Source organism: Lepidochelys kempii, chromosome 4, assembly GCF_965140265.1.
Source record: "Lepidochelys kempii isolate rLepKem1 chromosome 4, rLepKem1.hap2, whole genome shotgun sequence".
Classification (NCBI taxonomy): domain Eukaryota; kingdom Metazoa; phylum Chordata; order Testudines; family Cheloniidae; genus Lepidochelys; species Lepidochelys kempii.
In genome coordinates, this window is record NC_133259.1 from 92,540,168 (window position 1) to 92,684,346 (window position 144,179).

The 144,179-nt window shown below is 43.1% G+C and overlaps 1 protein-coding gene across 1 annotated transcript; it reads left to right on the top strand.

Moving 5' to 3' along the window:
• The first annotated feature begins 33,920 nt into the window (after positions 1-33,920).
• Positions 33,921-115,131, top strand: GABRG1 (gamma-aminobutyric acid type A receptor subunit gamma1). Its single transcript, XM_073340106.1, has 9 exons — positions 33,921-34,715; positions 69,355-69,503; positions 78,901-78,968; positions 92,451-92,671; positions 95,678-95,760; positions 102,426-102,563; positions 102,879-103,031; positions 105,972-106,183; positions 114,828-115,131. Exons 1-9 carry the CDS (start codon positions 34,615-34,617, stop codon positions 115,104-115,106), a joined length of 1,404 nt encoding a protein of 467 aa, XP_073196207.1. The 5' UTR covers positions 33,921-34,614; the 3' UTR covers positions 115,107-115,131.
• Positions 115,132-144,179: the final 29,048 nt, after the last annotated feature.

Genomic DNA, 144,179 nt, shown 5'->3' on the forward strand with positions numbered 1-144,179 from the left:
AAAGACATAAAGCAAAAACGCACAAAGAATAACCTACTACAGTGCATCTTGCTACTAACACATAAACGTACTTCATGAAATATGCTTTTAACCCACAATTCTATAGGAGTTATGCTTGAGCGGTAAATTGTAAATTACTAACAGCAGCAGGTTTGTTCCTATTGGTGAAAGCTTAGTAAAACTTTAAAAATGTTTGTTTTGAGTCTCTAAATCCAAAGTATATTACATAAATCAGATGATTCCCTCATCTAGAAGAATAAAGAAGTCTAAAATATCCAAACAAATACCAAAGGTCTTTTCTAACGTGTTCAGTAGCCTTAATCTAAGTCTTTGGTATTTTCCTCTCTGTTGGAGTCCATGGGTGAAATCCTGGCCCCATTTTATTCAATGGCAACATTCCCATTGACTTCAGTGGGGCTCGGATTTAACCCTTATCTTGATTGCTGCCAAATACATTGATCTATAACCTTTCTATTGTGTTTGAATGATAAAGAATGACATTAGAACACTAGTGATTTCTCACAGTAAGTAAGTTGTGAGTTCCAACAATGGCTTTTTGGTCCATTGAGTTGTTTTTAAGTATAACAAAATCTTTTCTCCTAGCCTATGTGGTTAGAGAGTAATTCAAGCCCAGCTAACTCTATGGACCAGCTCCTGCAAACATGCAGATGAGTATTTGCATTGAACCACTGGGATGATTCATGTGAATATAGTTACTCACTTGTGTAAGTGTTTGCAGAATTTGGCTCTTCACTTTTAACAGTGTGAGCCATATGCAAGAGCCTATTTTGATCCCCCTTATTAAAAGCTATAATTAAAACAAATGGATTTAAAAAAAATTCTGAAGATGTTTCCCTCATAGACTGCATATAATTTTGGGGAAATGTGTTTGATTTTTCACATTTCCATTGGCTGTATTAGTTACCAGTGACTGAACTGGACCAGCTCGCTTTTTTTAAGTGAGCCAGTACTTTATTTGTATCTTGCCATTTTGTACTCCAAAATGTATTTTTATTTAAAAAGAAAAGTCTCTAGCAGCCCTTATTTTTGCAAAGAAAACTTTCACATTGTAAATGGAGTGTAAAAAGATGCAGTCGTGTCTGGCTGAGCCTGAAGAGTGTCTGACCTAATAGTTCAACTCTGAGAAGTATTAGCTACCCCACTTTGTGTAAACGGGAACGCTTAAGCCTAAGGATGACAATGCACACGTCAACATTAATTATTTCATGGCTGACAACCTCATAAAAGAAAGAAGAAGGGAAGGCCTATTAAAGGTCCGTGAAGTCTGCTGTGAGCAACATCTCATTTTGGGGTCTCAAGTACCTGAGGCTGGTGAGTGAGCAAAGCCTGGAAAAGTACCATTACTTTTTTACCCATATTTTTTTCTATTTCAGCCCTTGATTCTAAAATCAAGCTTTCCACATGCTTGTTTTCATTGATTTGTTTTCTAAGGGGCTCAGTTAAGCCTTTTCCACATACACAAAATTACCATTTTCATTTAATGTTAAGGTTGTTGGTGCTTGGTTTCCTATGAAGGCAATCAGATCTACCTCCTTTTTATATTCAGGGGCACCAATTATTCTAACATTCATGCACCTAATTAGGTTTTCCAAGTAATGCTTGTCATTGCTAATAAATTACTTTTGATAGGTAATTGCTGTTCTGTGATTCAGTTATCAACACATAGAACCATAGGGCTAGAAGGGACCACAAGGGTAATCTAGTCTAACCCCCTGTCAACAGGCAGAATTTGTTGTGTCCAAACCATCCAAGACAGATGGCTATTCAGACTCCTTTTGACAACCTCCAGTGAAGAAGCTTCCACAACCTCCCTAGGCAGTCTGTTCCACTGTCTTACTGCTCTTACAGGTAGGAATTTTTTTTCTGAGATTTAATCTAAATTTGCTATGCTGTAGTTTGAACCCATTGCCTCTTGTTCTGCCCTCTGTGGTGAAAGAGAACAACTTTTTTCCATCTTTTTTATGGCAGCCGTTGAAATATCTTTCATATCCCCCCTTAATCTCCTCTTTTCCAAACATATCCAGTTCCTTCCTCCTTTGCTCATATGGCTTGCATTCCACGCTTTTGATCATCTTTGTTGCTTGCTTCTGGATCCTTTCCAGTTTCTCCGTATCCTTTCTATACATTGGTGATCAAAACTGGGCACAGTACTCCAGTTGAGGTCTAACCAGTGCCAAATAGAGTAGTACTATCTCCTCCCGTGACTTGCATGCTATGCTTCTGTTAATGCAACCTAAAATTGCATTTGCTTTTTTTTGCAACAGCATCACATTGCTGACTCATGTTGCGGTTGTGATCCATCACAACTCCCGGATCCTTCTCAGCAGTGTGGCTGCGAAGCCAGTTTTTCCCCATTCTGTACTTGTGCATTTGTTTTTTCTTCCCTAAGTGTAGCACCTTACATTTGTCTTTGTTGAATTGTATTTTGTTGTCTGTAGTCCAATTCTCCAAATTGTCATGATCCCTCTGAATTTTAGCTCTATCCTCCAAAGTACTGACAACCCCGCAACTGCTGTCTAAGACTTACACCAGTCTCCTCCATCAGAGTTTCTTTTTTGACCAGTGTTGAAGAGTCAGTTTTAGTCTTTAATAGCTAGATTCTCCAACATTTACTCATGTTAAGAAGTATCTTATTCTGCAAGTTGTGCCATTGATTGAAAAGTTTTAAAACCCAATCAAAATAAAAAATCTAATGCTGAATTCTTCTAAACATATTCCAATGGACTACTTTATTATTATATGTCAGAATTATAGACAAAAACTGTCTAAAATTGTTTACAGTTGAACGTACAGTGCTGTGCAAAAAGATAGTGTAACGCCAACAGGACCCCAGTCATCGGCGGACAGGATTGAACCAGGGATCTCTGGAGCTTAGTGCATGAGCCTCTACTGCATGAGCTAAAAGCCAACTACTTGTTAGCTAAGGCTGTAGAGCAGACTCATTTTATCTCTCTCTCTATGTGGTCTTGGTGCCACTAGATGGGACAGAACACCACACCCCGAGGTGTGTAGGTTACAATAGCATATAACCATGGAGTTAGACTGCATTCTAATGCACGCACACACACAAAGGCCAAATTCAGGTTGCCATACATAAGCATTTCCTAACGCTTGAATGCTTAACTTTGCAACCTAAATAATATCCTTTTAACATAATTTTTTTATATAATTTCCTAAGGTTATTTTTAAAAGGAAAAAGGTAAAAACAAATTATATTATGTGCAACTGTAGCAAACCCCAACAACATGCATCATCAGGGGGGCTTTAACCCTAACCCTTCAGCACAGACATCTACCCCTTACTTACAGGACTAGCTGCATTAGCTAGCAGGAAAAATGGGTATGAGCTGCTGGTACTGTGTACTGGGACAGAGGATGATCAAGGGGAGCTGCCTTCTCCTTGCCGAACTTCAAAGGCCTGCAAGCAATGGAGTTCTTAGAGCTTCTCAGAAGAATGTAGCAAGCATCCTTTATAATGGAAACTGTTGGGTGAGCGAAAATAGGGGTTCACTGTTAGCTGCCCCTATACCTTTTTGAGGTGCTGTTCCAAGAACTTTTTCTTTACTCAGTTGGGGTCAGATTTTGTCACCCTTATTCTTGTTGAGCTGTACCTTATTGTGCAAGGAACTCCAATGAAATCAGTGGAACTTCTCATAGAGCAACATACTGTCCGGAATGAATAACGAGGGCAGAATTGGAACCTGTATTTTTTTCTAAACTTAGTTTTTGCAACTCTCCTTCTGTTCCTGTGGTTAACATTAACAGGACGACTCACAGAGTAAGGTACTATTCAATGTGAGTAAGAGACACAGAATTGATCCCTAAGGTTGCAGTAGCAGATCACGAATCTTAGCTTTTAAGGCCAGAAGGAACCACCAGGTCTTCTAGTCCAACCCTTATGTCCAACCTAAACTGCCCTTACTGCAATTTAAGCCCATTGCTGCTTCTTCTATCCTCAGAGGTTAACAAGAACATTTTTTAAAAACCTTTTAAGTACTTGAAAACTGGTATCATGTCCCCCCTAGGTCTTCTCTTCTCCAGACTAAACAAACCAATTTTTTTCAGTCTTCCCTCATAGGTCATGTTTTCTAGACCATCAATCATTTTTGTTGCTCTTCTCTTTTACTTACTCCAATTTGTCCACATCTTTCCAGAACTGAACACAATACTCCAGTTGAGGCCTAATCAGCGCAGAGTAGAGCGGAAGAATTACTTCTTGTGTCCTACTTACACCCTCCTGCTAATACATCCCAGAATGATGTTTGCTTTTTTTGCAACCAGTGTTACACTGTTGACTAATATTTAGCTTGTGATCCGCTCTGACCCCCAGATCTCTTTCTGCAGTTCTCCTTCCTAGGCAGTCATTTCCCATTTTGTATGTGTGCAACTGATTGTGCCTTTCTAAGTGGAGTACTTTGTATTTGTCCTTCTTGAATTCCCTCCTTTTTACTTCAGGCCCTTCCTCCAGTTTGTCCAGATCATTTTGAATTTTAAGCCTAGCCTCCAAAGCACTTGCAACCTCTCCCAGCTTGGTATCGTCTGCAAAGTTTCTAAATATACTCTCTATGCCATTATCTAAATCATTGATGAAGATATGGAATAGAACAGAACCAGACCCAGAACTGATTCCTGCGGGACCCCACTTGATATGCCAGCTTGACTGTGAATCACTAATAAAAACTCTCTGAGAACAGTTTTGCAACCGGTTATGCACCCACTTTATATTAGCTCTATCTAGGTTGTATTTCCCTAGTTTGTTTTTGACCCGTAGCACAAGAAAGTGTATCAGGGTAGCTAGTCCCTGAGGATAGATGAAACTCAGTGTCTCTGGACCAGGGCAGGTGAGTTCAATCTAGCCAACATAAAGGGTTGCTTTTGGTTTGGTGTGGGGGACTGATTGGGACAGGCTGTGTCTGGGGAGGGAAAGCCAGAGTGGAGTGGAGGGGAGGGGAGCTAACTAGTGTGGTGGGTCACCTGGAGCAAGGAGGTTAGGTGCTGCCCCAGAGAGGAAGCAGAGCTGGTCAGAACTAGGAACCAGCCACAAGTCTCTGAGAGGGGTAGAGCTGAAACCTGAAGGTAAGGATTGAGTAAAAAAAAACTTTTTCTGTTTGTTTGCTTGCTTCTATTAAGAGAATGAATCTCCTTGCCAGGGACTGGGCATGGCAGTGTATGTTTTGAAGCTAGGGAGTAGCCCTGCCTAGGGACAGAAGGTTAGAAAAAAATCATTCAAAACCTGAATTAATGGGGAAAAATTATCTTGAAGCAGAAACTCAAAAGAACTCCCTTCCCTTTTAATTTAATAGCAATTTCTAAATAAGTTGTTTGGAAACCCTTGAAATGAATTCGGCATTTAAAATCCACTTAAAAATATTGAACATAATTTAGAAAGTCTCTTTCATCTTAAACTCCCTCCCCCACCCATGATCTACATTTAAAGATACCAATGGTGTTCCTGTTCCTTTGAATTTCAGAAATGATGACTAACTGAAAGAAATGTTTTTTTTTAAACCTCAGTAATAGTCACAACAGATATTTCTCTAACTCTTTTAAACAACTGACCCAAGAGTATGACCAATTTAATGAAATGTTAAAATGGAGTTTTTTAAAACCATGTTCAGTACACACCCATGAAAGAAAAGATCTGCATTTACAAGAAGCACCTATAAGTGACATATAGAAAAGCCTCAATGAAATAGATTACTGATGCTTTGAGGGTCTTTCTGTCATGTATGCTTAATGTTACAGAATATATGAAAACAATCCTGCATTTCTTCTTGATAATCTGACCAACTCAAACAAACGTTCAAAGCATTTAAATATTAAATAAATGTTCAATAAATGTAATGTGGGATCAAGCACATTTGCATTTCATGATGCATGCTGCTTATTCAGAATGACACGTGTTCAACCTATTGCTAACTAGTGAGTTTTCATTAGACTGGTAATTAGTAGGTGATTTTAAAGTATCCTTGATGCTATAGCTAGAACAATGTTAATATCTATATTTGTCTTCTTTGGGAATAGTTTCAAGAACCAATGATTTAATAATTAAAAAACATGTGGCTAAATTCTGTGTTGATTTACACCCCATTGAGGTTTGCTGGAAGTCTGAAGTCAGCACAAAGTCTGTCTCACATACTCTAATATCTTTGGGCTAAATTGTGACTTAAGGCTCACCACTGAGCACTGTGATTCAGAGACACACTTCATAGTCATAGGTACTCCCCTGCTGGCCTATACCAGCAGCCAATTATAACAACGCTTCCCCAGCTCAGCTGTGCTTAGCCATCAAACTGAGGGGATGGGGAATGGGTGGTATGTTGGCTCTACTTTTCCCAAGGTGGGCAGTAGACAGACAGGCGCACACCAGCTGCTTACTTATACTGCATAATGACCCAAGGTCTGGGAAGTGCTCACTAAGGTGCATAGGTGCTGGAACTGCTGCACCCCCTGGCTTGAAGTGTTTTCCATCATATACAGGGTTTACAGTTTGGTTCAATGGCTCTTACCTCCCCCACTATATAAATTGTTCCAGGATGTAAAGCCAAGGATGTGCTGGCTTACTTTGTACTGGCTGGTTGTCCAAGTCACAGACTAGCTAGCTCTTTGTGGTTTGGTCTCCGTGGCAATGCCAATCTGCTAAAGTGTAATATTAAACCCCTTTGGATTCTTATAGCTGTCAAGTATCCAACACAGAGACGCCCATATAGATGTTCATTATGCATTCTCCTAGTCACTTCAAGTCAATCAGTGGAACACAAGTGGCCCCCAGATGTGCACTATGTGTAACACTCCAGTGGTTAAGGCAGCTGTCTGTCATTTCAGGAGTTATCAGTAAGATGAGAAGCTGGGCGAATACTGTTTTTTGATTATATGACCTTGTACTGAAAAAAGGGGACTTTGAGTTGAGGGACACGGACATCTTACCTTGAGCTAAAGCACAGAAATGTGGCTACCCTTCTACTGAGCAGAGAGAGAGGGAGATACCAGTATGTGGATAGGGCAGAGACCCCTTTCTGAAGTGATGTTTCACCAGTGAAGTACAGTCTGACCTGTCGTGTGTTATGAAATGAAATATCCTAGGAAAGGTATCATGTCATGGCTCTGTGAAATGACAGCCCTGCTCAAAAAGGCACTGGCTAAGTTTCCTGAAAACTTGCTATACCTCCACAGTGGGGTAGTCTGTTCTCTCAGTGCAGTCAGCCTAGCCAGCTGCAGGGGTGAGAGGGGGGAGGCTGGTATTGCTACTAGCAGTATTAGCCCTCCCCAGGTTTCTCTGTGTTGTGAGGCTGAATGTTCTATGCTGTGCTCGGATATAGTGAATGGGGAAGGGTGCAAACTCACTGATGTCAGCAGGGTTACAAAGGTGTAAATAATTCCCTAATAATGAGTTCATTTTTTTTTCAAAGATCAAAACCCAGCCCTTTATTTGTACCATTTTAACTGGAAGCTACAATGCTGAAATGCTGGAGAAGTTGGTCAGACGTTATAGCTAGTACTGACCTTGTGATGCACTTGCTGTTTAGAAGACCTCACTCTCACATATAACTTGTCTCACTTTCAGGGCTTGCAAGAGTGCAATAGCTCTCATAGTATCGTGAGTGCTAAAGTAAATGGAAGGTTAGCTAACAATTTTGTTGTTTCAACCAAAATGTATTTCATGTTAATTCAGCATTCACATCGCACTCCCCATTAGCTTCCCTGGCCCAAGTCTGGTACTGATGCTCCACCAGTGGATCAAATTCGGTGATGACTCCTCATCACGTACCACCTGAGGCATGTTGTACATACACTAAGACTTCAGTATAGTATATCTTTGTCATATTAGGCACCTAGTAACTGAGGACAGGGTGGCTAAGATCCACAAATTCATAGACTGTGACCTGCGTAGGAAATGTAACTGAGTTTCTCTCTCCATCCCCCTCTCCCCCGCTTCTCTGTGATGTATAAAGAAAGCATAGAGGGATTTGTGGAAAGAAAAATATTCAGCTTATTTTACACTAGAAATTCAGATATCAACTACTCTAGAAAACACCATAGTGATTGGAGAACTTATGGTATCTCAAAGAATAAAAGTTGAGTAACTGAGAGGGAAAAGGAGTTTGAATTAATGTATTTAAGCTTTATTTGTTTTGTTACGATTTATTTAATTCAAATGTCTAAAGTACGTTTAGGAGACAGGAAGTATCTGTTAAAGTTTCCACTGTCAACCCCTTTACTCCTTCAGGGAAAGTGTGAGAGCTCACAACAAACATTTGAGGCATTCAAACATCCTCCAAGCAAAGAGACTTGACCTTCCTAAGGTGAAGAACAGTCAGAAAGAAAAGAAGTTTTTTTGGAAAAACAACAACAGCAAAAAAACCCTTTCAGTCCTTTTTCATATAGCACTTTTACCCTGAACTAGCTATGGAATCAGAATCAGTCTGGAAGGAGTGGGTGGCATGGGAGCAGATCCAGACCAATATTCATCCCCAGTAAACCCCGTGTGAGCATCCTAGAATAAACATGATTTGGTACAGTTTAGATGCCAAAATGATAGGTGCCTTAGAAATGCCTATGAATGTAAAATACCCTCTAATCAGACATTTGCAGTCCTCTTACACTCTGTATTTAGAGATTTAGCATGTTGCTTTTTTTCCATTCAGAAGCAAATGGTTGTTGAAATATTGAGATAACATGGGAGACCACCAGTAATTGTAACAAGCATTAAACAGCCCTAACAGAGCTTCTTGGGTCATAAACTTATGATATTCAGGCCTCAAAACATCTACCATGGGATATTTAACTTACTTTCATTTAAGACATTCTCCACCTCCCCCAGATTGCCTGGTGCCTCAAATCATTTCTGAAATCTTGAGTAATGACTAGAATATTAATTCTTGCACTTGAATGCCTTGAACTGGTGTTCAGGGAATTCTCCTTAAGAAGAACATATTGTAATTTTTGATAAACTATAGCTCATACTTTTACCATTTCCTTTACTTTAGTATATCTATTCCCTAAACTGTTCTGAGTCGCTGGAACATAACTGTATTCTTCTTTCCCCTTAACTTGTCTCCAAGGAATTCTTCTCACTTTATTTGCTTGCACAAAATACCTATACTTGTCATAAAGCATCATGAGAAAAAGTTAAGTGTTCCCCTGTTTTCTCTTTGGGAAATTACAGTAGAGCGAGGATTCTTTTTAAAAATTTCTAATAAATGTTTACCTTTATATCAAAGTATTAATCTGTAGTTTAACCAATACAACTGTAAAATAAGTCAATAAAAAATCTCCTCTAATATCTTTATCTCCCACTCAGAATACATAAAGTTACTATACTGAGTTTTGCCAGTTTCCAAATAATTCAAGTTATTCTTCTAGTGAGACTAACACTTCAAATTATTTTATTTGAAGAGGAGACAATTTCCTCACCTTATATCCTAGTTTCCTCAAATTACATTCTGATTTCAGCAGTGCTGAAGAATGCTTGGAGATAGCACATTCTCAATTCCATTTTATTTTATTTTTTATTTTTTTTCTAAAATGTACTCAAGGCACATACAATCCGATCTGTAGGATTTGAGGGGCTCCCATAGCCTTTTATTCATGATTCCTCTGCTTCAATCATTACCTCTAATAGAAGGTTTTGGAGAAAACTCAGCCAAAAGGAACCCCACAAAGTTTGTTGTGTTTTTTTTTCCTTCCCTGGGCCCTCTCCTAGGAGTTTTAACTCTGGAAGTCAAGATCTATTCCATAGCCATGCACGCCTTGCAGAAGTGATCTAGAATGAATATTTACTTCCTGGGGTTGTATATAGAGTTGTGGGAAAATGATCATATTTTACAAATTTTGTGTGTCCAAATCCATGTTTTCATAATTGGTTTTCATCAAACTCATGGATTCATAATGAAAATGGGAAATCATCACCCTAAACAAATGTATGATAATTTGCTGAAATTGACCAACTTGCACTAAGCCAAAATGTTACAGCAGAAATATGGTGAAATTTCATTTTCCCCTATGTCCCATTCCCACCTAGTCAAACATAGGCAAGACCCATAACAAATATAAGACCCATAGATAACTCCGCAGGGCTCATGCTCCCCTAGCAGCATGCCACTGATCCTGACCATTACTCATAATCCTTGTTAAAATCCTCCATGCCCTGGTGGAATGGATAAGCAACACAGAGCATCCTTTCAGCTGCTTCCCTCCACACCAGCACCATTAAAAAACAGAAATAGCTTGTCTGCTGTCTTGACCTGTCCTTGCCTGAGCCTTTCATGGGGATAAAACTAATAGGTATACAGAAAATGAGTAGAACTCTATAGAAATTACTTAAAAAAAAACCCTATAGAATTTGAGAGAGTTCAAAACATGAATGACTATCTTGTACTGTTCTATAGAAGGGATAGACTTTTTATTAAATTCTACAGCACTTACCCCTGCCTCCTGTACAAGCCTTGTCTTGGCAGCCTATAAAAAGCCCCTGCTCCCTTGGAAGGAACTTCCAGCAGCAAGGCCACATCTCCACCGCTTATAGCAGCGTCTTGCCCATGTCTCCAGTTTTGTTCACCCCCCTTCCCCACATCTGCCTCCCACTCTTCTCACCAGGAGTGCAAGGATTCCAGACAGTTAATGGTCTATAACTGCTTTGACTTTACTCTCTCCTTGGGAATTAAGAGCTGTCTTCATTGCTGCTCACTGATGATCTGTAGCGTCATCACCATATTTTGTGCCACCTAGAGGCAGTGATAAAATCCCCAGAGATGAGAATGAAGGACTTATTCTCCATTGTGTAGGGGTAAAGGGAGTGTAAAAACATCTGTGGGACAAGGACTTAACCTGGGGAGGGCAGGAAGAACAGTGAAAGCCCTAGAGACACTACAGGACTGGTTAGCTCAGGGAGGGCCATGGTCCATTGAGCCCTGCTGCATGGACTGATACACAGGGGAAAGGGAAGCCTTTATATTGAAGGGTGAGGGATTTTTCAGCTTAAGGAGAGCAAAATACTATTGAGCCCCTGTAATAAGGGGATCCCGAGGTCTCTGCAACTACAGGGGAAGGACCTAACAGTCAGACAGACTAGGCAGAGAGCTGTGACCCAAAGAGGGTGACAGATATTGGTGTGCTATTTGAACTTTAACTCAGAAGGAGAGAACTTTGGTTTTGGCTGGAGGTCCAGCACACCAAATCCCCTACCAGTGTGGAAAACTGAGACATTGCCATCACCAGTTGCATGCCTATGAGTAACGCCTATCCCCTAACACTAATCAAGAGAAAGCACGGATGGTGCGGACAATGTCCCTTCACCCCATGGCAGGACTAGCAGCGTTTCATCTATGTGATGAAAGATTTTCAGAGAGCAGCCTGGAGCATGAAGCAATAAAGTGGTGGGCTCTCTTTTGGCTGCTTTTGGGAATCAGAGGAATTTTCAAAGTTTAGGACAGGCAGTACTAAGGACTCAACAGGAAGCCATGCTGAATCTATGTGATGAATGCTGGGTGATAGGCGGAACCCACAGAGATCCAGGAGCCCTGCAAGATGATGACAAAGGTGCTCAGATGAATGTTGGCAATTCCTCTCTTCATTTTTAATTGCCTTGCCTACAGTGTCTGCAGGATAAGGGGCTGCTATACTACATGTTCACTCAAGATAGATATATTTATAAATTTGAAAAACCATGACAGGAAATATCTTTTGCCATCAACATCTCAGAACACTAAACATCCCACTGACTGGGGAACTCAGTAACACACTGTACAGATCTCCAGATGTGATCTCTTAATGAGATATGGGACAGAGGATGAGGATATGGGTAGGAAGGTCTGACTGTGAAATTGCCAGGAACTGAGGTACTCTCCTGATTTTATTTCATTTTTAGATACACGGGGGGGAGGAGGGGAGAACAGTTAATAGGATTGCCATCTGCAGAAAAATAAACTCATCAGAGCTCCACCAAAAATCAATTACATATCACATTCAACCAGTCACCTGCCAAATTTGGCCTCAGATTATTCAATACCCGAGTGCAGAACCATTAAAATATCCAGAGCACTTGAATTACATCTGCTTTGGTGAAAAAAATAAAGGGAAAGTTTAAAAATAATTTTATAGGTAATGGGTCAAAATACGATTGCATGAGAGGAAGGCTCAGAGGACTTTTGATGAAATATTGAACCTTTTACTTCTGGGTCATCAGGCTGGCCATGACTAAAAGGCATCACTATTGTCATGAAATGAGAAGGTGGTTCTCAGACCACTTCCTAAAGTCTGCAACAGAGGAACCAACATCACATTCAGCATAGCTTTGTCAGCTTGAAAAAAGAAGGCAAGATTGATTAGGCCTAAGGAATGAACTACTCTTTCACCTGTACAGGTAGTCTCTTCACTTCTGGGTTAAGGCACCTACATGGGACAATGTGTAGAACTGTTGCTTGTGCTTCACCAGTTCTGTGGATAAATAGAAGAATTCAGTCCCCTGGGCTGTCAGCTAGGCATCTATCGTGAACACTACATTCACACCGAAAACAAAGGTTTTGCAGCTATACTAGAGCACCTGAGTTTCTTACCTGGCTTTCTTAAAGCATTTTAAAAACATCAAAAGGGATTAGATTAACTGCTACATCTTTAGGAAACTACATGAAGCCAACCCCCATGATTTTTACTGGTTCTAATGGGAGTTTCACTACTAAAAACCACTGGTACATTTTTTTTAAAAATGTACCGATAAGTGCTTATGTTGCTTCTTGTTTGACCTGTGGATTCCTGACCTATTTTAAAACTGCAGTAGGAATGCCATAGTTATAGTTGAGAAGACAGGACCAATGCAGCATAGTACTATTAAGGCAGATGTGTTAATGTAGGAGTGTAGAAGCTTAAATAATTTAGCCAAATAAATCAGGTTGGTTTTAACTCAGCATTTGGTTATTTGTGTAATTTTACCCATTCAGTAGTATCCTTTCACTTGCAGGCGTTGGTGTTTAATGAAATTGAGTTGTCTTACTGAAGATGAGTTATGCCTTGAACAAAGTCAACTTTGATTTTTAGCAATACATTCTAGCAGAGCACAGGGATTGCTCTTAAAAACTTGTCAATTGTTCCTTGGAGTATACGGAAATAAAACAATTTTATTTAGAGTATTTCTCTAAGGAACAATTGGCAAGTTTTAAGGGCAACCATTCTAACAAGGTAAAAGTATACTGAGCTTCCTTGAAATCCTATAAACAAATATAAAACTCAATGAAAACAACATAAATTAGGTAAGAATTTGATAGTAAAAGCCGTACTGTTTTATAGCCCTGGACTTTGTTGCATTTTAGTCTGTAAACTCTTTTTTAATATATAAATACTGTCATGGGCTCAACTAAGATGGTGCTGATGGCACCAATTTTATGACTCCTCAGCAGATACAGCAAATGTTATAAGGATATTACTGTCCCCCTGAAAGAGATAAGCATAAGGATGAAGAACTGGACTTAAACCCAAAATAATAGACCCATTATTAATCTCTCTCACACATACACACACAAAAGTTATAAGGAAGGCTTTTGATAATCTCTATTTGGCCAAGGGACCACACCCATTCTTTCTTGACAACTATATGGGAACTGTACTATATGCGTTTATCACCTTTAGCTTGACTTCTGTGATTCACTCTGCCTGGGGTTTATGACCTAGGCTATAAAGAGGCTATAGTTCATGCATAATGTGCCAGCATTCCTTGCTGAGAGACGGTCTGAATGCTTCCCTTAAACCTGTGCTCTGCTCTCCCCCACCGTTTCATCCTCATTCTATTCTGGGTCCAAGTCATGGTGTCGGTGTTGACTGACAAGGCTTGAAGCTGACTGGGGCCAGACTAACTCAAGAACTGTATTCACATCCACGACTCACTGAGAATACGTTGGGGCTGATGCAAATAACAAGATCCAGAGTGAAGGTATCAAGAACTGGAGGCACAGAATTCTCACCATACAGCCTCATAGACTATGGAACGAATTATCAGAAGAGAACAACCTGAGCCTAACCCAAGCAATGTTCAGGACAGACATGTCTGCACTGGCCTTCCCAGAAAGATGAGCCTTCAGAGTATTGGCACCTCTTTGTCTCTCACAGATTTTTATGCATCCAATACCCTTTCAGTAATAGCATCCTACAGAGTGCTGAGCTCCTTTGTGGAATTTCCTATGACCTTATGCCAAAATTAGTGGTTCTGTTATAGATAGGGACACAGAGAAAATGTAATTAGAGGGAGAGGGAAGTTGGAGAATGGAGCTGTGAAGGTGCGGTGTCAATGTTAAGTAAACTACTTTGAGGCGGAGAGTGTAATATAGAAAGAGTTTGTATTGCTTTGTAAATCAACACCAGGACCTTGATTTGCATCTGTAACAGGATGAGGAGCCAGGGATGTGGAATACGGGTGTGAGAGATATCTCCAGCTAGGGTATGTACTCCTGCATTATGCATGAGCCTCCCTGTGTCCACCCCATCATAAGCCAATAATGGAGTGACACCATCAGAATGGTTGATGTTAATACACTCCAGTCTTTGCACTGCTTTTTTGGGGGAAGTTCATTGTCCTTGTTTGTTGTTTGATGCCAACACCTAATGAACACTGACTAGTGCAAGAAACCAAAGAGAGAACCATTTAGAACAAATATATGGAAGCAATTAAAGGAGCTCTGAAGTGTTACATAAATCCATTACTTCTTGCAAAGTATTTATTATCTAGCTGTGACAGGTGTCCTTCAACCATGGCAGTAGGTGTTTCCATGATTTGTACTTCATTGACTTAATAGCATGTCTTTCATAAATCATAGCAAGTTATGATTAACTTCCGTCTTCTGTTGAAAAGTTGGAGTGTAAATGCCCTGGTGACCACTTACTGTGAAATATTAGAAAATCAGTATCCATTTTTAAATTCTATTTTATTTAACAGAAAATGATAGTTATATTTTTATCCCAGGGGGAGAATCTGTATTACACAGTTAGTACAGCACACCAACTATAGTATGCAAAGACTAGATTTTGCTAGTTGTTCTGTATCATGCAGCGGGGGATCAGGCACTGGGATGATGTGGCCCATGCCCATGGGCCCCAGCCAATTAGAGGGCTCCAGAAAAATGGGTGCCCCAACCCTATTTCCCAGCAGGAGTGCTGGGCAGATGGAGTAGGGCAAGCCCCCGTGCCTTGACCCTGATCCCCGGCACTCCTGCAGGCAGAAGGGGTCGGGAGGGGCCCCCACTTCCTCTGGCCCAGGCCCCACAAAAGCTTAATCCAGCTCTGGTACCGTGAATTGACATGTGTGAAAATAAAAACTGATACTTGAGACTTACATAGGGGTGATGGTAAAGTTCAGGGAATAATTTACAAAGAATAATTATTCACAAATGTTACCTTTTCCCTCTTTATAAATGGTTCATGAACAGTTCATAAAATTCTCAAGTGAGTTCATAATGTGGAATTGCACATTTCTTCAGCAAATAATTATTGATCTGCAGATCATTTGCATAGAGTTTATTGAAAATATTTGCAATTTGGCTGTTATTCTTGTAAGTTGTGTGATACTGAGTGATGACTTAGGCAACCAATGAAAATAGCACAAATTGTGAATTTTAAGATCAGCACACACATAACCTTATCTGGAAAGTTAATTTTTCGTATAACTACTGACAGAAGAATATTTTAGCATTGTCACACACCATGACAATAAATGTATTACTCTTTAACAGACACACAAATCAATGCACATCCATATAGTGACTGGTTATTATGGGCTAGATAAAAATTCAACTGAAACTGAGTGTACACATTGCTAGTTAACTTGTGCTTGGCAATTGATCTACAACCATCTACCCAAAGATCTAAAAAGAAAAACTAACAGGATTTGATAAAAGATATATGCTTAATTGGTCAGAGAAAGTCCAGTAGTTTTCCCCAAAAAACACTCTCACATCAGCTGTCTTCAAACATGAAGAAAACAAACTTTTACAAAGGAGTTTATCAGTGTAGTAATGACTGAAGTAAGGTTTGTTAAGAATTCTATCTACAACCCAGTAAATCAGGGTTCACGTAGGCCAATGTTGTGGGTGAAGCTTCATGAAAATACACAGCACTTTTAACAGTTATTACTCTTGATTTTTTTCATATTGTAGCATCCAGTATAGGATTAGCTAGACTGCTGAAAGGTAGGATAGTGTGAGTATCACCAATCTTGTCAACAAGATAATTTAAGGAGATGCTCTCAAGACAATGGACAAATAACTGCTGGGGAATGGTTGTATTCCATGACAAAATAGAATGGTTGGTTTGTTGGCCCCAAATTAAATGAGACAATGATAATGAAATCTGGCCCTCTTGAGAGCATACCATAAACTATCAGGCATGTGTCAGTCCAGATATGTGACTGAATAGTTGCATTTCTACAACTCTCTGGCCTATGCAGAGCAACAACTTTCAGCATTCTAGCACGATGAATTTTCATCATGCAGAGATGCTTGACTTCCAAAGCCAATGATTAAAAAGAACTGCAGTGCGCCTGGTGGTAAGATCAGATGAACTAAGACTTAAGTTGTCTACACTTGGAGCTATGGGTCTGATTCTCAGCTGTTGTTGATATACTAGCACTAGCTGTCATCAAGCTAAAGCACTAAACCTAGTACTTTGGCTGTGGTAGCAGGGGCAATATTGAGCAGTGGCATGGGTTAGCAGCCCCAAGTACAAACCCACCCCTGACCCCATGGGTACATACTCAGGACAGCTAGCCCATGCCACTGCTTATTGCTGCCTAGGCTATCAGGGCTACACTACTATTTGGGGTACTGGAACAATTTTTATAGTTGGGGTTCTGAGAGCCGTTGAACCAAACTGTAAATCCTATACATAACGGAAACCGCTTCAAGCCAGGGAGTGCAGCGGCACCCGCATCACCATTACTTTCAGCTACTATTTTTAGCATGCTAGCTCAATGTTAGTTAGCTTGAGTAAGTCTATGTGAGTTGGGAATCACAGCTCTAACGGCAAGTATAGACATAGCCGTAGGGTCTTCTGTTCCTAGCTTTAAGAAGCTACAAAACTAATAGTACTTGAAAGACCAAAATGTTTTTATTTGTATTGCCTTGAGAGCATATATAAAAATTCAAAGCACTGGCAATTGTGAGGAATTAGAAAGTAAGGGGGATATAAAGTACAATTAGCTTTTAAAAAGTGAACAGTATTACTGCTTCATATACAATGAAATAGGGGGAAAAGGGAACATTCCTAATTTAATTTTTGTATTCTTTAAGCTTCCATCTTCCTTAACGTTCCTTTAAAAACAGCCAAATATGAGAGAGACAACAAATGTGGCTTAACGGTTAACTGTTTAATAAATTGATCTGTACTTTCTTTCCAAAATCCAAACGTGAGCTATAATGATATACTACTTTTCTTTTCAGTAATTAATCTTGAAGTTATACTAGCTTTCCATTTTAAGCTTTGGTTTTGACCCATCTCCTCTAACTTAAGCAAAACCGTCTGAAACCATTTTCCATATGTGATCAAATATCACATTACAAGGAAAGTCAAAGATCTGAACAATTTTAATAAAAATCTTTTTTTCACTACTTGAAAACTTTTCCAACTTTTTGCGGCTTATTGATTTGGCCTAGAAACTCAAGGGACTGGACAGCCTCTCCCATAGAAAAACTCACAGAAGGTTGCTCTGGTGAAGGAAATCTCTGCAATAGTCTCCTCAGAATTCTGATAATTCATTTGGGCCATGGGAAGACTGCTGGTTGCAACTCCTGTGGATTAGACAAAGTGGCTAGCCTGGAATCCATGGAGATCTTGGAGTACCTGTGAGATTCCAGAGTCATATCTGCAAAATCCCTCTGTCTCTGAAGCTGTTTTAGCCTCTGGCACTGCCTCCTAAGCACTTCCCTATTGGCAATATATCTCCATGTTTAAATGAACATAAATGCAGTTAAGGTTATCCAAACAACAGTAACTGTCCCCCCATAACTATAGCCGAATACCACCCAAATACTATAATCACAATATGCAGTTACCCAGTTTGCATTTGCAAGAGCGACACAGAAATCTAGCGCCTGATACTTAATTTCATACCAACACCAAAGAAATAGGCAAAGACCTTTTCACACTGCAAACGGAAGACAGAGCTACCATAAACGGAGACTGTAAATACCTTTTCAACCCTCTAGAAACAGTGGCTGTTTGGGTACGTGCAGATGCAGTTAATTTACAAATGTATAGTTTTCTGGATTTGCTACATACATCGTGCTATGAGCTGAGCTTTAGATGATTCTAAACGTATGTTCCAGCCTTCATTATGTCCATTTGTGAATGATTTACAAATAATGTTTGGGGGATTTTTTTTAACGCCCTCAGGAGATATAACACAAAATAATTGGTGGAATGGCAGTGGATTCAGCAAATGACATAGTATACCACAGTGTTCTTCATTGCAAAGCCCGCGAGCCAGTGGTGGCTCCCATCGATCCTAAGTGCCGCTCCTTAAGTTCCCGCTAAGCTGCACAGCCACACAGCAGGCTATAAATAGCTGTGTGTCAGTTCTGAAGGGCCACGCAGCAGGGACCTGGAGAGAAGAGAGATAGGGGGTGGGTGGGAATTGGGGAGAGGAGCAAGCTGGGACTTGCAGGGCTGCTGTGGGCCTCTTCCCCGGCCCTGGAGCTCCCTGCTGCCAGCAGGGGGCAGAGAGGGCCCCTTCCCCTGGAACTCCTGTGCTGCCTGCCAGCAGGGAGCAAGCTGCAGGGAGTCCTCTGGACCCAGCCCTGGGGCAGCCTGCCTGCACTCCAAACTCCTCATCCCGAGCCCACACACCCAGCCAGAGCCCTCACCCACTCCCTGCATCCCAACCTTCTCCCCAGCTCTGAGCCCCCTCGTGCCCAGCTCCACCCTAGAGCCCTCACCCCCAGCCAGAGCTCTCACCCCTGCACCCCACCCTCTACCCTATCCTGGGCCACCTCTCACACTCCAAACTCCTTGGCCCCACCCCACGTGGTTCTCATATTGAAGGTTTTTTGCCAAAGTGGCCCTCACTTCAAAAATAGTGAAGCACCAGATGAGGTGGTGGACATGTGTTGGATAGCAACAATAACATCCTTCGTTTACACTTGCTTAGTGTGTCAGTTCACTAACTGACTCTCTGGTTTAATCAGAACAGCAATTCTCGAGAGAGTATATTGTCATTCATTAGGCAGACTTCATTCTTATCAAGATACTAGTAAGTTAATCTTTTTTAGAAGTCTGTGATAATGCAGTCTATTTACATGATAAGGAAGGCTAAAGAGGTTGGGATAAAATTAAAAAGCAATTAAACTTCCATTCAAAGCTTAAACCAAGTATGAACTGCATCTTTTTTGATGTTGAAAAAAATTCAGCTCACAATCTTTCCCTGCACCATTATTTTTCTTTTTCTCATGTCTCTATCCTTACTGATTCTGGCTGGAACAGTAAGTGCCCATAGTATTCAGACAGAACAACTGCCCTGTTAGCCCCTAATGAAATAAGGCCAGAAAGCTAATCAAATATTAGCCTCTTGAGAGCATCTTTAAACCATGAAACAATTTTTACTTCTATCCTCTCATGACATTTTCCATCAAGAATGGAAGCGGGAAACATCAACCAAGGTGGTAATCTCTTTAGGGCAAGCACTGTCTCTTTACGAGATATATGCAGTGTTTTTGTAGCCTTGTTAGTCTCAGGATATTAGACACAAAGTGGATGAGATAATATCTTTTACTAGACCAATTTCTGTTGGTGAGAGAGACAAGCTTACACAGAGAGATGGTTTTTACAGCACATAACAAATGGAGCCAGATGCCTTACAGAGGCCTCTATGTGCTACAATTATTAATTACAAATCTCCTTAGAAGTCTGTTCTTATGACACTTTTAGCCCTGTTTTGCAGACTCAAGATTCTGAGGTGCTTTTCCAAAACTGATCCAAACTATCTGAACTTTTATGTGCTTAGTCAAGCAAAATCTTTGAATCTCATGTGGTTTGCTCCATTCTAGTCTCTACCTTCTTCTTATTTGAAAATACAAATCTTTGAATAGATGTTGCCTCTGCTATAGGCAGTGTTGGTAAGAATGCTCATATTTCAGGTTGCCTGACATGTTCATTACAAGACTATCTTCTCAGTTGTTTATACCTTTGCCAGATTTTAAACATTTGGGCTGAAAATTTCCCTTCACTGTGTGTCTCAGGCTGAATTGTTCAGAAAATTTCAGCCATAATGGGTCAGCCACTTCTCAGAATGAGGTTGGGGGGGGGGGAATGTCTTGTTTTGACCCCTTAAATTCTCTTAATTGAGAAGCTCTAGCATCTCCACATTTTGGAGAATTTACTTGAAATTTGGCAGGGGTGTGTCTCCCTGGTGTCAGGGATGTGCCTTTTTCGGTTCCCGTGAAACAGTGTCCAAATGTGGCCAAGAGCCTCTGAAAAATGTCAATTCACACATGCTCAGTAGAGATTTGATACAGTTTGGTAACTGAATTCTCCAACAATTCCATCTGATTTGCTCCTTCTGGCTGCGAGGGCTGTTGTGGTGCTGGCACAGAAATTGAGAGCAGGGAGACTGTGTCATCTATGCTGTCAATTCTCCCTCTACTAGCACCCCGGCATTGTGGTTGAGAAGGAGAAAACAACCTGACTGGCATACAAAGGCATGATGTGCCAGGGAAGGAGACTGGGATGTGGGAGTGGGAAAAGGTGGGGATGCGAATCTGGACCATGGGGGTATAGATTAGATTAAGACATGAATAGGTTGAATGGGTGGGGGTAGAAAGCGTCAGACTTGAGGCAGACAGGGGCAGCATGGTCTGTAACTACTAGAGTACACTCTCCTCATAACCTGGATTAAAAGTTGGAATTCATGAGTCTCAACTTTTCTTTACTGTCAGCAAATAGGTGTAACAACCAGTGGGCAAAATGTGTGTCTTATTTCTCATTAGCGGCTGGTCCACAGAGAAGATGGCAATCTACTACTGGTACCAGTTACTCTGATAGTAGCTCAGAGACAGAGGTCTATGCTGTGGATCTAAACATTTTAACTTTGCTAATGAACCAGGGAGAACGAACACTGGTCCGCATGTTGGAATTTGATGGGGAGTGTTGAGTTTCTTTTTCTCAAAACCTAGGAAATTGAATTCTACAAAATCCTGCATCTAAAGAAATGTTAAAATTGTAAAGTCAAGCACTCAAAAGTTAGAAAACACCAAAATTAAGTTTGCTTGGGCCACCTTAATTCAGCCCTCTTGTGTGTATGCATTATGGTACAGACTTTAATTACCCATTGTATACTGGTTTTTTTTTTTTTTTCCACAATGCAATGCTGTCCTGGAAAGTTGAATTCTATCCCTGTCTCAGCCACAGAGTTCCTATGTGATGCTAGGCAAGTCACTTAAACCAAACTTTTCACAGGTGATCACTAATTTTTTTTGGACAAATAGGTTATTTGCTGAAAAATGCAGTTTTGGTTGACCAGAAACTATTTGTGAATTTGACCCAATTAGGTTTGATTGGGGAGAAAGCTTTTTAGGGCCAGCTTCTGGAAACCATGTGCATGTCTTAGTTTAGTGGTTATGACATTTGCCTTGGAGATGGGAGACCTAAGTTTGTATCCCCACTCTGGAGCAGGGACTTAAACTAATAAATCCCCACTCCAGGGTGAGCATCCTAATCAGTAGGCTATGCAGGAGTATGAGTGCTGTGCTCAGTCTTTCCTGTTGAAGCTGTTCCACTTTAGCCCAATGATTGATTATGCATTTATACAAAGAGAGAGACTTTATAGCCTGATGATTAAAGCATTCACCTAGGAGGTAGATGTGGATTCAAATCTTATCTAGGGCTGATTCAGAGGAGGGAAGTGAAATAGACTTTTGTGTGACTCAAAATGGTCTTCTCCAACTTGATGACAAATTCTAAAAATAAAAATCAGAAATGAACTGAATATTTTTTCTGATTTGTTTGCTGGCTGAACTAAAAAACTGCCGTTCACTACAGGCCTCCTAAATATATTAAACTAACTCTATACAGTCTGCTATTCAACTGCTTCATACCTTGTATAGCCTTTTGCACTTGTACAAGTGGAAGTAAAACGCAACCATTTTGATTTGGCAGGGTTTTACACCCACTTTGCATAAGTGTAAATGCCTTCATGTGATGCAAGGCAATGGTTAGTCAGGTCCATAATATGACTTTCCCACTGCAGGTCAGAATTACTTTCTCATTCCTAATTGAAATATAAAACCATTGTAGAAGAGTGTACTAGCCGCTTTAAGAGCAGGCACCACTAGCCCTCTTTTTTTCTGGTATTGGCTATTTAAAAAGAGAAAATCTGGACAGTATAATTCTCCAAGAAAGCCCAGAAATCAGCTAAACAAGAGGCAGCACATGTCTTCTAGGCTATATAAAGGGAAGCCTGTGGCTCAGTTGGAAGAAAAGACTTCCACAAGGTGAAGCTTAGAGACACACAGAGGAAAAGTGTGGGAAAGGGGCTGTGGGAAAAGTGTGGGAAAGGGGAGAAGACCAAGAGGAGGTAGGAAATTGAGTGGCCACAAGAAGGAAAAAATGCCAGGGGCCTAGATTTTCAAAGGTGCTCATTCTTGCCCTGTTTAATATACTCAGATGAATGTACCTAGGGCCTCATGGCATTGTCATAGCTGACTCTATCTGTTCCTTACACCCCTATGCCACATGTAGTGAATGGTGATACTTGTCAGTGCCTTTTGACTGTATATTAGGCACACATGAGTGGTGAGTAGCCTAAGTGCCCAGTGAGCCAGCTCCAAAGGGCAAGGGAAGAAGCCAGGGAAAGCAAGACTACCTTATACACCTGCGTCCATTTCAAACAAATTTCTTACACTTTGGCATCATCTACAAATATTGCAGCTGTGACATGCACAAGGCTAGTCTCATTAGACAGAATGATGGGCAAAATAAGCTTGTTAAACAGCTTCCCTTTGAAAATCACCTTTATCACGGATTTCCCCCAGGCTGCTGGATTGTATGCACTCTGCATCCCTGGTCCCAGATAGCTGAGGCAACATCCAACTCACATAATAGTGAGTCAGTCTTTCTCTTTCAGTTAAGGCTGACCAGTAGTTGGCAAGGGCAGGGGGAGTGGACAAGAACAGGTTGTGGGAGAAACTGACATAGTCGACCATATGCAGACTAAATCCAGCTCTTAATTCTCAGGCACAAAGGCTCCCTGGAGAGCAGCAGCTTGATCCTCAGAGGAGAGTTTCACTGTTTGGGGCAACTGCACCTGTATTATCCCTCTACAGTCCAACAAGGGCATCCACTCTCAGGCTTCTAGCTCCTCAGCTGTTGCCACTTTTGGGCAGAGATCCATATCTCTTCTCCTTCTGACTAGGATATTTCCAGGCTGCAGATTGTGAGCCTAATCAGCCCTGCTTTGCCTTCCTTTCTTAGAGGCTATGAACTGTTGTAATTGCCATAACTAAGTTACCATCCAGCTCTGTCTAAGCAAGCACATTTATTCTTAAGGTAAAAGCATTACAAAAATATTTTAAAACGATAGAAGAGCCTACCGATGCTAATAAGCTTACCAGAGATCACCTCGCCTCCAACAAGGGATCTGGCAGTTGATGATCAAGGGGTTTTTCTGTTCTTACAAGATCATAACAGTTTTGGCTCAGAACAGCGAATCATCAAATGTATGTGTTTCTAGTGGGGTCCCACAGGGAGCTGTTTTTGGCCCTATGCTATTTAAGATCTTTATTAATAACCTAGAAGAAAACATAAAATCATCACTGATAAAGTTTGCGGGTGACACACAAATTGGGGGAGTGGTAAATAAGGACTGGTCAATGATACAGAGCAATCTGGATTGGTTGGTAAACTAGGCACAAGCAAACAATGTTGTGTTTTTTTTTTAATATAGCTAAATGTAAATGTGCCATCTAAGAACAAAGAATGTAGGTTATAGTTACAGGATGGGGGACTCTATCCTAAGAAGCAGTGACTTTGAAAAAGATTTGGGGTTTGTGGTGGAGAATCAGCTGAATATGAGCTCTCAGTGTGATGCTGTGGCCAAAAAAACAAATACAATCCTTGGGTGCATACAGAGGGAAATCGCTAGTACAAGTAGAGAGGTTATTTTACCTCTGTATTTGGCAATAGTGTGATCGCTGCTGGAATACCATGTCTACTTGTGGTGTCCACGATTCAAGGAGGATGGTGATTGATTGGAGAGGATTTAGAGAAGAGCCATGAGAATGATGGAAGGATTCAAAAACATGCCTTTATAGTGACAAACTCGACAAACTCAACAAGCTCAATCTATGTAGTTTAACAAAGAGAAGGTTAAGGGTTGACATGTGTACTGAGGGGTGTGGCCTCCCTCTGAGATTGACAGGAAGGAGCCATTCTCCCCACCCCCCCAGTGGGCAGAGCCAGGCAAGCCAGACCCACCCGACCAGAAGCAAAGGGTTGGGAATGGAAGTTTAAAAGGTGGGCCCTGCTGCTCGATTGTGTGAGAGTCAGAGAAGGAAGCAGATATCTCTCTCCTGCTGCCAAGCCCTGCTCTTGAGATGGAGCTCTGCTGCACCGAGGACCAAGAGGAGGTGCTGGGACTCCTGTTGGACCAGTACCTGGAGGAGCTACTAGGACTATTGCTGAACATGTACCCCGGGGAAACAGAGGAATCCCAGGAGACAGAGGTACACTCCAAAGGGGTAGTAGGAAATAGCCAGGGACACCAGACAATAGTCCAGTTGAATTGCCAGAATTCAGGTCAATGTGTTTTGACAGGATCCCAGCTGACCAAGTCATGGAACCATCCACCACTGTTAGAGCCCTGGGCTGGGATCCAGTGGGTAGAGTGGGCCTGGGTCCTCCTACCTCTGTGGCAGGCTACCCACTTTACTACCCTTCGTTTGTCTGCTATCTGCCTGAGCCAGAGGGCCAGGCCCCCCGGGGTTGCCAGTTGCTTGGCCCTGGCCAGAGGGCCAGGCATCCCGGGATTGCTAATTCCCCATTGAGCCTTGCCTTTATAGATATGTGGTAGCAAGGGGGCCTGGCTTCCCACCGAGACTGACTGGGAGGAACTGTTACAGACCCTACAACATCCTTACAGTCTGTAAGGACCTACATGGTGAACAGATATCTAATAACAGGCTGTTCAGTCTAGCAGAGAAAGGTGTAACATGATCCAATGGCTGGAAGTTGAAGATAGACAAATTCAAACTGGAAATAAGGCATAATTTTTAATGGTGAGAGTAATTAAACATTGGAACAACTCACCAAGGACTGTGGTGGATTTTCCATCACTGACTATTTTTAAATCCGGGTTGGATGTTCTCCTAAAAGATATGCTCTAGGAATTATTTTGGAAAAGTTCTACTGCTTATGTTATACAAGAAGTCAGACTTGATTGATCACAATGGTCCCTTCTGGCCATGGATATATGCCTCTGTGAATATAACTCATGGGAAATAATATAGGAGGGCGCATGCAATGGCAATCGTTAACGTGTTGAGATGCATCGCTGATACCAGGGAAGTGGCCCACATGAGCTTGAATGAGCTAAATGCATATAAAGAGTACTTAATTTGGCAATTATGGGTCTTATGAGGCTTGTAGTTTTACTCATTTTTTGTTTTCTGGAGCTTGGAGTAGTTTGTCCCTTGCAACTTGTTTCAGTGCTACTTTGGCTGAGCTTCTGCACCACCTCCTCCTGGGTTCATCACCACTACTCTCCTTTGTACTTCTGCTATTTGACCCTGAAGGTGAAGATATTCCTTTTTGTGCGGCTGTGTTGTGGAATATAGAGTGTGCAAGGAATATCTTTCCCAAACCTAGTGGGTCAATGCTGTGATGTCCCACATGTGGAAAAAGGGAACTGAAACATATTTTTAGGATATCAGAGGCTCTCTTGGTGACCATTTTTGATTTGTGGTCATAGATAAACCATCTTTCGCAGACAGAGGAGAGATAATGGTGATCAGGAGTTGTGGTCAGACAGGGTATCCTCTGTCTCTTGTGAGGATAAGAAATCATATGAGATCAGCTGTCGGGATAATGAAGCCCATGGTTTAGTATGTGAAATAGACAGTGTAGGAATAGGGGCTGGGGGCAGAATGGGAGCTGCTGATAGTGGGATAGTAGTCCAGTGGCAGGTGGTGGGAAGGCAGGGAAAAACCCCATGCATCACTTCTTATGTAACAACTAGCCCTCCAAAAATTCTCCATTGAAGACAGACCTGAGCTGGACCGGTTATATATGTTGAGGAGACAGCCTGGATAGCTGGTTACCACTTCCACGAATACCAGGCAAGCATTGTACACAGCCATCATAATTACAGAACAGGTCCTTTTTCTGTTTCTGTAGAAGCCTGTCAGCTGGGGGTCCTAGGATTAATGTGAGTCTCATCCATTGCTCCAGATACTGATGAGGAAACTAGTGATCTCACAGAATCTCATGGGGAAATCAACAAAGTCCAAGGATTGACTGACACCTGTGGTTTGGGTAATGGCCCACCGAAAGGATCCTGGTCTCAGGATCTGGTGACTATGACAGACACTGATTCCTTTGTCATGGTGAGAAATAATGGAAACCCAATTGAGATATGCTTCTGGATACAGACCTGCTTGACAAGGCCAAGGAAATTCTGAAGGGGCTGATGCATGTGAGGGGGAGAGGGTTGCCTCCTTGCTTGTGCCTGACATACACACCTATATATCTCTCCTCTCTCTGCCAGCTGCTGTATGACTAAATTGTTGAACATGTCTCCTTGCTCTCTGGTTGATCCTTGTTCTCTCTGCCACCTGCAGACAACCCTCCCTCACCCTGTCCCAGCCCTCACCAAGTTATATGTTCCTTACCGTGATACTGCAGGATTGACGTGGGGGTGGGGAACACAGACTGCCAATGGCTCTCAAAGCCATTAAATAAAAACGGGTCCCAGTACTGAGACTCCAACCTACTAGTGCTATGTTGCCCCAGAGTTAGATTTTTTTCAAAGTTATCTGCACCAAAAGCAGCACATAGCTCGCAGTCCAGGTGCATGGCATTTTCAGAAGGCCAGTTATATCCCATACAAACACACACTAGATGCACAATGTTTTCCACAACCAGGAGGCAGTGCTTGGGCAACAATGGCATTTTCAATGCACAGGAGGTGCGACTGCCATTACTTGGCCTATGACTATTCCTATTCCGTTTCAGCTTTGCAAACAGTAGTATTTTCAGCATGAACTAGCAAAATGGCAGCAGGTGCATAGTGCAATACTCTGGCATTAGGTGCAGACCCAAAGGCCTCTATGATCCATTGCCATTTTCAGAATGGACATGGGGAAGAGAAGAATGAGGCATGGTGATGCATCTAAGAGGGTTTCATATGTTTGACAACTGTTACAGCCATATTTTCAAAAGTTAAGTCTGTGCCATTCTGTAAACATATCCTGGTGAAGTGACACACACAGATTTCCAGTGTGAATGTACATAGCAAGTATTTTCATATCCCTACCCCGCTAGCTGGCAAAATGTGTCTGCAGGAACCTAACATACATGTGTAACCTAACATACATGTGTATTGTGCTCATAGGTTGGGCAGGCACAAATGCATGTGCAGTAGTGTGTTTTTTGAAAACGTGGTGCACAAATAAGCTGTTGGATGGATCCAGCAAAGTGGCATTAAATATATAATTCATGTTCAAACATACATGAACATTTATTGTATATGAAATATTAAAGAAATAATGCATTGTGGTGGCCCTAATACTGCTTTAATAGCTGTAAAAAAACCCTCTGAAGAATATTGACCTTTCTTATTAAAATATGGCACTGACATTTTGAAGTGTAATTGTAAAAATGAGGTGGGCAGAATTTCGGTATGAAGGGCATAGAAGATAGATTGTAAAAACCACATCACTTTGACACAGCATTCATATTATGATCAAAACATGAAACAATTACGTTCAGCCAAATAGTCAACATTTTAATAGAAAATAATTTATATAAAACTTTCATTTCCCAGAGCTAAATACCCTTTTTAATTAAGATTCCATCCGATACATTAATTGCCTCACTCACGTTAATCATTAAAATGATTACCAACAGTATGATTATAGCAACACTTACTAATTTTAAAAGAGATAAACAATACCAAGGAGAGAGGCATGTGTGCATGTAGGGGAAATGAAACAAAACAGCCCTCATGATCCCTGACTTTTAAAAAGCACTTAAGAGACGATCCCTTTCAAGAGTAGCTAGGATAAAAAGTGAATCATATGCACTATGAGAAGGCAGACATAAAGGTGACATGAGAGACAAGACAAAATAATTACCTAAACTAGGAGGAGTGGACAGTGTCCATAGTACCATTTCCCTGGAAGCCTGTGGGGAGGCACTATGTAAAATAATGCAAAAAGAAAAGGAGTACTTGTGGCACCTTAGAGACTAACCAATTTATTAGAGCATAAGCTTTCGTGAGCTACAGCTCACTTCATCAGATGCATGAAGTGAGCTGTAGCTCACGAAAGCTTATGCTCTAATAAATTGGTTAGTCTCTAAGGTGCCACAAGTACTCCTTTTCTTTTTGCGAATACAGACTAACACGGCTGTTACTCTGAAACCTGTAAAATAATGCTGAGCCTAAATATGGATTTATTTATCTCCCTTTGATGTAAACAGGTTTCAGGAGCAATGGTTTATGGATCAATGCTGCTATGGATTGTGGAAAAATCAGGTTACACTGCAGAGGAATTAGGCCATCCGGGTGGGTGGCCCTGGACTCCACAGATCTTGGGGAATCTGATTTTGGGCACTCAAAACACTTGCCCATTCTATGGTATGAGGATGCAAACATCTCCCAGAAACAGAGCTATCTGGTGTGAACCAAGTTTCCTCTCAACCTCCTTGGGTTCTTGCTTGGAACTGCCAACTTGCCCGCTGTGACATTGCATTCCATGTTTTATGGAAATATGCTCATGAGTGTGAATATGATGTAACTGGAATATGCTTTATGCAAAAGGTCTCTTGTCAGGTATTACAACAAAGGTTATAACCTACTTAATATATTCGTCCTATTTGTATGCATGTATCATTCTTTTATCTGAAGCTAGAAACACGAAGTATAACTCTGAGGTCCTATTATAATTTTGCAAAGTGTGGGCCATTAATGGTGATTTAGAATCTTGATGGCTCCCATTGACTAGGACAATTCGTTGTAAATGGTTTATTTACCTGCACACCTTCCTGTATACGTGTGGGCTTACATTGACATGTGGCCGTGTCATATGATGCTGGAATCCATCTTAATCCTTGTACTTTTTCCATTGATGAGGCGAGGGTGGGGACAAGTAGAGACAAGATTCCCCCTTGTGCCAAAGCTATAAAAGGGGGTGGATCAGGACAAAAGGGGCTGCCAGTCATGAGAACTCCTGCTTATCACCTGAGATGTCTGCTGGATCTAACGAAGACTGTACAAGGGTAAAGGATTGGGCCCAGACTAGGACGGGGTCTAGTCTGTGAAAGAACCTTATTGGAACATCTTTGAGGGTGAGATTACCTGTAATCAGTTTCTTAATGTATTAGCCTTAGATTTGCATGTTTTGTTTTATTTTACTTTGTGACTTACCTTGTCTTGGCTGTTATTACTTGAAACTACTTAAATCCTACTTTTTATATTTAATAAAATCACTTTTGTTTATTAATAAACCCATTGTAAGTTATTAATACCTGGGAGAGTGAACAGAGACAGATGCACAGCTGTCAGTGATATAGAGGGCGAACAATTTACGAATTTACCCTGTATACGCTTTATACAGAGTTGTCATAAATATAAAGGGAAGGGTAAACCCCTTTAAAATCCCTCCTGGCCAGAGGAAAAATCCTCTCACCTGTAAAGGGTTAAGAAGCTAAAGGTAACCTCGCTGGCACCTGACCAAAATGACCAATGAGGAGACAAGATACTTTCAAAAGCTGGGAGGAGGGAGAGAAACAAAGGGTCTGGGTCTGTCTGTATGCTGCTTTTGCCGGGGATAGACCAGGAATGGAGTCTTAGAACTTTTAGTAAGTAATCTAGCTAGGTATGTGTTAGATTATGATTTCTTTAAATGGCTGAGAAAAGAATTGTGCTGAATAGAATGACTATCTCTGTCTGTGTGTCTTTTTTGTAACTTAAGGTTTTGCCTAGAGGGATTCTCTATGTTTTGAATCTAATTACCCTGTAAGGTATCTACCATCCTGATTTTACAGAGGTGATTCCTTTACTTCTATTAAATGTCTTCTTATAAGAAAACTGTTTTTTCGTTGTTCTAAGATCCAAGGGTTTGGGTCTGTGGTCACCTATGCAAATTGGTGAGGATTTTTACCTAACCTTCCCCAGGAAGTGGGGTGCAAGGGTTGGGAGGATTTTGGGGGGAAAGACATGTCCAAACTACGTTTCCTAGTAAACCCAGTTAAAGTTTGGTGGTGGCAGTGGATCCAGGGGCAAAGGATAAAATTAATTTGTACCTTGGGGAAATTTTAACCTAAGCTGGTGAAAGTAAGCTTAGGAGGTTTTCATGCAGGTCCCTAGATCTGTACCCTACAGTTCAGAGTGGGGAAGGAACCTTGACAAGAGTAAAACAGATTTATTTGGGGTTTGGCTCCCATTGGGAGCTGGGTGTCTGGGTGCTGGAGACAGGTAAACTGCTGAGCTATTTTTAGTTAGTCTGTAACTTTGCGGGTGTGGCCCAGATCCTGGGTCTGTGTTGCAGCAGGCTAGAGTGTCTGGCTCAACAAAGCAGGGTTCTGGAGTCCCAAGCTGGCAGGGAAAACAGGCTCAGAGGTAATTTCAGCACAGCAGGCGACAGTCCCAAGGGGATCTCTGTGACCGAACCCGTCACATCCATAATATTTTGGACTTGACTTTGTTTTTGTTTTAGTAAAAGACGTCTGACATCTTACACTGGCCAGCATGGAACTTCATCTGCCATTTTGCTGTCCCTTTACCTCATTTTTGTTAGCCTTCTCTGAAATTCCTCACTTTCTTCTCAGTTTTGACTGACCTATATAGCTTTGTGTCTCCCACTAATTTTGCCACATCACTGCTAATCCCCGTTTTCCTTGCCAATGAGAAATAGATTAACTGACACCCATCCTAGTACAGAACCTTGGGACACCACACCGTTAACTTTAGCTATGCTAACCTTTGACCATTTATTCCTATCCTTTGTGTCTTAGCCACTTTCTAATTCATAACAATATTTTACCTTTCATCCTATGACTGTGTAATTTCCTTAATAGACTTTTGTGATGGACTTTTTGAAAGACTTCTTCTTTATCCATTACTTTATTGACATGACTGAAGAATTCTAACAGATTAGAAGCCATGCTGGTTTGTCCCCAGTACACCATCTGGGGGTCTTAGAATTCTAGGTTTCAGTTGACATAATCAGTTTTCCTGTTTCTGAGGCAATGCTCTTTGGCCTAAAATTCTAAGGATCACCCCTAAAACCTCCATATTTTTTTAGTTCTGGAATAAGTATTTTCCCAACATCCTCTCTTATTTCCTTATTCTTCTCTATGGTTTCTTTTGCTCACTTGTATTCCAGTACATTTTGTCAATCTCTCAGGATTCCTGTTTCTGATGAGCAGCAAGACATTTTTAGGATTTTTTTTAAAATGTCTTTAGCTACTTACTCTTCAAAACCCCTCTTTGCCCTCTTAATCTTTCACTTTTCACTTAATTTATCATAGATTGTCCTCCTTTCTGGTGTTTCAGTGAAGGATTAGTTTCTACTTTTTCAAAGACAGTACAAGGAAGGAAGGCTAAGGCTTGGAGCTACCTTGATCTACATTTATCTTTGTGACAAATGGAGCACATATCAAGTTTGCTTGCTTGCCTTTTTGGCGTGATCTCATTGGTTTTGGTTTCAACTTTTTCTTCCCTTAGATACCATTTTAAAATTACAAATCAGATGAAAATGAAACCTGTGCTAAGTACATTTTTTTTTTTTTTTACTGTCAACTTTAGTTGTTTGTTCTTGGTACATACTACAGTAGTGTAGTCCTAATCTTTGCCTGAGCTTGGCATTTCTTGAGTATGCACAGACTGCTATGCCTTCAGGGAGCTGCACTGAAGTCCATGGGCCTCAGCACAGGTACAGCAGTCTCTTCATATTCATCTATTTACACTTCATACAAATTTTCTCCACTAACAATGTGTCTCCGTTTCCTGTTATGACAGCATGGGGGTAGGATAACATTTTTATGGATTAGCAAGAGCCTTAATGGTCCAAGTAAAATGATTGATTGTAGGCCCCTTGGAAAACAGTGTGTGCGTGCATCAGTGCCATCCATAGATAAGCCTAGCTGGGAAATGAGAGCAGGTGTACTGTACATGCTGCACAGGGCAAAATTGTCTTTGAAGTCAACACAACCAAGAGGGGAGCTTCTCTGTATCCATTTTCATTAACAAATACATGTTTTGTGGTGACTGAGCTCATGCTAGTCAGTGTCATCATTCCCTGGAGGCTCTACTTTCTGCCATCACCTGCCTGTCCAGCTACTTATCTTCAAGTCTTTGAATTTTTCACTTGATATACTGCATCTGTCTGAAGTGTATTGTAAAAATTCTTATCCTTCAAGAAGATATAGTTCTCAGAATACAGTAACACCACCCTACAGAAGGAGACAAGAATGAAGAACCCACTACTAGCCAATATTGAAATAAGCAGTAGCAAGGAGATTGAACTACACTTCAATATATTTTCCATCTTTTGAGTAATATTTAACTTAGATTATCAAGATTAAAATGGGTCACTCTAATGAAGTAGGGCAACTTTTTAAAAAATAAATAAATAAAATAACTCTGTGTTGACTTGGAAGCTGGTGCAACTACACTGATTTCAAAGCGGTTTCAAATTTAAGCTCTACCGTGTAAAGCTCTGTACTGTGCAAAACTAATCTAGATTGGAGCTTCTGAACATGAACACAATGCAAATAAATAATAAAGTACACCAACACTTGCTGTAACATAATTTATTTTTTATTTAGACTTTTCCTGCAAATATTTACCCATCTCATTAAAGTCAGGGGGACTAATCACTGTATAAAGTGAAGCCAATGTGTAAATCTTTGCAGGAGTGAGCCTTCATCTCCAATCTGTTTAATCACTCATAGCCCACCCTACTTGTTTAAAAAAAAAGAAAAGCAACCCCCCCCACCACCTTATATTTTCCTTGTGCTGTATTCAACACATTGAATATCCCTAGTCACTTTCATACACCTGCATCCTGGAATACTTTAATACTTTCCATCCCAAAGCTCTTCACTGATTCATATTTGTAAAGGCCCACAATATTCCAGCCAGGTAAATAATATGGTCCCCCTTCATTAAAGGAGGTGGAGAGGTGTTGGGGAAAGGGAAGCAAAGAGAGGGCGAAGTCGAGATGCCAGCACTCCCCTTTCTTCAGCAACTTGGCCAGGCTTCTTCCTCTAAATCATACAGCTCGAATCAATAGCAGCAGCAGGAGAGATGAAGAGAGACGTTTGCAGATGAGATCAAAGGCGATGGAGCCTCCTGGGCGGGGGATCACTCACTTGGTGGTGGGAGGGGGGGCAGCCTGAGCGGGGACAGTCCCGCATCTTCCAAACTCCTGCAGGAAGGGCCGTGCCAGCCTCATCCCCATCACGCAGCCGGACCTGCCCTGAGTCGCGCCCCCAGAGGCGGGGCGGATGAGGAACTGCAGGTGCCCGCATTGCGGGGCGGCAGCAGCCAGCCGCGCAACCCCCGCCCCGGCCGGCTGCAGGGCCTGAGCGCGCAGGGCAGAGCCGGAGCGGCGGCAACCCGCGCGCTCCGCCGCCGCGAGGGCCCGGCTTTCCCCGGCCCCATAGCAACCGCCCGGGCAACAGGCGCTCGAGCTCCGCGCTCCTCGGCTAGCACGGCGGGCCGGGGGAGGGGGGAGCAGCCTCGCCGCCGCAAGGGGCCTGCAAAGGGCGCGCGCGGGGGGCTGGATGCAGCGATCCGCTGCGCCAGCCGGGCGCTGAAAGCAACTGGCTTCCTTGCGCTCTGCCTTTGGGGGAGCGCATTCAGCCCCCGCGCCGCGGGTGGGCCCGAGCTGGCACTCTGCCCCCGGGAGCGCTGCCCTCGGCAACGGACAGCCCCAGGCCGCCCCCGTCCCGTTTTGCTTTAAATCCTTATCATTAAGCAGTTGCAACTTCCTCCCTCTACAGCGGTGCCGAGCTCTGCGAGGAGCTCCTAGCTCCCCCCGTCCCCGGCTCTCAATCAAGCAGCGCCGAAGGGACCCTTCTCCTCGTGCGAGGCCCTCTGTGGGTGGCTTCTTTTTATTTCGCCTCCCGTTTAAAAAGACGCCAACCTGTCTGCCGAGCATGTTTCCCTTCTAGTAAGGAAGCTCCACCTCTGCGAGGACTTGATTCGTCCAGCACTTTTTAAGATAATGTATGGAGCAACCTGAGGAGCTTATTGGCCAAGTTGCATGGTCCTTTTAGAGTCGGATCCTACCTGGCTGGGGGGTTCTCTCCCTCTCGCTCCTACGCGCTGGGGGGATGCCGAAATTGCAGAGTAACTACTAGAGAGTGACTTGTAAAAAAACCAGAGAAGAGAGACTTAAAGCCAATGGATTCATGGAGGCGTCCCTCCTTCCCGTGGCCTCTGTGCAGTCCCCGCAGCAGGATGAGGCTTCTGCTCCTGCTGTTGACCGTGCGATTGGGGAACTGGTAAGTACAAGTGACAAGGGGACCTGAAGTGGCTCTGCTTAGCAGCCTCTCTCCCTCCTTTATTGATCGCTTTGGGTTAGGGACGTTGCATAGTAGCAGCCCATTGTAAGTCTGTCCAACTCCCCTCCGCCCCCATCACCCAACTCCTCCTTTACGTTTGTTGTCGGATCACTTTCTGCTTGGACTTGCATCACTTTCACCTGCCCGAGAGCACTGTGTTCTCTAGGAAGGGGAGTGCCCTATTGTTGTTACAAACCTTAACCTAAACTGTAGCTCTTTTGCAAATGACTCTCTGCAACCACCTCTAGTGAATCCGACATTGCTAAAGTAAAACTTTATTTGATATGTTTGTCATTTGAGTAAGAAGCGTTTGTGGAGCCCCTGCTTCAGTTTAGCTGCAGTAAGTGATCTTCAACTTACCCTTCCTTTAAAATAATGCATTTTTCTTACCACCCGATATTCACTGTATGGGGGCTGTGGAAGTCAGTACAGTTGGGAATTTATCAGAGCTTGTACATATTTGCCAGCATCAGTTTCCCAAGAGGACCTTAATACTCAACAATAAAAATTGTTCCATGCAGGCTGCAAGTTATCAGAGTTTCATCTTAGGCAATTAGTTTTATGCATTTTTTTATTTGGTTTAGTTTATAAAAAATAAATCTTCGTCTTCTGACAAGTGGCAGGTTGCTGTTCCTGTACCTGAAAAGTACTCTGATGTAAATGAATAATACAAATAATTTGGCAAATAACTTAGTTTGATCATTTATTTGCAAAAGAAATAAACCAATATATTTGTACAAAAAATTGTCAACTGCATATCGTATTTTAGTTTTCCACCAAACTCTGGTACTATCTGCGTGGCTTTAGGACATAGGTCCTGATCCTGCACAATTGAAGTCAATGGGAGTTTTGCCTTTGTCTGTAATGGGATCAGGATCAGGTCCATTGTGCACATGTGGAACAGCTGGGTAGGTTCTGAGGTGCTGTTGAAGTTGTGAAGCTGAAAATGCAAGCTTTAACAGGAGTTTACAAGACTGATCATACAGGCTCTGAAGAAGACATTATTTTCTACCTTGTCAATATGCCATTTATAAATGTCCATGAAAGATGTAACAATGATTTTGTTTTCTTTTTATCTTTCAACTCCTTTAATAATTCAGAGGTAACATTTTTTATTCCTTACTTTATGCATTAATAAAAATATTAAGTAGCTATAATAGTACAATAGAATATTGCCCTGTGTGTCTATCTTTAACTATATGCATCAAATGATCATTCATAGATATATCAGATGTGCAGTATCTAGGATGGTAAGAAATCCATTAAAAGTTAGACCCCCCGACGCTGAACATTTTAGTCTGTATGAAGATCTTTAGCTTATCTCTCATCTTCAGAGGACTGCTGTGTGATCCCAGTTAGAAACACCACTGATTACCCTTTTCTTAGGCATGTATTAGGGTCCGTTTCTTTTAAAATTCTTGTCAGATTAAGGTAACATTTTTCAAAGGCATTGATGGAAATGATACCAGCACAGCTGTGCATCTGCAGAATGTTTTTTAATGAACACGTTACGCCTCAGGTGTGAAGGAAATTACCAAGTGGTTTGAGAGAAAAGAATACATATGCTCATTTTATCTGTTCAAAGACTAAGTTTCAAAGACAGGAAGAGCCATCTTAAAAATAGTTGCAGATGTTATTTCATTTTTCACTTATTAAAAATAAAGTATGATAGGTTTAGAGGAATAGGTATGGATTTTTAATCATATATGTAATTAGCAATAGATTTATAAATAAGTTCATGAAGAACCCTCCAATAAGAGGAAGAAATGCACTTGGATGAATTATTTTATTCTGGGCTGCACCATCTCTTCCCAGATAAAATGGAACCTTCAATATAAATATGTATGATATCAGCTGTTTTCAGGCTTGCTTTTCATTCAGAGACTAATTGGTAACATTTGTTGTTGAGAGCTTTTTCAAGTGACCACAAATGGATGTTTTCCAGAGACTGAATCTCTGATGTGTAGTTTGTTACAGCTCACTGATGTTCTACAGGGAGCTTTGTGGGAGTTTCCAGAGCCCCTTCTTAACATTCTGCCACTCAGTTGAAAGAAAGTTGGGAGGAAATTTTCTGCTTCTCTGCATTCTGTTCTAATCTCTGTCAGAAATGGCTTTTCCTTTAAGTAAAAAACATTCTAAAATGCAACATTTGCCTCCAGAATAGACCACAATGCCCCAAACTGCAGATACTTTCCAAAAATTGCTCAGGATGGGAGATCCCCAAACTCCGATACAAGGTCCCCACCTCTCACACCACTCAGACTTCAAAGGACCTAAATTGGACATTCTCTGTTATATGTGTATGCTCGTATGTGTAAACACCCACAACCCCCACTCTTAATAAAGGCTGCTCTAAGTAACATACTTAATGCAAACCTAAAAGCAAGGAAATGAAAAGTTGAGTACCAGTAGAACATACCTTTTAATCTAGACAACCACCTAGAGATGCACATGCATCACAACCTTAACTCTGCCTATAGATACCAACCTTCCAACATCCGATCCCCAAATCTTACGCAACTCCAGCCACTGTGTTTAACTGCAGCATATGTATACCCAAACAGACCATACCTCCCTCCCCTACTGTCCTTTCTGCACAGTTCTCTGAAATTACACATGCTCAGGTTGAAGAAAGGGGTGTTGAATGGTTGATACCTTTACTGGGGTGAAGATAAGGTTGTGGTGCTTTTTCTATGCTGTATGGTGGTTGTGCTGGAACAACATACAGTAGAACCTCAGAGTTACAAGCACCAGAGAGTTATGAACTAACCAGTCAATCACACACCTCATTTGGAACCAGAAATACACAATTAAGCAGCAGAGATGCCCCCGCCCCCCCCAAAAAAGAAGGAAATACAGTACTGTAAATGTAAGCTATTAAAAAAGTAAGGGAAATCAGCATTTTTCTTCTGCATAGTAAAGTTTCAAAGATGTATTAAGTCAGTGCTCAGTTGTAAACTTCTGAAACAGCCATAACATTTTTTTCAGCGTTACAAACATTTCAGAGTTATGAACAATCTCTGCCAAGGTGTTTGTAACTCTGAGGCTCTACTGTAGTTACCTATCAGTCACTTACTTTTAAATGCTTGTGTTTTGTAATAAGATCAAAATTATTATGCTGTCTAAATATAAAAACACAGTAATTATAAACTAATGCATATCACCATGACACAAAAACCTTGACTATAACCCAATAAAACTAATTTTCTTTTATTAGTAAGCTCTAAATACACACACAATATAAAACCCTTATGGAAAAGAAACATAAGTTTTTACTACACGTAAGCAATATATGTTGATCAGCCTCCAATGCACATAGTTAGTGTGGCAGAGCTCCGACCTTGTCCCCATGGGTCCCGCACTTCTAGGCGGTTTATGCTAGCCTCAGTGGCTCACCGTGACCTTCCACATAGCCCTTCTCTCTCTCGGGCCAGGGTTACAGTCTACTGAGCCCTTTTCGTGATAAGCCAGCAAGGAGGTTGGTGAGAGAAGTCCCACAGTCTCTGTTGTCCCTAGGGGCTTATTTCAGAACAGTTTAGACTCCTGTCCTGACAGGGGCCTGTCTTCCCCTCCCAGGAGGTGTTTCTGAAGTGGCAGGTTGGGGGGAACTCAGGCCCACCCTCTACCCCAGGTTCCGGATCAGGGACCCTAATGGTGACAGCTGTTGGTTGCTGACCATTCACTGCCAGAGTTGCTACATTTCCCTGAGCCAGTTCCCCACAGCTCTCCCGCTTCTCTCTTCTTCACCCATACCTTAGGGCTCCCTTACTGATGGCTTGAGGGTGCCTTCATTAACCAGCCCTTCAGCCACACTTCCTCTCCCCTGGCTCTCCTCAGCCTGACTGGAGTGAGCCCTTTTATAGTATCAGAGGGGCCTTAATTAGAGTCAGGTGTTCACATTACCTTAATAGCCTCACCTGACTCTTTGCAGGTTAATTGGAGTTGGGTGTTCTCATTAGCCTGGAGCAGTCCCTGCTCAAGTCACTCAGGGAACAGAAACCTGTTCATCCAGTGGCCAGTATATTTGCCTCTACCAGACTCCTGTACCCCACGTGCCTCCCCGCCCAACCTTTGTCCGGGTGGAGGCCCATCGGGCGCGCCACTCCCGGTTGGACCGTATCTATTTGTCACGCTTCCATCTCTCCCAGGCCCACTCCTCCAGCATCCGGCTGGCCCCGTTTTCTGATCATCACCTGGCCACCGTGACGGTCTCTCTCTGTGCGGAGAGGCCGGGGCCGGCCTATTGGCATTTTAATAACAGCTTGCTGGAGGACGTGGGCTTCGTGGCGTCCTTCCGGGAGTTCTGGTTGGCCTGGCGAGGGCAGCGGCATGCCTTTCCCTCGGCGCGGCGGTGGTGGGACCTAGGGAAGGTGCGCGCCCGGCTCTTCTGCCGCGACTACACCCGGGGCGCCAGCCGACGGAGGGATGCGGCGATGGGGCAGCTGGAACGGGAGGTCTTCGAGCTGGAGAGGCGTCTGGCCGCCAGCCCTGAGGATCCATCCCTCTGCGGAGCGTGCCGGGAGAAGCGGGAGGAGCTCCGGGCCCTCGAGGACCATCGGGCCCGGGGCGCTTTTGTTCGATCCCGCATCCGCCTCCTTCGGGAGATGGATCGCGGCTCCCGCTTCTTCTACGCCCTGGAGAAAAAGAGGGGGGGCCAAGAAGCACATCACTTGCCTCCTCGCAGAGGACGGCACCCCCCTCACGGATCCGGTGGAGATGTGCGAGGGCCAGGGCCTTCTACGCAGACCTTTTCTCCCTGGGTCCGATCGATCCTAACGCTTGCAGAGTGCTCTGGGATGAACTCCCGACGGTCAGCGCGGGCGACCGAGACCGGCTAGAGCTGCCTCTCGCTCTGGCCGAGTTCTCGGAAGCCCTCCGCTGCATGCCCACCAATAAATCTCCGGGCATGGACGGGCTGACCGTGGAGTTCTACCGCGCGTTCTGGGACGTCCTCGGCCCAGACTTAGTTACTGTCTGGGCCGAGTCTTTGCAGGGCGGGGTCCTCCCTCTTTTGTGCAGGCGAGCCGTGCTCGTCTTATTGCCAAAGAAGGGGGACCTCCGCGATTTACGGAATTGGCGTCCCGTCTCGCTCCTCAGCACGGACTATAAGGTCGTAGCGAAAGCCATCTCGCTGCGGCTGGGGTCCGTGCTGGCGGACGTGATCCACCCAGACCAGACCTACACCGTCCCAGGCCGCACCATCTTCGACAACCTCTATCTGGTCCGGGACCTTTTGGAACTCGGGTGTAGGCACGGTCTGTCGTTCGCCCTCCTGTCCCTGGATCAGGAGAAGGCGTTCGACAGGGTGGATCACGGGTATCTCCTGGGCACTCTGCGAGCGTTCGGCTTGGCTCCCCAGTTTGTGGGCTTTCTCCAGGTGCTGTACGCCTCCGCGGAGTGTCTGGTCAGGCTCAACTGGACCCTGACCGAACCGGTCAGCTTCGGGCGGGGAGTACGGCAGGGGTGCCCCCTTTCGGGCCAGCTGTACGCTCTGGCGATCGAGCCCTTCCTCTGTCTCCTCCGCAGGAGGTTGACGGGGTTGGCGCTACGGGAGCCGGAGCTGCGGTTGGTCCTGTCGGCATACGCCGACGATGTACTCCTCGTGGTCCAGGACCCGGGCGACTTGGCGCGGGTGGAGGCTTGCCAGGCTGTGTACTCGGCAGCCTCCTCTGCCCGGGTCAACTGGGTCAAGATCTCTGGCTTGGTGGTAGGGGACTGGCAGCAGGCGAGCTCCCTCCCACCCGCGCTTCAAGCCATCCGGTGGAGCGTGGGTCCGCTGCTCTATCTCGGCGTTTACCTTTCTGCCACGCATCCGTCTCCGCCGGAGAACTGGCACGGTTTAGAGGGCAGGGTGGTAGAGCGGCTCCGGAGATGGACGGGACTGCTCCGGTGTCTGTCCTTTCGAGGGCGGGCACTGGTGCTCAACCAACTGGTCCTGTCCATGCTCTGGTACCGGCTCAACACCCTGGTTCCGGCTCCGGATTTCCTGGCCAACCTCCAGAAATTGATTCTTGAGTTCTTCTGGTCAGGACTGCACTGGGTCTCTGCAGGGGTTCTCCATCTGCCCCTGGAGGAGGGAGGGCAGGGTCTGAAGTGTCTCCACACTCAGGTCCATGTCTTCCGCCTCCAGGCCCTGCAGAGGCTCCTTTATGGTGCAGGTAGTCCGGCGTGGAGCGCATTAGCGCACGCCTTCCTGCGCCGCCTCCGAGGGCTCCAATATGACCGGCAGCTCCTTTATCTCCACCCGAGGGGTCTTCCGCGAGACCTCTCCGGGCTGCCGGTCTTCTACCAGGACCTCCTCCGGACCTGGAAACTGTTCGCAGCGACCAGGTCCGTGGCGGCCTCCGTGGGGGCAGACCTCCTCGCGGAACCCCTGCTACACAACCCCCAGCTCCGTGTGCAGGCGGCGGAGTCCCCCTCGGTGCGCCAGAGGTTGGTCCTGGCGGAAGTCACCAGAGTCGGAGACCTCCTGGACTACGACCGGGGTGACTGGCTGGATCCCCTGACGCTCGCTCAGCACATGGGGCTCTCCAGACCTCGTACTGCCCTGCGCGTACTTCAGGAGGTGAGCGCCGCTTTGCCGCCCGCTGCTCGGGTTTACCTCGACCGGGTCCTGCGAGAGGGCGTGCCCTGCCCACCCTCCACCCCAGGCCCTCCGGACCTTTTCATCGGGCCCCTGCCCCGTGGACCCGACCGACCCCCCCGCCCCTTTACCGTGAGCCGGCTGCGCGAGCTGCAGCCGGTCCGGTTTCAGACCGCGCCAAAACGACATCTCTACACGCTCGTGCTCCACACCCTTCATGTCCTCACCCTCGCGTCCCGCCCTGACACTAAGTGGCGGGACCTCCTGCCACCTCTAGAGGGCGAGGAGCCCCGGTGGGCCAGCCTCTATTCCACCTTAGTGCCGAGGCCCGCCGGGGATATCAGTTGGCGGCTCCTTCACGGGGCCGTGAGCATGGGCGTGTATTTGGCGCGGTTCACCCCGATTCCGGACACCTGCCCCTTTTGCGGCGTGAGGGAAACCCTGGCACACGTCTATCTGGAGTGCGCCAGGTTGCAGCCCCTATTCCGGCTCCTCACCAATCTTTTGTTACGGTTTTGGTTGCACTTTTCTCCTCACCTTCTCATCTATGCACTCCCTGTCCGTGGCCTCACTAAGTTGCGGGACCTCCTGGTCAACCTCCTCCTGACCCTGGCTAAAGTGGCCATCTATAAAACCAGGGTGAGGAGGTTGGCCGATGGAGTCTCCTGCGACTGCGGGGCCTATTTCCGATCCTCTGTCCGTTCACGCCTCCGAGCGGATTTCCTCTGGGCGGTGTCCACCGACTCCCTTGACGCCTTTGAGGAGCAGTGGGTGCTGTCCGGGGTTCTCTGCTCGGTGTCCCCGTCCGGTTCCCTTCGTTTGACCCTTTGACTGCACTCCCGTCCCTGTTTTTCATTAGTTGTTCCTCGTAATTAGTTGGCTCTCCAGGCCCTGTGGATCTCCCCCTTAGGCTGGGGGGGGGGCTCCTTTCGTAGTGGACGAGCTCCGCCTGCCCACTTCCTGGATCCCAATAGACCAGACTCCTGTACCCCACGTGCCCCCCCGCCCCATCCTGGACTGACCCCCTGTAACAGCCCCCAGCTTTGTCCCTGGCTCCCTGCCCCATTTTTCCCCTTGCAGCCTTTTTGCCCTTCCCCTTACCCCAGCACCTTGCTGGCTTCAGTTTGTTTGCCTGCCCCGTCCTTCTCCCTCTGCAGCCCTTGCTTGTTTGCCCCGCCCTTGCCTCTGAAGTCAGCCCCTAGGTTCCCTGTCCTGCCTCCAGCCTGGTTCTCCCCCCTCCCCATGTGATACCTCTGCCCTGATTGGCCCCTTATTCAGTGCGCCCATGCCCCCTCCCATGCGCTTGTGCCCTTCCCCTGTTTGAGTTTGCCCCGATCTCACTGCACTCCCCAAATGTTGTTATGACCCCCCTCCCCTAGTGCAGCTAGAGGAGCCAGTTTTCTACTCCGAGTCAGTGACTGTCCCCCACAAGCCCTCGAAAGCCCCCCTGTCCAGCCCATCCCCTTTGGTGCCCTCCTCCCCTGCCTGCAGCCTAGCGGGGAGGAGTGGTTGACCTGCCTCCCCTTTCCCCTCCTCTTTCTGGTGTCCTTCCCTCCCTGATCATTATGATGGGGAATACGACGGGTGGGGCCCCTCCAGTAGCCCTAGATATCCCTCCCCCGCCTGCCCCTCCGTCACCGCCCCGAGCCTCTACCTCAGCCGCCGCTGCCAAACCACCTGTCACCGCCCCCGCTGGGGCGCCGGCAGCGGCGGGCACCGGGGCGACCTCCATTGCTGCCACGTCCCTCCCCCCTTAGATTCTGGGGGAGCCCCCCCCAGCCAGCGGGAAGGGCCAGGGTAGGAAGAAGGGGAAGAGCCCTGCTAAAAAGTCCAGGCCCTCCATGGCAGGGACTGCCCTCACTGCCGCCGCCCCGTCATCGGCCGCAGCCTCCCACCCCGCTGCCCCTTCCACCAGCTCTGTGGGTGTCCCTCCCCCGGCCCCCAGGGCGTACGCCCAGGTGGCGGCAGCCCCCCCGCCTGCTGCTACGTCATCTCTCCCATCCGCCGCCTCCGCTACCAGCTATAGCGACCAGGGCCCCTTTCCCACCATGACCAGAAAGCACGGCGTCCGTTGCCTCCTGGTGCCCGCCTCGCCCCACGTGGAGACGTACGTGCCGGCGTTGGCGAGGGCGGTGGGGCCCACGGCCATTGTGGCGGCCTCCAAAATGTACGGGAAGGTAGTCTTCTTCCTGGCATCGGAGGCCGCCGCCCAGGAGGCGGCGGAGAAGGGCCTGGCGGTGGGGGGGCGTGTTCGTCCCCCTCGAGCCGCTGGATGACCTGGGCGTCCGCCTGGTCCTGACTTCCATCCCTCCCTTCCTTCCCAATGCCGCCCTGTTACCTGCCCTCTCTACCCTGGGGAAGCCCATCTCTGTTTTGAGCCCTCTCTCCTTGGGCTGCAAGGACCCCGCCCTCCGTCACGTCCTTTCGTTCTGCCGGCAAGTGCAGCTGCAACTGCCACCGGCGGCGCGTGATGGAGAGGCGCTTGAGGGGTCCTTTTTGATCTCCTACCAGGGGGCCCACTACCGGGTGCATTATTCCACGGGGGAGGCCCGGTGCTACCTCTGCCGGGCAATGGGGCACATCCAGAGGGACGGCCCCTTGGCATCCGGGACCCCCGAGCCCCGGCAGGGCGCTGGCCCCGTCATCGCTGGCGCCCCTGGCTGCCCGGTGCCCGAAGACGCCCCTCCTCCCACTCAGTCCATCACTGCTCCTGCTCGGGCCCGAGGGGCGCTCCCCGCAGCACGCCCAGACGAGCGGGAGAGCCCCGCCTCTGCTGCCTGCAATTCGGCGGGACCCCCAGAGGAGGGTGCGGCAGGGATGCTGCCAAGCGTGGGAGAGGGCCCGCCCCAGGGGGACTCTTCCCTCCCTTATTCCGCCCCACCGCTGCCTCCCACGGTCCCTGAGCCATCATCCTTGCCCCCTGACCCGACCCCTGTTAGCCAGCCCCCCGATGATGCCATGGAGGGCTGGGCCCTAGTCCAGGGGAAGCGGGGCAAGCGGAAGGCTCGAGCTCCACTCCTTTCCACCGATGCGGAAGCCCCCCGGAAGACCAGAAGGGGGGGCGCCAATGCCGAGCCCTCTGCCTTGTCTGTGAGCGCATACCAGCCCCTGGTACTGGCTGGGGAAGACATGGCAGCACGGAAGGGCAGTATCGTCCCTCCCTTAGAGTCCCTTCCTTCTAAGGACCCCGATGGAGCCCCACCTGCCCCGTTACCATCCACAACCCCTGTGAGCCTCGGGGCGAGTGTCGCTCCGGGCACTAGCGGGGAGACCTCCGGGGTGGCGGAAGGAGAGCTCCCCTCCATATACGAGGATATCGAGGCCCTGGGTCTGACCCCAGTCACCCAGGGGGAGAACGACCCACTGCTAACAGGCCTTGATCTGAGCGACCTCACCCCGGCCCCGCCTTCCCCATGTCCCCTTCCCCTAATAGCTACCTTTGCTCCCGCCTCCGAGGGTTCCCAGGGCTCCTCCATCTGCCCGGCAGTGGGTGGCAGCTCGGTGTTAGCCGCCAAGTCCACCGAGGCGACTGCTGGTGCTCTGCGGCTGGGACCCGAGCACCATGGGTTGCCCCTCGAGGACGTGGAGCGACTGACCTCCTTCCCGGGCAGGGACCCCACTGACGGTGCTGTGGCTACTCTGCCGGCCGTGGTGCCAGAGCCCAGCATCATGGAGGGCCCCCTGCCCCACCCTCACCTCCCAGAGCCTGATCGAGAGGGGCCATTTCCAACAGCTTGGCTCCTGGGGCCCAGGATCCTACCTATGCTCCTCTCCCTGGCTCTGCACCCAACCCCTGCCTTGCCCTTATTCTGAATCCCTGCCCTGCCCCTGATGTCAACCCCGCCCCTGTTCCCCCCACCTCCCGTGTTGTCACTGCCGTCCCTGGGGCCGTCATCTCCTCACTCCTAGAGGATAGCCCCCAGGGAGCGGCTTCTGTTTTCCCTAGTCCCGACTCGCTAGGGGCTGCTACCTTCCCTCCGCCGCCCCCACTCGAGCCAGGGTTTGAGGGGGGCCGCGTGGCGCCAGCCCATCGGGCGCTACGTCGGGGGTCTGCCCCTTGCCTGCCCGTTTTGCTGGGCCATGGGGCTGTGTCAGCAGTCCCTCCGGAGGACAGCCGGGGGCTAGTGGCCCTGGCCCACCATACGCTGCGGGAGGAGCTGCAGGAGTTCCTTGAGGACGTCCGGGGCTCCCATAATAAGGTGCAGCTCGCCCTGCAGCGCTGGGGGGATTTCCATCTCATCCTCCGGGCCGCGAGGGCCCTCATGGGGGAGGGTAAAAGGACCGGGAAGCAGGCTGCCGCGACTTACCAGCGGATCCGCCTCTTCCGTGACTCCCTAATTACCTACGGGGTAGGTCACGGATTGTTGCGCGGCCCATTGGGTGAGGATCCCCCCCCAGCCCTCCTTATGGAACTTCTTACCATCATCACGTTAAACACCAGGGGCTGTAGGATGGGTCTCCACAGGTGCCAGGTGGTCTCCTTCCTTCGGGAGTGGGGGTACTCTGTGATTTTCCTGCAGGAGACCCATACGGATCCGGCCGACGAAGCTAGCTGGCGGCTGGAATGGGGGGACAGGGTCTACTTTAGCCATCTCACAGTTTGTACGGCTGGAGTGGTGACCCTGTTCTCCCCCGACCTACGGCCCGAGGTGCTGGGGGTCGCCGAGGCTGTGCCGGGCTGCCTGCTGCACCTCCGGGTCCGTTTGGAGGGGCTTGTGGTCAATCTCTTCAACATCTATGCCCCAACATCGGGCCCGGAGCGGCTACGCTTCTTTCAGCAGGCGTCCGCCTTCCTCGGCACTTTGGATCCTCACGAGTGCCTGGTCCTGGGCGGGGACTTCAATAGACCGCTCGGGGACTGAGCAGTGCCCGGCCGCCGCGGACGTCCTCCAGGAGATAGTCGACCATCACTCCCTGGTGGACGTCTGGCGCGACCACCACCCGGACGACACCTCGACGTTCACCTTTGTCCGGGTGGAGGCCTGTCGGGCGCGCCACTCCCGGTTGGACCGTATCTATTTGTCATGCTTCCATCTCTCCCAGGCCCACTCCTCCAGCATCCGGCCGGCCCCGTTTTCCGATCATCACCTGGCCACTGTGATGGTCTCTCTCTGTGTGGAGAGGCCGGGGCCGGCCTATTGGCATTTTAATAACAGCTTGCTGGAGGACGTGGGCTTCGTGGCGTCCTTCCGGGAGTTCTGGTTGGCCTGGCGAGGGCAGCGGCGTGCCTTTCCCTCGGCGCGGCGGTGGTGGAACCTAGGGAAGGTGCGCGCCCGGCTCTTCTGCCGCGACTACACCCGGGGCGCCAGCTGACGGAGGGATGCGGCGATGGGGCAGCTGGAACGGGAGGTCTTCGAGCTGGAGAGGCGTCTGGCCGCCAGCCCTGAGGATCCATCCCTCTGCGGAGCGTGCCGGGAGAAGCGGGAGGAGCTCCGGGCCCTCGAGGACCATCGGGCCCGGGGCGCTTTTGTTCGATCCCGCATCCGCCTCCTTCGGGAGATGGATCGCGGCTTCCGCTTCTTCTACGCCCTGGAGAAAAAGAGGGGGGCCAAGAAGCACATCACTTGCCTCCTCGCAGAGGACGGCACCCCCCTCATGGACGCGGTGGAGATGTGCGGGAGGGCCAGGGCCTTCTACGCAGGCCTTTTCTCCCCGGATCCGACCGATCCTAACGCTTGCAGAGTGCTCTGGGACGAACTCCCGACGGTCAGCGCGGGCGACCGAGACCGGCTAGAGCTGCCTCTCACTCTGGCCAAGTTCTCGGAAGCCCTCCGCCGCATGCCCACCGATAAATCTCCGGGCATGGACGGGCTGACCGTGGAGTTCTACTGCGTGTTCTGGGACGTCCTCGGCCCAGACTTAGTTACTGTCTGGGCCGAGTCTTTGCAGAGCAGGGTCCTCCCTCTTTCGTGCAGGCGAGCCGTGCTCGCCTTATTGCCAAAGAAGGGGGACCTCCGCGATTTACGAAATTGGCGTCCCGTCTCGCTCCTCAGCACGGACTACAAGGTTGTAGCGAAAGCCATCTCGCTGCGGCTAGGGTCCGTGCTGGCGGACGTGATCCACCCAGACCAGACCTACACCGTCCTGGGCCACACCATCTTCGACAACCTCTATCTGGTCCGGGACCTTTTGGAACTCGGGTGTAGGGACGGTCTGTCGTTCGCTCTTCTGTCCCTGGATCAGGAGAAGGCGTTCGACAGGGTGGATCACGGGTACCTCCTGGGCACTCTGCGAGCGTTTAGCTTGGCTCCCCAGTTTGTGGGTTTTCTCCAGGTGCTGTACGCCTCCGCAGAGTATCTGGTCAGGCTCAACTGGACCCTGACCGAACCGGTCAGCTTCGGGCGAGGAGTACGGCAGGGGTGCCCCCTTTCGGGCCAGCTGTACGCTCTGGCGATCGAGCCCTTCCTCTGTCTCCTCCGCAGGAGGTTGACGGGGTTGGCGCTACGGGAGCGAGAGCTGCGGCTGGTCCTGTCAGCATATGCTGACGATGTGCTCCTCGTGGTCCAGGACCCGGGCGATTTGGCGCGGGTGGAGGCTTGCCAGGCTGTGTACTCGGCAGCCTCCTCCGCCCGGGTCAACTGGGTCAAGAGCTCTGGCTTGGTGGTAGGGGACAGGCGGCAGGCGAGCCCCCTTCCCAGCCACGCTTCAAGCCATCTGGTGGAGCGTGGGTCCGCTGCTCTATCTTGGCGTTTACCTTTCTGCCACGCATCCGTCTCTTCTGGAGAACTGGCACGGTTTAGAGGACAGGGTGGTAGAACTCCGGAGATGGACAGGACTGCTCCGGTGTCTGACCTTTCGAGGGCAGGCACTGGTGCTCAATCAACTAGTCCTTTCCATGCTCTGGTACCGGCTCAACACCCTGGTTCCGGCCCCGGATTTCCTGGCCAACCTCCGGAAATTGATTCTGGAGTTCTTCTGGTCAGGACTGTACTGGGTCTCTGCAGGGGTTCTCCATCTGCCCCTGGAGGAGGGAGGGCAGGGCCTGAAGTGTCTCCGCACTTAGGTCCATGTCTTCCGCCTCCAGGCCCTGCAGAGGCTCCTTTATGATGCAGGTAGTCCGGCGTGGAGCATATTGGCGTACGCCTTCCTGCGCCACCTCCGAGGGCTCCTATATGACCGGCAGCTCCTTTATCTCCTGTAGGATTCATACAAGGTTCATGCGCTTGGTAACATTCAGGGCACACCCGGAGTGTGGTATAGGAGCTGTGCACACACAGCTCTTCTCAAGGGCATGAACCTTGGAATCTCGCCCAGATGACATGAACCATGGGAAGCCTCCCAGGACTGGACTCAAGGACTGAGAGCGAGGAATGTGGTAGACAGAAACTGGTAAATAAGAATGTTAAACAAAGCCAGTGTATTCCTTTTATCTGTTGGAGAATGTAATGCGCGGGGGGAGAGAAAGAATAAAGGGGAAGGTGGAATGCTGACAGGCAGAAGCCTGTTAGCAGACCAGCCGTTTGCTTGCTAAAAGCTGTGTTCTGTCTTGTCATTGAACCGCCACAACCTCCATCCGAGGGGTCTTCCGCGAGACCTCTCCGGGCTGCCGGTCTTCTACCAGGACCTCCTCCGGACCTGGAAACTGTTTGCAGCGACCAGATCCGTGGAGGCCTCCGTGGGGGAAGATCTCCTCGCGGAGCCCCTGCTACACAACCCCCACCTCCGTGTGCAGGCAGCGGAGTCCCCCTCGGTGCGCCAGAGGTTGGTCCTGGCAGAAGTCACCAGAGTCGGAGACCTCCTGGACTACGAGCGGGGAGACTGGCTGGATCCCCTGATGCTCGCTCAGCGCATGGGGCTCTCCAGACCTCGTACTGCCCTGTGCGTACTTCAGGAGGTAAGGGCCGCTTTGCCACCCGCTGCTTGGGTTTACCTCGACCGGGTCCTGCGAGAGGGCGCACCCCACCCACCCTCCCCCCCAGGCCCTCCAGACCTTTTCATCGGGCCCCTGCCCCGTGGACCCGACCGACCCCCCCACCTCTTCACCGTGAGCTGGCTGCGCGAGCTGCAGCCGGTCCGGTTCCAGACCGCACCAAAACAACATCTCTACACGCTCGTGCTCCACGCCTTTCATGTCCTCACTCTCGCGTCCCGCCCTGACACTAAGTGGTGGGACCTTTTGCCACCTCTAGAGGGTGAGGAGCCCCGATGGGCCAGCCTCTATTCCACCTTAGTCCCGAGGCCTGCTGGGGATATCAGTTGGCAACTCCTTCACGGGGCCGTGAGCACGGGCGTGTACTTGGTGCGGTTTACCCCAATCCTGGACACCTGCCCCTTTGCAGCGTGAGGGAAACCCTGGCGCACGTCTATCTGGAGTGCGCCAGGTTGCAGCCCCTATTCCAGCTCCTCACCAATATTTTGTTAAGGTTTTGGTTGCACTTTTCTCCTCACCTTCTCATCTATGCACTCCCTGTCCATGGCCTCACTAAGTTGCGGGACCTCCTGGTCAACCTCCTCCTGGCCCTGGCTAAAGTGGCCATCTATAAAACCAGGGTGAGGAGGTTGGCCGATGGAGTCTCCTGCGACTGCGGGGCCTATTTCCGATCCTCTGTCCGTTCACGCCTCTGGGCAGAGTTCCTCTGGGCGGCGTCTACTGACTCCCTTGACGCCTTTGAGGAGCAGTGGGCGCTGTCCGGGGTTCTCTGCTCGGTGTCCCCGTCCGGTTCCCTTCGTTTGACCCTTTGACTGCACTCCCGTCCCCGTTTTTCATTAGTTGTCCCCCGTAATTATTTGGCTTCCCTGGTCCTGTGGATTTCCCCCTTAGGCTGGGGGGGGATCCTTTAGCAGTGGGTGAGCTTCGGCCGCCCACTTCCTGGATCCCAATACGACTACCCCATCCCCATCTGGTTCCCTTCATTTGACCCTTTGACCGCACTCCCGTCCCTGTTCTTCATTAGTTGTCCCCTGTAATTATTTGGCTTCCCAGGTCCTGTAGACCCCCCCTTAGGCTGGGGGGGATCCTTTAGCAGTGGGCGAGCTTTGCCCGCCCACTTTCTGGATCCCAATAAGACTACCTCATCCCCATCTGGTTCCCTTCGTTTGACCCTTTGACCGCACTCCCGTCCCTGTTCTTCATTAGTTGTCCCCCGTAATTATTTGGCTTCCCAGGTCCTGTGGATCCCCCCCTTAGGCCTGGGGGGGGGATCCTTTAGCAGTGGGTGAGCTTCGCCCACCCACTTCCTGGATCCCAATAAGACTACCCCATCCCCATCTGGTTCCCTTCATTTGACCCTTTGACCGCACTCCCGTCCCTGTTGTTCATTAGTTGTCCCCCGCAATTATTTGGTTTTCCAGGTCCTGTGGACTACCCCCCTTAGGCTGGGGGGGGGGCTTTGCCCGCCCACTTTCTGGATTCCAATACGACTACTCTATTGAGCCCAACTGGCCTAGAGGGAGGAGAGAGACTGCTGCTAGGCCTTGGGCTTTTGCTGCTACTGCAGCTGCTCCCCTGGCTGGGCCAGACACCATACCCCGACCCCCACTTCTCTGCTACCTGGTTGCTGGCTAGCCGCTGGACCACCACCCCCACCCTTGGTTGCTGCTACTCCAGCCCCTTGGTGGGTGGGGGGTGGCTGCTGGCCCGCTCCCCAGAGGAGGGGAATGAGGGACTCCAGGCCTGGCCGTTGCTGCTGTGGACCGTACTACCACCACCACCACCTGTGAGGGGTCATTTCTGTCTGCCTGTCCACTGGACTGTGGCCTGGAGCTGCTGCATTTGCTGCGTGGAGCTGCTGGAGCCCCGAGGAGGAGAAGAAGAGGCCATCTGCTGCTGGGGGAGTGCACAGGGACTCTACAGACCGCTGTGGAGGGGGCTTTTAAGACCGAGTAACTTTTGAACTGTGCTCTTGTGGTGGGAGTTTTGACTGTTTGTGGGGACACAGGGGGTGTGGCTTGGAACCTGCCCCCTAGTCCATCCTCCGACCCTGGGGAAGCCCTCCCAGCCGGCAGGAAGGACCAGGGTAAAAAGAAGGGTAAGGGCCCTGCAAAAAAGTCTAAGCCCTCCATGGCAGGGGCTGCCCCCACTGCCGTGGCCCCACCACTGGCTGCGGCATCCCTCCCCGCTGTTCCCTCCACCAGCTCTGTGGGTGCCCCGGCCCCCAGGGTGTACGCCCAGGTGGCGGCAGCCCCCCCCGCCTGCCGCTACATGATCTTTCCCACTCACCGCCTCCGCTACCATCAATAGCGGCCAGGGCCCCTTCCCGACCTTGACCAGGAAGCACGGTGTCCGTTGCCTTCTGGTGCCCGCCTCGCCCCACGTGGAGACCTACGTGCAGGCGTTGGTGAGGGTGGTGGGGCCCACGGCCATTGTGGCAGCCTCCAAAATGTACGGAAAGGTCTTCTTCTTTTTAGCATCGGAGGCTGCCGCCCAGGAGGCAGTGGAGAAGGGCTTGGTGGTGGGGGGCGTGTTTGTCCCCCTAAAGCTGCTAGAGGTCTTGGGCGCCTGCCTGGTCCTGACCTCTGTCCTTCCCTTTCTTCCCAATGCCGCCTTGTTACCTGCCCTCTCTACCCTGGGGAAACCCATCTCCATTGTCAGCCCTCTCCCACTGGGCTGCAAAGACCCCTCCCTCCATCACGTCCTCTCGTTCCGCTGGCAGGGGCAGCTTCAACTGCCGCCGGCAATGTGTGACGGAGAGGTGCTCAAGGAGTCATTCTTGGTCCCCTACCAGGGGGCCCCTTACCGGGTGCACTATTCCACAGGGGAGGCCCGGTGCTACCTCTGCCGGGCGATGGGGCACGTCCGGAGGGACTGCCCCTTGGTCCGGCAAGGAGGGGCATCCGGGACCCCCGAGCTCCGGCGGGGCGCTGACCCTGTCATCGCCGGCACCCCTGGCTGCCCGGCACCTGAAGCTGCCCCTCCTCCTCAGTCCACCACTGCTCCAGCTCGGGCCCAAGGGAGAGCTCCGCCTTAGCTGCCTGCAATCCGGCGGAGCCCCTAGAGGAGGGTGCGGCAAGGATACCGCTGAGCATGGGAAAGGGCCCGTCCCAGGGGGAATCTTCCCTCCCTCATGCCGTCCCACCGCTGTCTCCCATGGTCCCTGAGCCATTGTCCCTGCCCCCGACCCGACCCCTGTTAGTCGGCCCCCCGATGATGCCATGGAGGGCTGGGCCCTAGTCCAGGGGACGTGGGGCAAATGGAGGGCTCGAGCTCTGCTCCTTTCCATCGATGCGGAAGCCCCCCGAAAGACCTGAAAGGGGGGCACTGATGCCGAGCCCTCTGCCTTGCCTGCAGGCGCGTACCATCCCCCGGTACCGGCTGGGGAAGACGTGGCAGCACGGGAGGGCAGTACCGTCCCTCCATTGGAGTCCCTTCCCTCCAAGGCCCCCGATGGAGCCCCTCCTGCCCCGTTACCATCCGGAGCCCCTGTGAGCCCCGGGGCGAGCATCACTTCGGGCACTGGCGGGGAGACCTCCGGGGTGGTGGAAGGAGAGCTCCCTTCCATCTACGAGGAGATCGGGGCCCTGGGTCTGACCCTGGTCACCCAGGGGGAGGACGACCCTCTGCCAGCGGGCCTCGATCTGAGTGACCTCACCCCGGCCCCGCCTTCTCCATGCTCCCTCCCCAGCCGCTGCTTCTGCTCCTGCCTCCGAGGGTTCCCTGGGCTCCTCCATCTGCCTGGCCGCAGGTGGCACCCTGCTGTTGGCCGCCGAGCCCACCGAGGCGACCACCGGTGCTATGCGGCTGGGACCTGAGCACCACGGGCTGTCCCTCATGGGCATGGGGCAATCGACCTCCTTCCCGGGCAGTTCTGCAGAAAAGGACCTAGGGGTTACAGTGGACGAGAAGCTGGATATGAGTCAACACTGTGCCCTTGTTGCCAAGAAGGCCAATGGCATTTTGGGATGTATACGTAGGGGTATTGCCAGCAGATCGAGGGACGTGATCGTTCCCCTCTATTCAACATTGGTGAGGCCTCATCTGGAGTACTGTGTCCAGTTTTGGGCCCCACACTACAAGAAGGATGTGGAAAAATTGGAAAACGTCCAGCGGAGGGCAACAAAAATGATTAGGGGACTGGAACACATGACTTATGAGGAGAGGCTGAGGGAACTGGGATTGTTTAGTCTGCGGAAGAGAAGAATGAGGGGGGATTTGATAGCTGCTTTCAACTCCTGAAAGGGGGTTCCAAAGAGGATGGATCTAGACTGTTCTCAGTGGTAGCTGATGACAGAACAAGGAGTAATGGTCTCAAGTTGCAGGGGGGCAGGTTTAGGTTGGATATTAGGAAAAACTTTTTCACTAGGAGGGTGGTGAAACAGTGGAATGCGTTACCTAGGGAGGTGGTGGAATCTCCTTCCTCAGATATTTTAAAGGTCAGGCTTGACAAAGCCTTGGCTGGGGTGATTTAGTTGGGGATTGGTCCTGCTTTGAGCAGGGGGTTGGACTAGATGACCTCCTGAGGTCCCTTCCAACCCAGATATTCTATGAAGTGTCTCTGCACTCAGGTCCATGTCTTCCGCCTCCAGGCCCTGCAGAGGCTCCTTTATGGTGCAGGTAGTCCGGCGTGGAGCGTACTGGCACGCGCTTTCCTGTGCCGCTTCCGAGGGCTCCGATATGACCGGCAGCTCCTTTACCTCCATCCGAGAGGTCTTCTGTGAGACCTCTCCGGGCTGCCGGTCTTCTACCAGGACCTCCTCCGGACCTGGAAACTGTTCACAACAACTAGGTCCGTGGCAGCCTCCATGGGGGAATATCTCCTTGCGGAGCCCCTGCTACACAACCCCCAGCTCCGTGTGCAGGTGGCGGAGTCCCCCTCGGTGCGCCAGAGGTTGGTCCTGGCAGAAGTCACCAGAGTCGGAGACCTCCTGGACTACGAGCGGGGAGACTCGCTGAATCCCCTGACGCTCGTTCAGCGCATGGGGTTCTCCAGACCTCATACTCCCCTGCGCGTACTTCAGGAGGTGAGGGCCGCTTTGCTGCCTGCTGCTCGGGTCTACCTCGACCGGGTCCTAAGGGAGGGCGTGCCCCGCCCATCTTCCACGCCAGGCCCTCCGGACCTTTTCATTGGGCCCCTGCCCCGTGGACCCGACCAACCCCCCCGCCCCTTCACTGTGAGCCGGCTACACGAGCTGCAGCCAGTCCGTTTCCAGACTGCACCAAGGAAACATCTATACACGCTCGTACTCCACACCCTTCACGTCCTCACCCTCACGTCCCGCTCCGACACAAAGTGGCGGGACCTCCTGCCACCTCTAGAGGGTGAGGAGCCCCGGTGGGCCAGCCTATATTCCACCTTGGTCCCAAGGCCCGCCGGCGATATCAGTTGGCGGCTCCTTCACGGGGCCGTGAGCACGGGCGTGTATTTGGCGCAGTTCACCCCAATCCCGGACACCTGCCCCTTTTGTGGCGTGAGGGAAACCCTGGCGCACGTCTATCTGGAGTGTGCCAGGTTGCAGCCCCTATTCCAGCTCCTCACCAATATTTTGTTAAGGTTTTGGTTGCACTTTTCTCCTCACCTTCTTATCTATGCACTCCCTGTCCGTGGCCCCACTAAGTCGCGGGACCTCCTGGTCAGCCTCCTCCTGACCCTGGCTAAAGCGGTCATCTATAAAACCAGGGTGAGGAGGTTGGCCGATGGAGTCTCCTGCGACTGCGGGGCCTATTTCCGATCCTCTATCTGTTCACGCCTCCGGGCAGAGTTCCTCTGGGTGGCGTCCACTGACTCCCTTGACGCCTTTGAGGAGCAGTGGGCGCTGTCCGGGGTTCTCTGCTCGGTGTCCCCGTCCGGCTCCCTTCGTTTGACTCTTTGACCGCACTACCGTCCCTGTTGTTCATTAGTTGTCCCCCGTAATTATTTGGCTTCCCAGGTCCTGTGGATCTCCCCCTTAGGCTGGAGGGGGGATCCTTTAGCACTTCCTGGATCCCAATAGGACTACTTTGTTGTACCCAACTGGTCTGGGTCTATCACAATAGACAACTGAAACATAAATCAGTAATGATACTCTCCTACCAATATACCTTCTTCTCAAGAAATAGCAATTATACTTTATCAAAAATGTAATTTAGTTGATAAATATATTTAACTAATAAAACTTTTCCATCTTGATGTATCCTTTATGGAAAATATTTATATACTGAATTACAGATAGCAACAATTTCCCTTTTTTCTCACAACAGTCCACCAACAAAAGTGTTCAGTCTGATAATGATAACATGATGATATGATAATCATAAAATATGCATTTCTTAATAATTTATAAGAATAATGTATTTGTATTGACAATAAAATATTTATGATGTTCGTAACAGTTAATTTCCATTTATGTGCTTGGTATATGATGTGATGAGAAACGACACTGTTGTCCATTAGCAACTGTAACTTTTTTTTTTTAAGTGAAGGTTGTTTTATTAACATTTAACCTCATTTTAACATTTTCTTGATTTAATATACAGTGTATCTGGTCATAGTTAAGAACTGAGAAGAAACTGTTCTTAAAATAATCGTAGTTTTCTTACAAGTGACTTAAAAGGAAACTTTCAAACTTTGGCAAACTAGATGAAAGAGGTTATTAAAACTTTGCTAGTCACTTTTAATATGAGGGTCTTGTGACATATACCTGTATTTGAATAAGAGGTTTTACCCATTCAGGCAGAAATCCTGCAAAAAGAACCATCCAGGCAGACCCCCATTGTCGTTAGTCAGTCTCCATAGGGATACAGGGGTCTATCTCTGCAGTGTATCTTGCAGAATTGGCACCCCAGTTTCTGCTTGAACCCACAATGAAGTTATAATTTCTTGTGTATAACAGAATATCTGGTTTCTGTGAATTCAAGAAACTAAACTATAGGAAATGCTATTCAAACCTGAAGAGTTGGGGTACCTTGACACTGCACTACCATCTGGGTGACCAGTCACGAGGACTCAACAGCATTATGTACAGATGTATTATCTCAGCACAAACTTGGCAAAGCAATGTCAATTGAACTTAAATCACATCTAACTCCTCCCCGTTTCTGTAGCATCACCTACAAAAATCATTGTTTGTTTTTTTTAATTACAAAGTATAAACAACCATCTTGACTTTAGCAAAGCTTTTGATACGGTCTCCCACAGTATTCTTGCCAGCAAGTTAAAGAAGTATAGATTGGATGAATGGACTATAAGGTGTATAGAAAGCTGGCTAGATTGTCAGGCTCAACAGGTAATGATCAGTGGCTCGATGTCTAGTTGGCAGCCAGTATCAAGGGGCTCGGTCCTGGGGCTGGTTTTGTTCAACATCTGTATTAATGATGATGGGATGAATTGCACCCTCAGTAAGTTCGCAGATGACACTAAGCTGGGGGAGAAGTAGATATGCTGGAGGGTAGGGATAGGGTCCAGAGTGACCTAGATAAATTGGAGGATTGGGCCAAAAGAAAAGTGCATAGTTTTGCACTTAGGAAGGAAGAATCCCATGCACCACTACAGGCTGGGGATCGACTGGCTAATCAGCAGTTCTGCAGAAAAGGACCTGGCGATTATAGAGGACGAGAAGCTGAATGTGAGTCAGCAGTGTACCCTTGTTGCCAAGAAGGCCAATGGCATATTGGGCAGAAGATCAAGGGAAGTGATTATTCCCCTCTATTTGGCACTGGTGAGGCCACACCTGGAGTATTATGTCAACTTTTGGTCCCTCCACTACAAAAGGGATGTGTAGAAATTGGAGAGTCCAGCGGAGGGCAATGAAAATGATTAGGGGGCTGGGACACATGACTGACAAGGAGAGGCTGAGGGAGCTGGGGTTATTTAGCCTGCAGAAGAGAAGAGTGAGGGGGGATTTGATAGCAGCCTTCAACTACCTGAAGGGGGGTTCCAAAGAGGATGGAGCTTGGCTGTTCTCACTGGTGGCATATGACAGAACAAGAAGCAATGATCTCAAGTTGCAGTGGGAGAGGTCTAGGTTGGATATTAGGAAATGTTATGTCACTAGGAGGGTGGTGAAGCACTGGAATGTGTTACCTAGGAAGGTGGTGGAATCTCCATCCTTTGAGGTGTTTAAGGTCTGGCTTGACAAAGCCTGAGGTCTCTTCCAACCCTAATATTCTATGATTCTATGATCTAACTGCACTTAAGCCATTGACTTGTGAGTATGCCTTAACAGAATAACCATGTTGTCATGTCAGTTCCCAGTGGCAGAGAGGAGTGGTGATAATAAATAGCGATGTTTATAATGCTGAAGGGAAGCTTCCAGTGTAGGATGGTGTAGAGGAGACACAGAAACTTAGTTTTATTTAACATTAATGACCATAGGAAGGAGTAAACAATGCATTGCGTCAGTCAGAAGATAAAACTAAAGTATTGGTCCTGCAAAGTTTTACGCACATGAGTACTTTTATGCATGTAAGTAGTTCCAATGAATTCAATTAATCTACTTGCCTGTGCAAAGTTAGATTTGTGTAAGTGCTTGAAGGACCAGGGACTAAATTGATAGTAGCTGTGAGGACACTGAAATAATACTAAAGGACCTTGGGAGACTAGAAGTGTTGTCAGGAAATAGCAAGATGAAATTTAAATGGCAAAAATGCCAGGTAATATATCTAAAAGGAGAGGGGAAGCATATCTAGCACTGTATTTTGGATTCCTCACATCAGTGCAATGGCAGAGATGAATTCAAGTATTTTTTAAAATTCAAGAGGTTCTTTAAAATATGTTTTATTCATAGATTTCTAAAGTAAGAAAGCTCCATTATGATCATGTACTTTGACATCTTAGATAACATGGGCCACATAATTTCACCCAATAGTTTCTGTATCAAGCCCATGACTTCTGTTTGAGCTGTAGCATATGAGAAATATATCCAGTCTTCAGTTAAAGACTGTAAAGTATAGCAAATCTACTGTGTCCCTAAGTAAGTTGTTCCAAGGTTAATTACTTTATTTTGCTGTATTTCTAGTTTGACCTTGTCTAGCTTCAGCTTCCAGCCATTGGATCTTTTTATGCTTTTTATTCTAGATTAAAGAACTATATGTTACAACCGGTCCCAGTCCTCATCTCTGGATGGTCTTCAGTTTGTTCTGAGTAGACCTGACCACTGGATCCCACATGCTTCTCACCTTCCCGTCCCCCGACTCTGGGTAGTGACTATTCACTGTTTCTAACTCTGGGTCTCAGACACAGTGTCAGGTGTAGACTCCACATCTGACACACTTCCTTGGGATATGGTCAGGGGCTCCAGAGCCCATCTGCCTTAAACCTTAAAGGCAAAGTTTCAACCCACCTGAGCCCTTAGTTGCTCATATACACTCTCTCAGATCCACCTCACTGCAGGCACTCCCAAGTTCTTAATTAACTACTTCAGGAACAACATGGCAGGCAAGCAAGGAATACAGGCTAAGCAAAGGAATTTCTTAACCACCTTTACTTTTATTCTCAAGAAAGTACTAGAGAGTTACAGATTTATGCAAACTAACATACTGAAACACAGCCTCGTTCGTGTCACATCACTTCCGAGAGTCTGAGGTCTGGTCAGCATTTCAGGCAAGGCACTGTCCTTCTTGCCTTCTCCCTCTCTACAGCCAGGTCTTCTGGCATAAGAACGTGTATGGCCCCTCTTGCTCAAAAAGCCCCCTCCTTAAGTACAGTCTGCTCCTTTTTGCCCATGTGCTTCATCTGGGAAATTCCAACCTCTTCTTCCAGTCTTGTTTCTGTGTAGAGAGTCCATTTGCCCATGATGATGGGCCAGTACTTGAAAGACCATCAAAGTTGGTGGTCCTAGATTGCTCTATGATGGTTTCTCAGCCATAGACATTCAACTAGGTGTCACACCCCAAATAATAAATGAATGTTATAATCTAAAATAGAAGGATACACTACAAAATAAAGGTCACAGTGAAGGTTACAAACCAAGATGGAGGTTGCAATACAAAACGGAGTTCACAATTTGATACAAACACTTTGTCACACTGTGTACTGTTTGAAATCTTTTCCAATAATAGGTAGTTGTAAACTATGATGACGTAACTCCTTACTTTTTTTGGATAAACTAAATAAACTGAGCTTCTTAAGTATCTCACTATAAGGCATACTTTCCAGACGCCAAATCATTCTTATAGCTCTTTTCTGGACCCTTTCCAACTAGTCAACATCCTTCTTGAAGTGGGCACACTAGAACTGGACATATAGAAGTAAAACCACCTCCCTATTCTCACTTGGTATTTCTCTGATCATGTATCCAATGCTTTCATTCACCCTTTTAGCTACAGCATTGCCTTGGGAGCTCATGTCCAGTGGTTATCTACCATGACCCCTTAAGTAATTTTCAGTGTTGTTTTCTTGTGTGCCCTACATTCTTTGTTCTTAGATGTATGATGTTGCATTTGGCTATATTAAAATGCATGTTGCTGAAATGGCCTCACTTTACCAAGTGATCCGGGCTAATCACTAATAACTCATCTGCCCCTATCCGTAGTTGCCAGTCCACCAATTTTTGTGTCATATGCAAATTTTACAAGCAATGATTTTATATTCTTTTTCAAATCACTGATAAGGCTATTGAACAGCATTGGGCCAAGAACAGATCCTTAGTGGTCCTCACTAGAACCACTCTCATTGGATGAAGATTCTCCATTAACAAGTACTTTTATCTTGCTTATATGAAACCCCCAGAAGATGTGATCCTGTTCTGGACAACATAAATTTCAGATACACAAGGATTTACTATACTTCTAACTTCATGTCTTCAGCATTCATGGAATATTATATCCTTTCTCTATACCTTTTCCCCCTTCACAATTGTAATTACTTAGACTATGTAATTACCTAGGGCTATCCTTTTATCTTGGGTCCTCTGATGATTCTCCACTTATTTATCCCTGTTTGGCTTGGGTGGGTAGTTCCATACAGAGTGTAGAGTTTGTTTACATTTAATTACTCAATTAATTGCAGGATCTGCCCAAAAAAGCAGAAAAATTAATTACTGCAAAAATCAGAAGGACCTTTCAACCTGACTCATGTGTAGTTGATATCAGAAACTTCAGAAGGCTATCAAAGCATTAGAAGACTTGCCAATCCATATTTCTCTGTTTTTCTTATATTCACTTGAAATAAGTTTTCCTAAGCAGGATTTGAGAGGGCACACTCCTCATTGTCAATTAAATACTTTTGATGACTACTTTATTCATCATGCTAGGATAGATATTTTTTTTCTGTTTGCATGATATATATGTAAAATGGGCAACATTGTTAAGGCTTCAGATCACTTTTAAATTGATTTGGGTACTTCAGCTCCTGAACAAAGCTTTTCAAGAGAAATCAGAACATACATGGTAAAAAAGAAGTGGTCATTACGGAATGGCTCTGCTACATTTAGTCCAATGATAATTTCAGTTTAAAGTTTTAAAGCTGCTTAAACCAATAGCAATAATAACCATCAGAGGTCAATTTAAAATTTATTACAGACAGTATCCACCTAAAAATATATGTAAAGCAGGAGAGAGCAATGTATAACTTCCTCGGAACATCATTTAAATGGAATATCTTTTAGAATCTATTCTTCCGTGCGTGACTTTGTTCACAGATTCAACCAAGATTTTATGAAAGAACTAGTGAAACTGGAACAGTGAATATTTACTCGAAGAGATGACAGACAATGTCCTTGTTAAGTACCCAGAGATAAGTTTGGTTGTACTGAAAGTTCAGTTACCTATGTTCAGATAGACTTTGTTATGCAAGCATCACAGATGTTGAAGGTCATTTAATCAGAAATATAAGAAAACTGTTTCAAGTGAAGATCTTGCTGTGACTAAAACTTAAATTGCTGAGCTTATTATTTGTGGGAGAATATTTTTAATGTCCTTTGGAGATATATTGCTAATCTGTGATGAATCAGAAGAGGCTTGATCACCTTGGCATACCCATTAAGATACTGCAAGCTTGATTGCCTGGGCACTTAAAAAAATTGGCAAAGGATTTCATTACACAGAATGATTGAAAGATAACTGAAAGGGTTTCTATTAGGGAGCTGAGTGTTTTTGATTTTGAAACAAAGTTTTTAATATTTAATGTTAAACAATTTTTTGTATCTAGTATATCCTCTAAAACCTCAACCATTCCTCCTGCTCAATAAAAGTGCTTCTGATTTCTGTGTACAATATGTTTTAACAGTATATTCAGATTTCCTCTTCCTTTAAATTTTTCTACTGCCTTAGGGCCAGATTCTTACATTGTAAAGCACTGTCTGCAAGTCTGCAAGCAGTCTTGTTTGAAATTATTGGATCCGCTTGGGGAGGCAATGTGAAAAAGGGTGGCAGAACTGATTATTAGAAGTTACATGTTTTGAGCAGAAAAAGGCTAGTTATATTCAGAACATTTCTAAGGCCTTTATTTATTCATATACAAGGACACACTGATTAGTATTTAAATCTAACCCTAGCTTTTCATTATATTCCTCCATAACATAAAATATGTAGCCATTATTGTCAGCTCTTGTGACTTTATTGTGACACTTGTGATATTTGGGGTTCCTTTTAAATGGGTTTCCATGAATGTCTAACTTTAAGCTCATGAAGTTTTGGCTTTAAACAGAATTGTTGTCATCACATTGACAATAATGGGAGATTGCATTTGCCCTCAGCAAAATGACCTCCATGTCCTTTTATTCTTTGCAGGTGAAAGTGAGGCTGCCAGCTTCCATTGTTTCCAAAGCCAGGCTGCCACTGGAAAATGAGACTGTGGGAGCAGGCGAAAGGGAATGTTTTAGGGGATAGGACAGGAGGTTATGAGGAGTCAAAGAAATGTGGTGCACAGGAAGCAGAATGAGGGGGATGCAGGATAATGTGGGGATCAGGGAATAGAGGTAGCTGGAGGCAAATTGAGTGGAATGTAGGGGCATGAGGTTGACTAAAGAGAGCTGTTGGGGAATGTAGAGAACAGGAAGAGCCACCCCACATCCCAAGGAATGGGAGAGAGTGCATAGGGATTCCTTCTGAGTAGTAAACATGGAGGTCTGCCTCGTGTCTTTTGAACACTAGAGAAGGTAATACAGGTAATGCATCAAAAACAACATAGAGATTACCTCATATATATGCTCCAACCTTTGAATCAAACTATCGTCTTTGATTGATCTACTCTAACATACTTTCTAAGAATGCCTCTCTCTCTTCCCCCCCACCCCCCAATACGGTTAGTTCTCCAATTGCAGCCACAGAGGTGGGAAGTTCTCTGGATTAAGTACTCATTGCAATGAAATAATACATATTTACTGATTAATAATATTTTTGTATATCCAGGACTCCCAGCTTTTCTCTAACCCCTGGAAGGTATAGTTGGTCCATTTTGGTTTCATATTTGCCCTTAATGGGCTTCGGATCAGGTCCTGTTGATGATGTGACCTTTGGCCAATTCATCCAATTTCTGAAGCCTCATTACCAGGCCATGAAAAAGAAATTCTTTATAGTATAGGACCATTTACAATGCTCTGGAGTAGGATAGTGGCTGTTCAGGTGTCTGACCAGCTGGAAGCCTTATCTGGAAGGCTTATCAATAGAGCCTTATTGTATATATGTAAACTATCCCAAACTGTATCATTAGTCAGGATGGTTATTTGCCATAATGAAAAGATGAAGAAATCATAACTTTGTCAAGGCAAAAAGGCAAAATCACATTTTTAATTAAAAAGAAACAAAGTAATGGAAGACAAAATTCTAATTAATACAGTCTAGATTACACAGGAGGCTGAGACAGAACACAGTGGGAAGCCCTAAAAGGAATAACTAGTGTTGTGTTATATGATTGGCTCACCTGTGTGCAGCATGGAAGAAGGGTTTTACCTAGTGGGACTATAAATGAGTAACAAAGTGTGTGTGTGTTGAACACTGGAGCTGTTAATTTTGTTAACTTAATTTGTTACTCCTGTGAATCTTGTTCTTGTAATGATTTTTATTTAGTGGATACATTCACACTCTTTTTCTGCTTTATAACCACAAGGCCTTTAAGGATAGAGCACACAGGAGGCAGGTCTTGCTGTTACTTACTTCAAGGTTCTGTTAAATATATTTGGGCTCTGGCCATATCTTTAGTTATCTCTAAATGATTATGCATTGTGAAGCACTGGCTTTCCCCTTTCCGGTCTGCCCAATCTGACTGCACTGACACTGCAGCCTCTGCCAGCCTATCGAGCAAAGGAACAGAACCAAGACTGGGTCTTCTTAATGTAGTTGTACTCTGGTGTCTGCTGATCACACAAACTGTTCCTTTTGTCTTCAACGTTCTCCTTGGTTCATTCATATCTAACCAGTATCAAATGTCCCAGGTATATGGAGGTGGAATGGGGGATGTGTTATGAATACCAACGTAGTGACTTCAGTAGACTATTAATAGATACTGAAGTACAGTAGAACCCCAGAGTTACAAACTGACCAGTCTACCACACACCTCATTTGAAACTAGAAGTATGCAATCAGGCAGCAGAGCAAAAAAAAAAAAAAGAAAAAAAAAACCCAAAAAGCTCCCCAAGTACTGTACAGTACTGTGTTAAATGTAAACTACTACCCAAAAAAAGGGAAATTTTTTAAAAAAACTTTTTGACAAGATAAGGAATCAGTTTCTATGCTTGTTTAATTTAAATTAAGATGGTTAAAAGCAGCATTTTTCTTCTGCATAGTAAGGTTTCAAAGCTGTATTAAGTTAGTGTTCAGTTGTAAACTTTTGAAAGAACAACCATACCATTTTGTTCAGAGTTACGAACAACCTCCATTCCCAAGGTGTTCGTGACTCTGAGGTTCTACTCAGTGCAATGAAGGGGTTAACAATGGGCTTTGACTAAAGGTAAGTGCAATGCTAGTAGTTCTGTTCAAAGCAATAGTGAAGTTAAGTGCAAATTTCAGCTCCTTTAGAAGAGCGTTGACCTGAAATGTTGACCCAGTTCTGACCACCTTACTGACATCTCATCATAACTTTTTATTATAAGTATTATTCTGTGTTAGGAAGGAAAGCAAAGTCTCCAAGTTCATAAAGTCATAGGGAACACTGTACACTCCCCTGTGGCTTGTGCACTATTAGTTCCCATTATCCAGAAATAAAATTTCTTATCAACCACAATTAATCATTTAATTCATTTATGAAAACTCTAAGGTCACTTTATCTAAAACGTTTAATCTTTATGGTCATTGATTGCGTTTAGGCACTTACATTTATAGGGTGCATATAATCCCTGGTATGGTACCTAACCGTACTTATGCTGTATCTGGCAGAAGGAGCAATATCACTGCTCTATTTTTTATAATTCATTGCATAACCTGACAAATGTTAATTACAACTTAAAGCTCATCTGATTATTTCCCCTCATATTAAAAGTAGAACAAAGACCTATGATATTAAAGTCTAAAGATGAACATGCTGCCTGATGCTGAAAAGACTTAGTCATTAGTCACTTATGCTCAGGGATTTATTAGTCATGGTAATGTCTCTAATTAGTTGGAGGGTATAAGCATAATTAGGGCACTTTTTATCTAATTACAGTTAACCATATATATGTAGTTACTGTTCAGTTTATCATCATAGCCACTGTAATAAAAACCTCTGTTTAGAAATGAAATTACTTTTTATTTATGGCAAGACTTATTTATGCTCCTTCAAGTTTATTTTTATTTTAAAAGAATTCATAGTTAAGTCAAACTCAGTATCTGAAGTATAATGGGTGATAATTAGTGTAGTGCCAGGGAACAGTAAATTTTTAATGTTTGACAGTCTATCAAATTCATTCTTAATCTTAGTGCCTACAAACATTCTCCAAAGGCTGCATAGAGAGTGGATCTTGTTGAGACAAATCATATTTCTTTTCCATTACTTTACACTTACAGTAATACATAGGAGGAAAGAGATGTCATGCAGTGGAAGTACTGAAATGTTCTGTGACTAAAACTGGAAGAAAATAAATATACATAAAAAAGTAAAATTGTCTTCCCTCCATTGTTTTAGGAATGGGTAGAGTTCTAGTAGTAAGGATTGTGGCAGAAGATGGGAGTGAAGGGTGGCTTTAATATACATGAGTATTCAATATTTTTATTATGGCACAGTAATAAAAAGGTTTCTATCCCAAGTCTGCCCTTGCCAGATATTCAAGCTACAGCCTTTAATTCAACAGTTTCACCTCTATGCCATAGAAAAAATATAGCCACCCAAGAAAATGAACAAAAATACCCCTTCCTTGCCATTGGGTAGGGCGAGTATTGAGCGTTTTTAAAATATAGACCCTGGACCAATAATCAAAATAAGAAATGTGACATCTAATAAGAATCATACTCATTGGACTTATTTAAGTGAATTTGAAAAAACTGAAGGATGCCAGGATGGAATTCTTCCATCTGTTTTCCTAGTACCATATTACTGATGAATGTTGATGTTAGTAGCTTATAAAAAGTTATATTTGTATTTGTAATATAGAGTTTTGAAAGTTGAGGGGAGGGAATGTTCCCATTGGTTGGGGGGATAGTGAAATAATAAAAAAAATATATATATTCTATCCTGTGTTTAATGTATAAAAGAGGTGAGTCTATGGCAGAGTACATCAAACTACTATAATTTAGAAAAGTGCTAGAATCAGACCTTTTGGTTATATCCTTACCACTTGACCTAAAGATATAACTCCTTTAGCTATGAGTCGGTGGCTCTTAACATTGGTGTGGGAAGGTCACTAAAAGGGGACATGATCCCATTCACATCATCTCTTCCTTCAGAATTTAATGAAAAAGCACTGATGCTTAAAGTGGCTCCACTCGAGCAGATCCCTGCACCTGCATGGAGCCCAGCTGGTTTTGAGTCATTGGTAGGTGTAGGTTCTGTCTGCACGGAGTCACATTTGCAGGGCTGGAACCTTTAAATAAAAAAAGAAGAAAAGGCCTGCTCCACAGCAGTGATATCTCCATCCAATGTACATTTGTTGTAAATTCAGTCTAACTACTCATTATCCTCAATGGGAAAAGCAAAGAGAGTACAGAGCCCCTATACTTTTACTAAATTTAAGCAGTGATTAGAGTAACCAAGCAGGTATAAACAGGGACAAAACATAAAATAATAGCAATTGGTAGTTCTGAAAAGATGCATGTACAGTTGTGAGACTTCTGTTATTATTCATTTTAGTGTTCGGTATGGAATTCCACTAATGGGAATCTTTAAATAATTAATAGCTGATATTGTATAATGTCTGTACAGTACTATAGAGATGTTTAGTTCCTTAGACTTGAAAGGCATTGCATAACACTTAAGTGATTTCCACACTATTGCAGGGGGGGCTGGCAGTGACCCCTGTATCTAGGTTGCCTAACACTTTCTATTATAAAAGATTCTTACAACTTTTTGCATAGTTATTAACACCTCTGTTGTTTGCTGTAGGCCTTTTGATTTTTCCCAGGAGGCAAGCGTTGAGATCAGAGAGGTGCCTTTTGCTCATTCCATGAAAATCCATTCAGCTGTGGCTCAATTCTAAACTACTGAAAATAGCAATTTCCCTTTTGTGCCTGCTTAATTTTGGCAGCAAGCCAAACACCATGAACATTCTATGGCCTTCTCCTCACAACCGCAGCAGCAACATGTAGTGCAGTGGGACCCCCCAGGAACAGACTGAGCAGCCACAGTAGTTGTAGCAGGGAGAGGGAGGAGAAGAGAGCAGTGCGGGGCTCCCCCTGACCACCTGGACATCCAGCACATAGCCCTAGCAGCCCAGTCTTCCCTCTAGGGGCACTAAATGAGCAAAAAGGTCTTTCCGCCTCCCAAAGTGAGACACGGAACCAAGCTAACATTAATCATCGTCCGAAAGCCAACACTTTCTGTGAAAAAAAAATAGTTTAGTTTTAATCCCAATTTTCAATTGGAAAAAAACAGTTTTGATAGAATTTTTTCAACCAGCCCTAATTATGTATTTTGAGAAATGGTAGGAGATCGTCTGATTAAAGACTAATTTGGGATATCTATACAAAGGAGCAGAGTTAAGTCTGAGCATTCATATTCTTGCAGTGTCATTTCTTGACTTGTTTGGATACTTGACTCTATAGGCTTAATGTTCTCTCCATGTAGAACTTTTTCTTTTTGATTCTATTTTGATGGAATATAATCAAGAGGACTTGATTTATATGTGCAGAATACTTTTAAGTTAGTTTAGACATTTAGGACTTATGAACTTCGAAAATTCCCTTTAATGATTAAAAATATGCATTGACTTTTGTAATCTGTTGGTCATCATTTATAATAACACATCTTAATGGCATTAATTCACTATAGAAAAGTAAAATGTTTTAAAACTAAATATGGGATTTTTTAAATCACCTAAGTGACTTTCAGTGACGCTTGTGATCATTAGTCACTAGGATATATCTACGCTACCTTTTAAAACCTGCAGCAATGATTCTCAGAGCTTGGGCGTAAAGGCCCCTGCCTCAATATTAAAAACAGCTGTGTAGATTTCAGGCTTGGGCTGGAGCTCTGGCTCGGAAGCTCAGGCAGCGTGGTGGGTTTCAGAGACTGAGCTCCAGCCCAAACTGTAAGGTCAACTCTGTTGACAAAAACCCCATGAACCCATGTCTGAAGGCCTGGTCTCTGAGACTTGCTTCCGTGGGTTTTAAAATGCATTGTAGATGTACTCTTAGGCACTTCTGAAAAATCTTACCCTCAGAGTACAATGGAAAGCAGTAATTTTTTTAAACAGTATTGATGTGCAACTTCTTCCAAGGATAATAATATAACTCCTTTTTGTTGCCTAAATACCTTTGCTTATCTTAGCATTGAAACTATGACTTTTATGGGTTCCATATGCTGTATTATAATTAATGCTAGCCATTGTCTCTTTGTCAAGGTACACTGTATGACTCCCATAGTTACTGCTGAGACAAGGTGGGTGTGGTAATATGTTTTATTGAACCAATTTCTGTTGATAAGCGAGACAAACTTTCAAGCTTACACAGAGCTCTTCCAATAAAAGGTATTACTTCACCCACCTTGTCTCTCTAATATCTTAGGATCAACATGGCTACAACAACACTGCATAGTTACTACTATCAGTTTGATGCACTTTGATTAGAAGCCCACAGCAATTTCCTTGGGGATGAGTAACGTAGATTGCAAACATTAGCAATGGAGAAATATTTAAGTCCACACTCATTTGATTCAAATGGAGATGAAAATTACTTCCAGGCATTCGCTGGTGTTTTGGAGATCATCTGAGTGGATCTATAGACACACATTTAAGCCACTACCATTTTTCTTCTGAATCAGTGATAAATTATAAATGGCTTCTTATCTAATTGAAAGGTAGATAATAAATGGGCATGTAATTGTTTTCCTTGTGTATTTCTTCCATCTTAATAAAATGTCCTGATAACAAATAATTTGAACTAAAAGGAATAATATAGCACTCTTGCTGCTGTCTGTTTAAATGTAAATAAACTAATGACACACAACTTTTAGCTCCTAACTATGAACATTTAGTCATAAAAGAATGCATACATTAGGAATCCTTGCTCATTGTTTGGACTAAGTAAAATAAATGTGTTCTGTTTTAGAATATTCTGAGGCTAGAACAAAGTATTACCGTATGGGAAATCTTGGTTTGGGAATCTCGTCACTGGGCACTAGGAGAGCTGGAGACATTAAGGTGATGGTTTTGATTTCTGAGGGACACCTACTCTCATGATTCACCATCCCTTAGAAAAATTAACATAGTGATTTAAATACAGCTGTTGAATTGGGAAAAGCTTAAGAAAAAGCTCAAAATAAAGGTAAAATTGCTGTCAAGATTTCATTCAACTTCACTCTATTTGTGATCTGAGTTATTGTATCTGAATGGCAAACTCTCTTCTTGACACATTTCTCAGGTGGATGAGATACTAGGTGCTCTCTGCTGCCGAAAAAAATAAGCAATAAAATATATCAATTAGGTGTAACTATGTGCTGGCATCAGAATATGTTCAAATCTTTATTCTACATAATAATTAGGTTACCATGTTTACTCTTTTTGTCATTTCATTCTTCCTGCAGAGTGTATTTTGTTTCACTGTTTTTCTTCCCTCATGTTTCATTGAACCACCCTTAGTGCTGATAAAGCAGATGATGAGGATGATGAAGATCTAACAGTGAACAAAACATGGGTACTTGCACCAAAGATACATGGTGGAGATGTCACTCACATACTGGATTCCTTACTTCAAGGCTATGACAGTAAACTTCGGCCAGATATTGGAGGTAAGTTCATCTCACATTATCGTAAATAGAAAATATGAACCAGAGAATGCAGACATTGCATGGGCTTTAATGAAATGGTGGCAAGTAGCTGTTTAAAAGTCAACTGTTCATGAATTAATGTATCAAGCTAGACAAACAGAATGTAAATAAAATGGAATATGTGAAAATAAATTTCCACTTTTTTATAGCAAGTACAATAGAAATTGTATATATATATATATATATATATATATATCTGTTTTTTGTACTATGTAAAGTATTTAACTTTTGAGGCTGTCATAAATATAAAGGGAAGGGTAAACCCCTTTGAAATCCCTCCTGGCCAGGGGAAAGCTCCTCTCACCTGTAAAGGGTTAAGAAGCTAAAGGTAACCTCGCTGGCACCTGACCAAAATGACCAATGAGGAGACAAGATACTTTCAAAAGCTGGGAGGAGGGAGAGAAACAAAGGGGCTGTGTCTGTCTATATGCTGTTTTCTGCCGGGGATAGACCAGGAATGGAGTCTTAGAACTTTTAGTAAGTAATCTAGCTAGGTATGTGTTAGATTATGATTTCTTTAAATGGCTGAGAAAAGGATTGTGCTGAATAGAATAACTATTTCTGTCTGTGTATTTTTTTTGTAACATAAGGTTTTGCCTAGATGGGTTCTCTGTTTTTTAATCTAATTACCCTGTAAGAGATCTACCATCCTGATTTTACAGGGGGGATTTCTTTATTTCTATTTACTTCTATTTTTATTAAAAGTCTTCTTGTAAGAAAACTGAATGCTTTTTCATTGTTCTCAGATCCAAGGGTTTGGGTCTGTGGTCACCTATGCAAATTGGTGAGGCTTTTTATCCAACATCTCCCAGAAAAGGGGGGGGGGGGTGCAAGTGTTGGGAGGATTGTTCATTGTTCTTAAGATCCAAGGGTCTGGGTCTGTAGTCACCTAGACAAATTGGTGAGGCTTTTTACCAAACCTTATCCAGGAAGTGGAGTGCAAGGTTTTGGGAAGTATTTTGGGGGGGAAAGACGTGTCCAAACCACTCTTCCCCAGTAACCAGTATTAGTTTGGTGGTGGTAGCGGCCAATCCAAGGACAAAGGGTGGAATATTTTGTACCTTGGGGAAGTTTTGACCTAAGCTGGTAAAGATAAGCTTAGGAGGTTTTTCATGCAGGTCCCCACATCTGTACCCTAGAGTTCAGAGTGGGGGAGGAACCTTGACAGAGGCAATATCAAATAGGTAACAAATTACTGCAATTCCATGTTTGTTTGTTTTTTCATTTTGCTATTTTAAATGTGATACCTTTGAGAAGAAGGTATTCCACATTGAGTGTCAAAAATCTACCCTGAAATCTGCAAATATTTATTCAAATGTTTCTACCCAGTATTTTTAGTCCTGTTGGAGATAACACAATGCAATCCGTTTCAGGAACAGGTTTAACTCAACTCACTGTTACTAAAAAGAAAAGGAGTACTTGTGGCACCTTAGAGACTAACCAATTTATTTGAGCATGAGCTTTCGTGAGCTGTAGCTCACGAAAGCTCATGCTCAAATAAATTGGTTAGTCTCTAAGGTGCCACAAGTACTCCTTTTCTTTTTGTGAATACAGACTAACACGGCTGTTACTCTGAAATCTGTCACTGTTACTACTGATTTGTATCTAATCATGGAACACAGTAATACCAGGGTACAAAATATATCAGGAGGACACAACAGGTCATGCTGGTTGGGGAGTGTCACTATATGTGGCAGAAAGTGTAGAAGCAAATGAAGTAAAAATTTTAAATGAACCAAACTGTACCATAGAATCTGTATGGATAGTAACTTCATGCTCAAATAATAAGAATATAGCAGTAGCGATATACTACCAACTACCTGACCAGGATGGTGATAGTGACTGTGAAATGCTCAGGGAGATTAGAGAGACTATAAAAATAAAAAACTCAGTAACAATGGGGAATTTCAACTATCCCCATAGTGACTGGGTACATGTCACCTCATGTACATGGATGAGATGCAGAGATAAAGTTTCTTGACACCTTAAATGACTGCTTCTTGGAGCAGCTAATCCCGGAACCCACAAAAGGAGAAGCAATTCTAGATTTAGTCCTAAATGGAGTACAGGATCTGGTCCAAAAGGTGAATATAGCTGGACATCTTGGTAAAAGTGACCATAGTATAAGTAAATTTAATATCCCTGTGGCGGGAACAATACCACAGAAGTCCAACACAGTAGTTTTAATTTCAGAAAGGGGAACTACACAAAAATAAGGAAGTTAGTTAAATAGAAATTAAAGGGTACAGTGCCAAAAGTGAAATCCTTGCAAGCTGCATGGAAACTTTGTAAAGACAACCTAATAGAGGCTTAACTTACATGTATACCCCAAATTAAAAAACATAGTAAGAGAACCAAAAAGTGCCACCATGGCTAAACAACAAAGTAAAAGAAGCAGTGAGAGGCAAAAAGCATCTTTTAAAATGTGAAAGTAAAATCCTAGTGAGGAAAATAGAAAGGAGCATAAACTCTGGCAAGTGAAGTGTAAAAACAGAATTAGAAAGGCCAAAAAAGAATTTGAAGAACAGCTAGCCAAAGACTCAAAAAGTAACAGCATTTTTTTAAAGTACATCAGAAGCAGGAAGCCTGCTAAACAACCAGTGGGGCCACTGGACGATCGATATGCTAAAGGAGCACTCAGGGACGATAAGGCCATTGCAGAGAAAATAAATGAATTCTTTGCATCAGTCTTAATGGATGAGGATGTGAGCCATTCTTCTTAAATACAAATCTGAGGAATGTCTCAGATTGAGGTGTCATTAGAGGAGGTTTGGGAACCAATTGATAAACAGTAATAAGTCATCAGGTCCAGATGGTATTCACCCAAGAGTTCTGAAGGAACTCAAATGTGAAATTGCAGAACTACTAACTGTAGTCTGCAAAAAGAAAAGGAGGACTTGTGGCATCTTAGAGACTAACAAATTTATTTGATCATAAACTTTCATGAGCTACAGCTCACTTCATCGGATGCATTCAGTGGAAAATACAGTGGGGAGATTTATATACACAGAGAGCATGAAACAATGGGTGTTACCATACATACTGTAAGGAGAATGATCAGGTAAGGTGAGCTATTACCAGCAGGAGAGCGGGGGTGGGGGGGAACCTTTTGTAGTGATAATCAAGGTGGGCCATTTCCAGCAGTTGACAAGAACATCTGAGGAACAGCTGGGGGGGGGAAGGGGGAGATAAACATCTTTTAAATCAGCTTCTGTACCAAATGTCTGGAGGATAGCTAATGTGATGCCAATTTTTAAAAAAGGGTTCCAGAGATGATCCCAGCAATTACAGGTCGGTAAGCTTGACTTCAGTATCGGGCAAACTGGTTGAAACTATAGTAAAGAACAAAATTGTCAGACACATAGGTGAACATAATTTGTTGGGGAAGAGTCAACATGGTTTTTGTAAAGGGAAATCATGCCTCACCAATCTACTAGAATTCTTTGAGGGGGTCAACAAGCATGTGGACAAGGGGAATCTAATGGATATAGTGTACTTAGATTTTCAGAAAGCCTTTGACAAGGTCCCTCATCAAAGGCTCTTAAGCAAAGTAAGCTGTCATGGGATAAGAGGGAAGGTGCTCTCATGGATTGGTAACTGGTTAAAAGACAGGGAACAAAGGGTAGGAATAAATGGTCAGTTTTCACAATGGAGAGAGGTAAATAGTGGAGTCCCCCAAACGTCTGTACTGGGACCAGTCCTATTCAACATATTCATAAATGATCTGGAAAAAGGGGGAAAAAGTGAGATGGCAAAATTTGCAGATGATACAAAACTACTCTAGATAATTAAGTCCCAGGCAGACTGCGAAGAGCTACAAAATGATCTCACAAAACTGGGTGACTGGGCAACAAAATGGCAGATGAAATTCAATGTTGATAAATGCAAAGTAATGCACATTGGAAAACATAATCCCAATTATACATATAAAATGATGGGGTCTAAATTAGCTGTTGCCACTCAAGGAGGAGATCTTGGAGTCTTTGTGGATAGTTCTCTGAAAACATCCACTCAATGCTGCAGCGGCAGTCAAAAAAGCAAACAGAATGTTGGGAATCATTAAGAAAGGGATAGATAATTATACAGAAAATATCATATTGCTTCTATATAAATTTTGACTACTGTATGCAGATGTGGTCACCCCATCTCAAAAAAAGAGATATTGGGATTGGAAAAGGTTCAGAAAAAGACAACAGAATGATTAGGGGTATGGAACAGCTTCTGTATGAGGAAAGATTAATAAGATTGGGACTTTTCAGCTTGGAAAAGAGATTACTAAAAGAGGATATGATAGAGGTCTATAAAATCAGAAATGTAGAAAGTAATAGGGAAGTGTTATTTACTGCTTCTCGTAACACAAGAACTAGGGGTCACCAAATGAAATTAATAGCAGCACATAGCATAGTCAACCTATGGAACTCTTTACCAGAGGATGTTGTGAAGGCCAAGACTATAAAAGGGTTCACAAAAGAACTAGGTAAATTCATGAAGGATAGGTCCATCAATGGCGATTAGCCAGGATGGACAGGGATTGTGTCCCTAGCCTCTGTTTGTCAAAAGCTGGGTGACAGGGGATGGATCACTTGATGACTACCTGTTCTGTTCATTCCCTCTGGGGCACATCTCACTGGCCACTGTTGGAAGACAGGATACTGGGCTAGATGGACCTTTGGTCTTGAGCAACAAGACCCAATATGGCCATTCTTTTGTTCTTATGGATCAAGGCTCCTTTGTTCCTGACTTTGTACAAACACACAGAAAGAGGTGACCTTGCTCTGAAGAGTTTACACTCCAAATCAGTGGTTTTCAATGTTTTTTCATTTGTGGACCCCTAAAATATTTCAAATGGAGGGTGCAGAACCCTTTGGAAATCTTAGCTATAGTCTGTGGGCCCCCCAGAGGTCTGTGGATCACAGGTTGAAAACTACTGGTCTAAATAGATGAGACAAAGTCCAAGAAGGAAAACAGAGGCACAAAAAGGTGAAATGACTTGTCCAAGGTCACTGGTAGGGCCAGAATTGGAATCTAGGTTTCCAGACTCCCATGCCAGTGTGCCTTATTCATTAGCCACATTGCCTTTCTGTTTCTGAGAATCTTTTTTCTCCACAGACTTTTGTCCCTGAATAAAGCATAGGTTATCACATTGTTTCCTCTGTTACTTCTCTCCAGAACCAGGAAAACTTGTAGCCCCGTGCTTCACTGGCCTCAAAATTTGACCCATACAAAGAAATACAGACTACACCTTCAACTCTTGTCCTGATGCTTATTGAAATGCAGTAGACATTTAACAGAGAAAGAAACAAAATCAGTCATTAATGCACTCATCCGATACTCCACTTCAATTATGTTGATTAAATCTGGTGTTGGTTTCAACGTCTCAAGACTTGCAGAAAAAAGTTACTTGACTGGGATTATCCTTAACTTTCAAGGTAATAATATCCCACAGAAGAATGTTTGCTGTTGAATTAATTTGACTCATTTATAGTAGCAACATTTTTGTCTCTGAGCCTGAAGCTCAGGGGTTCAAATACCAGAGCAGGATTTGGTCTCTTCCTGATGTTGACACAGCATTTCAGCATTTGAGAACAAGGGGGAGTGCTGTACTGTTAAAAGTAGAATCCTTTCAAGGAGACACTGGGTTCCCTTTTCTGCCTGTTTCTGGTGACTGTCCAGATGAAAGTTGAGAATCCTATGATAATTTTGAAATTTAATAAGAGAAAACACCATTGTGTAGCCAGTCTTTCTCTGTCCCTCTCATTCCAATATTCATGAGCTGTGCTGACTGCTTAATAACCACTTTATTTATACATTCATTATTACTAACTTTGTTGTTTGTACTTTGAAATGCCTAGAGCATAAAGATGCCATTCTAAAACCATATTTTGTTCTTAACATAAAACTGCTGGCTTCTAGATGGAAACAAGGTTGTATAAATCCAAATTACATACAGACATTACTTTGTGGAAGGTTTTTATTATTAATCTGTATAAATTAGGAAATCAATAAAATGCAAGTGTGGTAATGCCTTGCCTTGCTTTTTGTTTGCTTGTTTCAGGGGGTTTTTAGGTTCATTTGGCCCTCCTGAGTTTATAGTGATCCATGTTGTTCCATCCTTAGTCCCATGTGTGATGGGTTTGGTCACAGAGACCCCCTTGTGACTGTCACCTGATGTGCTGGAATTACCTCTGAGCCCATTTTTCCTGCCAACTTGGGACTTCCAGAATCCTGTCTTGTTGAGCCAGACACACTAGCCTGCTGCAACACAGACCCAGGGTCTGGTCTAAGCCCCCAAAGTTTCAGGCTTAACTGAAAACTGCACAGCAAATCATCTAGTTCCCAATGGGATCCAAACTCCAAATACATCCATTTTACTTTGTCTAAAGCTTACACAGGGTAAACTCATAAATTGTCCACCCTTTATAACATTGATAGAGAGAGATGCACAGCTGTTTGCTCGCCCTGGTATTAATGACTTACTCTGGGTTTATTAATAAACAAAAGTGATTTTATTAAGTATAAAAAGTAGGATTTAAGTGATTTCAAGTAATAACAGCCAGAACAAAGTAAGTCACAAAGCAAAATAAAACAAAAGACGCAAGTCTAAGCCTAATACATTAAGAAACTGATTACAAGTAATATCTCACCCTCAGAGATGTTCTAGTAAGCTTTTTTCACAGACTAGACTCCTTCCTAGTCTGGGCCCAATCCTTCACCCTGGTACAGTCCTTGGTAACCAGGGGTTTTCTCATGACTGGCAGCCCCCTTTGTCCTGCTCCACCTCCTTTTATAGCTTTGGCACAAGGCAGGAATCTTTTGTCTGTGCTTGTCCCCAACCCCGTCTCATCAATGGAAAAATACAAGGATTAAGATGGATTCCAGTATCTTGTGACATGGTGACATGTCACTGTAAGATCCCTAGTCTCCATTCTTCCTGGGTTGGCTCACATGAACTCAGGAAGGTTTGCAGGTAAATAAACCATTTACAATGAATTGTCCTAGTCAATGGGAGCCATCAAGATTCTGAGCCACCATTAATGGCCAACACGTTGCATAATTACAATAGGACCTCAGTGTTATACTTTTTATTTCTAGCTTCAGATACAAGAATGATACATGCATACAAATAGGAGGAATATATTCAGTAGGTTATAACCTTTGTTATGGTATGTTACAAGAGACTTTTTGCATAAAGCAAATTGCAGTTACCTCATATTCACAACCATAAGCATATTTCTATAAAACATATGGAGTGCAACATCACACCCTGTATGGTCCGTTCTCAAAGTGACAAAAACATGGATTGAGATGGTTGATATTTTCAGAATTTCCAATGTGAAATACAAGAGAAAAAGTAAAAATGTTCACTGTTTTCATCCCCCCCGCCCTTGTCCCTGTTCCCTCCACCCCTATTTTTTACCTGTTCTATACAGGCACTGCCTAAATCCAAAAGAAAAAGTGACACTCGTAGACACAGGGTCCAGCTACTAAATGGCCATGCATGAGATTCACAAGGACCCTCAAAATGCAAACCTGCAGTATGAAAGGGGGCCATACTCCCCCAGTCAGAAGCTATTACAGTGTTCACTAATTCTTAGATGTTTTAGATTCTTTGTGACGTTTTCCCTAGCCTGCCAACTTTACTTCTGTCTTGTCTGACTTGGGTACTCTGCATCCTGATGTCATCTAAACTCTGATCTCATTCTGAGATTAGGTGATCTATTTTGCTGGATCCGCTGAAATGGGATCTTTGCCAGTTATTTCAGTGGAGCCAGGATTTCACCTCATGTCTCCTGGCCCATTTAACAGCATTCTGAACACATTGAACTGGAGGAGGTAGGCAGATGGAACCGTGTGGCACCTCACACGAGGCCCTTGAGGCTGAGGAACAATTAGTGGTCTCATGGATCTCTCTCAAACTAGGAGAGGCCCATTCTAGAGACCACAAGTGTGCCCGCAGTATCTCAGCAACCCTTCATCACCTCCATACAGCCATGTCACATGACCTCAAATGTTCTTTGGAACTGAGAAAATAGAACTCCACTTGGATCAATGAGAAAGTGGAAAAATGAATTCTATATTAAATACTTTCCTTGTGGCTCTTCCTCCTTTTCCCCCATAAATCAGCAGAGGGACAAAGGGGCTTCATTTTAAAAATCTTCCAGCCCACTCCCACCACATTTTTATATTGCCCAGTCCTCTTGGCTAGGGACAATGAGGCCACAGGACCTTAATTCTTAACACTTACTGCCCTGTTGTGAGGTGCTGCATGACATGTCCTTTTCCCTTCATGTATATCTTCACCCACTCTGCAATATGAGGTGGAAAAAGCAAAAATTCATAGTAACAATGTTTTTAAAAACAAATATTTCTATTGCTGAGTCCTGGCCTCTCTCACTCTCAAATTCCCATCCTATAAATTAGCTGGGGGAAGTTCATGGTCTCTGTGTATATAATGTCTTCTGCAGTTTCCACAGTATGCATCCGATGAAGTGAGCTGTAGCTCACGAAAGCTTATGCTCAAATAAATTGGTTAGTCTCTAAGGTGCCACAAGTCCTCCTTTTCTTTTTGCGAATACAGACGAACACGGCTGTTACTCTGAAACCTGCATATCCTGTGACACCTATACGACAGCAGACTTTTATAAGATAGCCAGGTATTTTAAGAAACTATCCAAATAAACTGAATGCAATTCTATCCTTCCTCTGTTAGAAGATGATCTCTTGAAAGAAGCTAGTTTTTGCTAAACACTTTAGACTGTCTTCTTTGTATTAAGAAATGAAAGTCATTGAAATGTTAAATATTTTAAGAGTTCTAAATTTTGTCTGTGAAGTGACATATTGATCTAGTTGATAAGGATTATTAATGCATCTTCAGGTATGCTTTCGTTGGAATATAATTACATAGGTTGAAGAAACCTGGCTAAAAGCCAGTTTATTTTTCCTACACATCTTCAATAAGAATTGACAAATTACACATGATTTTTCCAAACATTTTCTTCTTTCTGTTTATGATTCAAATTTTATTTTGGAGGATGAATCTTTTTAATTTCTTCCTCTACCTGACCTTTTCCATCACTGCTTCATATAATCACGAAACGTATCAGACAAAGGTACGTTTTCCAGTGTGAAACAAAGATTCATGTTGATGACTGTAATTTAATGACAATGAAAAAAGGGAGTTATGTTCCATGTGATTCTGTGCACAGTGATCAAAAGCCAATATTATGCAATGACTACTCCTTCTGTATTTGATAAAGGGATCACTTTTATTCTTATTTTAATAAATAAGTTACATTAACAGCATACAGTATATAGAGTTGATTACATATGTAATTATTATGGTTGCTCTTTTGTTTAGTGAGAACTACGGTAATTGAAACAGATGTCTATGTTAACAGCATTGGCCCAGTTGATCCAATCAATATGGTAAGTCCTGATTGACTGAAAAATATGTTTGGATAAATAAGAAATACCACCACTTTTATTCAAATTATTGCCTTTAACTCCTCTAACTTTCATCCAATTATAGTGTGCCCCTGTAGTGTTAAAGAACATTTGTATTATGTTTTTAAATTGAATTATGATACCATTATGACAGAAGCTGAAGATTCTCTGTACTTGCCAGCAATTGCCATGTACATTGGCCAAAATGGACAGTCTCTATGCAAATAAATGGACACAAATCTGACATCAGGAACCATAACATTCAAAAACTAGTAGGAGAACACTTCAACTTCTCTAGCCACTCAGTAAAAGATTTAAGGGTGGCAATTTTGCAACAGAAAAGCTTCAAAAACAGACTCCAAGGAGAAATTGCTGAGCTTGAATTAATATGCAAACTAGATACCATGAACTTGGGTTTGAATAGAGACTGCGAGTGGCTGGGTATTACACATATTGAATCTATTTCCTTAAGTTAAGTATCCTCACACCTTCTTGTCAACTGTCTAAATGGGCCAACTTGATTATCACTACAAAGGTTTTTTTCTCCTGCTGATAATAGCTCATCTTAACTAATTAGCCTCTCACAGTTTGTATGGTAACTTCCAACTTATCTGTGTATATATATATATATGTTCCATTCTATGAATTTGAGGAAGTGAGCTGTAGCCCACGAAAGCTTATGCTCTAATAAATTTGTTAGTCTCTAAGGTGCCACAAGTACTCCTGTTCTTTTTATCTAAACACAAGCTCTCAAAAAGCAGGAAATGTATGCGTTGCTTACATACCAAGGTAATAGGTGCCTTAGAAAAACCTAAAGTAGACAGTATGACCTATGGCCAAGGATATATGTTCTACCCTAACAGCCTTACAAGCCCAAGGCCTCTGGCATGAACTGCAGATACTGTCGGGGAGTCACTGTCTCTGACTGGGCTATATGGGAAAGAATAAGTGAAAAGCCTCTGAGAGGGGAGAGCAGAGGAGCAATGGGGTAGTGGAAAGCTATCAGATCTCCACGCTCCCTGTAGCAAGCTTCTGCAACCCCATCTGTCTGCCTATTGTGGCCTCCTTTCACCTCCTCTCCCGACACCTAGTTTCCCTTGGCAGTCCCTGAAACAGTTCACTGTGGCAACGGCATATGTGGCTAAGCAGCCACCTGTCCAAGGGTGTAGCAAATAGTAGCCTCTTCCATCAGACACCAGCATCAGTGGACAGCAATCTAATTTCAGTTGTTGGGTTTAGTGTGCAGATGCTGGGTGTAGTGTTGGTGCCTGTAATATACAGGAGGTCAGAATAGATGGCCTGGTGTCCCTTCTAGCCTCAGACTGCATGTCTTTAATATCTCTTCCTCCCCATTCTGTATTTGTTCATCTTTCAGTGCTCTTATTGGGCCAGATTGTGATAGGTGCTTGCTACCAGTTCTATACTATTTCACACCACGAGCAGTCCCACTGCAGTCAGTAGGGCTACTTAGTGGAGCAAGGTGCTAGTTAGTGGAGTAAGAGTATTACAGTCTGGCCCTGAAGAAATCGCCTGTGTTAACGTTGTACCTTTTCTACTTTGGGCCCAGACTGTGATCTTCTTACTCATACTGTTGAGCAGTTACTAACTAGAGTACTCCCATTGAAGTCAGTGCAACTGTTCATGTGAGTAACTGCTGACCAGTGTAAAGACAGGTGGAGAGAGTGTTGCAATTTGGCCCATGTCAACTATAGCTTCACTTATTTATATGAAATACATTAAAATCACCATCCTCTTTGGTTTCTGAAATGTACTAATGGTGTATGGCTTTGAGTCAGTTATCATGCATTTCATAAAAAATAAAGCTTATTATGAAAGGAGAAACTACTGATGCTGGAGACAGACAAATCCACCCCTCACCCCACCAAAAAAAAATCAAAGCCCTTTTGTTCCCCATACATTTTTAAAATCAAGAGAGAACTAAATATCACAGATATGGAAGAACTGTAACCAGAAGTTTAGAAAGACATCCGTAAGGCATCAAATTCCACATCGTGTTCTTAACACCAGTGTTTCATATTCAATTAGTTCCTGTAAATATTCATAGAATTCTCTTTCCTATCAAGTGTTGCACATTTATTAGGGAAGGTGATTTTGCTAGAATTCAGATACTTATGCCAAATAAAGGTCATTTAATTTCAAAACCTTTCATTTTCCAAACTGGTGATATTTTACAGGTAAGAATCTTTTTCAATAAAATATTTCACTTTCTTTGCATATCACTTAGTCATAAGTGGAACATTGGGTGCTAAAGATATATTACTTTGAAAATTACATTAAGAGCTTCAAATATGAGCAAATAAGTACAGTGTGGAAGTTTATTACTGGCTTTATTTTCTCTCATGTGGCCTGGTTTATTGATCATCCATAAGCCTTTGTCTTTTGGGTTTCTTGCATAACTTTACATAAATATATAATTCAATCAAACTTTTACATCCTCAGTGAAATAGAGAAATATACATCTAAAAATGTGCAGTTGTAAAAAAAAAAAAAGGGGGGGGGAACATACGTTGTTATAATAAAAAGTATAAAACTGGGAAAATGCAGAGGACTGTGTTAGCAACCTGACAGCGGGCAACACTGTTTCACAAGTATGTAACCCACATCTATTCTGTGGTGCTTTGTCTCCCTCCATTGGTGGCTGAGGTTGATAAGCCTGCTATAACTTTACCTAAGAGAGGTGGCTCTTTCAGTGCAGACAACAGAGGCTCATTGTTTCAGGTCCAAAGGTCACAGGTTTGATCCCCGCTGCCAATGACCCACCCAGGGACATTACATTGCAAGAATATTTACACAACTTTATCTGAGTTGCTGTAATGTCTCCCATAATGTTTTATCTGGCGTAAATAAAACAAAATATAACAATCTTGATTTTTTTTAGCTGTTATTACCTTTTCTCTCTCTTTATCTGCCACTGTTCTTCTTTCATGCCCCTTTTTCTCTCTTTCCTTCTTCCTAAAACCAATAAAATGCTTAGTTTTCCTCTCTTAGTTTCTCCATTCTCCATCTCCTTACTCAAACATCTCATTCATTGTCACTCCATACACCAGGCCATGATTAGATGAAGAGGATATCTCTGCTCCTGGGCTAGGTTGATTTCAATGTGAAGGAAGACTCTAAGGTGCTGGGTTGAAGACAAGGCTCCACTCTGTACTCTCACGGCATCTGTTGGCTTTTTTGTCAGCCTCTGCTATGCAGTGAGTGGCAGACTTCACTTCTGTTAGGAAGGAGTTACCAGGGAGGCAGATTTCTCTTTCAATTACTTATTTCAAGTTAAACACCCAAAATTCTACAGCTTTTTCAGCCAGTAAATCTCCAGGTTTGGGGGCTAATATGCTGCAGTTAGAGCGATGTTTGGAGGATGCTTTCTAAAAAAAATACTTTGTAGCTTTGAAGTGTACAATCCATATTTGAATTGATAAGATGTTGTTATAGCCGCTGAAAAAGGATGGTAGTACCTTATCTTCTAAAGCCTATTAAAGTGCTTTTGGTATTTAGCGCCCAGGAAAATGGGCTGATCATTGACCACAAGATACACCAAGCTGAGCTGCATGTAGCATGCCGGTTGTGCTCAGTGGTGTAAAATATGTGAATTCAATAAAATTGGACAATTTTTCAAAACCTTCTGTAACTTAGTGGTACACAGATGTAAAGATCACACAATTGAAGAAATTGCACCTCTTCCATATATACACGTATTGTTACATGTAACACATTATATTACTACCCTAAAGAGATTAAACCAAAATAACTTTTGTCTCTTTTCTAGTCTGTACATTTTGACAACAGTTTGTATATCACCAGTTTCATTGTTTCCACTGTATAAGCAATTAGTCTACTCTGCAAAGCAAAAGGGGGAGGGCGGGGGTGCGGGGTTGTAATATTTTAAAAACATTATTGTAAAACCACCAAAATTGGAAGGCATAATTCATGACAATATTTATAATTAACTTATTTTAGAAACTTGTGGTGTCCTTCTATTATTTAGTCTGCTCGTACAACACAATATAGTCAGAAACAGCTTCTTTGTAACAGAATATAACACTGAAGTGTTATGTCACATGATCCTCTGTTTCTGAACTAGTTTGAAAGAAGAATGTATATTATGAAGAGGAAACCAATTACCTTTCTGATTTTAGCCTTCGTCCCCCAGTGCTACCTGATGAACACACTTATACTTGCATGAAAAAAGAGGCTTAAGTGTATGTGAGATATTTGGTAGAATTTGTCTTTGATTGCACCATTTTGTAGATGTTGGCTTCCAGGATTTAATTTACTAAAGTTCTACACAAATTTTAAATGATGTGGACATGATAATCATTCTCTTGTGCCTATGGCTGTGAGTATCTACAGACACCAGGTGCTTGAGTAAATATTTTCCATGTACAGTACTGGTACAATTCTGTCTAGTCTTTGGCATCATACAGTAGCCACACAAGATATGGCTAAGAGCATTTTGAATGACCAATGCCCTGGTTACAGCAGTAAATTCTGCTGAGGCACAGGTTCTAGCAGCATAGAACTTAGGCCCAGATACACGATGAGTTTCCAATTCTCATCCTTCTGCCTTTTCTTAACCATGTTCTAATAACTGCTGTTGCGCATAAGTACCAAATTCTGCTAATGCTATACAATACCATATGGCCCTCTTCATAGCCTTCACTCCTCTCTCCTTCTTCTATCCAACTTACTCCCCACACAGACAGGCTACTTGGCTGCACTGTGGTAATTTTTTGTGTGATTTCAGATCAGCTCCTCTCTCTGGTGATCTGTAGGACAGACTCACTATTTTTAATTTCTTGTACCATTTGTAATACTTTCTGAGCTATCCCCTACATTGTCAATTAGACAGTAATATATCAAAAATACCCCTGTCCATTATGACTACTCCCTAGCCTTCCTGTGCAAATATTGCCTTGTGATGTTGTGTTTCAACTGTGAGAATCATTGTACCAAACTTAATTTCTCTCTATTAAGTTTTCACATTATCATGCAATAGTTACTTTACAGTTCATCTTGCCTAACTAACATTTAACATACACTTTGAGATCCTTAGAAGAAAGCCTGTGTTTATGCCATCATGTACACAAACTACACTGGTCAAGAAGTAGTGATTTCTCATTGTAGTTGCATTTGTGCACCATAGATGCTTACAGTGAGTACACTATATTTTGATTTCTTTTTCTTTGCTTATTACTTTTGGTTGAGTCTTACACGTTCTTATTACCATGTTTTGTTTTAGATGCTGTGGAAAGTGCATCAGTGACATTTTAATTCAAACAGTTTTGGGTTTTTTGCTTTTTTGTTGGTTTGGCATAAAATAATTTATTGAGGTTTCAGTTTTTTGAAGTATCAATAAATATCTCTGTACATCATAGATCAAATCTCATTTTAATAGAAGTTAGTTCAGAATGAATTTTGAAGCATTTTTGAGATTTTACAGCATAATTGAATTTGTGCAATTTGTTCCCTTAAAATTTGCACCCACATCTTTGTGCCTTCTGCTCAATTATGGATGATTGGGCTGCTTGAGTCTCTCTAGTTACATTATAGTGGGTGTAACTCAAGAAGTCAGAGGTTCAGCAAGGGAACTCCTGTGTGTTTTAAAACAAATAAATAAAATCCAAACTCTCACGTGCCATAACTGCAGGAAGTACCCTAATAAATATTTCAGGTAGACAAATAATTAACTGGCATGATATTTATTAGTAGTCTCTAATTATACAGAAGAGTCAAAATAACTCTTATTATTTATTTATACAACCACTTATCTGGTTTTCACATTCATAATGACCCAGATTAGTATGTACACCAGATGTAACAACAAAGAATATGAATTTATCTGCTGTATTATTACAATTTAGGGAGTCACACATACTTTTTTCTATACACCTCTTGTAAACATGTCATTGCAGTATTATTTCCATTAGTCTGGCATACGTTCACATGACAGCCTATAGTAAGATCTGTTAATGGGAATGATCTGATTGGTTTAAAGTTTCCAGCCGTTGATGAAACTGTGTTCTGTTCAATAAAGTTCCTATAAGCCCCGGCTGCCTCTCCTCCCCATCAACACAATATCAAAAATGTCAGATTTATAGGTCAAAATCTATTGCAACTCATTGGGCTTCCCAGATGTGCCCTTAGGGTCCTAAGGAAATAACCAAAAGTGTTTGCTGAAACAAATAATTTAATTTCAGCTTCAGTCCCAGGCATGGGTATCTGTTGCTGATGAATCCATTGCTGAGCCTGAAACAGTTCCCATAGTTTTAAAAACAGGGGGCTTTAAAATAACTTACCAAAGAGAGCAGCTACATTTTAGAACTTTTGTTAGAGTAGCTATAAATGAAAGTCTGCTCAATATTTTAATACTGGAGATCTTGCTTAAAAGCCCTTGTTTGACATGCAGGTAGAGGGGTGTGTGTGTGTGTGTGTGTGTGTGTGTGTGTGTGTGTGTGTGTGTGTGTGTGTGTGTGTGTGTGTGTGTGTGTGTGTGTGTGTGTGTGAGAGAGAGAGAGAGAGAGAGAGAGAGAGAGAAAATAAGTGCTCAGGGACAGTATGCTGGTGATAAAACAGCTAATGCTGACAGCTTTATTACATGCATTCCTGCCTCTTAGATCATATTTTCACTATTATGTATTTGACTGCCTTGATCGCCTAACCCTTTTATCCCCACACCAAACTGTGTCTGGAATTTAGTAATATCTCTCCTTATTGATAAGGACAGAATGCCAGTATATTTTCTTTAACTTTCCTGAAGAAGAATAAAAAAAAATCCTCTATTTTTCTGGAAATCTCTTGCTGAAAACGCTTTCTTTCTGTTTAAGTCTTCAGCCAGAATCAACCCAAGAGGGCAATGACCTCTAGACAGAACTGAGCTGATATGAATCAAATGGGTTTTCTTCTTCATCTCTGCAACTTGTTTGAAGCAAGCTGCACTGCAGACCTTTGCTGAATCTTCATCTCAGACTTTGGCTGAAGCAAGTCTTATGCTATTTCTTGGACATTTGGTTTAGGGAAATATGGTTGCATTTGTATTTGTCCCATAAAGAATCAGGACATTTTTACTCTTAATTTCCTGTTTTCCATATAAAATACGCTCCAGTTAGCACATCGCCACTAGCATGTCAGACCCACTTTGCTGCACATTACTCTTTAATACACCCTTGTATTGTGGAATAGAAAATCAGTTATGAGACTACTAGAAAAACATTAAGAAACAGTTTCCTTTTTTGTTGGATTTTACTTACTCTTTGAAGTCACTGTACTCCTCAGCATGCTGGAATGACACATGGTTTCCATCACAATGATTGTAGTTAGGCCTTAGAATCGATGTTGTTGTTCCAGATGCAACAGCTGGTTTACAACCTGTGCAATAACTTTTGCAGAATTAGTTACATCCACGTAGAACATCAGAGAGCATGGTCTGTTTCCTTTTCTCAAGGCCTTCCAACAAAAAGTCAAGTGCCTAGCTGTACTTGAATGCTGACTATGCATGTTTTTTCATTTGCTGTTTGAAATTGTGACAGATCTCAGGAGTTGTCTTATTTAAATAGCATGTAGTGACTGTTCCTGATTTTCTTAGTGCAGTTACTTTTTATTATTGATTGCTTTTTTTCATTGGCACTACTCAGCTGAGTAATTGCTCAACCATTCACAATCTGGCTGTCTGATGGTCATCCATCACTATTCATTATTTTCTCCGTTTTGAATTATGTCACAGTGCTGGAGAATAATATTTGTGCCACAGTTGAAAAGAGATGGAGAAAAATTGAGGTACGCTTTAAATAATTAGGCAGGCTAGCTCTTTATTCAAGTTATGGGAGAGCAGAGTTCTAAAGAGTTCAGTGTCTAATCAAATGGCTAACATATGTCATGGTCATTGAACCCTAGGTATAATTTGAGGCTAAGTGTGAATGAACAAACATTTTGCTGTGGCCATAGATTAAATCGGTTTTAGTTTGCATGGCTATTTTATCACTCGTTTCATTTCAAAGAGAAAGCAGTAAACCATTTTTATTTTAACAATGTGGCACTGAAAGGCAAAAGGTTTGATAAAAAACTAATGGAAGAAGTGATAGAATTGTTAAATGTAACTTTCTGTACCAAAACAAGAGAGATTAAATAATCATCTGGAGAGAGATGCTGCAGTACAGGAGTATACCATTTTATAAATCTAAAATACTGTTCTGCTGGGTGGTATAGAAGTAAACTATTAGTTTCTACACACACTATGACCTTCAATCATCTGGTTGTGGCCAGCACTGCAGACAGGATACTGGGCTAGAAGGATGTTGGGTCTGATTTAGATCGTAGGAACTGCCACACTTATTCATCAAATTTTAGGAGCCACACTTCTCCCTCTTGTAGAGAAATTACAGGTCCTTCAGGAAACAGGGAATGAAATCGGTAGCGGTTTCATCTTCTAGAATTCATGAATCCACTAAGATCAGTGCAGATATAAAGCCAACACCAGAGGCAGGATCTTTCTCTGGTCTTTCTCTTCCTACCTCTCTTTAGCACAGCCTTCAGTACTGGCTGTTGAACCCAAAAACCTCTTGAAAGTGTCAGTCAGCTGTGCAGAGGGGCTCTGTAGGAAAGTAATGCAGCCAGAGAATATATTATGGATCCTCACGAATAGCAGTCTTTCCATGCAGATGAGGAAAGATAAGAATGCTTTGGAGGTGGCAGAGAAAGGGAGTGAGTTGCATGTGAAGGGCCCCCCTCTGACATCCTTTCTCACGGATCCATAGAATTGGGTCCAATGTTGCACAGCAGTGAACTATTCAGCAACAGATTATTAATTTTGTTGTATTATATTTTATGCATTAAGTTGTATTTGAACGGTGATAAATGCTGCATGCAAGGTGTTAGCAAGGTGTTAGCAAATATACGACTATGTCTAGAACTCGTATTCAGAGCTAAAATGTAAGATAATATAAGTAGCTGGCTTGGCTCCCTTGCTGGAATTCCTGTTTTCCTTCAAAATCTTCTAGTAGTTTTTCTTCCTTTTTAACCTAAATTTGTTGGGGTGGTAAGTGTTCTGCGGCTGTGTGAAATTTTCCTGCTCTGGTGGGTTTGACAGTAATGTTACTTTGACATATTTCTTGTTTGCAGTTCTACTGTGAAAAGTGAATATTTAAAATGCCACCTTCTCACTCTCCTGATCTGCTCCTGTTGTATATTGAAAACATCATCTGTTGACTTCACTCACCTAGTGACTACTTTTTACTCCTGTTAATGCTGCAGAGGTAGCTCTAGGAGAGGGAGCTGGTGCCTGTTCTTTTCTTATGTGTCTTCAAAAGAATTACTTACTCAGTTTCAATTAAACTTGTGCAGCCCATTGAAGTCACTTGAGGGCGGTGGGGAAGTTCTCCACTGCACTGTGTTTTGTGTGATCATTTACACAAGTGCAGAGTTAGTGCCAAAGGCTGCCTGTCATTCTGACTTGGTAGCATTTTGCATCCACTTTGAATTGCTGTAGCTGACTACACAAAGCACAGGCAAATGGAGAGTCAGGCTTTGTTTTGAAGGCAACATTTAAAGACAAAGGGGTTGCACAAATATAACCGATGGCCTAATTTGACCTGTGGAACCACAACTGCTGGTGATAGTAGCTGTCAGGAAATAAATTAGACTCTTAGATCCAGTTGATCCCAGGTCAGTCTGCATGATTAGCAGTTACAGGCCCCCCAGTCTCCTCCCTCCCACCTTTTTCCTTATACACTGATGATTTTTGAACTGGAAATCATTCAAGGACAATAAGCAAAGCTCCACAGTGCCTTATTGGCAGAGTGATTTTTCAGAAAACAGAGACACTTCAAATTGTAATTGTGTTTAAAGTCTTTGCAATTTCTGACAAGATTGTGGATATGACTGAGACTTGTTTCACCCCGTGTAAGGGGCCATATAGCTACTCCACCCAGGAGCAACCCAGGAAAAGAACAGTGATACAGATGATAATAATTCCTTCCCTGGTCTCCCCCACCTTGATTCAGAAGGTCAGTAAGTTTTACCGCTATGCCATCCTCATGCTAGCTCAGCTGTGCAGGTTGGCATATGGGGCAAGATGGAGGGAAGAAAGTAGAGGCAGGGCATTCTCCACACATGTAGACCCATAGAACCCTTCACAGGGTGAGGGAGTGGGTCTGTCCTTCTATTCCCTTTTTCCCATTCATGACATAAAAGGGCAAGTCACTATCTTGCCCTGTATCAGTTATGTAACATCTTTAAACTATTATAGAGCTAACTTGTTCCAAGTGTGTTATATTACAATTATTCAGCTGATATTTTGTTTTCCCCCTGGGCTCTTTTCCGTGTTTTCTTCCATTCATCCCACTCGCCCGGAATCCTCTCCTTGGTTTGCCTGCCTTGTCATCTCTCCCACAACAAGGCACTTCTGAAAACATATATCAAAGTTCAGGGCAACTGCACTTGTATTCCCCTCCATGGTCTCTCAGGAGCACTGACTCTAGGCTCCTGGTTCCTCAGCAGTCACCTCTCTTGGGCAGTGACCCACATTTCATTCCCTCCTCAACAAGGTTTTTTCCAGGCTGCACAGTTCCCTGACTGTGTTGTGATGTCCACAGCAAGCCAGCATCTGCACTTTGCTTTCTCCTCAAGGCTATGAACAGCATAATTGCCAGCAGTTATAAGTTGCCCCAAAGTCCTTTATAAGCAAGCAAATTTATTCTTAAGGTGAAAGCATTGTACAGAAATCCTATTAAAAACAATAAAAGAACCTACACACATGCAACTGAACTTACCAAAGATCACACCCAGACTCCAACAAGGGCTCTGGTCAGAGTCAGTCCTGCAAACTCCACAAAGGAGTTTTTCTGTGATTACAACAGCCTCAGCTCAGAAAGCCATTGCGCCATTATTAAACACAGTCTTTTGAAGTTCATATCACTTCCAACTGTTTGCACAGCATCTTCACCCCAGAGAGGTTACATACAATCCCAGTCCACAGGCATACATAACCTTTGCATATGGTACAATGGACTCCAAAGATACTTAAATTTAACTCAGTAAGGGTTTTTTTTAGAAAATTGCCATATCTGCCACAACATACTTAATCAAAATGACCTTCAAACCCTAGTTCTCCCCTCAATGAAGTGTGACCTTTTTCTTTTTTATATAGGCAGCTAAACAAATGAAAACAGCCAGCAGTTGAAGAGTAGGATTAGCAATATGTGCCAAACGTCATGATTCAATCATATGCCTTTTTCCTCCACCCTAGGGTGCAAAAGCAACGTTTGAAAATTAGGAAGTGCCAGAATTAAGACTGCCTATGCAACGTTAATTCTGTTCCCTGCATGCTTTCTGATACAATCTTTAATTATATGATCACATACTATTTTTCCACCTGTCCCCCTGCTTCATTCAATGCACAGGATGGACAGTGCTCAGGGAATGAGACAGCTGCTCCATATTTTTATCATCATCATTCAATTAGTGAGCCCTGCCATATTTACTGTACCCCATCCAAAACCTGCACTGAATACTGAATCATTCATTTCCTTGTAGTCTTTTCTATGGCACTCATTGCTTTTGTCTCTGAGTGTTTCACAAACATTAAATTTAATCTTAACAACCTTCCGGGAAACAAGTATTAGTATCCCCATTTTGCAGAGGGGGAAACTAAAACTAAGACAGTGACTTTCCTGAGGCAGTGAATCAGCAGCATCTCTTATTGATCTTTTGTTTTATGTTATTAGATACAGGAGGGGTCAGATCTCTAGCTGGTGTCAATTGGCAATGGCTCTATTGACTTCAGTGAAACGATGGCTAGTTTACACCCACTGAAGATCTGGCCCAAGGTTTTTATTTAACAAGTATTGTTTCCTTCTTCCTTCTTTCCTTTCTTTCTTTTTTGTAAAATCTGGCTGATTTTTATGTTGCTGGAAACACATTGAACTGAACATATTTTGGGTATATTAATTTCTTAGAAAACAAAGACATTAGTACCTCTGCAGTCAGTTTTACTTTTATATGACTGACATTGTATCTTGTTTTCTGAAGAGACCAACATTTAGAGGCGGTATTTGAGTGACCCAGGTCAAATAATTGAGCACTACACATATGTGGAGTCCACTGTAATAGATAATACCTTCCTTTCTCATGGCATTGAATTCTATGCAAGACAATTTATATTATATAATAGGGCAGATTGCCCCTCCAAGTTAAAACTGTGGTGATTCCCCCACCCCAGGAAATGGTGTGTTGTTCCCCTCCGTGTCAAAACTAGCACCTCTACAAGAGACCAAAGCCAGCTGCATGAAGACCCTGTGCCCCTACACAGGGTCAGCCCCTCCGGTCACACTCCCCATGGCTACAGCTGTCCCTGGGACAAGGATAGAGAGCTGTGTGGAAAGGTACACCTCTACCCTGGCCTTCCAAGTCATCTTGTTCCCCAGAGCAGATCCTGAATGCACTGAAAGCCTGTGCAAGGTCTCTGTGGAGAAAGAAACATTGTTGCAGACACTTCCATTCATGGATGGTCCCTTCCCCTGGGTCTCAAGGGCCTAATATGGCCCTATGTCAGTAACAGAACTCTCTTCAGAGGAGATGGTGTCAAGTTGCTCCTTTGTCTTAAGTGCAGAGCAGCCCTGAGGGATTTCTGAAGAACAAGTCTAACACAGCCATAAAATTTCTCCCCTCCCACGCTGTACAGTTATTACTGTCATATGTAGATGCAGACTGAATTGTCTAATGAGAATCCTAGTTTCTTATTACCATTCTTCTGTTCTGGACATAAAATATCTATTAGGGAAATTAGCTTTCCATCAAGATAAGATGTTACCTACAGCCTAAAATGGATATGTGGTTTTCTTTAACAAAGTTTCCTTCCTACTGTGAACTTCTGGAGTTGTCCTCCCGACTCCTTATGCAGTTCATGATCAAAATTTACATGGCAAATGGTGAGGTTTCCTTTGCTGCATGTTCATGAATTTTTCAAAATGTGTTTATCTTGACTGGTAGACAAATTCCATATTTTTTGTCATGAGACATTCATGGAAATGTTGAAAAATGACCACATTTTACCCATGGGAAAACTTTTCACAAAATGGTCAAGATAATTTAAAAAACAACAACAACCAGGCCTACAAACTCTGGTCTAACCAAGTTATGCTTGGTGAAAGAGTAGTTCTATTTGCATTGTGAACCTTGGGGCTGCTCTATCTCACATTTAGGTACCTATGGTCCCAAGTGGCTGTTCTGGCAACTGATTTAGGGATGCTCCAGTCATGTCCCCCATTCCTCAGTTACTCCTTTTATATCAGAGGCTAGAAGTGCTGTACACTCCTCAAGCAGTGCAAAGGAGTCCATAGCAGAATGAAGGAGCTCACCTTAAGTTTAACTTTTAAAAAAGTATATTTGGCATATTGGCTTTGGTTGTTTGTGTGTAAATATAAAAAAAAAATATGGTTTCTCTTTTTCTAGGAATACACCATAGATATAATTTTTGCCCAGACTTGGTATGATAGTCGCCTAAAGTTTAACAGCTCAATGAAAGTGCTTATGCTTAATAGCAATATGGTTGGAAAAATTTGGATTCCAGACACTTTCTTCCGGAACTCAAGAAAATCTGATGCTCATTGGATCACAACTCCAAATCGTTTGCTTCGAATCTGGAGTGATGGACGAGTATTGTATACTCTGAGGTAAGGGCTCATGAACTGGATGCAAAGGCGCTCTTCATTAATATTTTCACTCATTGTTATATTCTGCAATCCATTACAATTAAACCTATTGATTTTACAACTTTAATAACAATTGCAACTGGCAGAAATAAATGAATTATCATTACTAATATTGTGAATGGGACTTTGAAAAAATTATAGTAAGAAGTAACTTCCAGGTCCCTTTCGGTTTCAAAGTTCAGAGGCTCAGAAACAAACGTGGAGATGAATAAGTTGTGGCTTAGTCAAGTGGAACATAAAATATATGCTGTTGTAATGTACTGCTCAACAAGAAATTAAATAGGAGCAGGGGGCAGATTTGTTTTATTTAGGTACAAGAAGACAGTAAAGATAAATAAGAGTAATGTAATGTGACAAGCCAATACCGTAATTTGTGTTTAACTCTTCAAGTGTCACAATTCCAGCTGTACACTGGACAGCAGACTCACTGGACTGAATTGAACTCTTAACTGTCCCCTATAGCTATTTTGCACAAAATTATATTTGAATAAAAGAAAGCACTCAGTTAAAATATTAGTCAAAAATACTTTATTTATATATATGGAGTAGGAGTGCCCATTATGGGAAATAGTTGTTTGCCCGTATAGGAAAGTATCCTGTAATAATCCTTTAGAAGGAAAAATAATCTAACATAATTTAAAAGGACACTGTTAACTTGATTTTTTTAAATGTCTTATTTTGAAGAGTGCAGTTTTCTGATAGAGCCTTCTGGTGGAGCCCTCTTTAAAGAGTATATCCTCTTTTGCAGAATTTCCTGTATAGAGTTTTATGCTCATCTGCTAATGTTTAAAATGTTTGTTAGCTTTTTTGAGCACCACCACCAAACCTGCTCAGACCCATTTCTTCTACTGTCTTCCAGCCAGCTTGCTGCCTGTCCAATTGCAGTTCCAGGTTTGCTGCTGCTGTTTCTGGTTAATATTCTTTTAGAAGGCCTAGGGAAGAGCACTCATGTAAGCTGTCCACGAGCAGTGGATGAGAGTGATGTCAACAAGCTAGAGTATGAGACAGGAACTGTAATCAACCTTCAACAAAACCCAGTGCTGTCCAATGTACACGTTTGTATCAGGGAAAAAGATGGCCTGAATTTGGCCTAAAGTGGAAGTAAATGGAGAAAAGCAAAGTTCATATGATAGCGAATGATGGAGCAACAACAGGATCTGACAACACATCACGCCATTTGGCTACAATTACCCCTATTGGCCTTCACCACTTCCCTTTTGGCACTTTATGGAGCAGGATTGGCACTTCTTCACCCTCAACTTCATAGGCAGACTGATTTTCTGCCTCCCCTGAAATTGGTCAGCTGATCTCTTCAAGACACCCATCTGTGATCCCAAACCTAATTTGGGTTGTCTTAAATAAAAGCAGATTTTATTGGTTAACTATCCAAAAAGAACAAATAACAGAAAAGAAAACACAGGGAATAAATGCATGTACTGTAGTTGGCTACTTAAAAAAAAGCAAACAAACAAACAAAAAAAAACCACATCACGCAGTGGATACAAAACTTTCAAATTGAAATATAGTATGTTTTCTGCAGCATGGTAGAAGTCCTTTCCTTCTTGCATCCTGAAGTCTAGCCATCTGTCTCAACTGGTCAGATCAGATTTCCAGAAAGGCCCCAAAGAAGTGTGTATATAAAATAGCAACTTACTTCATAGTCCTATTTTGCTTGCCAGCTTCTCCCCCAGCACTCCTCCAAAAACACAGGGATTTTTAAGCATGGTATTACTCTCAGAAATCAGTTTACTTGACTCCTATAAAAAAGAAGGGGAGATTTAATTGCACAAATAGCAGTTAGGTGCCTAATTCCCAGTGGAAGTTAATGGGAGCTGGGTGCCTAACTTGTGCCTTTGAAAGTTTTCTGCATAGATGTGAGGTATAATTTTCAAAAGCCCCTAAATGACTCAGCAGCCTAACTCTTATTTTCTGGAGTTATTTAGGGCACTTATCTTCTTGACAATATTACTCCTGGGCATCTTCTCTTTAAGAGCCTGATCTTCCTAATTACATTGGGGGGAGGGATAGCTCAATGGTTTGAGCATTGGCCTGCTAAAGCCAGGGTTGTGAGTTCAATCCTTGAGGGGGCCATTTAGGGATTGGGGCAACTATGGGGGATTGGTCCTGCTTGGAGCAGGGGGTTGGACTAGATGACCTCCTGAGGTCCCTTCCCACCCTGATAGTCTATGTTTCTGTTAGTACCACTAGCTTCATTGAAACTATCTACATGAGTAAGATCTGCAGGATGGGGCCCTATGTACACAATTCCACTCTTGCACATCTAGACATCAGGCATAATGATTCTGAATCCCACGTTAAGAGAAGCCATTAGAGTAGGTTATTAGGTGTCTAATATATAACCATCTATCAATGGCTTTCACATAAAGAACATGTGGTTTAAGACTTCCAGAGCGTGCAGTGGAGGGAGCACAGCTCCGGCTCCTCTGCTAATGCTGGTGGAGAGCTCTCCCAGTCTTGGGTAAGTGGCACTTTTCTACAACTCCCCCTCCTCTTTGGTTAGTGAGGGGAGAACTGCTCCTCCTATTTTAATCAGCTCATACTAGTGAAGAGCTGAAAGGACACAAAAATAGAATGGCATACTTGATATACCTTGTGGGTAGCATAACTGGTCATGCAAACTAGCATGACCAGACACACGGGTCTTCAAGTAGTATTTGGCGCTCACGAAAGCTTATGCTCAAATAAATTGGTTAGTCTCTAAGGTGCCACAAGTACTCCTTTTCTTTTTGTGAATACAGACTAACACGGCTGCTACTCTGAAACCTGTTATTTGGTGATGGATACCATTCTTTAGAAATGATATTGAATACTTTTTGTACATGGTCAGTTATCTATCCCTAATACACATTCACTGGCCAAAACGACTTGCATATACTCTAATATGTAGTACAAAGGGTCTAGGTGCTTGAACATAACCTCACTCATAAAACTTTTTCTTCTAATTAGGTTGACAATTAATGCTGAATGTTATCTTCAGCTTCATAACTTTCCTATGGATGAGCATTCCTGTCCTCTGGAGTTTTCAAGCTGTAGGTGGTAAAATACTTCATAATTTTATTTTCTATTATTTAAATTCAGACACTGTTGATTGATAGGCTGCAAAGCAGCAGGTCCGTGATTGCACATTAAATTCTTGCAGAACAGAAAACAATTAGCTGTTTATAGTTTGCTTAGTCTTCTCTTGAATTGAATGAAGGATGTTACACTTCATTTCACTGCAACTTTAAAAGGTTAAAAATAATCCTACCACTTAGGGGCCTGATACAAAGCCCACTGGAGTCAACAGCTATCTGCTCATTGACTTCTTGGGGCTTTGGATCAGATCTTAGGAGAGGAAGAAATATATATAATCTGCAAAATTTACCAGCGTTTAAGTGACTACATGTAGTATATTTAACAGTATAAAATTACAGGATCAGGTCACAAAAAAGTAACACTTAATCACCACAACTAGGCCCACTGTATAAAAGGATTAAGGCCTGTTTTACAGTGCCCCCCTCCTACCAGACCTAGTTTGGCTCTTGCTGAGTCACTCACTTCCTGGGTTAATTCTAACTAAACTCTCAAGGAATTCATGGAAGCAGTTTCCAGCAGGGTTAGTTGTTTGATCTAAGCTTTCTTAGCAAACAAAAACAAAACCTTGCAGACTCTTCCCTCAAATGTCTGTGCAGGCTGAGTCATCCCTTCCCCAAGTCTGTTCTTTGCACCGGTAACTCCAGTGACCAAAGTTTCCTTGCTCTAAGCTCAGAGCTTCAGCCATAAATGACTCCACATAGTATCCCTTCTGCCCATTTGGAGCAAATCATATCTGCAGTAGCTACAGTAGCAGTCCACTGGAAGCACTGTCCCTGGTCTCAGCTTTCTTGAGGGTATTGCAATCCCTGCCTCCATTTCCTGCTGCCCTCTTTTATAAGGGTCAGCTAACTAAGTTCCAGACCTTTCTCAGATGCAGAGAGTGGGGCTAATCATCCAGCTGCAGGCCTCTGCCCCCAGAGGAATACTATCCCTGATACCTTCACATACCCACCTGCCTTGAGTGGGCCTGTCATGGCACTTACCGCAGGGCCTACTGTGTTCTTCAGTTCTTGAAAGCAAGCCTGTATTCCAATGGTCCTTCCTAGGCCAATATCTATTCTAAATTGAAAGGGTTGAAAGTCTAAGTACCAACTTGTCACATGGGCATTTGAGTCCTTTATGATTTGGAGCCATCTTAATGCCACATGGAAAGGGTGTTGCAAACAGATAACATCTCAGTGCCTTTACAGCCTAGTGTATGGCCAGGCATTCCTTCTCAAAGGACAGAGTACTGGGTTTCCTGGGCTAAGAGTTTTCTACTTATGTAAAGGGCAGGGTGCTCTTCTGCATGGAAACTTTGGGGTAGCACTGCACCTACAGTGTAATGCAAGGCGTCTGTTTGTAGGATGCATTCTCAAGTGAAATCGGGGCTATGGAACACTGGCTTGTTGTAGAGAATCTGCCTAATTTTCCAAAATGCTTGATCACGCTGGGGGGACCCCGTGACTTGTCCAGGGGCTGACTTTTTTAAAACCAAGTTGGTAAGAGATGCAGTTAATAGGGCAAAGTTGGGCACAAATCTTCTATAATACTCTGTTAGGTCTAGGAAGGCCCAGACCTGCTTTTTGATTCTTTGCTTGGGGGGTGTTTGCTAGGGCCTCAACTTTGTCAACTAGGCATCGTACCTTCTTGTTCCCTACTAGATGAAAAAAATATTTTTTTCCTTTCCCCACTTTGCAGTTCTTTGGGTTTGCTATTAAATGGGCTTCCTGTAGGGCCTGAAGGACAGCTGCTAGGTTCTGGAGGTGGGTGGGCCAGTCCCAACTGTATACCAGCCTCTCATCTAGGCAGGCCATGGCATAGTGATGGTGGGACCATAAAACCTGATCCATTAGCTTATGACAAGTAGATGGAGCCTCATGCAACCTAAAGGGCATGGTAACAAATTGGAATAGGCCCACTGGGGCAGAAAAGGTTGTTTGTTGTTTTCCTTGGGAATCGAGAGCAAGGGGAATGTGCCAATAGCCCTTTTGTTAGATCTAATGTTGTTATAAAACAAGCTTCACTGAGACAATCTAGCAGATCATTGACTCGGGGCATTGGCTAGGTATCAAATTCAGAAATGGCATTTTTCTGATAGAAATCTATATCAAACTGAATGGTCCCATTCAGCTTTAGTACTAGAACTACCAAAGTACACCAGGAGATACAGGAGTCCTTGATGACTCCCAATCTTAACATTTCCTGTACTTTCTGAATGAATGGGTTTTTCACCTTCTGGGATTTGATATGTTTTCTGAATGGGCTTGGCCCCTAGCCCTATGTGGATGTAGTGAGGCACCATGGAGGTTTGTCCCAGTAATAGGGAGAACACCTCCTTTTAAGATCTTAGGGTGTTGTTTATTTGCCTTCTCTGCCCATTAGACAGTCCCTTCCCAAGTGATACTTCCTCTATCCTAATTTTGGCTGAGGCACCAGATCCTCTTCTCCCTCCTCCAGGTGGATACAAGGCTTTCCTGTACCTTCTAGGGTTTTAACAGGTTTACATGATAAATATGCCTTGTTTTTTCTGGTCTGGGCTGTAAATTTCATAATCTGCGGGTCCCACCTGATGGAGTACTTCATATGGGTCCTGCCCTTTGGCCAAGAGCTCATATTCCCAGCTAGCAAGGAGCAGGGGCACGTGGTCTCCCGGTTGGAATTCCTTAGCTCTAGCCCCTTTATGATATTGCTGTGTCTAGGTCTGTTGGGCCTAAGAGAGGTTAGTTTGGGCAAAGAGGCACAAGAGTTCTTATCTTTCCCTCATTTAACTGACATATTGGAGGACACTGGTAGGTTGAGCTTCCTAAGACTCCCTAACTAAGTTCAACATTCCTTGAGGCTGTCTCCCTTAAAGAAGCTCAAAAGGAAAGAAGCTCATGGAGGTTTGTGGTACTTCTTGTATCGCAAACAACAAATATTAGGGGGAGCAGCTAGTTCCAATGTTTGGCCTTGGTTCCCACAGTCTTGTTTAACGTATTCTTGAGGACCTTATTGAACCTCTCCACCTGACCATCAGCCTGAGGAAGATAAACTGCTGGAGTAGTCACACTTTCAACAGTGCCCAAACTTGTCACTCGATCAGTGACTACTTCCAATGGAAGCCCAGCTTAGGAAACCAGTTGGTGTAGCTCTCGCTCCAGGATGGAGGCAAAGGTGTTTCATAAGGGAATTGCCTCTGGATGTTGAGTGATATAGTCCACAAGAACCAAAATGAACTTGTGATATCTATTACTCTTTTACAGAGGGCCTATTATATCAATCCCTACCTGCTCACAGTGGGTTGTGATGAGGGTAGGGGGATGAGAGTGGCCTGGCCCTGACCCTTTGGGGCTCCTTTTGGTAATCAGGGCATGGCAAGCAGAAATCAGCTGCCTCTCTACATATCTCCAGTTAAAATAATTGAGCTAACAATCTTTCTTGGGTTTTCACCTTACCCAGATGTCCAGCCATGGGAAGAGTATGGACTAGCCATAGGAACTCCTGCTTGGCAGATTTGGGGATTAGGAGTGGATTTCTGGGTTCTTTAGTTTATAGGTGTCTCTCTACCCAGTTCAGAATTTCATCCCATAATTCAAAGCAGGGAAACTGGTGAGATGTGTGTTCAAAAGTAACTGTCGTGTTGGCAGCAGTGACTTGGCTGAAACCTTCCTGAAGTGTTTGGTCATCATCCTGAGCTGCCACAATATCAAAGGTGTCACTCAAGACACTGTAGTCTAAGATGGTAAGGGTATCTGCAGTGTCCATGGGTAAGTGATAACATACAGACTGTTGGGATGTTCCCTTCACAGAGTTTACCCTTTGGGAAGGTCCTTCTCCAAGCTCCATGGAGTCAGCTCCAGGATAGGCTTAGGCTTCTGCTTGATCCTGAGACTTCCCTGAATGTCTTTGTGAGCTCTGGGACCTTCACGAGACTTGAAAAAGATTGGATTGAGCAATGGGCAATAGATCCTAGCATCCTCAGAAGGGGTCTTTTCTTGAGGTAGGGGGTCTGAGTTGGAGGGAACTGATTCTCCTTCCAGGAGAGTCAGAAGACATTTCCAGTCACATCCCAGGATCACTATCCAGGGTAGGTGATCACCACTCTACCTGGAAGTGCCCTGACTGATCTGCTAACTGCAAAACAAATGAGGCCATTGGGTATGTACAGATTTCTCCATGAATGCAGGAAATTCAGATGGATCTCTCTGGATCCAGGGCTTTGGGTGAGACTAAGTCCCTTTGAAGTAGAGTTTGTCCACACCACAAGTCTATAAATCCCTCCACTCTGTTTGTCCCTATTGTTATAGGGACCATGAAAAGCCTTGGGGTCAGTCCTAATGGCTGGTTTGGAGTCTTACCTGCTTAGCCAAAGAGGCATCCTAAAAAGTCATGTTCCATCACAGGGAATTCCCGTTGGCTCTGCCTAGGTTGCCCAGAATAACATATCGGGCCCTTCATGGGAGGGTGGTGGTGGTCCCTTGAAAGTCTGGGACTTTGGAGCCCCTATTCCTGGTGTGCCTGTGATGAGCATAAAGTTTCATTCGCTCAGGGCAGACTAGTACTATGACCCTCGGTGGTTTGGCAGGTTATTGTCCCTTGAAACTGTTCTAAAGAGTGGCCAGCCCTCAGGGGGACTGTTTTTCCTACTCCTAGGCAATTTGGCCTCCAAAAACCTTTCAGTTGTCTCTAGTGACTTCTGAATGGATGTCAGGTAAAATGGTCAAACCCAGCTTTGAACACTATAGGGAGAATGTTCAGGTATTGTTGTAGGACAGTATTGTCCATAAGCTCCGCCACAGTCTTTGTCTCTGGGGTTAGCCATCAGGTAGCGGAGTCCTAAAGCTGTGGAGCTACTTGCCTGGGGGCATGCTCCCTTAAGGAATGGCTCTGGCTGAAATTTCTTTTGATAAGCCTCTGGATTTTGATAAGTCTGTTCCACTCATGCTCCGCCAGCTGGGCTTCCTGCAGGCATCACTGGGTGGCCAGAAGTGCCGTCGGGAACTTCCTTTCATTCTCTGCATGCTGTTGATTCACCATTATTTGGAGTATCTTCTCCATAGCCCTTCTTGATGGAAGGGGTTCAGGGCAGGCCCCTGTCTGGGCTCTACTTGTAAACAGATTGGGGCCTGTCTTAAAGCACCCTCCTCCTACCAGCATTGTTCTTGCTGAGTCACTCACTCCCTGGGTTAATTCTGTCTGAGCTCTCTCAGGGAATTCTGGGAAGCAGTTTCTAGCACAGTTAGTCATTTCATCTAAGCCTTCTTAACAAACAAAAGCAAAACCTTGCAGACTCTTCCCTCAAAAGTCTGTGCAGGCTGAGGAGTCCCTTCATGCCAGTCCTTCCTGCCAGTAACTTCAGTAAGTAAAGTTTCCTTGCTCTTCCTTCTGTCCATTTGGAGCAATTTCTCTCCACAGTAGCTCCAGTAGCAGTCCATTGGGAGCACTGTTCCAGCCCCTCAGCTTTCTGGTGGGTGCTGCAGTCCCACCTCTCCATTTCCTGCTGCCTTCTTTTATAAGGGTCAGAGAATTAAGTTCCAGTACTTTATTAGGTGCAGCAAATCAGCCAGCCAGCTGCAGGCCTCTGATTCCAGAGGAATGGTATCTTTTATACGTTTGCATATTGCTTTCAGTGGGACTAGTTTTTATGAGTAAGAATTACTAATTTACAGGATTATCCCCTTTAGTATAAACTCTGTTAAGCATATAAAATTAATTTGTTCCCAAGGACATTGTGCTACCATTGGTAAAATAAAACACTGAACACATCTAAACAATTTATTCCTTAATGTACAGTGGAATAGGAGATGAATGTAACTACAATGAAACTTCTTAAATGAATATTATTGCTTAATATTTGCTTCTTAAATACTTCAACTAAAAATGCTTTCACAGCTCAGGCCTGTTCTACATCTAAAACTTAGGTTGACCTAGCTATGCTGCACGGGGGTGTGAAAAAGTCACACCGCTGAGAGATGTAGTTAAGGTGACCTAAACTTCCATGGATCTAGCTACTGCCACTTGAGGGAGGATGGGTAGATTTATTATAGCAGTGGGAAAATCCTTCTGTTGTTGTAGCAAATATCTATGCAGCTGCAGCTGTGCCACTGTAGCATTTGTAGTGTAGACATAACCTCTGTCTTCTGAAAGACTGAATTGGCCTAGTGCACCTAAAACTGGATTAACGCAGTTCTGAATCAGGTCCCAAATAGTCAGCATGGAAAGGCAAATAAGTTTCCAAAAGCATTTATACCTTTTCAAGCAAATTAAGTATGAAATAAATAAAAGTAGTTACCACATTTAAGCTTTAAATATGCTTCTCAAATTATGCCCCTCTGTTGTATTACATTAAACTATCATTCTAAAGAAACAGAATCAGTACAAGCTAAACTTTTTCATATTTGAATATTGCATTATTAATTTGAGACATACATTTTCCTTTAATGTCTGTATTCGCTATCATTTTGGTCGGTAGTACATTTAGCCACACTTAAAACTGAGACATTTGCAGGCTAAAGCTTAATAGTACATCACGTATGTTATGGAGCAGTTGTTTTCTGACCCAGTTATTTGGGTTGTATCTAATTTCAGAGATCACAAGTGAAAGCATTCTCTGCTGTATACTGTGAATGAATACTTGGTTTGGTCTACTTTGTTCTAGATGGATACCCCAGAAATGAAATTGAATACAAATGGAAGAAAACCTCTGTTGCAGTTGCAGATCCCAAATACTGGAGATTGTACCAGTTTGCATTTGTAGGGTTACGAAATACAACTGAAATTTCTCATACTCTGTCTGGTACGGAAAAATCTGATACTTTCTTGCATGCATTTAGAGGATTAGCAGCCTACGCACTTTCATTCTTTGCCTAAATTGTGCAAGGAACCATTTAGTTGTTGTGTGTGCTACTAATGTCTAGGGCAAAACAGAATTGCAGCTGACCTGTTTTAATGGATAAAAGTCCTTTGGCAGCTTTGTTTAAAAGGAAAGTACATTATGTTTCCCATTGTAAATTTTACAACATGGTATGTATTTGGAACAAGAATACCAAAAATTATGGGATAGAAAACCACTTGCAATGTCTAATTAGAATTGTGGGCTTTTTCCTCGTAGGGGACTATATTATCATGACAATCTTCTTTGATCTGAGCAGACGTATGGGATACTTTACTATTCAGACATACATTCCTTGTATACTAACAGTTGTTCTTTCATGGGTCTCATTTTGGATTAATAAAGACGCTGTGCCTGCAAGGACATCATTAGGTATGTATGTTCCCCATGCATAAAAATCTTCAGAGAGAAATAAACTAATCAAAAATATCCATGGCTTTAAAATTATGATTCTGGGCTTGCACCAGGGGACACCACAGCAGAGACTGAAAATCCTCAGGGAATCTTGATCCAACCCCCCTGGATCTGTAGCTGTGCACATAGAGGAGTTTTCTATATATTCTCTTCTTATCATCCAGCATGAGGGCAGCCTGGTTAATGATTAGGCTGAGAGGCATGATTTTGCTGCAGTGAGAATTGCAGAACACAGGGGCAGTTAATCCAGGAAGATTAACTAATACCAGTTTTTAACCTATCTGTGTCTTTATTGGCCTGCGACCACAAGTTTTCTGTTCTCTGGCTTCTTTCTCAGAGAGCAAGTCACCCTTTCCTTTTCTGTATGCAGAAGGGGAAGGACCCTTAAACATAACAGTTGTTCCTGTCTACATATGCCTGATTCTCCTCTCACACCTGGACAAATTGGGAGTAACTCAACTGAAATTAATGACGGAGTTAAACTTGTGTGAGAGCAGAATTAAGCCCCATTTCTGTTATTTCCATGGTTTTGCTGTGCTCCATGCCACGGAGCAGACTGGAGACTATAAGTCTAAATATATTATAGCCTTTCAATATTGGCTCTGTTTTAACATTTGGTTAAGGTACTCATCCGAGCTCATTTAATTAAATCAGTTTAAGAATAGTAGTAGCCAAAACAGTTTCTAATTTTAGTGGTGCTAAAGAAACCATATTTACTCTTGTTAACATGTTGCAGTTATTTATGCTCTCTTCAGAAGTACTGGTTTATCAGAATAAATACTTTCACTCTGTAGGAGAACACTTGCAAATTTGGTTACAAAGAAATATCATTATTCAATATACTACTATTTACCTACTGGAGTATGAGTAACAGGAGTTTACTGACAGCATTAATGTACAGAAAGAACACAGGAAGATCTAGATTTTTTTAAAAAGTGATGAATTTTTTCACTTAGTTCTATGCTATTTAATTAACAAAAAGTTCCATAAAATGTTAGTGAATAGAGTTTAAAACCTAATGATTTGACGTCTCATGATATTTAGAATCTATATAAATTACCTCTAAAGTATAGTATTTAAACCTCAGCATGGGCACAGTCTGAAAAGAGAATGTAAATATGGCATCCTATGTTCCCGATTCATTGTCTCTTGCCAACTGCATATTCAATTTGTTCACTTTACAAGGTGTTTCTTCTAAACTGCCAGCCCTGAAAATTTACCCTAGGATATGACAATCAAGCTAGTATTTTTCCAGCTCTCATATCAGCAACAGTAATGCTGTTCCAACTAAAATGTGTTTCAGGTATGTCATAGAGGTTTATAGTACTGCACTATAAGTCATGCCGGTTGGGTTAGTTACCGTTGACTGATGTGTAAGCAGTAAAGAACCCTGGTTGACTGTCAGATCCCAGGATGATTTTGCTGACTGGCAGATGGAGTGGTGTGGTGGTGGTGGTCAAAGATTTTACTTGTAAATGGAGCTAATTTGATATGAAATCATTGGGGCGGGGGAGAGACACAAACCAGAATACCCCACCAGGCTGTTTTTTTAGAGTTACTCTTCTGAGTATAACCACACTTTAACTCTATTTGACAAACAAAGCGCCTGTGCTAAAGTTTATTTTCATTAAAGGGCTGAGCTATGAGGAAACTGTGTTGCATCCATGGGGACAGAGGAGCAATCCAGACACCTCTTGTCCCTACCCCATCGCCACTTGCAAGCAGCCATTCCATAGCTTCACCATAGCAACGTCTCTACTGCTTTCATTGTGAGGAACACTGGGAACGTTTGCTACTGTTCCGTCTTCCGCTATGGAACAGGACTCTGAAACTAGAACAGTGGGAGGGTACAAGACCATGCCCATCCCTTACCCACTGGCTGTTGCAGTAGGAATGATGCACTGAAGAGGGGGACTTGCTAATGGATGGAGCTGACTGCTCACCCCACCCACATGTATGGCAGAACGTTGGCAGAAATTGTGCCTTTCCAAAGCACAGTGGTTCAGATTTTTGAAGGCACCTAAAGATGCACATAGGCAACTAATGGTATTTTTAAAAAACACCTATTGGGAGGTAGGCATTTTTGAAAATCCCACTAGATACTTATCTGCATTGTCAGGTGTGCCAATGTGAAATTGGAGTAGCCCTTGCATTCTAAAGTTAATCATGAAGCAGAAAATATAATACAAAATTGTTGTATTACATTAATGGAGTGTGAGTTGGTGCGGATTTTGAATATATAGTTACTAAAGCCAGCTCTTCTGTGTGATTGGTTCATATGTCAAAGGCTGAGCAGCGAGTCTTCAGTGGAATGCCTCTTCTGTGAATTAGAACTTTCATAGAGATGAAGGCCAGAAGGGATCATTAGATCATCCAGTCTGACCTCCTGTATATCAAGGGCCACTACATTTCACCCAGTTAACCCTTTCTTCTGAAGAATTGATGGTTAAGTAGTGCACCTTTTCCCTAGATATTAACATTTGTTCCTTATTCACATTTTAAAAATATTTAAAATCTGAATAACATTACGCTGTATAAAATGTTGAAAATTTCACAGTCCTTTAAAATTTATTTAACTGCAGTGTGTGGGAGAACAGAGAGGATTTGAACCGAGGCTAAAATCATCTCGCTCTCTATAGCCCCGGTCTTGCCATTGGATCCATGGGGATGGACTCTTGTGCTGGCACATATATTTGTGCTCATGTGGAGCCTCATGAAAGTCAGTAGGCTGTGTGTAGGTGGAAGAGTCAGTTTGCTCAGATCCGACTGTAGTACTGGGGAACACTGGGCCAGTTTGATTGCTTTGGTACTAAAGGGAATAAATTAAATGCTTCACAACTAAATTTGTCTGTAGTATCACTTATTGAAATACCTCCCTTTGTTTCTGTTTTTGAACAGGTATTACTACAGTATTGACTATGACAACACTAAGTACAATTGCTAGGAAATCTCTCCCTAAGGTTTCATATGTGACAGCAATGGACCTTTTTGTTTCAGTTTGCTTCATTTTTGTGTTTGCTGCCTTGATGGAATATGGCACCTTGCATTACTTCACCAGCAACAAAAAAGGGAACAAAGAGAAAGAGAAGTCATCAAAACACAAGCCAGCTGTAAGTTTAAGCAATTTGGGAAAAGCCTGCTTAGTTGTAATGTCTGTATTTTATTTTTTACAAAAAGTTATTTTTTTATTTGTATTATCATAACACCTGGGAGTCTAGTCATGGACCAGGAACCCATTGTGCTAGGTGCTGTATAAACACTGAACAAAAAGATAGTCCCTGCCCCAAGAAGCTTGCAATCTAAAGGGAACGTTTAAGAGGCTAGCTGGCAAACTGCGAGGCTAACAGTCAAAGGTAGTTAACATGACAGCCTTTCCCCCTTGGATTCATTTCCTGATAATGGCACAAATGAACATAAATGTAGGCTCATCCTACTCTCTAGTGGATATAAGTTAGCCCAAAAAGCGGTTGAACATAATTTTTCATGGCTGCAATGGAGAAACCCAATGCTTCATCAGGATCCACTACTGCGGACCCAGTAACTCACTGAGTGATGAATCCCACTGAAGATTCAGCATGTGTGCAAGGTCCATGCTAACACATCTAGGCCCAGGATCAGAGCACAATACTGCAGCAGCAGAGGTGTTGTAGGTGGATTGAGGACACTTGCATAGAAAACATTATAATCAACTTCAGCCAGAATTCTTTATTCCTTGCTTTCATGAAAAGCAAATTCCATAGCCTCATTCAAGGATTTTTTTTTAATTGAATCAACACCCTGGTATTAAAGTCTGAGATTTGTTGAGTGTGAAGCTCCACACAGCAGAAGTACAGGAACAAATATTAATGAAGCGTGTGTTCTAATATATAAAACCTGTTCCGTATACTTTTCAAAGAATCTAATGCTAGCAAGGAGGAAAAATACTTCAAACTAAACTTTACATTTACAAAACATTGAGATAAAGGCATTGAATATCTTGTGCATTGAAATACAAACTGAAATAGCCTTATTTCGTAATAATTGAAGCTTGGTCACCACTTTCTTTGGGAAACCTGGCAGGAGGACAAGGACGACAAGGAAGAGGCAGGAAAATGCCCCAAAGCTACCTTGCTGCAAAGCCCCCTTCCAAATCATTGAATTAGAAGATGGTACAGCTTGGTGGCAATACCACTGCACAGGTGACTGACACCTCCTGCTTTTTTCCTCCAGCTTGAGGAAATCAGAGAATGACAGATAGAGCATCCTTTCGTGACCAGATCAAAGAAAAAGTTTCTAGGTATTGAAGGTGAACATTGCTGTTGAGATCAGGTTCTCTAATGTGGCTGAACTGTGTTTGGGATAGGTCTAGGATGGAGTGAGGGGGAATGTAATTTTAAGTCACCTTTGCAGCCCCATGATTCTAGGGCAGTCCAGCCCAATCAGGGAGCCATGGGAGCAGCAGGGGAAAGGAAGGCTTGGAATCTCTTCGACCAAACTGGTAGGAGGACATGCAGTCACAGATGGAAGGGGAGCCTAAGCTTAATTGATGGGGGGTGACAAAGATAGAGGCTGCAGGTGATGGTGTGTCTGAGCTTCACTTTTAGGGCATGACTCCAGGGCGGTCACTGCAATATGTGTCTACTGGTCACAGTAGACTGAAACAGGAAGGGAAGCTCTCAACATACTGACGAGGAAAGGGAGCTCTGGGGGAATGCTGCCTACCCAAGGAAGAGAAACTGCCCTTCACTTTAACCTAGCTAATCTGCCTCCGTCACCAGTGGGGCTGAATGCATCCCATGTATTTTAATAATAGAAGTAATAAGAATCTCTTCTTTCCCAGCCTATGGGAAAAAGAGTTGGTTAATTTTATATATTTTTTCCATAACAACCTTTTATTAGTATTAAATGTCTTCTAATATCAGAGTCAAAATATCTAAACATCTCTTTTGAAATAGCGGCTGACCAATATCCATTAAAGTAACGGAGGTGCATTGATATAGAATTCCCTTTACTTTACCCAGACTTTACTGAATTTGCTTTCATAAACTAAGCATTTGTGTGATATTCTGCCAAATGATACAAGACTTACAGCACCTAAAGCAATATAAAATACACAGTATTGGTGAGGCATACATAGAATCAATTACTGAATGTGTAGCTAGAGATTTATCTAAGATGAGAACCAATGATACAATATCTAGAACACTGTTTAGTTATGTGTTTTCCTTTATAAATGTGCTTTGTTTCTTATGGTCTGAGAAATGCATACATCTGTTCATCCAGATTTCTTCAAACATGTTTATAGCAAACTAAAAATATCTGAGAGCTCATATTTGCTAAGTGATTAATCTGAAAATAGAGGAATATTTTTTTAATTTCATGTATTAGTTATAAAAATACCAATCTAATGAAAAATATAGTTTTTGCTCAGCGACATTGTTTAAATGCAGTGAGTTTTCTAATTCCAAATAGAACAATTAAATTAGCAATCTACTTAATTACAGAGAAGCCATACAGTTACAAACCCTGATGTTTCTTCAACTGCCTTTCTTCAAGTTCTCTATTAATTCCTTTTTTTCCTTCTGATTATGGGTGTACTATTTTAAAACCAATTTAATTAAAAAAAATCAGTTTAATTCTTTATGAAAAGTTTTCATTCATACTTGTTCTGGAAAGATGGCTTATAGGAGTCTATTTCCAGGTGGGTATTTAGTAAGAGATTACTACTCCTGGAGTTTAGTCCATGAAGATGCTGATAATATAGCATTTTAGCAAAGGGCAAGATTTTGCAGCTGATTAAAACTGTGTTTATTCTACAGAATACTTACTAACATGCAGGGGCAGGAGTTGAGTCCATCAACAGCATTTTACTTCATTTGTTAGTATTCACATAGCCCTTTCAGTGATGGTTGTAGGGCTAAGTTAATTTTCATGCCCAGAGAAAAGTTATCTGAGTCATTATAAAAAAGAGGTTACTTTTTCCCTTCAGTGAACATAATACACATTTAATAATCCCAAAAGGGTAAACATAATAAAATATTAATATGCAGCATATCCTTATGCAATATATAAATATATAACTATGGCATATAAATAAGCAAAAGGATACATCTTGTCTGTATATTCTCACAACAGCAAGATTACTACAATATATTGAGCTGAAAACATATTTCCATGAATAAAGGAGTTTGAATGAAAAGTTATTGTCTTAGCAACACTGAATTGGTAAATGGCTTTCTGAAAGTATAATATTCATGAAGTTAAAAATTTCCCAGGATGTGGGAAATAGGCTGAGTAACAAAGTTCCATATTTAAAAAGTTCCTTGTTATGTGTCAGATGGATGCATATTACACAAAAGACACAGTAGGGAAATTTCAAGCAGCAAGGTGTATGCAGTGTTGTTCTTACCGTGTTGGTCCCATGATTAGTGAGACAAGGTGGTGAGAATATCTTTTATTAGACTAATTTCTGCTGATGAGAGAGACAAGCTTTCCAGCTTACACTGAGTTCTTCTTCAGGTCTGGGAAACGTACGTGCTGATTTACACCAGCTGAGGATCTGGCCTTTCCTTAGCTCTAGATTTTAATGTTCACTTTTTTCTTTTTATGGTTTTCTTTTATTTTGAGCTTTTCTGCTCTTTTCTCTCCCCTCTCTCATTCTCAAGCTGTTTTCTTTTTTGTTGTTGTCTCCATTGATTCTCCCTCCTTTGAAACTCTGTGCTATGGAACATTCCAATTATTGTCATTCACTTCTTTGAGTCCATTGGTGGAACATTCTCACAACTAGACTGATCACAGTTGTGTGACTCAGGTCTCTCATTCCTTCTCCATCTCCTGAATAAGTTTGAGGACATCGCATCTCCAGCATTCTCAACGCTTTGCTGGCCTAAGGAGAGAAAAACCAGTAGTGATTGTACAGCCTGATTCTTCCACATGTTGTGTTCTTTGCTGTGGCTGTCTCAGTCATATACTGGAGCAAAAGGAGCGTTTTAGATTGTGCACACTATTTTTTGTAAATGGCACTTACCCTGGTGGGCATGTGCTGCCGTTATATCTTCTAGGCTAGACACAGATTAAACTGTATCTTGCTCCTAACAGTGGGACATACCTCTTCCACTCTCTTAAATCCATTTGCTTCTTCTTCTTCTTCTACTGTTCCATCTTTCACTTACTGACATGCTTAAACCATAACCTCTTCTCCTACAAAATTTGATCTTTATGAGCAAGAAAATCTCAGAGCAAGGGACCTAGACATGCTTCAGATACCCTTTTATTCTTGCCTAAAAATAAAAGTATCAAGCCATTACATATTGTAACTGTTTGGGTAAGTTATGTGTGTGTTCCTTTACTGGATAGAACTGCTCAACAGAGCATCTGAAACCCTTGCTTTGGGTAGTTTCAAGATTCTTGGGTATCTTTTTACACAAATAGTCAGGACACCTCTGGCACTGAATAGCTGTGCCATCTTGGATAAATGACTTGACAGCTCTGGGCCTAAATTTTCCCTTTTATAATGTGGGTATAATAATACTTAACTGTCTTACAGAGGTGCTGTGAGGCCATAATTAATTAACGAGATTATTGAATGTGGAAAGGTATACACTGTTCTGACCACAAAACAAGGAGGCCGGTGGCACTTTAAAGACTAACAGATTTGTTTGAGCATAAGCTTTCGTGGGTAAAAACCTTACTTCTTCAGATGTATGGAGTGAAAGTTACAGATGCAGACATAAATATACTGACACATGAAGAGAAGGAAGTTACCTCACAAGTGGAGAACCAGTGCTGACAGGGCCAATTCGATCAGGGTGGATGTAGCCCACTCCCAAGAATAAATGAGGTGTCAATTCCAGGAGAGGCAAAGCTGCTTCTGTAATGAGCCAGCAACTCCTGGTCCCTATTTAAGCCCAAATTAATGGTGTTAAATTTGCAAATGAATTTTAGTTCTACTGTTCTGACCAGTTTTGTGCTTCTGCTGCTTAACACTTTAATACATTTTTGAATTATTTCATAGAATATCAGGGTTGGAAGGGACCTCAGGAGGTCATCTAGTCCAACCCCCTGCTCAAAGCAGGACCTACTCCCCAACTAAATCATCCTAATCAGGGCTTTGTCAAGCCTGACCTTAAAAACCTCTAAGGAAGGAGATTCCACCACCTCCCTAGGTAACCATTCCAGTGCTTCACCACCCTCCTAATGAAAAAGTTTTTCCTAATATCCAACTTAAACCTTCCCCACTGCAACTTGAGACCATTACTCATCATTCTGTCATCTGGTAACACTGAGAACAGTCTAGATCCATCCTCTTTGGAACCCCCTTTCAGGTAGTTGAAATCAGCTATCAAATCCCCCCTCATTCTTCTCTTCTGCAGACTAAATAATCCCAGTTCCCTCTGCTTCTCCTGATAAATCATGTGCTCCAGACCCCTAATCATTTTGTTGCCCTCCGCTGGACTCTTTCCAATTTTTCCACATCCTTCTTGTAGTGTGGGGTCCAAAACGGGACACAGTACTCCAGATGAGGCCTCACCAATGCCAAATAGAGGGGAATGATCTCATCCCTCGATCTGCTGGCAATGCTCCTACTTATACATCCCAAAATGCCATTGGCCTTCTTGGCAACAAGGGCACACTGTTGACTCATATCCAGCTTCTTATCCGCTGTAACCCCTAGGTCCTTTTCTGCAGAACTGCTGCCTAGCCACTCAGTCCCTAGTCTGTAGCAGTGCATGGGATTCTTCCTTCTTAAGTGCAGGACTCTGCACTTGTCCTTGTTGAACCTCAGATTTCTTTTGGCCCAATCCTCTAATTTGTCTGGGTCCCTCTGTATCCTATCCCTACCCTCCAGTATATCTACCACTCCTCCCAGTTTAGTTTCATCTGTAAACTTGTTAAGGGTGCAATCCACACCATCCTCCAGATTATTAATAAAGATATTGAACAAAACCAGCCCCAGGACTGACCCTTTGGGCACTCTGCTTTATACCAGCTGCCAACTAGACATGGAGCCATTGATCATTACCCGTTGAGCCCGACGATCTAGCCAGCTTTCTAGCCACCTTATAGTCCATTCATCCAGCCCATACATCTTTAATTTGCTGGCAAGAATGAGTAGTCAGTTAAAAGAAAAAAGCTTCTGAAAAAAGCATTTTATTTCTGTACATTCCATAGAAGTAAAAGCTGAAAGAAGTGGTTTTGGTTATTTTCCTCATGACATAAAGTTTAGAGACCTCACCCCCCACTGCACCCTTTATGCAGCCCTCACCACTGTTCCTTGAATTTTACACCACTGAAACCAATGGAGTCAGGTTGGTGCAAAACCAGGGTAGCCCTATAATGAATCAGGCCCTGTATCTTTCTACTTATTGGTTTAAAATATTGTAATAAGATGGCCGATGTTAGTCTGGTGGGTCCTGCACTTTTCTTGGCAGGGAGCTAAGATGCCACTCCTTTCCCCTGTTCTTGGGGCATCAATAGCCCCACTAGTGGCCCAGGAAGGTGGTAAAGGGGGGGAAGAAGGGGAGGGGTCTGGGTTTGCTCCTTACTCTGAGTCCCCTCTCAACTCCTGTGCGTTCTTACCCTCTTCCCCCTTGGGTGGGGTACCTGCAGTCCTTAGATGCTGCGGAAGGGAGTCTCCCTCCCCTACTGGGGCAGGGTCCCCTTTACTTCAGTTCTCTGATTTTTCAAAGTCTCACAGCACACCTGCAAGCTCCAATCCTCTCACCTTCCTCCTCCCCTGTCTGCCTGAAGCAGGGGGTTTTATTAGGTTCCTAACAGGACCTTAATTGACTGCAGGTGCTCCAATTAACCTGCAGCCACCTTCCGTAGTCTACAGAGAACCACGCCTTAATTAGCCTTGAGCTTATATATTTCCCCTCTAGCACTCTCCCACTGCTCCCTGGCCCTCCTGTATCACAGTAGTAATAAACATTAAAGTTGAACTGCAGCTTTTATTTCTCATTTAAAAACAAACCTTATTTGTATAATTGAAATGCGGGGAGAAACCTCTAACTGTTGATTGCTAATATAGTTAGTATTGTATTTTCACAAAATTGGAGACAATTAATTCCTTCAGGATAATAAATTAGCTCCTGTCCAAAAATGAGAAATAGCAGTCTCTGCAAAATGGCCGTGCTTATGATAAAGTTGATATAAAATATTAGAATACATTATTTAAATAACGTTTCTGGAGGCTTTGGACAGTGCCAGTGACTGCTGGCCATTGTACCACTTCAGTACCAACTCTAGGAGATTACTGGCTGCAAGGATGCACTGGCACAAATCACTCTCTTAGCAAGGACTCGGAGACCTACACAGTGTTCAAGGTAGAGCCTTGTAAGTGGTGAAACAGCACCCCAAAAGTGCAAGGTCCCAAATGACTTTGCTTCCCATGTCTGTTATTGGCCATCTTGTATGTTTGTTTGCTTGCCCCCACCACGTGATCCCACAAATCTTTCAGAGAGTTTCCCTTCCATATTTTCAGGTACTAGGGATATAAATGCTTTCATTGCAAATTTGTGCTCTCTTGGTCTATCTTCTAAATGTATCTCTTTCCATTGCTTTCTGCCTCATTCCTGTTCAGTATACCAAGGTGCTCAATCAAAGTGCTGGAAGAAGAAAGGGAACACATATGAGCATTATATAGGGAAAATATGAAGGATCGCTATTTTTTTTCTGCCTAAAGATGCGGAAGAAGACACCAAATCTGAGGTTGGAAGAAACAAGGAGAGTGAACGAGAGGACAAATGAGGAGTGTGGGGTTGAGGTTGGAAAGAGGACAGACTAGGGAATGAAGAAGAGTGGGAAAACATGTGATAGAGGAATGATGGGGAAAGGAACCAGGGGACTGAAGGTGAGAAATAACATGAAAATAAGGAGACTAGTAGAAGGAGGAAAGAGTAAGTAAATAGTGTGAGTAAGAAGAAGAAAATTCAGGACAGTAGAACAGAACATCCTTTGTACAGTCCATTATTTATTATGTATTTTATTATTATATAATATCAGGTGATAGGGTTTCCATCACTTATCTGATGAGATTATCTACATAACATATTTTACCAGGTTGTAGCAAGGTTGCCTTTCTGTGCGATACATGTCCATTCAACACAGTTAACACATGGTGCCATATTAATCACTGGTTCAATTTCACTGACTTGAATAGAGTTCTGCTGGGGAAGAATTTGGCTCTTGGTTCCTAACTGTCTGGGTCTACCATTCACCAACTTTAATTCCAGAAGAGACCATTAGATCATTTAGTCTGACCTCCTGTGTATAAAGGCCATTTAAACTTTCATACAGTTACCACTGTATTGAGCCTAATAACTTATTTGGCTAAAGTATATCTTCCGGAGAGGCATCCAGGCTTGATCTGAAGACATTAATAGATGGAGAATCCACTATTTTCTATGGTAGTAGTGTTCTTATCCTGCTTGTGAACAAGTTTGTGACCCAAATTTCAGGCTGCAACTCTGTTCCAAAATGTTCTTTGTGCTTTATAGATGGGTCACCTAACTCTGTCTGTGTAACCTATTTATTCCTGCCTCACAGAACAATCCACTGTGCATTGCACCATGTGGAAAATATTCATGATCCTTTGGCCTCATCAGTTAATTATATAAAATGTTTCATAACTGCAAAAGTTTCCAAAATTGATTTTTCAAACATGAAATTCTGTGTATTGTACTGTAAAATATTTGTAGTTGGACATCGCCCAGGGAAACATAAGGGTTATTTTTTTCTCTCTGACTATAACCAACTATATATTGTTCTCTTTAGAAATCATCTGCAATTGCTGTCCGTCCTGGATCAACATTAATAGCAATTAACAACATTAATCACCTCCAACAGCGTGACCAGGATTATGGATATGAGTGCCTCGAAGGCAAAGACTGCACCAGCTTTTTTTGTTGTTTTGAAGACTGCCGCACAGGTTCTTGGAGAGAAGGAAGAATACACATCCGTGTTGCCAAAATCGACTCCTATTCTCGAATCTTCTTTCCAACAGCCTTTGCCTTGTTCAATCTCGTTTATTGGATTGGCTACCTTTACCTATAAATTCCAGAGGTTTGACAAACTCAGAAAAGGGATAAGTTAACACCGATACTGTTTAATGTACCTCAGTGAACGATATAGACTTAGAGCTGCTCAAAATTTCGGAAATTTGCATGAAAATTGAAATTTTTGAAAAAATGAAAGGAAATAGAATGACATTTTCATACTTTTCCATCTCTAATTGATCAATTATATAGATAATTTTTAACTTTTGAAATTAGGGGCCAAACTTTCAAAATACTTTTTCTGAAATTCTTTCTTTTTTCCAGCTCTAACAAAAATGCAGAGAAACCAGTGGTTAAATGGCTGAATCAGGCACCTCTTCATAACTTTTAAGTTTTGTTTTTAAACGGAATAACAGCTAAACATTGTAGCATCTCTTACACCAAAGTTAACAAAGCCTTAATAAAACAGGTTTAGCGCCACTGTTACTGAATCATTCTCATATCTACCTTTTCTACCACAGAGTGACTTTTAAAAATAAAAAACACCTGAACTTTTATAAATTCCATTTAAAGAGGTTGGAATGGAATATTCCTCTGGTCCATTTAACTATTTGTCCTCTGCATAATACTGGTTACAAGTATATGTAAACCTGAATGCACTTAATTAGCACTTAATGAAAGCAGCATGAAACTGACAGGTTATACAAAGGCAATAGTAATTTTGAACTGGTGTGATCCTGACCATCACATAAGTTTTGTGCTTAAGTTTATGCTTGTACTTTTTCCATCATTACTTAGCTATTGGTAGTTTCCTAGGGTTCCAAAAAAAGGGCAAAATCCTGCAGAGATCCTTAACTAATGTAAATTGGTGCAGCTCTACTGATTTCACCAGAACTATTCCACTTTAAACCAGATCAGGATCTGGCCCTAAACATGGTGCTTCTCCTTCCTCTCTCCTGCTCCCTTCCACCAACTAGTCTCATTCATTTAAATGGACTACCCATAGTTGTAAAAACCATTGTGCTCAGTAGAGTTTGTAGGACTTGGGGCCAGCTATTGTTCTCCCAAATTCTGCCACTGCCACATGACATTCAGAGGCATTACTTTCCAACTCCAGCCCTCAGAGCAAAGGGCATGGCCGCCTTCATTTAATCAGAAACCCATATTGTTTACTGGTTAATCCAAAATGGTAGTGCTTCTATTGATTCTGTTTGTCTCTGTGTGTCTCCTTCGGAGCCAACACTAAAAAGCAGCAGTTTTAGTACACTTATAATATGAATTGTTTCATAATGGCTATTGTAACAATTGTATGTTTAATTGGAAATGTGTGGTGTTGAGAAAGAAAAATGATTATGCATTTCAGGTAATTCTCCATGGTGCGACACATCCCTAAAAAGCATAGGACCCTGTCATGCACCCCCTCCTCACTCAGATGTCCCATTGACATTAGTGGATAGTATGCTCTAATAAATTGGTTAGTCTCTAAGGTGCCACAAGTCCTCCTTTTCTTATTGTGCAAGTGGTGGACTTTCCAGACTGAGCTCACTGCTTGTTGGCTGGCTAAATTAATTAGCACTTTTACATCATCAATAATTTTGTCTTCACTGCAGAAAAGTACAATCCTTTCTGCTTTCTGACCTTTCATAGACAATGAAACTGGTCTCAAGCTAACCCACAAAAGTCAGCTGTGTAATTGAAGAATTCCTTAACTAAAAGTCAAACAAGAGAGTCCTTGAGGATACTTTAAAGGGGATTTATGGGACAAGGAGTTGTCTATTATAGATGGGCCTTAGTGAAGACTTCACTGTGTCAGAGGATACCTCCACAAAGCATAAAGAAAATAACTGATAGCTTGAAGTAGACAAAGATTTATCATTTTAAAGGGGAAGACCAGAGAGTTCTATTGAATAGCATACCTTCTCTGGATGTGTCTCAGAAACATACTGTATCCTTATAGTCGCTGGTACAAGAAACAATATGGCTTGATATAAATTCGACACTGAATTCAGAGGTCCAGATCCTGAAAAATATGTAGGTGCCTAACTCCCATTGAAATCAATGGGATTTAGGAGCCTAAACATCTTTTGAGGATTTGGGCCAGAGGAACTACTCATGTGAAATTTGAAAACTGCATTTGACCTCTGAGTTCAATGAAGAATCAAAGGCCAAAAAAAACGAACCCAGTGATTCTGGGGGGAAAATGTATTGATGGACACAGTTTAATGCAAACTTTATTTCAATATTTAGCTGATAGAATGTAGAAATGATCAGGAGAATTTGAAAGACTGCCACTGACGTTGTCAGATTTCTTTTACGGGGTAACCTTTTCAGAGCTCAGAGCTTCTCCTACCTGCTAGAATGAGGGTAAAAGTGATGCAGCATCTAAAGACATTTCTTAATCTACTGTCATTTTATTATTGCTTAACAGGCCAGTTTCTGGGATATGTCCAAAAAAATTGAAATGAGCCAGTTCCAACTACCAGTGCAGTTGTGATGTTTTCACTGTGCATTAGGAATGTGGTGAGGGTGGTTTCAATAGCAGTAGATTAAAGGAAAATGAAGAGTACCATGCTTACTATACCACTAAAGGCCCCATCCTATGAAGAGCTGAGCTCCACCAACTCCCGTTTAAGCAAACGGAGCTTAGGGAGCTCAGCCCTTTGCAGAAGGAAATCAGTACTTCACTGTTGCAGAGGGAACTCTCTCTTGGCACATCTGGTTAGTTATTTCTATTTCATTTAGTTGTCAGTTGCCAATCAGCTCCAGTGAATGAATTAGCAAAGAGAGAACTTCCTGAATTGGCAGGGGATTGACAAGAAGTCTGTCATCTCTAATTTGTATGAAACAATGTAATGGAGTATTAAAGCTATTGAATGTTAGGGCTGTTTGGTTTATGAATACACTTGCTTCTGTCTGTTAACCAACTTTTGTGTGTACCTCATTTGTTTCTGGTGAAATCATTTCAGGTTTTCATAGTACTGTGTGTGCAAACAGAAATGAGAATGCAGTGAACTATAACTTGGCATGCAATAAATGTGTTGATTTAGCCCTACATGTTTCCTTTCTAGTCTGCATGGAATCACTTTCCCTAGATACCAAGACATCGAACTGAACTTAATGAAAAAAGACAGAGATTAGATGTGATCATCTTTCAAATACACATAGCTATAAAATGGAGAGTGGCTTATTTGCTGAAGTATGCCATTGTGAGATCTGGAGGTTTGGAGTAGTGCACTCTGGCCCCAATTCAGCATAGCACTTACGTGCATGCTTAAGTTCATCCCTGTTCAGAACAATACTTGGCCTGGATTCAGGAAAGCACTTATGCATGTGCTTAAGTGGTCTCAAGAATAGAGATGTTTTTCTAAAATGAGTCCTTAAACATGTGATTTCAATAGGCAGCACTTAAATGACTGAGCCTTAACAACATGATCCAAAGCATATTTAAGTTGATGGGAGGTTTTCTCATTGATTGCAAAGGGCTTTGGAGCAGCTGCCATATAAATGAAGACGGGTGGGAAAATGGAAATAGAGAAAACTGCATGAAACTGTGCTTCATAGGCTTGGGAAATTTCTGAAATGTTTCTTGTGAAAGACCTTAAGTGATACTTTTATAGTCAAGTGATCATCTCTCGATTGTGTAGTTAATGCAGCTAAATGTGTTATTTTGCAGCAAGGTTTTGTGTATTTGATTGTATTTCACTCAGTGTTTGAATGTTTTATTTTATGTAGTGACAGGACCAAGCAAAAAAAAGTGAACTCTGATTACTGTGCTTCACACAATGTCTTTCAATATGCTTCCAGGCCTGGTCCCTTGTCTGATGACATGGAATGTTGCAACATTTTAAAGAAAAAATCACTTCCGACAGTGTTGTTTTGCCACTGTAATTATCTGTTGCTTACTTGTTATGTTAATGTACGGTTTGTTTGATATTTGAAAGATGCTTTGTAATTTGATCATCATGTGAACCCTTAGCCTGTCTTTCGTATCAAAAGCTCACAGAAAAAGATTATATTTATTTTTTAAATATTTGTATAAAACCAGATATTTTGTTTGTATCCTTCACCATCACAATTCATATTTTCAGATTTACTGCAAATAAGCCTAATTTGTGTTTTTTTAAAATCCTTATCGGTGTTTAAAGTTAAATTGCACACTGTTGTAATTCTTCTTTGCATAGTCATATTTTCAAAATAATCTTTTATCTGTTTTTATGGTATCCATCTAAAAATGCAGCTTCTAATGATTTGCATACAGCCAATGGAAAGCAAAATCATTGTCCACGAGCTAATTAAACAAGTTACTAAAATACAAGAACAGAACTTGACAGTATTACTTTGCTTTCATTTCTATAGAAGCTTAAATCTCCAACACACCTTGATAAACACGGCAAGGAAGCAATTCACCGAGGTGTAGAAGTTCCACACTGGCAGGTCTGCACACGTAAAGCATCAACATGGCAGAGTACATGCACTGTAAGCTATGGAAGGTCTCTGTCCTGGCTTTTAATAAACTTGAGATTTTCAAAAGCATTCAGCGTTGGCCTAATTTTGTTCTTAGTGACGTCAGTTGGAACTGTACCACTGACTTCAATGGGACAGAATTAGGTCACGTTTGAAAAACTTCACCCTAACTCCTGGCCACTGTATCATCTTGGCTTCTTTTAGCTTTAGAGTATCTTTCAGAGGTGCTCAGTGTGACACTATTAGTCTCCCTGCAGGTTAATTGACTGTCTGTTTTTAAAATAGCATCAGAAAAAAAATTGTAACCAACCAGATTTAAAATAAGAAATAATTAAACAACATCCAGGTTTTTTTCTAGAGATTAATGACTGGCTGGAAGGAGTTAACGGCATTAACCCCACTGGTCGTGAATTTCTGTGAAATATCCTGTTATAGGGATACTATTGTTATTGTGATTTTAAACTAAGGTGGAAAACATTTTTGTTTTATGGCTGATTGTTTCAATTGGCATTTACAGGGCCTTTCTTGAGAATTAATGCCATCTACATTAAGCCAAGAAGATTGCATGAATCACATCTCATTGTCTCATAAAAAATGTTCACTGTATCTGCACAAAAAATCAGACTAAGTAAATAAATTGTTACATGTATTTTTGAAAATAGTGTATAATTTACCACACGGAAATTGCCCATGCAATTTTTCAATGACTCACTAGAGAAAATCAGTTCACTGTGTAATAGAGTTATAGAGAGACTATTAGGTGTCAAATCAAAGCAAAAGTGTAGATAAAAATAAAATGGATAAATGGCTCTAGGCCTTGTTTTCACAGAGAGGTTTTATTAATAAAATCGATAGTAACTTGTTTCATAACAAAATCCAGGTGAACTGTGTTTGAAGTCTCATGGCATTTTTAAGGAAAAATGACTAACAGAATCCCTAAGCTTTTGGAGTGCCCACTGCAGAGGCAGATTAGGGTTCCATCTCCAAATGTCTGGTAACGCTGGATTGACAAAACTTGGACTATATGAGAGTGAGCCATGCTGACTCTCTGCAAAGCACTCCAGACGTGAACCACTAGAGAGAGAGAAGGTGGGGTAGTAGCAGGCCAGCTAGCTGGCTAGATCTAATGGTATACTTGTCAGTAGATGAAGGGACATTGAGGAGAAGGGTTGCTCTCTATCCATTATCTAAACGTAGCATCGCTCCAGAACCCTCTGATCCCAGAATTGTTTAGGTGGGCAACTAACATAGCATTTGGAAACCAAGTTCTTCTGTGGCCGAATAGGAGAGGCAGAAATTTCAATCTGGTGGCCAGAGCAGATGGCTGGTGGGCATGGAAAATTTTGCTCTGTGACTAGGGTTACAGTTTCCACCAATCCATAGGTCTATTCACTCTCTCCTCAAGAGGGAGAGGAGTCGGCTTGCAGTAGTAAGGTTTCCCTCTCATACAATCTCTGTAGTAGTTGCTCTTCCATTCACCCCTTAATTGTTTTCTATTAGTGTTTAGCCAAAACTCAGAGATGATTGGGAGTGGAGATCATTGTATTGTGTTGTGCTGTATGTCTACACTACAAGGATAGTAAAATGGTTAATGTGGGCTGGAGAGGCCAAGTTACCCACCTGTTTGAACCTGGAGGGTGGGCCAGGCCTAATTAAAGATGAAGCCCAGCTGGGGAGAACTGGGTACTATAAAGAGAGGAAGCCTAGACTAGATGAGGGAGCTGCTGAAGGAGGAATTGATGAAGATATGCCTGAGAGGGAGAACTCAGGTGGGACCCAAAATGTGAGGGGTGTCAGTGGTAAGTCTACTTTTTTTTTACGTGTTTCCTGGCTTCACAGACTGATCTTGGTCAGTGGGCTGGATTTTTGTTGACAGCCATGTATGGGGTCAAGGAAGAATGTTTTTCCTTGAGGCTGATTGGCCAGGGCTTGTGTGTGGTGGTTTGCCATTCTACAGCACATCTGGGAGGTGACTTAGATTCTTCCAGTTGTGAGGCGTCAGGATAGCACTTTGGGTTGCAGAGTGCTTTATGGATTATGGCTGGAAAAACTGGTTGTTGCAATGTTGACCAGTGGAAGTACTAGTCCTTTTTATGCTAAAATATACAAAACTCATGTTTGTGGTTGGTTCAGGCATGGGAAATGGTAGAATGAGTCTTTATATCTGTTCAGAAATATGATGCTGGCTGCTGCCGCCACCACCACCTTCCCCTTGCCTTGAGAAGACTGATTAGGGGATCCTTGTTGTGAGACCAAATCTCCTGTAGACAGTGGGCCATGATCTCTTTGAACCTAAGAAGGTAAAGGTGTGTTTTTTCTGTCCATCATGTGATGGCAACAGAGATATAGGGGCTGTCCTGTTATGGCCCTGATCTTCAAAGTCAGGTATGTGCAGAAACTTGTACTGGCCCTGTGAAGAGGCAAATACCTGATCTGTGCTCACATATTGGGCATTCACATACTTAAGTCAATCACAATTGTCTGCATATGCCTAACTTTGAAAATTGGGCTTTATTGCCTCACATTAGTCTTTAAGGCTTTTTTGCAACATTGCCCATTGTGTGCTAAGACCTTTTGTGCATAAAGGGCTAGATTGGGATACTCTTGTTTGTGTTGAATCCACAAATAGTCCCTTTAGAATCAACAAAACTATTCAGTGCAAGGAAGGGCTTCAAAATCAGGCCTAATGGAAATCAGGATTCCTGCCCTGAAAAATTTACAGTGTTTACTGATCTTCCAATTCTTAGGTCTTAATTCTTTCATAAGGCTGACCTTTGAAGTCTTTGTTTTCCCTGTCCCTGAAGTTGTGCTAATCAATTTTAAATTGATTTTAGACTTTATTTTAAAAAATAACCAAACAAAAGAAACCACCTCCGTAGCTGCCTAGCAATGACAATACTCAGCATTGTCATTGTTTTATTTGGGGGTGGGAGACTCCGAAAAGCCCCAATCAGGAAATGAGACCGCACTATGCTAGCATGTGCACACATGCATATGAGGTCCCTGCCCAGAGTTATAATGTAAGTAGTATTTCATTGGTGCCCTGGCTGCACTTCAATTTAATTTTCAAATTGACAAGTCCTTTCTTTCATTCGGTTTTCTTTTTTTTTTTAAAAAACAACAACTATTCCCTCCCCAAAGCATTGCATAGGCCTCCTTCCTGGTGTTTGCAAATTGGAATGGCTTGTCTTTTCTCTTCCCATGGGTTGGGGGCCTTGGATTCTTTTTCAGTGCCTGTCTCCGCTCATGGTAACTCCTTTCTGTGCCTGAGACACAGCGAGCGCTGTCCCTGTGGAAAATAATTAATACTGTGACTCTCTTCACAAGGAATATAACCCAGTACATGACCAACACAGTACACTAATACCAGCCCCAACCAATGAAATGCCACACTCAGAACAATATAACAGAGAGAACTGCATTGGGGCTGAAAACTAAGGATCAGTACTAACTAAAACATCAACCATATAACACATTCCTCACCTCCCTACATCTGCAACTGTACACAGACCCCAGCTCCCTCCCTAGCATTATTCCAGGTAGATGGGACACTGAGGATAAGTCCTGCGATGAGTGCTGCAGCGCTGTGAATATTTGCCAGCTTACACAAAAAGAAAGGGCTCTCCTTTATGGTGTCTTTTGCCCTGGGTAGGGTGAGGTGTTCTCCTGGCTTCCTGGTCTGGAGCCCTGTGGAGGTTTCAGCTAGCACTGGGTTTATTCTCTACCTCCTTGCTTGCTAGTCTCAGTAGGGCTTGGTGCTCCCAGATAGCAGGTTAAATCCCACAATAGCTAAGTTCCCCTTTCGGGGGGGAAGTGGGAATTGAATAGACTTCCCAAGTTGCACTGCTCCTCTCCCAGCTCCAAACTCAAACAGCCCCAAAGTGAAACCAAAATGAATCCCTCATTCCTTTTGTCTCTGTGGCAGCCTGCCCCCTCCCATGAGGGACTTAGCGATCTTAGCCTGTCATTGGTTATATGCTTTTGTAGGAGTTTCTACTCTATTCTGTGCCATCCCAGACCCCAGGCAGGCTGGAAACTGCTATCCAGAGGCTCTGGAGCCATTGTTGCTGTCGTCCCAGAGGGTAGGCCCTCTAGAGGCTCAGTTCAGTGTTGCAGGAGCTAGCAAACTAAAGGGAATCTCAACAAATATTGATGCAGTCTGACTCAAGGTGTTGATTTACGCTGGGTTTTTTCTACCCCCATATATCTTGGTGGTACCTATTGAACATATATATAGATGTACAGCTGGACATTACTGTCCATCAGATTTTCCTGTAGAACAATAAGTGGGTAGTTCTTGTGGAGCACTTAATGTTGGAACAAATGACAATGTAACTTACTGCTAATTACAAGAATTTACATGGTTACCTCTCTAATATGGAGAGATGTCTATTTACACCTGCTGAGGATCTGGTCCAATGTACTGTATGTGTGTCTATGTATAGACACACAATTCTATTGCAAATGTAAACCTGTACTCATACCAAAATCTATTCCAACAGCCCTTCTGTTGCTTCAGTTTTGCTGGTCTCCCTATGACTGTACTAATACGTCCATTTCTGTTGGGTTGCTGAGTACAATTCCAACAATAACTTTGGTGTTCATTCAGCCACTATTATATTCAGCTACACAAAGCTTCAGAGTATCTCAGCAAGCTTTTAATATGATTAGGCCATGACTTGTTTCATCTCTCTTAAAAGATCATGGTCTCTCAGTGCCAAAACTAAACCACTGGCAAGTATTAAATGGAATGTTATGTGATTCTCCGTTGTGATAAAGTATTTTTGCCAAGTAAGAATCCTGTCCAAGCATCACTCTCTTTTAATATTTGACAACATTATTAAAGGTAGTGACTAAGCTATTGGAATTCAGAGCCAGTAAACAAAATAAAATTGTGGCCAAACCAGGCCTATTTGAACCATAGTGACTATAGTATAAAGGAAAATGAGAAATTGAGAGACATTTTTCTTTAGGATGGATGGGAGAGTTTACAACTTTTACATATAGATCAATCTCTGAACTAACATTCTGATATGTTTTGGGGGCATATTTTCTTATACTACTGTGCACTGGAATAACTTTTGGGAGGAAGGTCTACTCTACTTATGTGGCAGTTCAAGTAAGAAGACTCTAGGAAATACAACAAAAGGTGTTGTCAAGGTTCCTTCCCCACTCTGAACTCTAGGGTACAGATGTGGGGACCTGCATGAAAGACCCTCTAAGCTTATTCTTACCAGCTTATGTTAAAAACTTCCCCAAGGTACAAACTTTGCCTTGTCCTTGAACCGTATGCTGCCACCACCAAGTGTTTTAAACAAAGAACAGGGAAAGAGCTCACTTAGAGACGTCTTCCCCCAAAATATCCCTCCAAGCCCTACACCCCCTTTCCTGGGGAAGGCTTGATAAGAATCCTCACCAATTTGTACAGGTGAACATAGACCCAAACCCTTGGATCTTAAGAACAATGAAAAAGCAATCAGGTTCTTAAAAGAAGAATTTTAATTAAAGAAAAAGTACAAGAATCACCTCTGTAAAATCAGGATGGTAAATACCTTACAGGGTAATCAGATTCAAAACACAGAGAATCCCTCTAGGCAAAACCTTAAATTACAAAAAGACACAAAAACAGGAATATACATTCCAACCAGCACAGCTTATTTTACGAGCCTTTAAACAAAAGGAAATCTAACGCATTTCTAGCTAGATTACTTACTGACTTTACTGGAGTTGTAAGGCTGCATTCCTGATCTGTTCCTGGCAAAAGCATCACACAGACAGACAGAACCCTTTGTTTTCCCCCCCCCCCACTCCAGTTTTGAAAGAATCTTGTCCCCTCATTGGTCATTTTTGGGTCAGGTGCCAGCATGGTTACCTTAGCTTCTTAACCCTTTACAGGTGAAAGGGTTTTTCCTCTGGCCAGGAGGGATTTTATAGCACTGTATACAGAAAGATGGTTACCCTTCCATTTATATTTATGACAGGTGTTAATGCAACATGTAGGGCTGCACAGTAAACTAGATGGCGCATAATGGCTTACAGTTGCAGGGAGGGGAGGTTAAGGTTGTTTTTTTGGCGGGGGGGGGGGAAGAACATTGCATTTAATTTTCTTTTTTTATTATAAAAGGAAGTGCCTGTTTGAAGGTTAGCACTTCAATGGCTTCAGATCATCTTTGAAATTCAGATCTCAGTGAGGGGTATGACTGGTGAATTCCCACTCTTAGTGCAGCTGTTATTTGGATGAAGACAGATGTCTTTTTGCAAGCTTGTGCTTCCAGAGCAAAAGTGCACACTGCTTTACACAGGGATAGCTCTGTCCACAATGGGAAAAGTTTGATATTTAAGCCTAAATTTTCAAGCATGATTACTGATTTTTCTTTTTTTTTTTAGCTGCCTATATTGTTTGGTGTCCAATCTAATATACTTTAAAGGGGCCTGGTTTTCAGAGAGTGGGGTATTCAGCACTTGCTGAAAGCCAGGTCCATTAAGCTTTCTCAAGTTGGGCACCCAAAAATGGAGGCAAAATAATTGGTCAGTTCTGAAAAATTTAGTCCTCTTTTTTAAAATAAATGGAAAGACCAGATTACTTCAGAATACAGCAGAAGCTGCCAACAAAGCTTAAAACCCAGAAACCCTAGCTTTAAAATTTTTGTTGTTGTTTTCATGCCTATCATATTCTTTTGTCTGAGAAACGGGACAGAGGAGGAAGGAGGGTTTTGTTCTCTCTTACTGACACAGTATCCCTCATGCATATTGGACCACCAATTACCTGAAAGCAGCAGGCTGCTGCTGTTTGTGTGTCTCAGTGGGAAAACAGCAGCCCCTAGAAAGAGAACATGGTTCAGTATTGGATGGAGCAACATTAGCCTCTATTGACATCTCAGTAGGTGCCCACTAGGCATAATCAGATATTTTTCAATGTTTTATTTTATTTTTCCCCAAACAGAACAGATTCCACTCATTGGTGAGGATGAGATCTATGCCAGTATGGAATTTTAGAAGTTTTTGCTGTAACACTGCTAAAAAAGTGTGTAGTTTTATTTGAACAACGCAGGATTTTTTTTAGTCAAATGGATGACATATCTCAAAATGTTAAATCTCCTTCAAGCAGAGGTAAAGCCCAGAACACTAAAAATATTTAGCTTAAAAATGAATGGTTCCAGAAGTTGTGAAAACAAGGTGTGATGATGCAAACTGTTTTACTACTTTAGTTATAGCAAGCAGTGCTTCAGTACATGGTGAGATCTTAAAACCAACAATTCAGACAAGTTTTAGTTATTTTTTAAACACTTCTTAAAAAGGCTATCCTGCCTATCTGACTGCTCGGGGGACTTGTTCGGGCTCTGGCACAAATTATATTAACCCCCTGAGGGTTATCTATGGGCTGCTTCTCAATCCAGAGCATCCCAAAATCCCCTGTAGCCTCCTGGGCTGTAGCTCCCACTGGTATGCGTCCCACTACCCTAGGCTTGCAGGGAGCTAGAGTATGTAGAGGTGCTGGTTTAGGGGACAGAATCTGTGTATTCCTTTTGTTTTATTTGAAGTATCTAGTAATGCTAGGGCTCAATTTTACCTTCCCAAGATTGCCAATGTGCTCTGTTAGATGTACATTTCAGTAATGTACTGCTGCTACACAATACCATGTCCCTGAGAGCACAGTGTTGTTTAAATAGCCTTTTACTTCCCAAACTAGCTTCTACAGTTTGGTTCTTTTGAAGTAGTTGATGGATGGGGTAATATGGGCAATCTTTATTACGGGCCTCAAAAGCAAATTCTGTCACCTATATTTTTTAGAATGAGTTTTCAGCAACAGGTGCCTGGTAGAGATTGAAATGCATTCAAATCCTTGGAGCAGCCCAAAGAACAATGGGGCTGGTCCTGCTTGAGGAGGGAGTTGGACTAGATGATCTCCTGAGGTCTCTTCCAGCCCTAATCTTCTATGATTCTATGTTAATATTCCTTTCTGCAAACTCAGGGTGCTGAGACTTGGAAGGAGAGAGCAGATCGAGATCATTCCCTGGACTGACATGCTCTGACTAATAATAAAAGTTATTTATTAAACATTAGTGCACTGGATGCAGTGTGCAGTAACACACAGGAACATACAGTCCTTCCCATATACATCTAATTTAGACAAGCAAAGCAGTTCAGATGCCTAGAGCATCATCTAAGTACAAATGGAGGTGTGATGCCAGAGCTGAATTGAGGTTTTCTTTTAATATCTAGAGTCAGAATTGGTCTTTTTTTTTTTTCTTTTTTTAATTTACCTTTTAAAATCAAGTGTGTGTATGCTCAATTCCTGAAGTGAAATATCTGGAGACAGACACCCTCTAGCCACACAGCAAGTACATCAGTGTCATAAGGTATTTCACGCTACTCTGGCAATGTGTCTCAACCCTGACGTAGAAGAACCATTGCTAGTTATGAGACAGTCGTTAAATGTACAGGTGCATTCAGTCCTTGGCTTCTCTGGGAGTGCTAGCTGAGTTGCCATTTGCAATGGCTATTTTTTTGTGATCACCTGTCTATTGGGAACTGGGCTGCAACCATCAAACTCATTTCACACAGGCCAGAACAACACTCATTTGGTAATGACTTTTAGTAACTACCAGCCTGAACTAGATTTGAATTGGTAACTGAGAAATTACAGGCTCTATAGCCCATTACATATCCCCTGAGCCATATAGTCCACAATTAACTGCAGCCTGGCTCTCTGTCCTCTTCCCACTCATTCTCTCCTTCAAGCAACATTGCTTCAGACTTTTCTTTCTCTCCTTGCGTATAGCTATCATCTACCCTTCTCTTCACTCCTAATCTACCCATCACAATTCCTTGGTCCCTTTTCCTTTAGCTGGAGAGAACTGTTAGAAGGGGAAAAAAACTTATTTGACAGCCTTTTAAATGGTAGTAAATATGGTAATAACTGTCTTAGGGAAAAGAGAGGAAATTGGTTATGGGCTCAGGCTGCTGCTGTTAAAATCCGATCCAATTTTTTAGACTACAAAACAAGACAAACTCTCTCAAAAGAGAAGAGAACCGCAAATATAGAAAATGCATTTTCTATATCTCTGGTGTTGACTCAATTTCAACCTCACTACTGGAAAAACAAGGGCTTGGCACATGGTCTTTATTAGCCACTCTGAGACCTGACAAACTTGTACCACCATTAGGCTGTTTAGGGCATTGCTTTTAGCTGGTTCTCTAGTCACAAATTTACAGCAGTGTTGCAAAATATGCCATCTTGTCTGACTAAGCCAGGCTTTTATAAAACAGAAGGCAAAAGAAGAGGGATAGGAAAGAGAAGAAACAAGGTAGGGGGCGTGGAGACTCAAGTCTCGTAGCCTAATGGCATTTGAGATTTAGTCAGAGCTAGTGGAGATGGCAGTGTCATCTGGGTCCTCTCTCTAGCACAATCTGGTCAGGCCATCTTTCACACAGTGGTGTGAAGGTGGGTCCAAGAGATGTGGAGGTGGCACCCATGATGGTGAAGCTCACTCCTTTCTATTTTCCCATCTTCCAGTCAGCCAGCATTTTTTAAGGATCCCAAAAGGGAGTGATGGGTGGACTAGCCCATCCCCTTGATTATTTTGTTCACCAATTAGGCCTAACTTCGGACACACCAAATTTGATTTCCCAAACTTCTTTTGTTTACCTGGTATGATCTTAACAGTCCTTGAGTTATACCAGTAGGCCTTGTCGTTTAGACTTACTTAGTCTGTGTCTTCATTTTGCATCTTTCCCCATCAACCTTTATTGTTCTAGGTCAGCGGTTCTCAACCTTTTCCTTTCTGAGCCTCTCCCTCTCCCCACCTACCCCCAACATGCTATTAAAAGGTCCAAGGTCCACCTGTGCCACAATAACTGGTTTTCTACATATAAAAGCCAGGGCCAGTGTTAGGCTGTAGCAAGCAGAGAAATTGCCTGGGCCCCCATACCACAGGGCCCCCCACAAAGCTACATTGCTCAGGCTTCAGTTTCAGCCCCAGGTGGCGGGGGTCAGGGCACTAGACTTCAGCTCCATGCGGTGGGGCTTCAGATTTCTGCCCTGGGCCCCAGGAAATCTAACACCAGCTCCCCTTGGTGGCCCCCTGAAACCGTCTTGTGGCCCCCCAAGGGGCCCCAGACCCCTGATTGAGAACCACTGTTCTAGGTTATTGCAACACTTTATAAAAGTTGATGCACTTTCCCACAGTTGAACTTACAATTAGAGTGAACTTGTAGACCCAGTTATTACAACAATGCTCCAAGCTAAAGAGGTTCTGTGAGGATACAAGGTCCCACCTGTAGTCTAAATGAAGTCAGTGACAAAAATCTAATTCAGTGGTGTGGAGCTGGGCCCCAACTGATTAGCCTAGATTATTTAAAAAGTGTGTGGGTCAGAGCCTATTGGTATAAACTCCATTGGAGCCAATGGAGATACACTGATTTACAGCATCAAATGATATGACCTATGGAATGAAAAGAGAATCGAGAGCCATGGACTAGAAACTTGATAAGTAGTCAGTAGTTTTTTGCATTAAATTCCAGGGCTGTTTTAGTGTAGCTAAGAACTACCTTTTTGGCTTCAGTGAATGGAAAACACAGGCACCGACTTTCCGATGTGCCAGGGAGAGCTCGACCCCTGGCTCTGCCCTAAGTCCTGCCCCCGGCTCATTCAGCCTCCTGCCCCGATGACACTCAGCCCTCACTCCTCCTTCCTCACCCAGCGCCTCCTGCATGCAGCAAAACAACTGATTGCAGTGGCCAGGAGGCATGGGGACAGAGGAGGAAGTGCTGATCACTGGGGCCCGCTGGCAGGTGGGAGGTGTTGGGTGGGACAGGGAGGAGTTGATCAGTGTGGGAGGTGCTGGTGGGGAGCTGGTGGGGGACTGCTGGTCGGTGCTCAACCCCCATCATTTTTTCGCATGGGAGCTGCAGCCCCCAAGCACCCATAGAGTCGGCACTTATGATGGGAAACCAACTTGGAGGTCACATGGTGACTATTTGTAGTGCCAATATACTTGCAGTTCTGATCTTGTCAGTGAGCATGTGCATGTTCCAATTTGTGTTATTTAATGAGTATTTCTGTAAGGAAGGTGTTGCTCGAGAGATGGGGTTGATCTTTAATTTATTGTACGGAAAAACAGATACAGAAAAAGCTTTGCTTTGTTCTGTTGTCCTGACCAAAATTCATCTCTCGTGCTGAATTTATAGGCTCAGATTCTTCCTTACACAGCCTCTAGGTCTGGCATAGGGACCAAAGGGAGGCAGCTTATTATAGGAGCAAAATGCCCTGGCCACTCCCCCTACCAGGTTTGCTATAGTTCTCTTCAGTCCAAGTAACATGTGATGTTAACTTACAGATTTGTGGATGCCTTTAGGTGACACAGTGCCTTAAAATTCTAAATGATGACTTGGCTAAATGGGAAAATTGCATTACAAACAACCTTCACACTTCCCAGCAGCCACAATTGAATGTGATGCCCTGGCACCATTCTAAAATGACACTAAATGAAGTTATACATCGAAGCCACATGGTCCTTGAAGCCACTTGAGATAGTAATTTTTCGATATGTGCAGACAGCCATTAACAATGTGCTCGATGTTACATGGAGTATGGGGAAAATATCAGATGCTTGCAAAAAGTTTTGAAGTGGCTACTAAGTTCAGTAGAAGTAAACACTATGTAGAAGTACTTCTACATATTTCTACCATCTACTACATTTAATCAGTGGAAATAATTAAGGTCTCTGTGTGATAGCATTGTAACTCCGTGGTTATTTTGTACATTGTGTCCTCAGGATCCTCAGTGGCCTCTTAGGAGCAGAGTCATCAGTGCCTTCCCTAGCACAAGATCAGTGACCACACTGTCACTGAAATTTTTTACCTTCCTCTAGAAAAAGAGAATAGCCACCATGCTTTCCAAGATGGCACAGTATTCTAAAACCAGATTTGATTCAGCAGCCTTGTTTGAGCTAAACAAAGTGGACTAGTTATAAACAAAGCTGGAATGGAAATAAAATATACTTAACGGAACTTAAGTTACTAGAGAGGACTGGCAGTGTTGTATGGCTATTTGATCGAGGCCTGTTTGCAGTGGAGATGCTGGTTTTAAAACTGGTTCGGCTAAAGCAGGGGTTCCCAAACTTGATTTGCGGCTTGTTCAGGATAAGCCCCTGGTGGGCCATGAGATGCTTGAGCATCTGCAGGTATGGCCGCTCACTGCTCCCAGTGGCCCCGGTTCACCATTCTCGGCCAATGGGAGCTGCAGGAAGTGGTGGCCCGGCCCATGCTGCTTCCTGCAGCTCCCATTGGCCGGGAATAGCAAACCACAGCCACTGGGAGCTGCAAGCGGCTGTACCTGCAGATGCTCAAGTAAACAAAGTGTCTCGTGGCCCACCAGGGGCTTATCCTGAACAAGCCGCAAACCAAGTTTGGGAACCCTGAGCTAAAGCCTTCTAAAACCTATTAGAACCAGGGTGTAGACCCAGCATGGGTTGTTCTCTTTTGGCTTTTTATTTTGCAAACCAATTTCAAGACCATCAAAGGTATGGCCACCTTAAACCATTTCAAGCCATTCTACAGTTCTGATGGGCTTGAAAACTGTAAGTTTACTGATTTAGAAAATGTCCCCATGAGCATGGAATTGCATCTCTAGCATGTTTCCTCTTGTTTTGGGAGTATTTCCAATATATCATATTCTAACTTGGCAAATGCTTTTCCCTCAGACACCTCTAAATTCCTTCTTTTCCTGTGCTGGGAAGGCCTGACATCTGATGACTTTGTTTATCTCTCACCTCCATTAAAGACACTTCTACCCAGTCTCTTCAATTCCTTTTTTTTTAAAGATCAACAATTCTAAAACTTCACTGTGGTGCTTGGACAGAGTGTTTGAGTTATCCACTAACGGTAGCAAGGCAGTGTAACTATTCTAATATTACAAGTACAAAATGAAAGCTTGTAGATACAGACTGAGAGGTTATGACCTATTGCAGCATGTCTTCCCTGAAGTAAAATGAAAATAGTTCTGATGGTGTTATCTGCTGCAAAGGGTAGATATATTAGATTTTTCCCTAATGCTCACTTGGCCAAAAAAAGGGGAGGATGTTAAAATGAACGTTGAGGCATGGGGGGAGGGGGTAGGAGGAATTGTGGCTTAGGGCTCCCAGGAGCATCCAGCCCAAACTAGGAATGCTGCAACATCTGAGGAGAGACACTCCTCCCTTGGCATAACAGCAAGTATAGTATTAATACAGTGACGAGGACAACCAAAGGGCAGTTGCAGTGAAAGTGAAAGGGGCTCTGACCCCTTGCTCCTGGCAGCTCATCTCTGCTTCTCTGCTCTGCATAGTGGAAGCATGAAGTACAGATTTGAGAGACCAACAGGCTGTGATTGCTTGGCCCCATCCCAGCATCTTGCCTTCAAGAGGTGTCTTCTGCTCTCACTGACTAGCTGCAGGGAGTTTGGAAGGAGAGGGATGCTCTACATTCCCCTTTCCTCCACTGCCTCCCCACAAAAAGCAACTTTATAAATAGCCATATTAGCAGTTTTCAGAGCAAGATGGACCAACACTTTGAAGGGGAACTGAAAATGAATCTCTTAGGCCATACAGAAACCCTTTCACTTTGTAAATAAACATCCATGTTCATGTATAGGAGTGGTCATCTTCTTTAAGGTCCAGGGAGTCTGGGGCTAGCCAGCCTTGTCTGATTATCTGTTCCGGTTGGGAAGGGGTCAAGTGGTCTCTATAAAAGTGGAGAGAGCTCAGGTGGAGGAAAACTGTAGGAGGGAGCCTTGTTCCTGTGAGTCACCCTGGAGCAGAAAGAGGGAGACAGAGTGAAAGACTTCTGGACCCATTCAGCTTGGGTTTGTTAGTGGGAAATAGGGTGGTGGTTTTTCTGTTAATAAACTAAAATAAAACTCTCCTGAGAGAAGAGCCAGAAAGATCTGAATGTGTTTAATTCTTCCTTGATTGGTAAAATGGGCCAACATCCCTACAGTTCACTTCAAGGAAGTTTAAAATTAGGGTGTGTGTGTGTGTGTGTTGGTGGGTGGGTATGGTTGTTGTTGGTGGTTGTTTTTTAAATAGACTCATGGCTCCTGACTCTCAGCACCAGCAGCTAAACTAAAGTTTATTATCTGACATTCTCACCTGTGTTTCTGAACTCCCTGCTCCCCCCATACAAGGTTCTCTTATGAACTAGCACCTGAAGATGACTTTACCTCAATTTTGCTAGCAACTTTAATGGACATTTGACCTCTGTCTTTTGTTTTCTCTGTTAGTATAAATCAGTCAGGTTTTTAAATCCGCCTCTTAAATGGATCATAGCACAAACTCAAGTGAATATCTCTTTTTCTGGGTTTTCCCTGGCATGTACTCCTCTGGACTGCTCAGGGGAAGAGAATCTGGGCTTGGTGTAATTTAACTTCTGTTTTACACTGTCTGAGCTCCCTGTGCTCCCAATTGAAAATATTAGCTATGAGGGCTCACATTCACTAAAGGGATTATTGTCAGAATAAGCTACTATAACAATAAACTGCTTTAGGTCAAAATAACCTTTTTTTGGCTTACAGCACAGCAGAGAAATGATAGTGTTTTTTGCATTTTTTAACATACATACAGACAATGAGCTGTAATAGCCATTACCTAGTTGTAAAAGTCCAAATTGGGGCTGGCCCTTCTATGGCTACTCAGTGTGGGGTTGTTTGGAGGGCGGGGGTTAAAGGAGAGATGAACAGGGAGGAACGAGCCTTCCTCTCTGTGACATTACACTCCATATTCTTTATGGAAATATGCTTATGATATGGATATGATATAACTGAGATGTACTTTATGGAAGATGGCTCATGTAAGGTATCATGGGAAAGGTTATGATTTACTGAATATGTTTATCCAATTTGTATGCATGTATCTTTATTTATCTGAAGCTGGGAATATTGACCATGTCTCTGTATTTCAAATGTTCTACACTGGATGAGGCCAAACAATGTTAATGGCATATTGAAGAAATGCACACAAGCATAAAGATTAGCCCAGGAACTGTGTGCAATAGAAACCTCACAAAGATAGCTCTGCACGATGGGAACTGTTTGACCCAGGTCAGATAGCTCTATACATTGGGAACTTTTGACCCAGATCACAACAAAAAAGCTTTCCAGCAAGGGAGGGGGGATGGGGAGGAGATATAAAAGAGGGACAATTACAACATGGGGGGGGGGATCCTCACTCTTCCTACTACAACACACCTGAAAACACCTGAGGAACAAAGACTGAACTGTGGGAAGTGATGGTCCCAGGCTGGAAGGATTTTTAGCCTGTGTAAGAGAATCTGGGAAAGCCAAGGCAACTCTTACCTTAAGAATCTTCCAGCCTGTTTATCACTCAGGCTGAGAATTTGTTAATTTGTATCCTACCTATCTAGTGTGTTAAACTTAGTTTGCAGCTTTTGTTTATTTACTAAGGTCTTCTGCTTTGTTCTGTTTGCTATCCCTTTAACCACTTAAAATCTACCTTTTGTAGTTAATAAACATTTTGTTCATTAAACAAAGTTTATGTAATTTCTAACTGGGTTGGGGGGGGCAATAAGTCATGCACATCTCTCTTCACATTGAGGAAGAGGGCAGATTTTTATGAGCTTGCACTGTGCAGATTTTTCTATACAGTGCAAGACAGTATTATTTTGGGCTTCACTCCCAAAAGGGGTGTGCACATCAGTGCTGGAGAAGTCCTCTCACATAGAACTAACTTCAGTCTGTGGCTGCAGCTGGGTGTGGCCGTGTGTGTGTGTGTGCTGCAAGAGGCCAGAGCCTAATTCAGCAAAACAGGGTGTGGGAACCCACACCAGTAGAGCAGGAGAGGCTCAGTGAAATCCCAGTACATCAGGTGGCACCCCGGAAGCAGGGTCCAATCCATCACTCTCCTTGTGCTTTTGTGCTGGCCACATAGAGGCTGCCAAGAATAGCCCCTGTATAGTTGCTCCCCATGGGAGCAATTCACTGGATAAGGTGAGTGTGCAAAGCAGGAGGATCCATGGTGCTAAGCAGTGAGAGAGCTTTAAAGGGCAGGGTTGTGGCAAATTTTCTCCTTCCCCTCAGCACAAATCCAGGTTGTGTCAACAGACACTGTGCCTCCTAATGCTCTCCCAGAACAATGCAGCTACAGACACATTTTAGACCCAAACTGAGTAAAACTGAGAAGTTGGATTCCTCATCAGTTAATCCAGCATGTGGTTGGGGTTTATACAGTTCCTCCACCACTGCTAAATTACCCTATTGGTATGAAAGGTTCTGACTTTACTGAAAGGAAACACTTTGAGAAGATTAAATGTTTAATTTTATAAAAAGTTCCAAGGGTTTTGACTCTGGTTTAAGCCTGAATAGGGACAGACTTTGAAATCTTAAATTTCCTGTGGGATGGAAATTCTAAGGTTTTGGCTAGCTCCATTCCCAATATATGTGTAACAGGGCAAGCTGGCCTGTGGAGAAGGAACTATGTAGATTGGGAAAATGTTTCCAATGGGATGCTGTCATAGGATAAGTGTTGAGCAAAAAAGTGAATGAAGCAAGATATAGACACTTCTCTCCCCCCACCCAGAAACAAAAAGCAAGCCCCTGGGTGCCCAGACACCAGGCTTTGGACTCCTGCTCATTTGGAACTTTGCGAGACTAATTTGAAGGATTGTCTACTGGCTTCTGACGAGAGGAATCATCGATTGGCTCCTGTGAGGAGCAGGACCAAAGCTAGAATGTGTCCCTGAGGGGAAGCACTGCTGGTCTCTTATTAGATTAGGCTATTTAGAGTATTGAAAACAGTGTTAAAATTACAAGCTAACACTTAAACTTAATTTAGGTTGCTTACAGGCTAGATGGCCCTGGAGGAAAGTATGGGATCAGAGCCAGCCTAGAGAAAGTTGGGATGAGTTGTGCCATTCTATTTAGGAAGAAGCCTGCTGTGTGTGTTTCCAGTTTGTTCTTGTGTGTTATCATTCTGAATTTTAAGATATAAGGTAGGGTTTTGTCAGCCTTCCAGCAAGTTTCAGAGTAGCAGCTGTGTTAGTCTATATTCGCAAAAAGAAAAGGAGTACTTGTGGCACCTTAGAGACTAACAAATTTATTTGAGCATAAGCTTTCGTGAGCTTCAGCTCACTTCATCAGATGCAGCATCTGATGAAGTGAGCTGAAGCTCACGAAAGCTTATGCTCAAATAAATTTTAGTCTCTAAGGTGCCACAAGTACTCCTTTTCTTCCAGCAAGTGTATTTCATGTTTATCTAACTTCTTTGTATGTAAGCCTGAACAAAACAGGTTGTCCCTAGAAGTAGAAAGATTATTGAACACTGCTGTTGGGATAAGTAAAACTTCTGTGGTTTTTGACTACACCTCCAATATCGGGGTTTGACAATCAGTGGGGTTTGCAGAGTTCTGCAGGGCCCTTAAAATGGAGTTAAGAAAAGCAGCCAAGATTGCCTGATATTTACAGGCAAGTGTACTGAAAAGAAAAGAGAGATTAAAAGGGTGGTACTAGTGACCCAGAAACACAAGTGTTGAATAGGGTGTGTATGTTCAGGAAGTGGCAGGTCATATGGCCCTCTAAAACAGTCTACAGGACTGGCATGGTCCTGTTCCCAGTTCATCCAAGCACAGGGGCATTCTGGAACTTGTGGTTCCTGTTACGGTTTGAGTTAGATAGTTGATCAGATGTCAGGTAGCTTTGACTAATAAATGCCAATAGAACTAAGATAAATCAGCACTAGTCAGGCAAATACATACATTATATCAATCTGGGAAACAGCATGCAGCTGTTAGTTTGTTTTCAAAGTATGATCTTAATCCTACCCTTCTTTTGTATCTCACTTGATTACAGCAGGTGGAAAGCTCACAGTTAATACAGACCTTTCTTCTCTTACCTAGTTTGTACCTCCTGTTTTTTCAGGGTACAGAGATACCTACCCCAATTATTTCTAGTGCCTGCACCAATTTTCCCTAGATGATGATAAACAAATCATGTTCGTTATATTTGGCCTTACTTCTGAAAGGTTCTGCATACACAAATGGGTTACGTACAGTTCACCTGCATGGCATGAGTAACAAAGCATACTGGGAGCCTGGTTCATGGTTAGCATAAGTGTATAAAATACAAAGTCTTATAAAAATATATAATATTGGCTAACATTTCCACAGTAATGACTGTTAAAGACACAGCAAGGAATGCCAGGAATATAGGAAGCAGCCCGTTCAACAGAGCACAGAGAGACTGGTTCCTGCTTTCTCTACTAAAAGACCCTGGATTGTGCCAGGGCAGTGGGGAAATATCACAAGAGAGCCTGGGAAGGAGAAGTAGAGACCCAAGGGTGTAAAGGAGGCTAGGATTATCCCAAGGAGTGGGAAGAGCGTAGGAAGTCATATTGGAAGTAAAATGGGAGAAGAATGGATGGCTTCTACTTCATTCAGGGCCTCAATGGTGGAGCTCACAGAAGAGGAAAAGCATGAGCTCTCCTGTGCCCCAAAGGAAATACCAAGGGGTGCTGTCAGACACTGAAAGAAAGGAGAACCTTGATAGACCTTTGAGGGAAGGTAGTGGTCCTCCAATACTAGATGGGGACAGGTGGAAGCCCCTGTTGCATTCCTGCATGAGAGGAAGGCCTTTCAAACTGGATTTATAACCCTATGTGTGGTGGTGGTAGCAGTGGGAAGGTTGATACAGCCTTCATCAAAGAGGGTGTGGCCCATAGAGGGAGAGAAGGCGGAGGAAGACTGACTGATAGCCCTCTTGGTCAAACCAAGAATTTAAAACTATTCTAACTACCCACCAAAGAGTGAAACAAAAGCATAGTTGCATCTCCATGCCAGAGAGGTAAGGTCCTCATCATAATACTAAATAAATTTTCTAATATTGAAGAAAATTAGCTATATTTAAGAATCTCTCCATGAAACTGTGGCATTTCATCTGCTCTCAAAACAGGTTTCACACTTGTTTGTTCCATTTCTGAAATTTAGACCTAAACTGCTATAAACTTCACTATGAATCTTTAAACTGAAAACCACTTTGGCCTGAGAAAATGACTCAATACTTTATATACAAGAACAAAAGGTAGTTCTGTAATAACTTCAATGGTGGAAGAAGTGGGGGAAGGGATGATCATTCTGCCAATTGTTGTAAAAAATGGCTTGCATAACAGTGGTTTCACAGTTGGCTATGTTGTATGATGAGTAATGTTGCTATTGAGCCCTTATCAGGGAAGCAATGTGAGTGTGAGTCTTTCATGTTGCCACTTTTGATTCTGAATTTAAAGAAATACAAATATTCCACATGAATATGAATGAACACAACAGTGTTATGCCAATCAGATACACTGCCTGAGAAAGTTGACTACATTTTCCAAAATATGATAACTTATTCTCTACTAAAACATGCACACTTTAATCAATTAAAATGTTCATTTTAAGGATTTTGTAGATGTGCACCATAAAAGCCGCAAGGCACTTTTAGATTAAAATGTTTTCTTCAGAATAGTTAAATGACACCTCAAATTAAAAATAAAAGAGCAATCAAATTAAGGGCTCGATTACTTTGGGCTGTGCCTAAAATCACAGTATAAACTGCAGCACCTCAGGAGTGGCCCGGGAGGAATTGTGTCATGGACATGCTCCTCTGAGGTAAAATTCATCTCCTGACCCTCTCTTGCTCCATGAGGAAGTGAGTTACTGCAGCCTTTAAAAGGGTTCATTTTACTTCCTCATGCCTGGACATCTAATTTGGCCTCATGAGTAGAGGGGACAAAGCCAAGACTCTGCTCTTCCCACTGGAGCAGATGGGCAGTGAATGGGTGCGGGAACTGCTTGCTATCCATCATGCCTGGACCCATTTTCTGGATAGCCTCTGCAGGGGCATTAGGCGAGTAAGGGTGGGGAAGGGAGGGTACATAGCCCTCCTAGTCACAATCTAGCCCCAAAATAATGCTGATGAGAGTGGGGCAGACAAGGAAAACATAAAGCCTACAGCTAAACAACAACTTTAATGTATGCCCCATGCAGGCTAACTTAAAGGGCCAAATGTGAACTTACTCCATGTTTTTGGATATTAGATTAATAGCTTAGGATAAAGCACACAAAGCTATTATTGGCATGAATAGCAGATTTGGAATTCATCAGTCTCCAGAAAAAAAATACCTAGGATCCAGTTCTGTGATACTTAAATAGCCCCAATGAAGTCTGATGGAATGACATGTGTAACTCAAATGTCGTATATGACAACAGTTGTTTTAAAACCAAAAGAAAGCAGTGGGAAGGAGGAGGAGACTTGCCTGAGTCATGTCTCTGTCCAAGAGCAGAGGGTTTCTCTGCTTGAAGGCCTGGAGACACGAGAAGAATGGTTGTAGTTATTAGTCATGCTCAACCGTTTCACTGTACATTGTGTTCCAACCTGCTGTGAAACTGGTGTTAATACAGAAATGTTCATCCTGTCTGCTCCCTCTCAGCTGCAGCTCCCTTCATGTTTAGTGATTGGTGAAGGAGCATGGGAGTTCCTGCCCCTTTTATTTTTAAGAGCAGTCTTGTAAGAGTTTCTGGTACTGAAACGGTTATCTGTTGGAATATGTTCAACATGTCTATGCTGGGAGATAAACAGATATAGCTACTTACAGAACAAGTGGGATTTTCTAACTCTGCTAAGGGAGTTGCATTCCCAGCACCTGCTAAAGTTCGGTTTCCAATTATTTTAGGTGCTTTTGAATGCCCTATCCTAAAAAAATTAGACCGCATTTGCTGTTTCTGCACAAATAACTTGTGTCCCTCACCTGGGGCTTTTCTCTCTCGTCCTGTTTCTGAGTTGGGTTGGCAGGCTGAGAGGCATGATTCTTGGTTCAGAAAGAGAAATGATTAGTATGAAATTACCTGGATAACTGAAGTTTCAGTGAGTAAACCCTATTTTCCCCATGCTGTGTTTTCTGAAGAAGTTGTTGGTACTCAGACAGGCTCAGTGGTTTGAGCATTGGCCTGCTAAACCCAGGTTTGTGAGTTCAATCCTTGAGGGGGCCATTTAGGGATCTGGGGCAAAAATTGGGGATTGGTCTTGCTTTGAGCAGGGGGTTGGACTAGATGACCTCCTGAGGTCCCTTCCAACCCTGATATTCTATGATTCTAGGCTACATTGAGGAATGCAGCATAGGTGTTTCAGGAGAACTTATTATTGTAAGCCATTCTACATAGGAATGAAGCCACACGTCTGGAAAAAGCCCTGATACAAAATGTAGCAGCCATATTTGTTTAGCTGCACAAGTCACAATGAATGCATCGCCACAGGAAATTTTATTTAATTTTTGTCCTGGGATCTGATTTTGGCATCACCCCTGTGACACTTTCTTTGGGTACCCAGGCTAAGTCACCTTGCAAACTGCCTGTCTCCAGTGATGGAGATACTTGCTGTCATCTCTGATGCCATCAGCCTGTTAGCCCAAAGGAGATGGTCTTTCTTTGCCTTGTATGCTAACAATAGGTGCACCTCAGTTTGAGTCCCTTTTGAAGCATTCCCATGTGATTTCCAGGCCCTGTCACTGGCTATTCACAGAAATACCAGGTTTGCTGTCCCCAAGGGAACAGCATATGCACGAACTGGACTGATTCAGCTTAGGTTCAGCTCCTTGTACAATAAATATAACTCAGTGTTGTGGTATAGCAAAAACAATCCTAAGCCTATTACCACAGATCAAGAGTTTGTGATCATTAAGGAAAACAGAAATATATCATATATAAACAATTATAATAGGCATTGTAGAAATTAAACTTAACTTTAACAGGCTAACAATCTGTCTGAAGCAGTCTTATCTCACCCAAATGTCCTTTGTAGCATTTCCAACCAAGGCTGGTTGGGATTCCACTTTCATGAATGTAAACTGCTATCTATTTCCTCAGATGCAAGAATGAGGGGTGGCTTTTTGCCTTTTCCTTGGATCCCACAAAGTTCATTCTGCATCTCCAGACTCAGGATGCACCCTCTTCCCCACCAAAGCTTATACTGCAGTGTGCTAACTTCATACATACATGGGGCTTCCATTGTGTTGGCTTATAATGATAAATTTACATGTTACCTGCTTGCCTCAATTCACTATACATCCTTTATCTGGCAAAAACCTGTTTTAATCAACCCAATAACAGTTCATGGAGGATGGGTCAATCAATGGCTATTAGCCAGGATGGGCAGGGATGGTGTCCCCAGCCTCTATTTGCTAGAAGCTGGGAATGGGTGACAGGGCATGGATGAATTGATGATTACCTGGTCTGTTCATTCCCTCTGGGGCACCTGGCATTGGCTACTTTCAGAAGATAGGATACTGGGCTAAATGGACCTTTGGTCTAACCCAGTATGGCCATACTTAGGTTCTTATGTATGCCTTGATTCACACTTCCATGGTATTTGCACATACATTTCACAATGGTATTAATAACCAGTGTGTCTCTAGCTTTTATGAAAGACCTTACTGAGCAATCCCTGGGGCACTGTGGTGCTGCAACTACCCCTGCTCAGGGCTGGGCCTGCAGGCACCAATTTAGCCTTAGCATAGACGCATTGGGCAGGATATGTGCCAGATCCTCAACTGGTGTAAATTAGGATAGTCCACTGACTTGGGTGAAAGCCAGGTAGTACTGGGGTTGGGAAAACCTGGTTCATATTCAATAAACTGCTCCAAATCTTTGCCCAGAAGTTGAACTGATGACTATCCATTTGGGGGTTCCAAATCTTTCTTCTACCTTTGTCTGAATGTGCAGTTCCTGGGTTAAGAACAAAAGTGGAAGTACCAAAGGTGGTTTTTTTCTAAACTATTCCTATAATACTTCCTCCTCAGCTGTAACCGAGGAGTATGGGAAATCTCCCAAGAAATCCTGCTCACATGAGGCTTGCAGAACAATGTGGTTACAATTAAGCTTTGGGTAAATATTCAAACTTTAAACGTCTTTGAACATTCAAACTTTGGGTGGCGGGGGCAGGTGGGCACTAGTTCATTAAGAGCATACTGGTCAGGAGAGAACTTGTATACTACAATTGGCCCTTTTCACTTTGAAGGCAATCTTACAAAACCTTTTAATAAAATATATATACAAATCTCCTTAGAGAATAAATGTCTAATTTAAAAGTACTACAATAACCAGGTTATCTTTCTTCATGAGCAAGACTCACAGTCCAAAGGTTCTGTTCTGCAGACTTATCTTACTTGAGCCCCCAATCCCCTTGATTTCTGTATATTTCATCTTCATGGGCCGCAATCTGATATCTCAATCAGCAATAAATTGTAGATACTACAAGAAAAACTCTCAGATTCTAGAGGCAACTCCTGATGCAGCATACTTTGCTGATTCATACTACTACTATGTACAACGCCCTGAGCTGGGAGCAATATAGCAATGTTAAGGAAAGCAGACCCATTGTTAGTTAATTGTTGTAATACAACCCAATTACCACTTCCATTTGCCCTTGGCAAGGAAAAATATCTATGCTGTTTTGGTATTCTTTCAGATGGCATTGTTTCCACTTGTCATTGCAAAAACCTGTTAAGTTGTCATCTTTTGAATCCAGGATGCCTTTTTTCATGAGACTGATTATTTACCATTTCAAAGTCACAGCCATCCTGGATAAGGTTTGTTATTATTACTAAAACATGAAGAGCAGAATTGCTGCAGTTTAGAAAACATTGGAAAGGAAAGGACAGATTGTAGATCAACCTGATTGCAGCGACATGTTGACTGCGGAATATTTGTTTACCGTTTCTACTTACTAGGTTGCTCCAAAAAGTGCCTGCATGTGCATTACATTAGGCTGTATATGACCTGGAGGAATACGAAGGGGTGTGTGTGTGTTGTATATAGGTAGGCTAGACAACTTAAAATAGGAGCTCCTAGTCAGGGATGTGCTTTGCAAAAGGATTTTTGAGGTCTAGTACAGTTGCTGCAGGAGGGATGAAGGGAATTCAGACTATAAAGGCTCAAACACACTACTTCAGAAAGAGCAGTGGCCTCTTCAACTCAGTCAGGGCCCAAAGCATGTTCCTGAGGTGCTCAGGCTGATTAAATCCACATGAAAGTGATTTGCCTTCATTCAAAATGGTCACTTAATAAAATCAGTGGCTAGAATGGTGAAAAAGCATCTTAAAATAACCAGGACCATTCTGAAGGTTCACTACCTGCTTTCCAGTCAGTAACATGAACTGAAGTTTTAAAGAGTAAAGTTAAAGGGACACTGCCAAGATTTCTTAAAGTTTTGGTTTCCATTATTTCTAATATCCTAGTAGATGCTGAGAACATTTTTTCTTCCCCTCATATTTTGTCCTTTTTTATTAACCATTATCCCCGCCCTAGTAACCAAGGAGTTCAAAGTTAGCAGAAGTTTGTTTGTTTACTTGTTTACTCACCAGCATTACTGATGATGACATTAGTACAGCTGGTGTGTGTACTGAAGTTGGGTCTGAATCACAGCATCAGATCTGAGGCATCCTACATCAAACCCTTCCCCTCAAACATTGGGGTTATTTGAAATCTGAACCAAAGATGGATCCAAATTTTGCATTTAAACATTTTGGTATTTACGTACCAAATTTACATTTGGACTAAATAGCCCTCACCTAATTGCTCTTAAAAGCTGTAAGTAAACAACCCAAACAGAAAAATAATGTGGTAAAGGATCCTTCATGCCAAACATTCC

Excerpts from the sequence above, each read along its gene's own strand:
- GABRG1 (XM_073340106.1), top strand. The coding sequence starts at position 34,615 with ATGGATTCATGGAGGCGTCCCTCCTTCCCGTGGCCTCTGTGCAGTCCC. Across the intron at positions 69,504-78,900 it reads ACTTCGGCCAGATATTGGAG|TGAGAACTACGGTAATTGAA; the intron begins GTAAGTTCATCT and ends TCTTTTGTTTAG. Across the intron at positions 102,564-102,878 it reads AATTTCTCATACTCTGTCTG|GGGACTATATTATCATGACA; the intron begins GTACGGAAAAAT and ends TTTTCCTCGTAG.